This window comes from Cryptomeria japonica, chromosome 6, assembly GCF_030272615.1.
Source record: "Cryptomeria japonica chromosome 6, Sugi_1.0, whole genome shotgun sequence".
NCBI lineage: Eukaryota > Viridiplantae > Streptophyta > Pinopsida > Cupressales > Cupressaceae > Cryptomeria > Cryptomeria japonica.
The window spans coordinates 115,468,926-115,613,104 of record NC_081410.1 but is presented as its reverse complement, the minus strand read 5'-3'; the positions used below and the strand labels follow the sequence as shown (position 1 = coordinate 115,613,104).

General features: G+C 36.8%; 2 protein-coding genes across 2 annotated transcripts; one reads left to right on the top strand and one right to left on the bottom strand.

Annotated features, from left to right (window-relative positions):
• Window positions 1-65,257: 65,257 nt before the first annotated feature.
• On the bottom strand, window positions 65,258-118,214 carry LOC131074798 (uncharacterized). The gene is made up of 5 exons (XM_058011477.2): window positions 117,958-118,214; window positions 97,200-97,266; window positions 68,599-68,648; window positions 65,846-65,985; window positions 65,258-65,703 (listed from the first exon to the last, which is right to left on the bottom strand). The coding sequence occupies exons 2-5, from the start codon at window positions 97,261-97,263 to the stop codon at window positions 65,526-65,528; spliced, it is 432 nt and encodes a 143-aa protein (XP_057867460.2). The 5' UTR covers window positions 97,264-97,266; window positions 117,958-118,214; the 3' UTR covers window positions 65,258-65,525.
• A 7,728-nt stretch (window positions 118,215-125,942) lies between these two features.
• Window positions 125,943-126,377, top strand: LOC131876515 (uncharacterized). Its single transcript, XM_059221937.1, has one exon. It carries the CDS (start codon window positions 125,943-125,945, stop codon window positions 126,375-126,377), a length of 435 nt encoding a protein of 144 aa, XP_059077920.1.
• Window positions 126,378-144,179: the final 17,802 nt, after the last annotated feature.

Genomic DNA, 144,179 nt, shown 5'->3' with positions numbered 1-144,179 from the left:
TGTTGGTTATTCTAGATGTGTGAAAGCATTGAAGAAATTAGTGAAGTTGTCAACTGATTCACCCCCCCTCTCAGTTGCTCGGATATTCAATAGTAACATTGTTGTATGTAGGTTGAGGTTGAGATTAAGGAGGTGGGACATTATGATATGTAGGTATGGGAGATGATTGGGTCACAAATGGAAGACTCACAAAAGGAGGTATGAAATAATTTTGATTAACAAAGCTGCCCCCTTGACTAACATGTGTAGGGTTAACATGTTGTGTGGAAGTTTTCATGATAAAAGTTGTAAACGTAGGCACACTAGGCAATGATGTAGGCATAGGAATAAAATGATTGACTTGACTATGAGCTTGGGTGTAACCAAGGACTTTGGCACAACTTTTCATAGGCATGATATTAGTGTCAACAATATGAGCAAGGCCACACAACAAATCAACACCAATTTTATCACTTTGAACCATTCTTTTTAATCCTTCAATCAATGGGATTGCCTCACTTTCTGGGTATTGTTGACTCATCCATTGTTGAAGATTTTCAAATTCATTGTCATTCTTCTCCAATTGATCAATAAAAACCCTAGTTAATGATTCATCCACATCATGAGAATTAGGAAAAGAATGAGGATAAATGATATCATTTGTTGGATTAGAAGAACCACCAACATTATGATGAAATAAGTTATCCAAATTAGGCTCCACATCCTTAGTAATTAAACCTTGGCAAGCCTGAATTCTACAATTTCTTCTCACGGGAATATTGTAGGTAGGACTAATGGTAGTAAAACTCATGCACAAAGGAGGCAAATTTGAATTTAAAATTTGAAATTATGATTAAAAAATGCAATTTCTTTTTTAAAATGATTGATTAACCAATTAATTAAGCAATATGATTTGTGAATTTGAAAGATAAATGCATCTTGATCATAACATAACATATCATCAAAATTAGAATTAAAAATTATGCAACCCACATGTAAATTTAGAATTAAAAATTAGGGTTTTTTTAGATTCAACCACTAAATTTATGTATATCAATTTGAAAATGAGATCTGGGAGGGAAGTTTGAATTTTAAATTGAACAAGTAATCAGATCTGAAAAAATTAACCCAAATTAGACAACCCACAAGCTCAATTTTAGAATTTAAAATTAGGGTTTTGTGAATTTAACCTCTAAATTTTTTAAATTCAATTGAAAATTAAACTTGTAAATGTAAATTTGAATTTGAAATGCATAAACACTTAGAACTGAGAACATAAATTAGAAAGTTAAAGTGTAAGGAGTCGGTTCACCAAAATGTAATGGTGAAATTATTAGGGTTTCACCCAAGGATGAAGTAAAACCACTAATATTTTGATTAGATACCACCACATTAAAGAGGGGTGAACCCAATATATCTATCCTCAAATCAACAAGGATAGGGTTGATAATTTCTAATGGATTCACTGGATTTGGATTTGATACCCTCTTTTAACTTGAATTGTGAAAATGCTGAAATTAGGATAAATGTGCTGGAATTGAAGTAAAAATGCATAAACAATGAGTTGCAATTGTTAGATCGAGCCACTAACATGGATCCGAGTAATATGTGAGTGCTCAGATATGTTCCCAAAAAGTCATCTTGATTTTTTGAGACCAGAATGCCCGTCGCTCTGGTCCTCAAACTTTTCATCATCCAAAGGGGGATATGTTCATCTTTGTGAATAAAGTCGACCCTGAGCATCATAGCTCTGTACCTATTCCTACACATAGTAGAGAAGGGAAAATAGTTGGGATTAGGGGTTTGCCTAAAGTCAAACCCAAGTTTTGGAATTAAACATGAAAGAGAAATGAAATGTAATTGAATTGTTGTAATGGAAATGATTCCCTTTTGAGGAAAATGTTGAATAATATTTGAAACACTAATGATGTACCTTTTTATGGAGTTTTGTTTGTCTCCACAAGGAATCATGATTTCATGAAGTCTCCATAAACATAAAACATGAATGTCAACTCCAATGCTTGAATCTTGACCTTATTTATGCTCCAATGCTTGAAAGAAGATTGATTGCTTACTCACTTGAATATGAATGAATGCTTGATTTCTTTAACTATTCAATTGATAGGTGATGTCAAAATGAGAGGGGTAGACCTCCTTTTATGCATGCTTGTCTAAAAACAAATTAATTTTCCAACATGAGCTAACTCGAGATTAGAATTCCCACTCAAATCGAATGACCGTTGTGAGGCCCCAAAATAGGTCCTGATTGGGAGAACCGTAGCATTGGGCACTCTGGTCCCTGAGGACTAGAGCGTTATTGCACCGATCTTGACCAATTAGGGACACAAGAAGTTGGGATAGAGAGTGTGCATAATGAAAATTTTGAATTATTTGCATGGTGTGAGCATAATCAGGGCTCCGATTAGGCCTCCGAGGATGAACGCCAAGGTGAGGGCCTAGATGAGGACAAAATTGTAAGAGAGTACAATTTAGGATGCTACATGAATTACCATTGGGAGAGACTTTATAATTAAAGAACTTGTAAAAATATAAAAAGAAAACGACGACAACACAATTTCATTAAATGACAAACCTTAATTCTCAAATTAAAAATTAGTCAATGATTGTATAATTGATGCAAAAATGGTCCAAAATGTTCAACCTCTAGTAAACAAAAAAAATCAATTGTTCAAGCTACCTCACACAGAAGTGTTGGAAATTGATTCATGTTGAGCTATATTGTCATTGATGTCAACCTGTCTAGTGTTTTCATTAATGTCAACCTGTCTAGTGTTGTCATTGACGTCACTATGTGTTGTAGATGGTCAAGAAGTGAGTGTTATAATGTTGTTGTATGGTCTTATAGTGACGGTGAGGTGTTTTCAGATGGTTGGTGTAGTGGAAGTTTCAATATGTAGGAAATAGTATTTATATGCAAGAGACAATATTTAATGTCCCAATGGAAGAATGTTTTGCATTCCTCTAGTTTGTGAATATTATGGATTATGGTTCTATATATAATGTTTATAATTTGTGTATGTTGCACTATCAAGTTTTTAGGTTCTCCATTACTTAGATGGTATAGTTAATTATTGCTATATGAGGTGTCTATTAGAATTGGTCTAAAGAATGCTTGGCAGTTATTTGATGTGTGAATTCAAGTGTCGTGGCTTGGAGGAGATGCTCATTTGATTTTTTTAGTGTTCTAGTTCAGTTTTTTGGTGTTGGTTTGATTGGCAAATGAAGCTATGTTGTTTTCATTTATGTGTTGATAACTATTCTGGCCTTTGGCTGATTGAGGTGGTGTATCTTATTCGGATCATGCTCTTTTGGTCTAGATATGCATTGAAGGTTGTGTTTGGATATTGATATGGGTCTCATTATGATGAGTGTAGATCTGCATTGTGTATTTTTCATTGGCAGATTTTTTTGGGCTAACCGGTTAACGTAATTTATTGTTTATCTACACATTTCATTTGATGCCATCTTTGGAGGACATGTTAGCATGTGTGGTTTGTTGGAATCATTTTAGAAGGATGTGTTGTGATGTGTTTGGGTCCTCTCTATCTCCTGGAGTGGACCACATGTGGTATTAATGGTCCGGGTGGCCAAATTTATGCAATATTGTATATTATATTTATGGTCAACCTAGTTGGGATTTTTAATGAATTATCTTGTATATATAGATGTGTGGTTGTATGAGTTGAGGAATGAAATGCATGTGAATTGATGTGAAGTGGATGTGAATGATATGCAAGCAAATTTAGTGCAAAAGTCAATTTGTGAAGAGCTTTGATGTTGATATTTTTAGCGTAATAGTGTTTTTGAGTCGATGGTTGATGTCAGATGTTTTTTCCATGATTTTGGTCGCTTGACACAATGGTTCAAGGAAAATTTCATGATCAAGAGATCTTGTTAATTTTAATTCATCTATCCCTTATACCCGCCAAAAGAAGGTGTGTTCCTTTTCATAGCTTGTATAATTATTTGTATCCTTCCCTAAGGTTGTATGCCTTAGTCTTGCAAGTTTTCTAGGATAAGGTGACATTAACCTTGTAATCCTAAGCCATTCAATTTTCTCCATGTTCTTTGGAAAGTGTTCCCTAGATCATGTGAGGAAAATATTTGATATTTGTACTTTATGGGTATTTGTAATTGCATTTTGAAGAGGTGATAAATCTAAATCAAAATTTATAAAATAAACTCCTTTCCACATCCATTCAATTTTCTCCATGTTCTTTGGAAAGTGTTCCCTAGAACATGTGAGGAAAATATTTAATATTTGTACTTTATGGGTATTTGTAATTGCATTTTGAAGAGGTGAAAATGAAGAGGTGATAAATATAAATTAAAATTTATAAAATACACTCCTTTCCATATCCATAATGAAAAATGAAGGGTCATGCACTAGGAGGTCAAGTTTGGGAGGGGAAAAGGTGTCCATTTGGGGTTTTGAATAGTCACTGCAAGCTTTAGAGCACTCAAAATGTGTAAAGACTAAGTGTTTTTGGGTTTGACAGCCATGATGAGTCAGTTGAAGAGTTATTTAATATTTTATTATGTCCATTGGCTATTCATTCTCCAAGGCATGGAGTTTTGCAAGTATTTTTGGCCCCTTGTTTTAGGAAAACAACCATAGTCTTTCTTCTCCCATTTGGCTATAAATTTGAGCCAATACATAGTTGTTTAATCATTAATTGGTAATTGTTTCCAAGTAGTTATGGGATCATTTGGACAAGTTTAGTGAAGTGTAATATTCTATTGTTCTCTCTTTTGAAGAATAATAATATACTTTCCCTTGTTCTTTGGTGGAGTTTTTTCCCGAAAGGGTTTCTCCACATAAATCTAGTGTCTCTTTCGGTATGGTTGTTTTTATATTTATGCTAAATGGTGAGATCACGTGTTAATTTTAGATTGAATTTCAGATTTGGTAATCTTTTCATATTTGTAATCACATAAGAAAGTTTTTCAAGCTTTCTTCACCTTGTTTCTCAATATTTGGTATCAAAGTTAATGATTCTGTTGAGAGGGGGATACCTTTCTCTTTAAGTGTTGAAGGTTTTTTTTGTTACAGTGGGAGATTTCATTGTGTGGTTTTATAGATTTGAGAAGAAGATTGAAATCCATGGCTTCTACTTCTCACAAAGATATTGATAAATTCAATGACATTGGCTATGAAATGGGGAAACTGAAGATGGAAGATCTTTTTGAAGAAAGAGATCAGTGGTTGCTAGTTTCACATGAAAAGAAACCAAAGGAATCTACTTTAGATGATTATGCTTGGAAGAAATTGGACAAGAAGGCATGAGGAACCATTCAATTGTGTCTTACAGATTTTGTCCTCTTGAATGTCTTTGCAGAAGACACCGCATACAAGTTGTGGAAGAGGATTAATGACATTTATCAATCTAAAGTTTGTCTAGTAAATTATACCTCAAAATAATGGTATATTATTTGAAAATGAAAGAGGGGGAATCTATTATAGATCATTTGAATTCTTTTAATCTAATTATAAGTCAACTTGCACCGATAGATGTTAAATTAGAAGATGAAGATGAATGTATCTTATTTCTTTGCTCTTTGCCTAAATTTTTGGAAAAAAATTATTGTTGTTATTAGTAGTGGTAGTACAGAGATAAAGATGGACAACCTAATTGTGATACTTCTTTCAAAGGAGGTGAGAATAAATTCTATGAATGTTGGCTCCCAAGATGCCTTGCATGTGTGAGGAAGGTCCGAAGAAAAAGGGCCTAAAAATGGTAAAAGGAGGGATAAGTCTAAAAGACGATTGAAGAACCTCAAAAAGATTATATAGTATAAGTGTTACACTTGTAGGAAAAGATGACATTTGAAGAAGGAATGTAGAGTTGAATAATAATGTTGATTCCTCTACAGAAAAGTCATCTGATGATTATTTTGATGTTTTGTTTATTTTTTATAACACTATTAGTGATGATGTTTGGATTATTATTTCAGGTGCTTCCTACCACATGAATCTTCACAAGGAGTGGTTTTCCTCTTACAAATAATATGATGGGGGAGAGGTTTTCCTTTGTGACAAAAGTATGAAAAAAGGTTGTTGGTAAAGGAAAGTTAAAATTATATTTCAATGATGGAAGAGTAAAAACCATTGATAATGTTTTGCATATTCCAAGACTTGCAATAAATCTTCTTTTTATATCCAAGTTGAATGATTCTGGACTACATCTGACATTTGACAAGTCTGGTTGCAGGTTGGTAAGATGGAGTTTGGTGATAGCTAAAGGATCTTGACTAGGGAATTTTTTTACACTTGATGCCTCTACCTTTTGTAAATTTGCCTTTGTAACTGGAAATGGAAATACATGTATAATGTTGCACTAGAGATTGGGTCACATCACGGTCACATTGGTGAAAAGGCTTTTAGGACCAATCTAAATAAAAGGTTGGTTGACGATCTTTCTAATTATTTTGTTGGCAAAAATAATGTCTATGAGCATTGTATGTTTGGTAGAATAGATCATCATTTCCTAAAGGAATCTATAAGGCAAATAGATTTTTAGAGATTATTCATTCGGTTGTGTGTGGTTTAGTGGATATTGTTTTTTGAGTAAATCTTAGTATTATGTTTCCTTCATTGATGATTTCTCGAGATACACTTGGATTTATTTTATGCATTCTAAATCTGAACTTTTCACCAAGTTTAAGGAATTTAAGGCCTTAGTGGAAAATCAATCAATTAATAAGATAAAAGTGTTGAGAAATAATAATGGGGGTGAATATTATTTAAGGAAATTTGATGAATTTTGTAAGCATGCAGGTATTGTTCAGAAAAGGCTACTCCTTGGACTCCCCCCAAAAAAGGGGTAGTAGAAAGAATGAACTGAACCATAATGGAAAGAGCTAGGAGCATGTTGAGTGGTGCTAATCTTTATAGATTATTTTGGGAAAAAGTTGTTGGTACTGCTTGTTATTTGATTAATAGATCTCCTTATTTAGTTCTTACTGACAAAACTCCTTATGAAGTGTGGATAGGTAGAAATTCATCAGTTGCACACTTAAGGGTCTCTAGTTGTGAGGCTTTAATTCATTTGCCTCAACAAAATTGATCTAAAATTTATCCAAAAGCTATGAAATACATCTTCATTAGTTACGATGATAATGTAAAGGTTATAAGATTTAGAATCCCCAACCCAAAAAATTATTCTTTCTAGAGATGTTATTTTCAGGGAGTTTAGAGCTTACTTAGGTGAAGAACAACCAAAGGAGAATACAAAGACAATGTACTTTGAAATAAAGATTGAGAAGCAGGAAGATGCACATGTAGAATAATAGATATATGGATCTAAGGATGGAGAAGAAGAAGAGGGTTCAAAGAGCTCAAATGATGTGCAGGATGAATATATAGAGGAAGATGAACAGGTTCATCCGATTACTCCTACCTTGAGAAGGTCCACAAGGCAACAAAATCCAGTTGACAGGTATAGCCCACCAAATTTTTGTTGTGTATTTTCTTTTTTAAGTATTGACTATAGAGGTGGGGATTTGTCACCTCCAAGATGATGAATCCCAGAGGACAAATCAATCCACCACTACCTCATTCAAACTGGTGCTAAGGATGAGCTAGGGGATAAAATTGAAAAGCTAATCCAATAGACTGCAGATGAGGCTCCCAGAAGACTCTGTTGAATCTCTATCCTCGGGACGAGTATGCAAAGCTGGGACACCGGCATGGCATGATGTTGTCTAGTATGAACATAACACATAAATCGTACGGGGGTAGCAGATACAATTATAATATTAAATAAACATGGAAAAACAACAAGATAAGCTAATAACACAAAAAAATATTAGAATGACTTGAGAAGAGGGAAAAGAAGGAATCTCACAACAGGTCCACGATTGAAGTCTCCTGCTAAATGATCTCCTTCTTATGATTATAAACCTGCATGCAAGCAAGAAGGAAAATATTGGGGGTTGTGTTTTGGAGTCTGCCTCAGTCAGACCCCCATTTTGGTGTTTCCACCTCCACGGACAACCTAGATAGACAGATAGATTGAAAAGATAAAAAAGATAGAATGATAAAATTATCAACTAGATAGGGGATGTGATAAATTCCAAGATGCTCAAAGATGAGATAAATAGATAGATATTACTGAATAAGCTTGACAAAAGCCAACAGAGTTGCAAGAGATATTGTGACAACTTGAGAGTGTTGTACCAAACTAGAGATTATTGTAGAAAGAGAAAGAGAGATTGTGTCTAGAATATAGAGAGATTGAAAGAAGAGAAAAGATAGATTTAAAATGAGAAAATAGGAGGGAAAGAAGGGTCGGTGAGCCATATAGAAGATTCCTAGTTGTTTCCACCAACCAAGATAGGTGACAAGTAGAAAGGCACGCTTAGAACCGACATTTGAAAATTAAGATGTCACAAGACAAATGCACAACGTACAAACGTTCGCACGGTGCATTAGTGTCCAAACAAATCATGCTCTTAAATGATAAGTGACAAGAGAAACACGTGGCTAACAAGAAATAGAAGCAAAAGGATAATTGTTGAAAAAGGTGTCTTGAGCATCCTAAGAGGGAAAAGGCTGATGTAAGGGCTGAAGTGAGCCTACTCAGGTGCTAGGGGAACATACACCAAAGTGGTTACAAAAGATGTAGGTCGAATTACAATAGGGTATGAAATTTTAGACACTACATTGAAATGAACTTAGACCCTTTAGGGAGGCTCTCTCTTCGGAGGAAAGTGAGTCTTGGATGCAGGCCATGCAAGAGGGGATCATGGCTTTGGGCAATTGTGACACTTGGGATCTTGTAAGGTTTCCCAAAAGAAGGAATCCCATTATATGTAAGTGGGTATTTAAAGAAGTTTGGAGCACACAGACAGTTAGAATGGTACAAGGCCAGACTGGTGGCCAAGGGCTACTTCCAGAGAGAGGGAGTTAATTTTGGTGAAATTTTTTCTCCTACTGCAAAATTGAATTCCATTATGTTCCTATTATTTATTGCTACTTCTTGTGATTTTGAAATATATCAAATGAATGTTAAAATTGATTTATTGCATGGAAGTCTTGAGGAGGAGATTTATATGCAACAACTTGACAAGTTTGTTGTGAAAGAGAAAGAGCAATTGGTTTGCAGGTTAAAGAGATCTTTGTATGGTTTGAAATAATCACCCAGGATATGGTACCAAAAGTTTGAAACTTTTTTATTGAAGTTGGATTATAAGAGGAGTGAGGAAGATCATTGTGTTTATATTAAGGTTATTGGTGATTAGATACTAATCATTGTCTTGCATGTTTACGACATGTTGCTATGGGTAACAACAAGGTAATGATTAGAGAACTCAAGGCCCAATTTTATGGCACATTTGATATGAAAGACTTCGGGGCTACAAAATATATTCTTGGGAAGGATATTAGTAGAGATTGGGTTTATAGAAAGCTTTGGTTAAGCTAGAGTAAGTATGTTGATACTATTTTGTAAAGGTTTAATATACATGGTTGTAAGCCAGTTAGTATCCATTTTTCAGTTAGTATTAAGTTGAGTTTAGACATGTGTTCAATTTTTTATGATGATTATGAGGATATGTATAAGGTTCCTTATGCTAGTGACGTTGGGAGTTTTGTGTATGCAATGGTTTGTGCTAGACTAGATACAACCCAAGCAATGGGAGTTTGAGCAAGTTTATGTCTAGTCCTGGTAGAAGGCATTGAACTTTTGGTAAGTAGGTGTTTAGATATTTGTCAAGTACTTATGATTAGTGTTTGGTTTATCATGGTACTGGTGATGTGCCTAATTCATTAGATATACAAGGATTTGTTGATGTAGATTGGGTAGGTGACTTGGACAATTGAAGGTCCATTAGTGGCTATGTATTTGCTTTGTTTGGACCAGCAGTGAGTTGGATGAGTAAGATGCAGACCACAATTGGTTTTCCCACCATTGAAAGAGAATATATGGACACTAATCATGCCTCTAAGGAGGTAGTATGGTTATAGAGGGTTGGTATTGGAATTGGTTTTGATTGTAGGACTATAAGGATTAGATGTGATAGTTAGAGTGCTATATGTTTGGCCAAGAATCCTATGTATCATGCTCGTACTAAGAATGTTGATGTTTAGTCTCACTTTGTGTGATAAATGATTGATAATGGTAAGGTATTGATAGAAAAATTTGACACTTTGGACAATGTTGCATATTCTCTTACAAAGCCAATGACCACTAAAAATTTATCTTGGTGTAGGAAGGCCATGGGCCTTGATCAATGTACTTGATTTTATTTTATGTATCTCTTGGGTTTAATCACATTGAATAATTTCAAGTAGGATAATTTTAGGAGAACGTGACATTAACCTTGCAATCCTAAGCCATTTATATGTCTCTAGGTTCTTTGGAAAGTGTTCCATAGGATATATGAGGAAAATACTAAATATTATTTGTAATTGCATTTTCATGAGGTGAAAATGGAGATGCGATAAATATAAATCAAAATAGATAAAATATAGTCCCCCCTACATCCTTAATGAGACATGAAGGGTCATGCATAAGGAGATGAAGTTTGGGAGGAGAAAACGTGTCCATTTGGGGTTTTGAACAATCGCCACAAGCTTCAGAGCACTCAAAATTTGTAAACACTAAGCGGATTTGGGTTTGACACCCATGAGGAGTCACTTGAAGTAAATTTATTATTTTATTATGTCTATTGGATATTCATTCTCCAAGGTATGGATTTTTGCAAGTGGTTTTGGCCCCTTGTTTTGTGAAAACAACAATGCTTTTTCTTCACCCATTTGGATATAAATTGGAGCAAAGGCATATTTATTTAATCACCAATTGGTAGTTGTTTCCAAGTAGTTCTAAGATCATTTGGATAATTTTAGTGAAGTTTATTATTGTGTTGTTCTCTCTTTTCAAGAATAATAATATACTTGCCCTCGTTCTTTGGTGCAGTTTTTTCCCGAAAGGGTTTCTCCATGTAAATCCATTGTCTCTTTTGGTATGGTTGTTTTTTATATTTATGTTGAATGATTCAATCACATGTTCATTTCAGATTATTTTAGATTTGATAATATTTTTAGAATTATAATCACATAAGAAAGTTAATATTGCAAGATTTCTTCACCTTGTTTCTCAACACAAGTCCTATCAGGTGCGGTGAGCTCCTTGGCCTTGAGCCTAAAACATTGTAATTGATTATTCATATTCTGAGTGTGATTATCACCATGGTTTTTCCATATTTAGGGTTTCCCACATAAATTTAGTGTTCATGTGTTCATTTTGCTTTGTGCTTTCATGTTTCGTAATTGCAGTAATAAGTTAGTTGTGGTTTAAAGTTTTATAGATCAAAAGTAAAGTATTTTAAGGTCCAAACTAATTCACCCTCCCTCTCAGTCTTGTGTTGTGTTCAACAAGGGGTCCACCTAAATAAAGTACCACCACACAATAAAATTGCACTCCCTTGGGAGAACCCATTGAGTCAACACTTCAAAATTAATTCAATTCAATTTGATAACACTCTCAAAAATTACATAATACTAAACATAGATCAAACCAACGTGGTGGAAAGATACATACTTTTGTGAGTACCACTGAATGAAAGAACATGACTCCCAATTGTTTCAAATTGAAAAACCTTATACAAGACCTCATAGACAAGAGAGACATTACCGTTGAAAGTAAACCAAAAACATCCAACAATGACCATGTTATCTTCAATGATCCATTACATAACCATGAAAAAGGATATGCCTCCACACAAGGTAATAAATCTAATAGCAATCCCAATTACAACACTATCGACTACGAGTATACAATTAATTGAGTCCAAGAAACTAATAGACATGTATCAAATATTACCATAAAAAATAAAAAACTTGGAATGTGCTATCACTACTCTTAGAAGCAAAGTAAGTCCTCAAAGAGCTACATCAAAACCACAACATGCAAACCAATATAACCTTTTGGACCATTTAGGAGAAATATCTACATAAATATCTTTTCTAAAACTCCTACCTATATCCCTATGCATAAGGCTATCTTGGATAAATCCCACCAAAAGTAATATGAACCTATTGACCTAAACATTGAAAAATTTCAAGGCATGGTAGGACATATTACATCCACATATCATCTCACATTTATTAAAAAAATATGTCCAATCTAATAAGCCGACTTATAATGATGTCCTCCATTTTGAAGTTTTCATTTACAAACATAAGGTTAGTTGGGTCTTAAAAGATGGTGGGGTATGTAAGGAAGTTAAGTAGTGGAACAACTTCCTAGACTAACCTTGAGAGGAGGGTAATGCAAAACTTTTACAGATCATTACAATAGTTACTGAAACTTAACAAAAATAGACATAATAACATGCATGCCACAACACAATGATTTACATGGGGAAAACGCTTTCGAGAGGAAAACCCCACACTCCAAAAGCATATAAATATATTATTCAACAATCAATAACAAATTACAATATACTTGTAGAGAAATCTCTTCACAAGATTACCACTAATCAGAGATTCAGAGATAACTCAATATCCATAAGACTCTTACACACAACCTCTATCTCACACACCTTATATGTAGGAGATACAATAAAAGAAATCGCCAAACGCTCAATATCCAAAAGTTTGAAATTTTTTTATTGAATTTGGTTTATAAGAGGAGCGAGGAAGATCATTGTGTTTATATTAAGGTTATCAGTGATTAGATACTAATCATTGTCTTGCATGTTTATGACATGTTGTTTATGGGTAACAACAAGGTGATGACTAGAGAACTCAAGGCCCAATTTTTTGGCACATTTGATATGAAAGACTTCGGGGCTACAAAATATATTCTTGGGAAGGATATTTGTAGAGATTGGGTTCATAGAAATCTTTGGTTAAGCTAGAGTAAGTATGTTGATACTATTTTGCAAAGGTTTAATATGCATGGTTGTAAGCTAGTTAGTATCAATTTTTTAGTTGGTATTAAGTTGAGTTTAGACATGTGTTCGATTTTTTATGATGATTATGAGGATATATATAAGGCTCCTTATGCTAGTGATGTTGAGAGTTTTGTGTATGCAATGGTTTGTGCTAGACTAGATACAGCCGAAGCAGTGGGAGTTTGAGCAAGTTTATGTCTATTCCTGGTAGAGGGCATTGAAATTTTGGTAAGCAGGTGTTTAGATATTTGTCAAGTACTTATGATTAGTGTTTGGTTTATCATGGTACCAATGATGTGCCTAAATCATTAGACATATAGGGATTTGTTGATGTAGATTAGGTAGGTGACTTGGACAATTGAAGGTCCACTAGTGGCTATGCATTTGCTTTGTTTGGAAGACCAGTTGAGCTAGATGAGTAAGATCCAGACCACAGTTGATTTTTCCACCATTGAAACAAAGTATATGGACACTAATCATGCCTCTAAGGAGGTAGTATGGTTATAGAGGCTTGGTATTGGCATTGGTTTCGATTGTAGGACTATAAGGATTAGATGTGATAGTTAGAGTGATATATGTTTGGCCAAGAATCCTATGTATCATGCTCATACTAAGCATGTTGATGTTTAGTATCAATTTGTGTGATAAATGGTTGATGATGGTAAGGTATTGATAGAAAAATTTGACACTTTGGACAATGTTGCATATTCTCTTACGAAGCCAGTGACCACTAAAAATTTATCTTGGTGTAGGAAGGCCATGGGACTTGATCAATGTACTTGATTTTATTTTATGTATCTCTTGGGTGTAATCACAATGCATAATGTCAAGTAGGATAATGTTAGGATAACTTGACATTAACCTTGCAAACCTAAGCCATTTATATGTCTCTAGGTTCTTTGGAAAGTGTTCCATAGGACATATGAGGAAAATACTAAATATTATTTGTAATTGCATTTTCATGAGGTGAAAATGAAGATGTGATAAATATAAATCAAAATAGATAAAATATAGTCCTCCCTACATCCATAATGAGACATGAAGGTTCATGCATAAGGAGATGAAGTTTGGAAGGAGAAAATGTGTCCATTTGGGGTTTTGAACAATCACCACAAGCTTCAGAGCACTCAAAATTTGTAAAGACTAAGTGGATTTGGGTTTGACACCCATGAGGATTCACTTGAAGTAAATTTATTATTTTATTATGTCTATTGGATATTTATTCTCCAAGGTATAGATTTTTGCAAGTGGTTTTGGTCCCTTGTTTTGGGAAAATAAATAATGTTTTTTCTTCACCCATTTGGATATAAATTGGAGAAAAGGCATATTTGTTTAATCACCAATTGGTCATTGTTTCCAATTAGCTCTAAGATCATTTGGAGAGGTTTAGTGAAGTTTATTATTATGTTGTTCTCTCTTCTCAAGAATAATAATATACTTGCCCTCGTTCTCTAGTGGAGTTTTGTCCCGAAAGGGTTTCTCCATGTAAATCTGGTGTCTCTTTTGGTATGGTTGTTTTTATATTTATGTTGAATGATTCAATCACATTTTCATTTCAGATTGTTTTAGATTTGATAATATTTTTATAATTGTAATCACATAAGAAAGTTAATATTGCAAGCTTTCTTCACCTTGTTTCTCAACACAAGTCGTATCAGGTGCAGTGAGCTCCTTGGCCTTGAGCCTAAAACATTGTAATTAATTATTCATATTGTGAGTGTCATTCTCACCATGGTTTTTCCCTACTTAGGGTTTTCCACATAAATCTAGTGTTCATGTGTTCATTGTGCTTTGTGCTTTCATGTTTTATAATTGCAGTAATAAGTGAATTGTAGTTTAAAGTTTTATAGATCAAAAGTAAAGTATTTTAAGGTCCAAACTAATTCACCCCTCTCTCAGTCTTGTGTTGTGTTCAACAAGGGGTCCACATTAATTAATAAAGTACCACCACACAATAAAAGTACACTCCCTTGGGAGAACCCATCGAGTCAACACTTCAAATTAATTCAATTCAACTTGATAACACTCTAAAAAATTACATAATACTAAACATAGATCAAACTAACGTGGTGGAAAGATACACACTTTTGTGAGTACCACTGAATGAAAGAAAATGAATCCCAATTGTTTCAAATTGAAAAACCTTATACAAGACCTCATAGACAAGAGAGACTACCATTGAAAATAAACCAAACACATTCAACAATGACCATGTTATCTTCAATGATCCATTACATGACCATGAATAAGGATATGCCTCCACACAAGGTAATAAATCTAATGACAATCCCGATTACAACACTATCAACTATGACTATAAAATTAATTGAGTCCAAGAAACTAATAGGCATGTGTCAAATATTACATAAAAAATAAAAACTTTGAATGTGCTATTAGAAGCAAAGTAAGTCTTCGAAGAGCTACATCAAAACCGTAATATGCAAACCAATATAACCTTTTGGACCATTTAGGAGAAATGTCTACATAAATATCTTTTCTAAAACTCCTACCTATATCCCTATGCATAAGGCTATCTTGGATAAATCCCACCAAAAGTAATATGAACCTATTGACCTAAACATTGAAAAATTTCAAGGCATGGTACGACATCTTACATCCACAAATCATCTCACATTTATTAAAAAAAGATGTCCAATCTAATAAGCCAACTTATAATGATGTCCTCCATTTTGAAGTTTCCATTCACAAACATAAGGTCAACTGGGTCTTAAAAGATGGTGGGGTATGTAAGGAATTTAAGTAGTGGAACAACTTCCTAGACTAACCTTGAGAGGAGGGTAATGCAAAACTTTTACAGATCATTACAATAGTTACTGAAACTTAACAAAAATACACATAATAACATGAATACCACAACATAGTGATTTACGTGGGGAAAACCCCACACTCCAAAAGCAAATCAATGTATTATTCAACAATCAATAACAAATTACAATATACTTGCAGAGCAAGCTCTTCATAGGAGTACCACTAATCAAAAATTCAGAGGTAACTCAATATCCATAAGACTCTTACACACAACCTCTATCTCACACACCTTATATATAGGAGATATAATACAAGAAACCGTCAAACGGTATTACAAAACCATGGGCTAAAACCACCCAATAAAGTAGAGACGATCTTATCTCCATTCTAGATATCCTATGATGTGTCAAAACACACATCAAGATGTTTTCCTCCCTTTTACAGATCATTTATGTGTCTGATGCAATTTATATTTCCTATTTCAAGAGTCCAAACTTCTAGAGGTCATAACTTGTGAACCATGTGTCTGATTGACGAACTGTTTGAAGCCCCAAAAAGCTCATGAAGTACTCTATCACCTCACCTCAAAATTAAGTTTGAACCTTTCATCACACCTTTCAAAAATGAAATCTTCAAGATCAACTATGAGCTTGTGAGGAAAATTTACCGAAATACTTATTTAACCAGCGATAAGCTTTGGGAAGAATTTTGCACCATTTTGTGCTCAAATGAAAACTTACTATAAATAGTAACCTCACATAAATACAAGGTTGAGACACCATTTTCCCAACATTCTCCCACTTGTCAAACACCTTGCAAGAGCAAAGGGAGTATCAACAAAATAAATTAATTGCTAGGAGCCATGAGGTCTATAGACTCCAAACACAATATGAACTTCTCTGTGCCTTAGTTTAAAGAATCTGCAACATTCATCAAAGTTTCTACCTTAACCAAGTCCACCCTACCATCTTTGACCATATCTTTGACAAAATGATACTGAACATCAGTGTGCTTGGTTCAGGCATGAAATGTTGGGTTCTTAGCTAGGCAGATCACACTCTGACTGTCACAATAAACTGTCAATGTACCTTGTTTTATTCCAATATCTAAACATAGTCTTTTAAGCCAAAATCATTCTTTACAAGCATGAGTAGCTTCCATACACTTTGCTTCTGTAGTGGACAAAGCAACCACAACCTATCACTTACTCATGGAACTAATTGCAACACCAAATAGAGTAAACACATAAGCACTGGTGAATATCACCTGCTCAGTCTAAATCCACATAAACATGACTATACAGGGAAATCACGTCTCCAACCAAATTACCATGATAACACAAATAATACTCTGAGGTATCCTTCAAATATTTGAAGACTCTTTTGATTGCATCCCAATGAACTCTACTAGGATTAGACATATATCTGGAAAGAACTCACACTACTTGGGCAATGTCTGGTCTAGTACAGAGTCTAGACCATAACATATATCAAACTTCCAACTGCACTCTGGTAAGGTACTATGCTCATGTTTTTTTTAATCTTTGATGGAGATGTAGGACAATCTGAAATAGATAATTTCGTTCCAACTAGAAAGGGAACACATAATGGTCTACAATCTTACATGTTGAAGCTTCGTAGAACTAAATTCACATAGTTACTCTGGTCGATCCATAGCTTTTTGTTCACTCTATCTCTTCTTATTTCCATCCCAAGAATGTGTTTAGTTGCACCAAGATATTTCATTTCAAATTTAGCAGCAAGCTAAGACTTTAGTTCTGAAATTATACATTTCCCTTTACCAAAGAATAACATATCATCAACATATAATGCAATATACAGGAAATGGTCACCATCAAATTTATAATAAACACAATGATCAGATTTAGAACATTCAAATCCCATTTACTCAACACATATGTATCAAATTTATGGTACCACATCCTAGGACTTTGTTTGAGACCATACAAATATTTCTTCAATTTACAGACCAAATTACTTTTACCTTTCACCACATAGTGCTTTGGTTGTGTCATATAAATATCCTCCTCCAAATCGCCATGAAGGAAAGCAGTTTTCACTGTTGGTATTTTGGTATGGTTTTGTCATTGATGTCAACACCTACTAAACACTTATCAACTCTGGCACTTTGGAGAATCAGCAACATTCACCGGCAAGCAAGTGACTCGTGCACAATCACCGGTATCTGGTACACCGGCATGATATAATGATCACCGACACTTGGGATGATATGGAAAACACATGGTTATGTCGAAGACATCATGTGGACACTTTGTCTTGGAGTTTTGTTTATTGCTTTATTCATATTTGCATATTTATTGTTACCAACAAATAAGTCCAGGGTTACACCGACAAGTTTATCTTTTCTAGATTAGCACGACACGCCATGGAGATGAATAATTATTATTGTAAATGCATTAAGCCAACATGTTGAATCGGTTATTGCATCAGATATTGTATTGTTTGTAGAATGTTTTTATTGTAATATCTTGTAGAGCCAACCTACTAAAATTGGTCTTAGGTTATGGTAGAAATGTAAGATCTTATTTGTAAGATCAAATGTGGAATGCAAAAAAGGATTGTGTGAAGGTATATGCGAGAATAAGCAGAGCTATAAACACAGACATCATTTGAAGATTGAAGAATGGTTTTTGTGAAGACAATCAGAACTACACCAGTACTGAATCCAGCATATGAAGATGCTATTTTGTGCAGCACATTCTTATTGGATTTAACCATCCAGCTGTAGTCAGTGTGACTCCCATTTTTTGACTGAGTAGTGAGCTCTAGGCGCTTGGCCTTTCTGCATGTGCAGACCCCATTTATGTACACTTACTATCTGCAGTAGTATCATCTGATTGTGGGTAAGGTTTCCCACCGTGGTTTTTCCCCTTACAGGGTTTCCACGTACAAATATTGGTGTTATGTGTTGTGGATGACTTTGTCTTTATGCTTCATGCACTAATCCTTACCGGTATAGCAATTAACTGTTAAAACTATCTATTGACATATTAAACTGGTTTACCGGTATTAAGCATTAAGTTGGTTAAATTGATTTTGGTTTGACTTTCTTTGACAACTGATTCACCCGCCCCCCTCTCAGTTGCCTCTGGGACCTAACAATTGGTATCAGAGCTTAGTCCTCTTTTGCAGAAGTTTAACAGCTTGAGGAGATCCAATGTCTACTAACTATTTTAGGAAGGACAATCCTAAACTTGATGGAACCAACTATGGCATATGGAAGATCAGAATGGAGACACATCTAAATTGCATTGGAAAGAACATCTGGGATGTTACAAAGAATGGTTATACTACTGTTGTACAAGGTCAGCCTAGTCCAGCTAACTTGACTAAAGATGAGGAAAATGATTGCAAATAAAGAGAAGCACTTTTGAGCGCATTATCAAATCAACAAATCATGGGACTATCAGATAGGTCTACTGCTAAAGCTATTTGGGATCATTTGGAAACACTGAATGAAGAAGATTCCATAGTCAAAATTGCAAAACTTGAAAGCTTCTGGGTCAGGTATGAACATCTGAAAATGGAAGAAGATGAAAGGATTTCTGCTTTTATGGAAAGAGTAAATGAGATTGATTTGGGTATTAAATGTTGTGGAGGAACCTTAAGTGAAGATGAAATTGTTTCAAAAAAGTTTTAAGAGGATTGCCATCGGCATATAAAATGAAACTCACTGCTATAAATGAGTTAAGAACAATGCTTAATACATCAGTTAATAGGGATACATTGATTGGGAAACTTTCAGCTTTTGAAATTGAAGAATTTGGTCATGTTGCTACCATAAAGACAGATTTGGCCTTTAAAGCATCAACATCATCTGCTCCATCATTTGACAAATCTGATTGGAAAACCTTTTATGCAAGAGAACTTGATGAAAGCAGGAAATAGAATGAAGAACTTGAAGCACTATTTGCAAGGAAAATGCCTAAAGGTCCAGTTGGAAGTAAGTATGAAGGTAAAGCACCCTTTAAATGTTTTAACTGCAATAAGATTGGTCATATGGTTTCAAGATGCCCTGATAGATATGCTAGACTAAGAGAAGAAGCTAGAAGAACATACAAGCCTAACCCTGAATATCAGAGATAAAGATTTAAGAAGAATAAAGATAAATCTTGTTACATTGCTGATGAAGGTGTGACTGATGATTCTGATGAGGATCTAGCAGACAATGGATGGGTTTTTGTTGCTATAATAGAAGATCAACTGGCACCTACTGCTCAACCGGTAGTACAGGCCTTGGCAGCTAAAGTTGAAGTAAAGGATGAATGGATCATTGATTCACGATGCTCACATCATCTGACAAGAGACAAAGGTAAATTCTTGAACTTTCAAGAATACAATGGAGGCTTAGTGAGATTTGGAGATGACAAAGCTTGCTCAATCAAAGGTAAGGGTACAATATCTCTTGATGGTAAGCATAACACTGACAATGTTTACTATGTTGAAGGATTAAAGCATAATCTTTTGAGTGTTGGTCAATTAGTTGAGAAAGGATTCCAGTTACAATTTAAAAATGGAAAATGCAAAATCATGAACAGAACTGGTTTGGAAATTGCAACCGGTAATCAGACTAGAGGTAATATCTTTCATTTGAATAACAGTGAAAAGACATGCTTGATTGCACATATAGATGAAAGTTGGTTATGGCATAAGAGACTCTGTCATGTAAACTTTGATTGCATGGTGAAAATCAGTACTACTAAGGCAGTTAGAGATTTACCTAAAATTGTCAAACCTCATAATACAGTATGTAAGGAATGTCAATTTGGAAAACAAGTTAGAGCTAGTTTCAAAAGTATTCCAAAAAAATCCAATAATTCTCTTGATTTAATTCACACTGATTTATGTGGTCCAGCTAGAACTAAAATCTTACAAAGTGATAGATATTTCATGCTAATCATTGATGACTATTCTAGAATGTGTTGGGTTACTTTTCTTAGAGAAAAATCGGAAGCACTTGGAAAGTTTAAACTATTCAAAGCAATGGTTGAAAATGAAAGCGGTAAAAAAATCAAATGTCTAAGATCAGATCAAGGAGGAGAATTTACATCTAAAGAATTTAATACATTCTGTGAAGTGAATGGAATCAGAAGACAACTATCAGCACCTCAGACACCACAATAGAATGGAGTTGTTGAAAGGAAAAATAGAACTATCTTGGATGCAGCAAGAAGTATGTTATTAGAAGCAAACCTACCACATGTATATTTGAGAGAAGCAATCAGTACAACGGTCTATACATTCAACAAAGTTCACATCAAAGATGAAACCGGTAAGACCCGTCATGAACTATGGTTTGGTAATACTCCTACTCTTAAGTATTTCAGAATTTTTGGAAGTAAATGTTATATCAGAAGAAATGAGTATATTGGAAAATTTGATCCTAGAAGTGATGAAGGAATATTTCTTGGTTATTCATCTAAGAGCAAGGCATATAGATGTTTTAACAAAAGATTGCAAAAAATTGTTGAAAGTACAAATGTAAAGATTGATGAACAATTCAGAGGAACTTCAAGGTATATAGACTCTGAACTGGCAACAAAAATTTTGGCAAATGAACCTACACTAAATCCACTGGTACAGAATGAAGATCCAACCCCGGTATCATCTGAGGATTCCACAGTAACTAAGAAACCGCAACAAACAAAGACACCCCGGTTGTAAGACTGAATCATTCTAAAGATCAGATAATTGGAAACAAGTTTAAAGGAGTTATGACAAGAGGAAGATTGGAAAATGAAGAGGTATGTCTTAATTCTCAAATTGAACCATCATCTGTTAATGAGGCATGTGAAGATAAATTTTAGATTAAAGCTATGGAAGAAGAATTAGAACAAATTGAGAAAAACAACACTTGGACATTAGTTCCCCGACCTAAAGATAAAAAGGTAATTGGAACCAAATGGGTATTCAGAAACAAACTTAATGAAGATGGTCAGGTTGTCAAAAATAAAGCAAGACTAGTGTGTAAGGGATATTCTCAGAAGGAAGGAGTTGATTGGAATGAAAACTTTGCACCGGTAGCTAGAATTGAGGCAGTCAGATTATTTTTGGCTTTTGCAGCACATAAGAACTACAAAGTTTATCAAATGGATATTAATTGTGCATTTTTGAATGAAGATCTTGAAGATGAAGTCTATATTGATCAACCTGATTGATTTTCTTTGACAGATGACAATGATATGGTTTGCAGGTTAAGAAAAGCTCTGTATGGATTGAAACAAGCTCCAAGAGCTTGGTATGCAAGATTGGATAAGTATCTTTTGAAGATTGGTTTTACTAAAGGAAATGCAGACATCAATTTATATTATAAAGTAACTAATGATGACATCTTGATTATAGAAGTATTTGTTGATGATATAATCTTTGGAGGAGAAGATGGATTATGTAAAGAATTTTCTATTAAAATGCAGCAAGAATTTGAAATGTCTATGATTGGAGAAATAAAATTCTTTTTAGGATTGCAGATTTCACAGACTGATAAAAGTATATTCTTGAGTCAATCCAAGTACTTAAAAGAGTTACTAAAGAAATTTGGGATGGAAAACTCTAAACTGGTAAGCACACCTATGACAACAAATGAAAAATTATCACAAAGGGATGAATCTACACCTGTTAATCCAACTAGATACAAATCTATGATAGGAGCTTTACTGTATTTGACACAAACCAAACCTGATATTATGAATGCAGTATGTATTGTTTCAAGATTTCAAAGTAATCCTAGAGAAAATCATGAATCAACAGTAAAAAGGATTTTCCGGTACTTACAAGGCACTATAAATCTTGGATTATGGTATCCTAGAGATGAAAACTTTGAATTATGTGCATACACAGATGCAAATTGGGCACGAGATGTGGATGATAGAAAAAGAACCACTGGGGGAGCATTCTTTCTTGGAAACAGACTAGTTTCTTGGTTGAGTAAGAAACAAAGTTGTACATCTTTATCAACAACAGAATTAGAATATGTTGCAGCAGCAACTAACTATACACAGGTACTATGGCTTAAGCAAATGTTGAAAGACATAAAGGTAAAATGCAAGGAACCTATTACTATCTATTGTGACAACACTGCAGCAATTGACATATCTAAGAATCTGGTATTACATTCTAAAACGAAACATGTTTCTATCAAACTAAATTTTCTAAGGGAAAATGTTGAAGCAAAGGAGATAAAACTGGTTTATGTGAATACTAAAGAACAAATTGCAGATATTTTTACTAAACCTTTGCCTAAGGAGACTTTTGAATATCTCAGAGATCAACTTGGGGTCATACCCCCACCGGTAGAGACTTAGGAAGTTGATGATTGTCATCAACCGGAAGAAATAACAGAGAAATCTTTTATTCTGGCTTTGATGGGAAGCTACTTCTCAGGGGGAGTAGTAGGTATACTAAATTGATTGGTATTTTGTATATGAACTTGGTTTTGTTGTAACTTTGGCATTTTATGTCAAAGGGGAGAGATTGGTATGGAAAAACTTTGAAAAACACAAGGAAAACACATGTTGCTCCTAGGGGGAGAGAGTGTTGTTTGGGAGAGATTATTACTCTCTATATCTGTATTTTGATTTCTGGTTATGATCCCTTTTTGGAGATTGTTGGTATTTTGGTATTTGGCATTTCTGTTTTGGCACTTTGATGGTTTTTCCATCTTGTGTTGCCATCAATGCCAAAGGGGGAGATTGTTGGTATTTTGGTATGGTTTTGTCATTGATGTCAACACCTACTAAACACTTATCAACTCTGGCACTTTGGAGAATCAACAACATTCACCGGCAAGCAAGTGACTCATGCACAATCACCAGTATCTGGTACACCGGCACAATATAATGATCACCGACACTTGGGATGATATGGAAAACACATGGTTATGTCAAAGACATCATGTGGACACTTTGACTTGGAGTTTTGTTTATTGGTATATTCATATTTACATATTTGTTGTTATCGACAAATAGGTCCAGGGTTACACTGGCAAGTTTATCTTTTCCAGATCAGCACAACACGCTATTGAGATGATTAATTATTATTGTAAATGCATTAAGCCGACATGTTGAATCGGTGATTGCATTGGATATTGTATTGTTTGTAAAATGTTTTTATTGTAATATCTTGTAGAGCCGAACTACTAAAATTGGTCTTAGGTTATGGTATAAATTTAAGATCTTATTTGTAAGATCAAATGTGGAATGCGAAAAAGGATTGTGTGAAGGTATATGCGAGAATAAGCAGAGCTATATGCGCAGACATCATTTGAAGATTGAAGAAGGGTTTTTGTGAAGACAATCAAAACTACACCGATACTGAATCCAACATATGAAATGTTATTTTGTGCAGTATATTCTTATTGGATTTAACCATCCAACTGTAGTCAGTGTGACTCCCATTTTGTGATTGAGCAGTGAGCTCTAGGTGCTTGGCCTTTCTGCATGTGCAGACCCCATTTATGTACACTTACTATCTGCAGTAGTATCATTTGATTGTGGGTAAGGTTTCCCACCGTGGTTTTTCCCCTTACAGGGTTTCCACGTACAAATATTGGTGTTATGTGTTGTGGATGACTTTGTCTTTATGCTTCATGCACTAATCCTTACCGGTATAGCAATTAACTGTTAAAATTGTCTACCGACATATTAAACTGGTTTACCAGTATTAAGCATTAAGTTGGTTAAATTGTTTTTGGTTTGAATTTCTTTGACAACTGATTCACCCCCCCCCCCTCCCCCCTCTCAGTTGCCTCTGGGACCTAACATTCACATCCATTTGCTCAACTTGTAAATCATAAGCAATAGCAATAGAAAGCAAAAATCTAATGGATGTCATTTTTGCAACAGGAGAAAATATCTCACCATAATCAACACCCTCAAACTTAGAGTAGCCTTTTGCAACCAACCTTGCTTTATACTTCTCAATGCTTCCATCTCAACCAATCTTTTTCTTGAACACCCATTTGCAGCCATCAGGCTTTCGTTCTTCAACAAATGGTACAAGATCCCATGTATCATTCTTTTTCAAAGCTGCCATTTTTTTCTTTCATAGCAATCTTCTAGTATTTTGCATCATTCATACCTAATGCCTCTTCTACAGATCTAAGCTCATCTACATTAGTATTCAAAGCAAAAATACATCTCCAATCATCAGACGAATACCTTTCAAGTGGTTGTCTATGTCTTTTAGACCTTTGAACAAGCTGAGTTGAAGGTTCTTCCTCCTCTTCTGACGATTTAGAGCTAGATGAGCTCTCCTCAACTTCTTGTCTATAAAGTGGTCTCATTTAAAATATTTCAAGCGTAGAAGGAAATAGAATCACATCTTCCTTCTTAGTTTTTTCTTGCTGCAATGTAACAGAAGGAGACTTAATTTCTCTAAAAATAACACTTCTACTATAAATTACCTTTTGTGCCACAGGGTCCCAAACCTTGTTTCTTTTCACACCATAACTGTAACCAATGAAGATACATTTCATAGCCTTGTTCTCCAACTTTGTTTACTTCTCTTTTGGCACATGTGCATATGCCTCACAACCCAAAACTCTAAGATTTCTCAATGAAGGCTTGTGACCTGACCATGCTTCAATAGGTGTTTTATCAACAAGAGCTAATGTAGGAGACTTGTTAATCAGGTAGCAAGAAGTGGAAACAACTTCAGCCCAAAAATTTTGTTCTAGACCAACACCACTCAGCATACTCCTAGCCTTATCCATCAAATGTATTGTTCATAATTTCTGCAACTCCATTATGCTATGGAGAATACGAAGTTGTCTTCTGTCTATTAATGTCACAGTCTTTATAGAATATATCAAAATCACTAGAGAAAAATTCATCGCCATTATTAGTCCTCAAATATTTAATTTTCTTTCCAGTCTATAATTCAACCATTGGTTTAAATTCTTTAAATCGACTAAAAACTTCATATTTACTCTTTAAAAAGTATACCCATGTCCTTCTACTAAATCATCAATAAATGAAACATAATATGTGGATTTTCTAATGGAAAGAACATTTACAGGACCAAACACATTAGAATGAATAAGATCCAAACACCACAAGATTTATGAGAAATCGAGTAAAACTGAATGCGGTTTTGTTTTCCATAAATGCAATGCTCACAGAAATCAAATTCAAGATTACAATCATTCAAACCTTCAACAAAGTTTTTATTTTTCAAGGTACTTAGACCCTTTTCTCCAATGTGGCCAAGTCTTTGGTGCCATAGCATAGTCTTCTATGTAGGTAACTCTGCTTCAGAAGAAAGAGCACCTTTAGGTACCCAAAATCCATGTCCATCCGTTGAAGGTGAAACCCTTAAATCGTTTGATGAAGTATCCACAGATTTACTTTTTACTGAAGTTATATTACACTCAACGGTGGATGCATCTAGCTTATACAAAGTGCCAAACTTGACACCTCTAGCAATCACTATAGCACCCTTAATCATCTTACATCCCACATCAAAAAAGACTACCTGCACACCCGCATCTATCGGTTTTCTCACAGATAATAAATTTCATTTTAAACAAGGGATATGCAGCACACCACTAATCCTTTTTATTCTACCATCAGGAAACCTGATTCTAACTTTACTACGACCAACATTATCTAAATGTGAATCATCACCTAAGTACACCTTCCTTCTATTATATTCTTCATATTCAGAAAACCAATCTTTATTGGAAGTCATATGAAAAGATGCACCTGAGTCAATTAACCATGCATCATTACTTGCATGAGTAGCCAAAGCTGCAATGAATGCATCACCATCTTCCTTCTCAGACTTAGAATCAGAATCAACCTTCTTCTTTTTCTTCTTCTTTTCTTCTTTGCAGTCCTTATGGATGTGTCCTGGTTTATCACAATTCTAGCAGATGACTTTGGACTTTCCAGAAGATTTTGATCCCCCTTTGGATTTGGACTTATTGCGCTTCTCATTTTTCTTGCCTTTTTCCTTAGTTCTTCCATGAATAGTTAGGGCTTCTTTTGAACTGATGGATACCTTCCTCTGCATCTCTTCACCAAGTAGGGCACCCACCACATCTTCAGACTTCAAAACAATATAAGTACTACTGATAGCCATAACAAGGGAATCCCATGAATCAGGGAAAGAACAAAGCAAGATCTGATGTTTCTCCTCTTTATCCATCTTAACACCAATAGATACCAATTGAGCCACCAACATATTAAATTCTTCCAGGTGCTCTACAATTTGTCCACCCTCTTTCATCTTCAAGGAATATAATTTCTTCCTCAATAAAATCTGATTTAATAAAGATTTCACTTGATAAATTTCACCAAGCTTAGTCCATAGCTTCTTCACAGAGTTCTCTTCATGGACATTGATTAGAAAAAAATTTGCCAGGCACAATCTGATTAGACCCTTGGCTTTTTGGTCCATAACATCATACTGAGCAGCCACAGTAGGATCTGAGGGTCTTGAGACATTCACATCAACAACATCCCACAGATCTTGATCTATTAGAAGATCTTCCATCTTCAGCTTCCACATCTCAAAATTACTTTCATTAATTATCTCAACCTCTATTCTCCTTAACGAACTTGCCATCTAAAAATTCCTGCAACAAGATAAAAAAGTGTCTTCTACACAAGCTCCCACCCAAATTTGGATTAGTTCAAAAAACCCAACAACCCACAACTGAAACCAAAGGTGATCAGACTTTGATACAACTTGTCAGGAAGTTAAGTAGTAAAACAACTTCCTAAACTAACCTTGAGAGGAGGGTAATGCAAATTTTTTTTAAATCATTACAACAACTACAAAAACTTAACAAAAATAGACATAATAACATGCATACCACAACACAGTGATTTATGTGGGGAAAACCCTTTTGGGAGGAAAACCCCACACTCCAAAAGCAACTCAATATATTATTCAGAAATCAATAATAAATTATGATATAATTACAGAGAAAGCTCTTCACATGAGTACTACTAATCAGAGATTCAGAGGTAACTCAATATCCATAAGACTCTTACACACTACCTCTTTCTCACACACCTCATATATAGGAGATACAATACAAGAAACTGTCAAATGGTATTACAAAACCACAGGCTAAAACCACCCAATAAAGTAGAGTCGACCTTATCTCCATTCTAGATTCCCTATGACGTGTCAAAACACACATCAACACATGGTGCTCCCTTTTACAACTCATTTATGTGTCTGATGCAATTTATATTTACTATTTCAGGAGTCCAAACTTCTAGAGGCCATAACTTGTGAGCCATGTGTCCGATTAATGAACCGTTTGAAGTGCCAAAAAGCATGTGAAGTGCTCTATCACCTTGTAAATAGCTACACCATTTATGCCCACTTTTCAAGAATTTAGGTGCCTCTAAATTCCTCAAAATTAAGTTTAAACCTTTCATTGCACTCTTCAAAAATGAAAACTTTAATATCTTCGAAACCAGCTATGATCTTGTGAGGAAAATTTACCGGCATGCTTATCTAACCAGCTAGAAGCTTTGGGAAGGATTTCACACCATTATTATCTAACCAACTAGAAGCTTTGGGAAGGATTTCACACAATTTCATGCTCAAATGAAAACTTACTATAAATATTAACCTCATGTAAATGCAAGGTTGAGACACCATTTTCCCAATAGGGTAGGCTTAAATGTTTGCACTTTGTAATTGATAAGAGAATTAGGATACTCTGAGGGGATCATAGGTCCAAGAAAAGGAATTAGTATAAAGACTTATGATGATTCAAAATGTCCATCTAAGGGTATAGTGACACTTCCTATTCAAGTTGGTCTAATGAACAAATATATAATATGTCAAGTATTAAACCTTGATCTCCTATATATTATGATCCTTAGGGTTCATTGATACACAACATGTAGGCATTTCCATCTACTTTTCACCAATGCATAAAATTTCTTTATAATGGGATGGAGATAACTATTCCAAGAGATCATAACCCTTTTCACTTTTGTGCCAACTTAAAAGGACATAACAAAAATTAGGTTCCCATCAATGGTGAAGCCTCATCATCATCGTACATTGATCCTGATACATTAAATAAATAATCTAACTAGTCTACTATCGTTCGTAAGATTAGGAATTAGATACAAGACAAGGGGTGTGGTGAATATGACATGAAAGAAGCCTTTTATACTGGAAATCTTCCACCAGCACTAAGGTCTTACGAGAAACCATCTTTGATCCAACTAGTCTTAATGATTATCATCCAATGTAAACCCACACATTAAAGAAGTGGGGAGAATCTCATAAGGAAACAATAGAAGAGGACATCTCCAAATGGTTATACGAAGATGAAGAAGAAGATGAACCTATTAAACTGCCTATTAAGAAATAGGCTAAGAGTTTCCAGATCATGGAAAAAATGGTATATGATGGCCACAATGGCCTTGGTATTCAAATTAGGAAATTAGAGAACCTATACAACCACCTAAAAGACTAGGTTATCAAGGGTTTGGGTATGGGACATTGGAACCTAAGTCCTAAAATATTGAATTTATCTTCACAGAGGTAGTAAAAACTTTCTCATGGTCAAGACAACTAATAATGGTACCTCTACAGAATCCTTTGTGCATATCATTAATTTGTCCCAAGAACATCAAGTAATCACCTTAACTCTTAAATCCCTTGCCTTCACACAAACTAATGATACCCTTAAATAATCCATCCATAACTTAACAATTGGGACTAATAAGGACCATTGAGTATAGACATATTATAAAATAATGAAGTTTTTGTTGAGTTTATGGGACTTCAAGAAGGAATACCTTTGGGAGATCATACATTTATTTTTATTATATATATCTTCATAACAACATACTTGGGTGAGGGTGTCAAGGCTATAAGGAAGTTAAGTAGTGGAACAACTTCCTACACTAACCTTGAGAGGAGGGTAATGCAAAAACTTTTACAGATCATCACAACAGTTACAAAAAACAGAAATAGATATAATAACATTCAAACCATAACACAATGATTTACGTGGGGAAAACCATTTCGGGAGAAAAACCCCCACTCCAAAAGCCGCCTAATATATTATTCCGCAATCAAAACATATTACAATATACTTGCAGAGAAAGCTCTTCGCAGGAGTACCACTAATCAGATATTCAAAGGTAACTCAATAGCTATAAGACTCTTACACACAACCTCTGTCTTACACACCTCATATATAGGAGATACAATACAAGAAACCACCAAACGGTATTACAAAACCATGGGCTAAAACCATCCAATAAGGTGTAGCCGACCTTATCTCCCTTCTAGATGCCCTATGATATTTCCCTCCCTTTTTACAGCTCATTTATGTGTTCGATGTATTTTATATTTCCTATTTCAGGAGTACAAACTTCTGGAGGCCATAACTTGAGAATCTAGTGTTCGATCGACGAATCGTTTGAAGTGTTGGAAAGCTCGCGAAGTTCTCTATTTCCTCGTAAACCGCTGCATCATTTAGGCCCACTTTTTAGGGCGTTTAGGAGCCTCTAAAGTGCTCAAAATTAAATTTAAACATTTCATTAGACCCCTCTAAAATGGAAAATTTAATATCTTCAAAACTAGTTGTGATCTTACGACGTAACTTTACTGGAATGCTTATCTAGCCAACTAGAAGCTTCAGGGAGAATTTCGCACCATTTCATGCCCAAGTGAAAACTTACTATAAATAGTAACCTCATGTAAATGCAAGGTTGAGACACCATTTTCCCAACAAATCTCCCACTTGTCAAACACCTTGCAAGAGCAAAGAGAGTATCAACATAACGAATCACTTGCTAGGGGCCATGAGGCCCATAGACTCCGAACACCATCTAAACTTCTCTGTGCTCACAACCTTAGTTAAAGAATCTACAACATTCATCAAAGTTTCTACCTTAACCAGCATCACCCTGCCATCTTTGACCATATCTCTGAAAAAATGATACTGAACATCAATGTGCTTGGTCCGGGCATGAAATGTGGAGTTCTTAGCTAGGCAGATCGCACTCTGACTGTCACAATAAATTGTCATGGCTCCTTGTTTTATTCCAATGTATGAACACAGTCTCTTAAGCCAAATGGATTTTTTAAAAGCATGAGTAGCTACCATATACTCTTCTTTAGCAGTGGACAAAGCAACCACATCCTTTCGCTTACTCATCCAACTAATTGCACCACCAAATAAAGTAAACACATAAGCACTGGTGGATCTTCTACTATCAATATCACCTACCCAGTTTGAATCCACATAACCATGAATATCAAGGGAAATCATGGATACAACTGGATTACCATGATAACACAAAGAATACTCTGAGGTACCCTTCAAATATTTGAAGACTCTTTTGACTGCATCCCAATGAACTCTACCAGGATTAGACATATATCTGGACAAAACTCCCACTGCTTGGGAAATGTCTGGTCTAGTACAGACCATAGCATACATCAAAATTCCAACTGCACTTTGGTGAGGCACTTTTCTCATGTCTTCCATCTCCAATGGGGATGTAGGACAATCCGAAAGGAACACACAATGGTCTATGATCCTGCATGTTGAACCTCTGTAATATTGAATTTGCATACTTACTGTGGCCTAGCCATAGCTTTCTGTTCACTCTATCTTTTTTAATTTACATCCCAAGAATGTTTTTTGTTGCACCAAGATCTTTCATTTGAAATTTAGCAGCGAGTTGAGAGTTTATTTCTGAAATCATACCTTTCCATTTACCAATGTGTATCATAAAATCAACATACAATACAATGTACAGGAAATGATCACCATCAGATTTATAATAAGCATAGTGATCTGAATTAGAACACTCAAATCCCAAACTCAACACATATGTATCAAATTTTTGGTGCCACATCCTAGGACTTTGTTTGAGGCCATACATGAATTTATTTAATTTACAAACCACATTACTTTTACCTTTCACCACATAGTGCTCCGACCATGTCATATAAATATCCTCCTCCAAATCGCCATGAAGGAAAGCAGTTTTCACATCCATTTGCTCAACCTCTAAATCATAAGCAGCAACAATAGAAAGCAAAAATCTAATGGATGTCATTTTGGCAACAGGAGAAAATATCTCACCATAATCAACATCCTCAACCCGAGAGTGGCATTTTGCAACCAACCTTGCTTTATAATTCTTAATGCTTCCATTTGAACCAATCTTTTTCTTGAATACCCATTTGAAACCAACATGATTTCGTCCTTCAGGCAATGGTACAAGATCCCATGTATCATTCTTTTTCAAAGCTGCAATTTCTTCTTCCATAGCAATCTTCCAGAACTCTGCATCATTCATACCTAATGCCTCTTCCATAGATTTTGGTTCATCCACATTAGTATTCAAAGAAAAAATACATCTCCAATCATCAAGTGAATACCTTTCAAGTGATTGTCTATGTCTTGTATACCTTCAAACAAGATGAGTTGGAGGTTCTTCCTCCTCTTCTGAAGATTCAGAGCTAGACGAGCTTTCCTCAACTTCTTGCCTATCTAGGGGTCTCAATTTAACTCTTTCAAGTGTAGAAGGGAATTGAATCACATCTTTGTTTTTAGTCTTCTCTAGCTGCAATGTAGCAAAAGGAGACTTAATTTCTCTAAAAATAACACTTCTACTATGAATTACCTTTTGTGCAATAGGGTCCCAAAACTTGTATCCTTTCACACCATAACTGTACTCGATGAAGATACATTTCACAACCTTGTTCTCCAACTTTGTCTGCTTCTCCTTTGGCACATGTGCATATGCCTCACAACCAAAAACTATAAGATGTCTCAATGAAGGCTTGTGACCCAACCATGCTTCCATAGGCATTTTATCAACAAGAGCAGATGTAGGGGACTTGTTAATCAGGTAGCAAGCAGTGGAAAAAAATTTAGCCCAAAACATTTGTTCTAGACCAACACCACTCAACATACTCCTAGCCTTCTCCATCGGTGTCCTATTCATTCTTTCTACAACTCCATTCTGTTGTGGAGAATATGGAGTTGTCTTTTGTCTGTTAATGCCACAGTCTTTGTAAAATCTATCAAAATCATTAGAGTAAAATTCACTGCCATTATCAGCCCTCAAACTTTTAATTTTCTTTCCAGACTGCAACTCAACCATTTTTTTAATTCTTTAAATCGACTGAAAACTTCATATTTATGCTTTAGAAAATATACCCATGTCCTACTAAAATCATCAATAAATGAAACATAATATGTGGATTTTCCAATTGAAGGAACATCTACAAGACTAAACACATCAGAATGAATAAGATCCAAAACACTACAAGTTTTATGAGAACTCAAGTAAAACTGAACACGGTTTTGTTTTCCATAAATGCAATGCTCATAGAAATCAAAGTTAATATTACAATCATTCAAACCTTCAAAAAGGTTTTTATTTTTCAAGGTCCTTAGACCCTTTTCTCCAATGTGGCCAAGTCTCTGGTGCCATAACATGGTCTTCTCTGTAGGTAACTTTTCTTCAGAAGAAAGAGCAACCTTAGGTACCCAAAGCCATTTCCATTTGTTGAAGGTGAAACCCTCAAATCTTCCACAAATTTACTTTTTATAGAAGTGCTATTACACTCAACAATGTTTGCATCTAGATTATACAACGTGTCTAACATGACACCTATAGAAATTACCATAGCACCCTTAATCATTAATCCTTTTTATTCTACCATCAGAAAAATTGATTCTAATTTTATCTTGACCAACAATGTCTAAATGTGAATCATCACCCAAGTACATCTTACCTCCATTAAATTCTTCATATTCAGAAAACCAATCTCTATTGGCAGCCATATGAAAAGATGCACCTGAGTCAATTAACCAGACATCATTACCTACATGAGTCGCCAAAGCTGCAATAAATGCATCACCATCTTCCTTCTCGAACTCTGAATCATAATCAATCTTCTTCTTTTTATTCTTCTTTTTTTCTTTGCAGTCCTTACGGATGTGATATGGTTTACCGCAATTCCAGCAAATGACTTTGGACTTTCCAGGAGATTTCGATCTCCCTCTCGATTTAGAGTTATCACACTTCTCATTCTTCTTTGCCTTTCTCCTTAGGTCTTCCACAAACAATTAGGGCTTCCTTTGAACTGTGGGATACCTTCCTTCGCATCTCTTCACCAAGAAGGGCTCCCATCACATCTTTAGACTTGAAAACAACATAAGTACTACCGATAGCCATAACAAGAAAATCCCATGAATCAGGCAAATAACAAAGCAAGATCTGGCATTTCTCCTCTTCGTTCATCTTAACACCGGCAGATACTAATTGAGCCACCAACATATTGAATGTTTCTAGGTGGTCTGCAACTCATCCACCCTCTTCCATCTTCAAGGAATACAATTTCTTCCTCAATAAAATATGATTTAATAAAGATTTCACTTGATACATTTCACCAAGTGTATCCCATAGTTTCTTTCTAGTTTTTTCTTCGTAGACATTGATCAGAACAGAGTCTGTCAAGCACAGTCTAATTAGACCCTTGGCTTTTCGGTCCATAACATCATATTGAGTCGCCACAGTAGGATCTAAGGGCCTTTGGACATTCGCATCAGCAACATCCCATAGATCTTGATCTATTAGCGGATCTTCCATCTTCAGCTTCCACATCTCAAAATTTGTTCCATTAAATTTCTCCACCTCTATTTGCCTCGACGAACTTGCCATCTGCAAATTCATGCAACAAGATAAAAAAGTGTCTTTTGCAAAATCTCCCACTCAAATCTGGATTAGTTCAAAAAACCCAGTAACCCACAACTAAAACCAAAGGTGATCAAGCTCTGATACCACTTGTAAGGAAGTTAAGTAGCAGAACAATTTCCTACACTAACCTTGAGAGGAGGGTAATGCAAAAACTTTTACAGATCGTCACAACAGTTATAGAAAACATAAATATATATAATAACTTTCAAACCATAACACAATGATTTACGTGGGGAAAGCCCTTTCAGGAGAAAAAACCCACACTCCAAAAGTTGCCCAATATATTATTCCTGTTGGTGTAAATAATTATTCATCATGGATATTATTACACTTACTTAAGTTTACTTAGGAAATGCATTTCATGGTAGTTTGGGTATGAGACACTTGGATGTTTGTGCCACATTGGGATAGTGTGTGTAGGAGAAATTCCACCTTTTATGGTGTTGATTTTGTTGTTACACTCCACATTCAGTGGGTGATCCACCTCATGTGGACTATTATATTATTTCTCCTACCTATCCACACCTATTTCCTACCTACCCTTATTTCTTATTGAGCCACATGTCATGTTTGTGTGCTCACATATCCCTAGACTTGCCTATATAAGCAGGCTCATCTACATTGTACGAAAATTGATTATTGATCATTTTCTATTGATGAGAATACAATTTATTCTTGTCCTATATTGTGTCTCTATTTTGTACATTTCATTGAGCTCTTGATCTTGGCAAAATCTCACATGGTATCAGAGCCATTGGGGCTTCATTGATTCGTCTTGAAGGGGCATTATTGCGACGTCAAGAGGCAGATCTGAGGAGCAGCATCTTTTGGAGGCATCCTAGACCAGATCCAACCCCGCCATTGCGTCCAGAAGGTCGTTTCCATGAATTTTGGTTATAAAGTCGGTCTATTTTGGTGAGAAAAAAAATTTCGCCAATTTTACTATTATTGTATGAATTTCAAAAAAAAATTATATATTTTCCAAAAATCAAAAAATCAAAAAAATTTTGTCAAAAAAAAAATTAAAATTTTTTTTCAAAAAAATTGAAAAATCAGAAAAAATAAATAAAATAAAATTAAAAAAAAGGGCAATTTTTTGGGGGGTCCGCAGACCCCCCCGTGACCTGCTGTACCCGTAGTTTCGAGTGTTGCAGATCTGTCGTACCCTGCAGGTCTGCAGAGCCCATACCCTGCACCTCGTCCCGTGCCCGCCGCAGTGTTTTCCGTGCCGCCGAGGTCCACGCGCCACCGCCCGCGCCGGTCGTCTCGTCCTCGCCGGTCTCTGCCTCCCGCAGCTCCCCGGCAGTAGCTTCGCCCAACGGCCCCTGCTACCTCCTCTCCGGTGCCCTCAGCCTCCACCGCCGGCCTCTCGGCTTCGGCAGCTCCCTCTGCCGACGATTACCCAGACCGGAGGACCCGCGTCTGCCACGTGGCAGGCGGCCACTGGCCCGCGGGTACAACTCGTGACATGTCACCTCCGTACATAGTGACATGTCACCGCCTGTGCCACGTAGACATCCGTACGTCTACCACACAGAGCTGCCCAGTCAGCAAATCCGTACGGTACGACCTGCATAGCCATCTGCCACGTCATCAGTCCGTACAGTACGGATGCCCAGTCAGCAAAGAGGCAAAGTTTTTGCGACGGTCATACGATCGTCAAATTTAACCCTGTGAATTGCTGACATCAGCACCACATCAGCATTTTTCAAAAATTTTGCAGGCCCCTCTCATTTGCATTTTTTATTTTGGAGTTCAACTTCAAATGGCCATAACTTGCTCATTTTTGCTCCTTTTTGGGTGCAATTTTTTTTGAAATAGGCTAGAATTCCGTGCTCTCCGTAGTGGTGAAGAAATTTTTTGATTTTGATGCACTGATTTTTTAGAAAATGCAGTTTTTGGTGACTGTACCTGAGTAATCCCATTTTTTGCAACTTCAGAGGCTTCGTTTAGGGTCATACGACCTCCTTTTCAGGTGTCATTTTTTTTGAAAGTGCGTATTTTTTTGTCTACCTTCACATGATGCTATCAGATTGATGCCATTGTAAGTCAAAATTGTACTTTCAGATTTTGGCCTTTTTTGGCTCTCTTGGTACTTGTATATTTGCTTGAATCTCAGTTAGATTCATTGCACTATTGATTGAATTCTCTTGTATCTCATTTGAGAAGTTGTAAAATTTGCATCATAAGTCCACTTTGCCTTGCTTTGCAAGTGGCTCATTGTAATCGCACTAAGTATAAAGTGCCAAAATCATCACTTTGGGGGGGGTACTTTGATTGAGTGAATTTGGGGGGGGTGTCTCTTGTTCTTTTGTGCTCTTGTGTTCCTTCCTTTTTGCTACTATGGGTTCTTCTAAGTTTCCTCTCTTAACTCCACATAATTATGCTACTTGGAAAATTGATGCATTGAGTAAACTTATGGAAAAAGGACTCACTCATTACATCGATGGAACTATTGTTGCTCCCGCTGATCCTAAGGTTGATCCAGTTGGTCACTTGGATTGGCTCACTAAAAATATCATGGCAATTGGTACCTTAAGAAAGTATGTATCAAAGGATCTCATTTTTCATATTGAAAAATGTACTCTAATCAAGGATGCTTGGCAAAAGTTTCAAGACTTCTATGGTCAAGTTGATGAGATTAGGGGATATCAAATTGATAGTGATCTCACCATGTTAGATCCTAAAAACTTTGATACTATACAAGATTATGTCACTAAGGCAAATGAGTTGAGGGCACAACTCAAAGATTGTGGCATTGATAAGAAGGATACTCAATTGATATTCAACTTGATAGGCAAGCTTCCACAAGAATATGCAGCATTTGTTTCTAGTTTCCAAACCCATAGGATGACAATGGGTTCAAGCTACAAAATGCCTACATTTGATGCTTTCAATGAAATGTTGATGATGGAACAAACTAAGTTGATAAGCATGGGCATTCTTAAGGCTTCTAAGTCTCAAGCATTAGTTGCAAATCAAGGGAACAAAGGAAATCAAGGAAAGGACAACTCAAAGAAGAAGAAATGGCAATCAAAGCCTAAAGAAAAAGCACCATCTTCTCCACAACAAGGAGATTCATCCTCTTCCAAGAGAGATAATTCACCAAAGAGGGAGAGACCTGCTTGTGCTTATTGTAAAAAGATTGGTCATGAGGAGCATCGTTGCCATTCTAAGAAGATTGATGAGCTCACACATATCATCAAAAAGCATAACATTGATTTGCCTAAAGTCTACAAGAAGGATGATTCATTAACTTCCACTTCCTCACATTCAAAAGGAAAAGGGCAAGCATTCATGGCTTCTACAAGTGGGAAGACTCACTCTTTTGGAACAAGAAAAGGAAAAGCTCTATGTGCTACTATCACTCATGATTCAGAGACATGGCTTCTAGATTCAGGGGCTTCTCATCATATGGCATCTTCATAGTCTATGTTCTCTACATTTTAGCGTTGCACCATGCCACAGATTTTGATGGGCAATCATACATACATGGATGTGATTGGGAAAGGATCTATTGACATTGGGGATAACTCCTTCAATGATGTGTTGTGTGTACCCCACTTGACAAACAATCTCCTTTCTATCTATCAAATCACACATGGCGCAACTAAGAAGGTTGTAGAGTTCACACCTGACTCAGTTTTCATTAGAGACTTGGAGACTAGAGCTATCATTGCGACTAGGGTGGTTGATCATGCATCTCGGTTATACTCCTTTTCAGATTTTGTTGATGATGATGATTTCACATTTGATGATTCTACACATGATGATCACACTTCTTGTGATGGTTCAGATTTTGAGGAGAACTTTGGGCACTTGAACATGGGGATTCTCACATGTGACCCCATTCTTGAGCCTTGTATTTCATCTCCTCATATTGATATCACATCACCTATTGCACCTGATGATGCAGATAGTGCAATAGTTTTGCCTTCATGTGATTCAATGCAGCAGGATATTCATTGTCTTCCAGCTTCAGATTCATGGGATGATTACTTGACAGACATTACAAGTTTGTTTGTGGAATCCTACATTGCAGATTTGGGAGACATCATTGATGACATTCATCTTCTCTTTGATGAAGTTGATCCTTCTTCGATTGTTGCGAGGGCACACTCTGACCCTCTTATTCATTCTCTACAAGATCATTCTTTCGAGGTTGACATGATTGTGGATACTTATGTACAGCAGTTGGAGGAGGTCTCTTTATGGTTTGAGGAGACATGTGAGTCTTTGGGACATGTTCTACATCCATCTCCACTAGATCTTGGAGTGCCTTTTTCAGCAGTGTGGCACAGTTTACCACCTTTGGAGGGGGTATCTTTCAACATCGACATGGAGACACTTGAGCAGTTTTCAGAGATTCCTTTCATCATGAATTTTCTTCATACATCTTCCCTTCATGATTGGGGAGACTTCATGGATACACCTTTGGTTTTGTTTCTTCCTAAGGGGAGGAATGTTGTTCGACGTTCGTGGAGCAGTTTCTTCATACATCGAGCTTCTATCATTGGTGCAGATTCCACATTGAGGGGGGGCTTCCTAGCTTCTCTTCTTCTCTCATATGGGGGGGACTTTTTCCTCACATGGGGCTTTGTCCTTCACATTCTTCTATGAGAGTTCTCTTGTATGCTTTTCATCTCTCTTTTGGGGGAGGGTTTTTTCCCATTGGGTTTTTCTCTCTTTCCCCACTTTGTGAGAGTTTTCATTGCATTGGTTTGCATGCATTTGCATTTGTTCATGGGTACCTAACATGGCCTAGTAGTCGGGACCCATCTTGCATTGCTTAGTTGCATTGTAGACTTAAGTGCATTCCCCTAAGTTGCACTTAAGGGGGGGTGTTGGTGTAAATAATTATTCATCGTGGATATTATTACACTTACTTAAGTTTACTTAGGAAATGCATTTCATAGTAGTTTGGGTATGAGACACTTGGGTGTTTGTGCCACATTGGGATAGTGTGTGTAGGAGAAATTCCACCTTTTATGGTGTTGATTTTGTTGTTACACTCCACATTCAGTGGGTGATCCACCTCATGTGGACTATTATATTATTTCTCCTACCTACCCACACCTATTTCCTACCTACCCTTGTTTCTTATTGAGCCACATGTCATGTTTGTGTGCTCACATATCCCTAGCCTTGCCTATATAAGCAGGCTCATCTACATTGTATGAAAATTGATTATTGATCATTTTCTATTGATGAGAATACAGTTTATTCGTGTCCTATATTGTGTCTCTATTTTGTACATCTCATTGAGCTCTTGATCTTGGCAAAATCTCACAATTCCGTAATCAAAATAGATTACAATATACTTGTAGAGAAAGATCTTCACAGGAGTACCACTAATCAGAGATTTAGAGGTAACTCAATAGCTATAAGACTCTTAAACACAACCTCTATCTCACGCACCTCATATATAAGAGATACAATACAAGAAACCATCAAAAGGTATTACAAAACCATGGGCTAAAACCACCAAATAAGGTGTAGTCGACCTTATCTCCCTTCTAGATGTCCTATGACGTGTCCCTCCCTTTTTACAGCTCATTTATGTGTCTGATGTATTTATATTTCCTATTTCAGGAGTACAAACTTCCGGAGGCCATAACTTGAGAACCGTGTGTCCGATTGATGAACCGTTTGAAGCGTTGGAAAGCTCGCAAAGTGCTCTATTGCCTTGTAAACCACTATACAATTTATGCCCACTTTTTAGGGCATTTTAGGGCCTCTAAATTCCTCAAAATCAAATTTAAACCTTTCATTGGACCCCTCTAAAACAAAAAATTTAATAGCTTCAAAACTAGTTGTGATCTTGTGACGTAACTTTACCAGAATGCTTATCTAGCCAACCAGAAGCTTCGGGGAGAATTTTGCACCAATTCGTGCCCAAATGAAAACTCGCTATAAATAGTAACCTCATGTAAATGCAAGGTTGAGACACTATTTTCCCAAAAAAGGCTTCAAGTTGCAAATATATAAAAAATCATACAAGGGTATCCTAGTGAAAACCACAATGCAGTGCGTTTAGACCATAAAAATATAAAAATAAAGGATGCATTTGAGGGTGAGAACCTTTTTGGGGCACCTAAGGATGGAAGTTTTGACACTCTTCCACATCCACTGATCAAGAGAAATATCTAGTTCTTCTAGAGAAATTGGAAGAAGTCAACATTGACACAATGGAAACTCCCAAAATCATTTACTTTGTTAATTCTTTATCAAAACAAGAAAAAAAGAAAAATTTATTAAATTCTTTCGAGACATACAAATAAAATTTGCATGTTCATATACATATATGCCTAAACTTGATGCAAAATAAGTGGTACATCATTTGATAGTATCTCTAGAGGTTAACCCTATAAAATGAAAATTGCGAAAGATGCATCCTTAAATCGCACTCCTGGTCAAAGATGAACTTAAAAAATTATTGGATGTAAGATTCATTAGATCGATTGACTATCCCAAGTAGATATCTAATCATTCTAGCCACCAAATCAACTAGGGGCATCCACATATGCACAAATTTTAGAAACCTTAACAAAGCATGCCCTAAATATGATTTTCTATTACCAAATATAATTATAATTATGGATTTGATAGCAGGACATGGCATGTTATCCTTAATTGATGGATTCTTAGGCTACAATATAATTTTTATAGCATTTGAAGATCAAAACAAAATAACTTTTACTTGCCCCTAGGGAACTTACTATTGAAATGTTATATGCTTTGTTCTCAAAATATGTAGGGGCTACATATTAAAGAGCCATGACCATAATTTTTCATGATACGAGGCATATGCTTATGGAAGATTATGTTGATGACCTATCAACCAAATCACTCATCAGAGAAGGTCATCTTGATACACTTGAAAGAAAATTTAATAGACTTGAGAAGTATAGTGTCAAGCTAAACCCTAAGAAATGTCTCTTTGGGGTCACTTTAGGTAAACTTCTTAGATATAATGTTTCCTATACAAGCATTGAGATGATCTAGAAAAAGTAAAAGCTATAAGTGATATGCCTCCACCTATAAATCAAATACAATTGAGAAGCTTACAAGGGAAATTGCAATCGATAAGGAGATTCATAATTTAGCTAGCTAATAAATGTCATCCCTTCACACATATATTGCATAAATATGACATATTTAAATGGAAAGTAAAATGTCAATAAGCATTCCAATAGCAGAAGGATTTTTTTTTGCACTACCAATGCTCATGCCTCTGATTGAAGGTAAATCTTTTATTATACAATTATATCACAACATCTGCATTGATATATTTCCTTGCACAACATAACTATATAGGAAATGGGAGAGATATTTACTCTATTAGTCATACTTTGGTTGGGTATGACCTCAATTATACACCTATTGAACATGCATGTCTAGTTGTCATTTCTTCTCAAAATATATGACACTACATGCAAGTCCACCAAACCAAGTTCATTGTCATAATAAGTCCACTTAAATACCTATTATCCAAAGCAACACTTATAGGCAGCTCAAATCACAAAACAAGAAGGGCTAGAACCCTTGGGAAGGCTCACTGCCTTACATAAATATTCAGATTGCATCTGAAGGATCATAAACTAATAAAATCGAATCTTCTCATGCCTGGTTATAGTTCTGGTTAGGTACATATACTCAAACTCTTCTCTTCACACTTTTTCACACTCTTTCACATTTCTCCTCTGCTATTGAAATATCAAATCAATATTCACACACGCAGATACCAAGCAGATACATCTGCAACATGACTATTACATATATTTATACAAATCATCAACCTATATTTCAAGGTCGGCTAAACCCTCAATACAAATTACAAAACAATAACCTCACAAGCTACAATAATACATGTGGACCAAAACAATGTCGGCTAAGACATAGTCTGGACCTAAACCAACACCGCATGCAAGAAAAACTTCAAGAATTACTCCTCAAACATCCACAACATGCTACAATCATCATGAATGTCGCATAACATGAAGAATACCACCGAATCAAGAAAATGATCAACAACGCACACAACAATCAATGCAAACCATCAATATGGATAGAAAATGATCTAGAAAGATCCACAAGCAACATGAATCACCACAGAAATAACCGCAACATCACCACTTACTATAATTTCCATCATCATTATACTGAACCTCAAGAACACACACCAAACTGACTGTCAAACTGAAAGATTCACTTGCGGACCTCCAAATCATGAACCATTTGAATTGAGGACACATATGAACATTCCAAACACACTACCAAATCTACAAACAAAGATATTTCAATTCCAGAGCAAAGCAGAGAACAATTCAAAATACCAAATAACACGAACAACTAAATATCAACCATAATACCAGATCACACAACTCGATCAAAACATCATGCGAACCACCGAAACTTCTATTGAATCAACTAGAGATAAGTATCTCTAAACCCATTAAACCACAATTGCTCATCTGCAACACACTGACCAAACCAACTTATCCAATCTTACTGCAACACTGGAATACACAGAAGAATATGTTGACATCAATGACAACACATCATTCCAACAAACTTCTCAGCAATATCCAACACAAACATCATACCAAAACAACATAGTATCAAAAGTATCTAACTCCTCAAATGAGGAAAATATTTATCTACCTCCTTTGTATCATCCCAAGTGGCAGTGTCTTATGAATACTAGTCCCATTGGACCTTATATTGCTCAACATCTTTGTTAAGCAACTTAAGTCAAAATCAATCAATGATGTGAAGGGGCTCCACTAGCAACACCCCTGGATCCTATACCTGTAAAGCATGCCAATCAATAATGTGTGAGGCATCAGGATGATATGGATTAAGCAATGATACATGAAATATATTATGAATTCGCGCAAGAGAGTGAGGTAGCGCAAGTCTGTAAGAATTAAGGTTTGTCACTTCCAGAACATTGAATGGGCCCACATATCTGGGAGAAAGTTTGGATGCCTTGCCAAATGTTATGAAACTCTTATGCAGTTTGACTCTCAAGAAGACTTTATCCCCAACTCAAAATTGTCTAAAAGTCTTTTTCTTATCTACATAACTCTTTTGTCTATTAGTTTCTTACTTCAATTTTTCCTTAATAATTGTCATCTAGTCATCCATCTCCTCAAGCATATCGAGGCCTATCACAATCTTGTCTTCTATTCTATCCCAACTGATGGGTGTACAAGAATAGCATTCATAGAGTGCCTCAAAAGGTGACATTCCCAAATATGCATAGTAAAAATTATTATATGCAAATCTTACCAAGTGAAGATAATCCTTCCACTTATATTGGCTGAGAAACTCATTAATATGTTCAATACCAAAGTCATATTGGTTGATAAACTCTAACCACCTCTAGCAAGCATTGAGATTGGGTTGGCTAAAGATGCACTTGAGTCTAAGGTGACGGATTCTCAACTCAAAATGTTTTCCCAAAAGGTAATGCCTTCACATCTAAAGTGTTTTTACTATGGTTTCTAGTTCCAGGTCATGTGGTGCATAATTCTACTCATGTTGTTTTAGCTTCCTGGACTCATAAGCTATTTCATGACCTTGCATAATCCTCCAATTCATTAGTTATCACTATAAAATGTCCATTGGGATCAGGTATAGTTGAAATTGGTGTTGAAGTGAGCTTCTCCTTCAAGAGCTGAAAAGATTGTTGACATTTCTTTGTCCACTCAAACTTTCTTCCCTTCTTTTGTACTAAGGTGATTGGTGCAAAAATCCTAGAAAACCCTGGCATAAACTTCCAATAATATCTTTAAAACACCCATAAAGTTACAAATTTCACTCACATTTTGCAATTTAAACCACTCTACTATAGCTTTAATCTTTTACGGATCCACTGCAATCCCATCTGTTGAAATAACATGACCAAGATAGTGCACCTTGCTTTAGTAAAAAGTACACTTGGATAGTTTATCGAAGAGTTTACACTCTCGATGCAAGACTATCCTCAAATGTCTTTCGTGATCCTCTATTGTCTTTGATTAAACAAAGATGTCATTCAAAAATATCAATACAAAATCATCTAGACAATCTTAAAAAACATTGTTCAATAGGTTTGTGAATGTGGTTAGAACATTGGCCAACCCGAATGGTACCACAGTGAATTCATAGTGACCATATCGATTTTGAAAGTTGTCTTAGGAATGTCCTCCTTAATCTGCAATTGGTGATAGTCTAATTGGAGATGATCTATCTTTGAGAACATTATGCCTCCTCTCATCTTATCAAAGAGCTCACCAATCTTTGAAAGAGCGTACCTATTAGTGACCATTGTCTTGTTCAACATTTTGTAGACAATTCATAGGCATAGGGTTCCATCCTTCTTCTTGACAAATATCACAAGTACACCGCATAGAGACACACTAGGTATAATGAACCCTTGATTTAGCAGCTTTTGTAACTATGCTTTCAACACATGTATCTCTATGGTGCTCATCCTATAGGGAGCTTTGGATTAAGGTTTGATTCCTGGTAATAATTCTATAGAGAAATCAAACCTCCTCTTTGGTGGTAACTTAGCCAATTCAACTAGAAACACATCTCAAAACTCCTTTAGGACAAGGTAATCAAGATCATTAACTTGGACGACATAGATCAAGCAACCCTTCCTTGCAGCCTTCTTGAGTTGCATGGCCAAAATATTTCTAAGCTCAAGGGATTTCCAAGAGCCATGGATCTCTACACAATTCCCATTATCATATAAGAATTGAACAACCTTATCTTCGTAATTTACAATGGATTTGTGCTTAATCAACCAATTGATCCCCAAAATCACATCTTAAGAATCTACACATAGAGGTTGACCTCCATTCAAAAACTCAGAAGGCCCAACTCACTGCAAGCAAAACAAATATCTACCATCCTCTTTGCTTGATTTCTATATTCTACCATCCATGGGTTTACCATATATCCTAGTCTAATTGGTAATTTGGAAACTACCTTTGGATCAACAAAACATTTTGTAGCTTCAATATCAATTAAAATAGAAACATGGTGACCATAGAGCTTACCATTGAACTATATCAGTGCAACTTGGAAGTTAGCTTGGCAGTTATATATCGTTGCATGAATCTGGTGTTATGGGGCTCCTTGCTTCTGTCCTGTGGACCTCTAGGGACATGTTTTGGCATAATGCTCTCCTCCACACATGTAAAATCCATCTCAAGGTGCCTTAGGTCCATCGGGTCTATCCCTCCTAATGTTGTTGTTGTAATTGGTATTCTTATTACTCCCATATTGATTCCCTTATGCTCCACCCTAAGTATTGTTTCCACTCTTCATATTCTTGATTTGTCGATTATTGTTATTGTTTCCATGTTGATTTTTATCATAGTAATTCTTGCTAGCATCACAATTCTTGCAGTAATTAGCCACCTGTTGCAACTTCTACTCTTGTTTGATTGCCTTTTCGAAGACCTTATCCATGGTTAGTGGATTGTGGTTACCATTTCAGGCCCAATTTGTGACCTCGAGCCCAAAATAAACTTATGAATCCTGAAATGCTCATCCAACTGATATTGTCGTACTTGAGGAAGCAAGAGAACCTTTCCCAGTATTGAGTTACTATCATTCTGTCTTGGGTTAGGTTCTGAAACTTTGTCATCTTCTTATCAAAGAAAAGTTAGGGCAACCATCTCTTCCTGAACAACTCAATGAATTGCTCCCATGTTGTTTCTCCTGGCAGTAGTTTCTTCTTGGCCTTCTCATTATCCCACCGAGTGGTTTCTTTGCCAGTGAGATGATAGGCTCCCCAAATTGTCTTAGTCTCATTAGACAAGTTGTGTAACTCAAAGTATTTTTCCATTTTAATTATGCATGCCTATGCCCCATCTCCTATAGTGTTTCCATCAAATTTTGAAGGACCGACCTTCTTGAGGTTCTTTCCTAGCTGCCTTGCAATTCTGTTTCTATTGTTGTCACTGTCCTCCTACTGTTGTTCCTCATTCTGGTCTTGTCCTCTCTAGATCTCTTGTTCCAAATTATACATCCTAGCTCCTTGTTAAGTCAAGAGGTTGAGAATATAGTCCAACATCTTGTTTTGCTCATTATTTTGGCCACGATTGGACCCACCATTCCTCATGTTAACCATAGTGACTAGGTTCACCTGCACCATAGATTGCACTTTAGCATAGTGTTCATTGGCCCTAGAGTTTAACCTAATTCTCTAATACCAAAATGTAAGTTCTCTACCCTTGATATCTCACATAAATAAAATAAATTACTCATTTAACACATCATCAAATATAATTTAATTAGAAAACTCCATAAATAATGATTAATAATGAAATACAACTTGGAGTTCTAGTGCTTGTTCTAGGAAAGCACGTATACATAAGATATGATTACAATCTTAATGCATATGCTATTAGTGATGATGAACTATCATGAGATACAATATACAATAAATACAAAAGAATGCATGAAACAATTGTCTTTGCTTGCCACCAACCACAAGTCATCTGCAATTTGAGGATGGGAACATGACCCAAGCGCATTTTCCCAACCACAAAGCAAATATGCTTCCCTAGAGTTCTTCCTGACATGATGAACTGTCAACCCTGCATAAAGAGCCTAACTACTTGGAAACAATGGCAGGATGGAAACCAGGGCACAACCTGATACATCTATATGCACATATACTATATGATAATGCACTATCACATTATCAGGATATAGTAGAGAAACACATTAAGGGAATTTATTAGAAAATTCATCTATTTAAATGAACTAGGCTTTGACCAAAGCACTTTAAAAAAATGGATTTTCCCGAAAAGAGGATCATCTTTCTCTATTTACTCATATTCAACACCCCTTCTCGAAAACATTGCTTGACAAAACATAATGCAAACACAGCCAATGAACTTATGATTATGCATCCTTCCTATGATGTGGTACTTGGTCATATTTTAAATGTAATTTACATTAATTCTATAGTCTACATGGTTATTCTAATGCAAAGATGACAAATTCATCTACATGCTTGTTCATATGCATTCATATTCTACATGGTTGTTCTAATGCAATGATGACATATTCATTTACATGGTTGTTTATATGCATTCATAGTGATTCTTTATTTTACATGACTATTTTGATGCATTGATAACATATTCATCTACATGGTTATTCATATGCATTCATAGCGATTTATTATTTTTCATGACTATTCTAATGCAATGATGTTACTTTCATCTACATGGTTGTTCATATGCATTCATTTTCAAGTTCCTGAAAAAAGACACGAGGCAAAAATCACATGGAAGACAAATATAGTTTCAGATTGATAAGGAGTGAAATAAATATGAGAACATGATTTTAACGATAGAAGTTTATTTAATTAAAATATAAATACGAGAAGGTAAATTGCATTTATGTATATGAGGCATACACATATGTGATATACTGTATATGCGTATACATTCTCAAATATGCCTATCATACTATTATTTTTAGTTGTAAATCTAATTAACTTTCAGTTGAATGAAAACCAAATTTTTATTTTAAGTGTTTTCTCTATGTTTCAGTTTCTTTCCATTGCAACGGATAATTATAACTGATTTAACTGTGTCAAGTTCCTATGAAAGGGATTTTCAAAAAGCTCGATTAACTCCTTTTAACTTTAAAGAAAGAATATAAGAAGTTTGATTGATTTACTATTCATTCTATTATATTCCATAATGCACAATCATTCAATTTTTATTTCATATGTAGAAGAAGACTTGTGTTCAAGTTATATTTCTAAAACAATATAATAACGAAGTAAAATCCATACATCATTGTCATATATGTTTGAACCAAAAAGAAAAGAATCATGAAACCTACTTGACTGGTATGATATCAATTGATGAAGGTTCCCTCTTATCTCTCTTAACTCAAATTCCTCTAAATGATTAATACCTTCAAATTAAAACTCCAAACTGATTAACCCTCGAACCTAATTGGTATGCACTCTCGACAATACAAGTTTTGTTATGATAATGTTCTTTGTATTGCAAATTCAGCAATAATAATGCTCTTTGAAATGTGAGCATAGATATGATGATGATTTATGTGATTTGACAGATGAAAATGCAAGCCTTCTCCAATGGTAATGAAAGCTTCTACAATGCTGGTATGCTATTGGAAGCTTTTTGTAATGCAAGAATGATAATGTGAGCACACTCTACGTTGTGAATTATGAGAAACATATGTTATGTTTCCAAGTCCTCTTTACTATATTCGACCCCCACTTCTGAAGCAAGAATAATGGTCTTTCAATTCTATTGGTTGACTACATTATGGAATCATGTCACTCCCTCTCTTTGCCAATGTGTTTTATTCGCAAACACTATTTACTGGCAACGTTGGAAATGATGAAATGATTCTATTTACTTAGTTTTTTCCAAAATACCTTCAATATTATGGTTGAAAATCTTAAATGGCTTATTATTTTGATCTTTTTTCCTATGTTGTAAAGGTTGTCTATAGCCAAGATTTCACAAAAATAGTTATTGAAATTCAAATGTTGCATCCTTAAGAAATGGACTTTACTCTTGCAATGGTAAGCCTTCGTGCTTTTCACATTAGTTTGAATTGTTTGTTTCTATGTATATCGGCTTACTAGCCATGGCAAGAAAGTCAACTTGGCATAGTGTTTGCTTAGCATACTAGGTCATGACATGAGAGATTTACAATAACATTAGATATGAATTCACATACGTTGAAAATAACATTAAGCCCTCATTTAAATACAAATTGGGTTCTTGGTGTAATAAATATTTTGATAAAAATATGCATAGTAAAGCTCTTACATTAATATATATAAATGTGTCTACACCATCATATATATTTGTAGTGCATGTTCATATGCATATATACAAATAGACATATACGCATGTCCATACACTGCATATGTATATGGTGATATATACATATTTATATGGATTCATTGTAAGTATTTTACTTATATTTCTATCATGTATATATGAAGCATGAACCATATGAAACTAATCATGGCAAGGTAGTCAACACATCCCTGTCGTCCAAAGAATAATACATTCAATCACAAAGAAGATATTCTTAACAAATCTCATTTCTCATTTTAATATAATAATGATCATAAGCAAACATCACCAATCACATCGAAAACACTCATTATTTGTTAAAATACAGTCGCTCTATTCTCTATGTGGTGTGTGTGATGGTTTCAATACTATCCATTCTTTACCAAATGGCTATGTTCTCATCTTCAACTGATCTTGCATCCACTTAAACTCATTCGCACGTTAATAGATCAACCCATCAAATCCAAATCAAACATTGTAATGATAACATAATTAATATCATCATTTTTCATTTAAAATCTAGATACATCATTATTCTATAATTATAATCTTTCAAAATTAAATATATATTTCTGATGTTGATAGAAATGGGTACAAGGCACAAACAAAGTTCAACATTAGTATGTTAGTTCCAACCAAAAAACATAACCAAATGAACTAAAATCCATTTCAAAATGCATCAAAGGAGATTTTAAAAACATAAAAGAAGCTTAACAAAGAAGGAAAGGTGAAGAGCCTGCCTAAGATGCCTTGATGCCTTGTGATGCTTCTCCCTTGTTTCTCCCATCTCCAAGATCCAAATGAAGGAAGCTCACGGCTTTTAGCACAAGCCATGGATGCCATTTGGAGATTCAAGATGGTTGGAAATGATAAACAAATGCTATGCAAATGCAAATAATGATGCTATGAGAAATCTCTAGTTATCTATGCAAGTTCCACTATAATAACAATGCTCTAATGCTCCCTCTTTTTCTTGAGGAGAAGGGTTCTATTTATAGGAAAAATAGAAGATTGAATGGTCAAGATTGATCTGGTTTGTGGAGGGCCAAGATTGCATGATTCATGATCGATGCGATGGTTTTCAACCCAATCCCATGATGACAAGTGTCAGCATGAGATGTCTTCAGAGGAGAGGGAAGGAGCATTTAATGCCTGAGAAGACATGAGGGTAACCTCATGTGGGTTGGGTTATTGGATAAAGCCTTTATCCAAGGGTAAGGTTATTATCCAATAGGTAAACTCTTGTGCAAATTTTACCCATGGTTAAGCCTTGACTAAAGGGTCAAGACCCGTGTGGGTTAATGTGTTGAAGAAGGGAAGCATTTATGACTTTGGAAGAGTCTTAAATGGTTGAGATGATGGGTTGGGGGTTAACTTTGGTTTAGGATTGTGCAAATGATTAGAAGAGGGATTAGGCTAATTTGGAAGGGCTTAGAAGAATCTAGAAGGGGGTTAGAAGAATCTAGAAGGGGATTAGTGAGTAAGTGGGTGTGGATAATAAGGATTTATTTAAATAAAAATGTATTTAAATGTGCAACTTGTATTTTCTAGAAATTGCAAGTGGATTTTTAAATAAATATTGATTTATTTAAAAGGGGATTTATGATTTTTAAATAAATGTTAAATTTATTTAAATAGGAAGAAGGCGGGGGGAGGGGACGAGGGGCGGGGGGTATATTAAATAAATTAGATTTATTTAATAACTTGGACTATAGTTAGTAATTAAATAAATTGATGAAATTTATTTAACTAGAATAACATAATAGGCTAAGGTGAATTAATTAAATGTAAATTTAATTAATAGAGGAACATTAGTGTATTGAATAAATATTAAATATTCATTTAATTCGTAGACATATTTATGTGTCTACATTTCCCCCTCTTTGGGAGGGTGTCGTTTATCCCTTCGTTTCAAAGAAAAACTGATAGGCGTGAGAAAAATGCCCCAGGGATGTTAGTTAGTGGGTTGGTATGCCCCCTTGAGAGATGGGTCGCAATCTCTCGAAAAGATAGAAAGAATTGTGGGGATGATAGATAAGAAGAAATTGGATTAAATGGCGAAAGAACGGAGAAAAAATGAGGTTAAAATGGAGAAACGACAAGGCTTGGAAGTTCTCGGGGTCCACAGCGGTGAGCAAGGCAAAGAAGAGGTAGGACTGGGAAGGGTATATTTGAGCGAGAAGGATGAGTCAGTAAGTACCCTTAGGTCATGCAAGAGATATATGTAAATGTTGTGTGGTGCATTTGACTGATGCTATACAATTGATCAATCATGGTTGGATAGTCTGGTGCAATTGATTGAATTGCCTCGGTTTAGTCAAAGCGTGATAGTTGATGTCAGTTGTTCGCTTAGACATGCTAAAGTCCGAGTAAGTGAGTCAAATTGACCTGATGAGACTTAGAAAATTGATGTAATTTCCTGATGAAGTCAAGGTATCTGAAGCAAAATACTCGTTGAGACTTAGACAATTGATGTAATTGTTTGTTGTGATTGTGTTTGATTGGTTGATCAATTGACAGTTTTTGCATTTTAGGTTGTTTGTTGTGTTTGTTGGACTTAGTGTACCTATTGAGACTAGGCAATTGAGGTAAATGTATGTTGTAGTCTAGTTGTGTGTGAGTCAATGTACCTATGCAAACATAGTAACTTGCTTTGTTGATAGGATGACCTAGGTAACATAGGTTATGCAACCCCTCCTTTTATAGATGGATTGTGATGAACGTGGCTTGATTGGTTTGACAAGACACGATGTAGGGTATGCGATGTTAATGATTGAGATGGAGAGGGTGAGGTGGGGAAGTCAATTTTAGATAGAAGGTATGGAGGACCTAGTACTCATTCCTATGGAAGAGGATCAAAATAGAGTTATCTGTTGACATGAATGGGGTGTATATCATTGTACTCAGTCATGATTTGTTAGGATAGTCCTTCACACTTACCTTTCTCATAGCAACTCTATTCCTTGCGTATGCATGCACACCAAATATTTATAATGTATGTATAAACCAATGAATGAGTGATATGCAACATAATGCAATATAAATAGATGAGATGAAATGGCGATCCATGGCTTATTCATAATGCTTTATTTCCTCATCGAGCATGGTAGTACCGATCTTTGGTTGAGTTATCAGAAACCAAGGTTGAGTATTGCACCTATAAACAAACCCGACAGAAAAGAAGAATTCCCCTCCATTTTGGTTCATACACATATGGTCGAGGTATACGTTGTATTCAATAAGCCATAGTGATCCATGGCTTTGTATTTTTGCATAGGATCTAGTAACTTAGTGAACTTCCCATGTAGACACCATTGGTATGTGCCCCATAACTTCATTGGAACAAATCCATAGACAGAAAACAAAGAAAAAGATATCATGAACCATCCTAGCTACTCTAATCACTTATGAATATCCTGGAGTAGCATATGAACCTGATATATAAAGCAATAATCTGACCAAGTGCCTATCATCCAAACAACGTCTTCTTGTCAAAGATATATGTCACCATGTCTTGTTTTGAAGGAAGGATGCATCCTTGTTTAAGACAGTTTTGTCTATATGTTGCATAGGTGTTTGTTTGTTTGTCTAATAATTGGTCATCTTGTATGTAGCTCAAAATGTTTTTTAATGTTTGGCTGGGTGTTTATGTACAAGTGTGTTGCAATGTTTTTGATTGATTTTGATGTTTTCCAATATTTTTGGGTTTTTGTTTTGTTTTGAATATTTTATGAATGTTTTTGGATTATTTCAGGACATTTTCCAAATGAGTAACTCGATGAATAACCAATATTGAGAATCCACTCTCATCATTAGGTTAAAAAGGTTGCCCCCAGTTAACTGTCAATGTGAAATCATGACGCAGGACACATGAGGTAAGAACCCTAATTTCAGATTAATAACAAGCCATGATAGACATGATGTATGAGCGGATGCAATGGATGTGATCACAACAAGTCTGAAAGATAATGGAGCCACAACCTTTACAAATGGTGCATGTTTGTTAGGTTTTCACCACCGTACTTATCCAAGGCACCACTAAAGTGGTTTTCACCATTTGGATGAATGATTTTTCTTTACTATTTTCTTGAGTTTTTCATTGTTTTTGTACTATTTGCAGGACTTTTTCTGAATGTTTTTGGTATTTTATGATATTTGATGAGCCTGATGCTTTAAACAGCTTATGTATGAAACTTTTTGAGATGATGTTGTTGATTGGATCTGCTAGTGGTTCTCCTTCTGAAGTTGCTAACTGATATGCCCCAGACCTAAAGACTGTAGTGATGAAATATAGACCCAACCAATTGTACTCAAATTTTCCCCGATGTTCTCTCTTTGGTTGATTGCGAGGATTCTCTTTAAGGACAAGATCTCCTACCTCAAATGTGTGAGGTTTGACCCTATGATTGTAACTTATAGTCATGTGTTGTTGATATGCTCTTAGGTGATTGTACGCAGCTTATCGCTTCTCATCAAGCAGTTCCAAGTCCTGAAGACGTGAGACCCGATACTCTTCATCAATAATCAAATTGTGCAAGGAAACCTGTAGGGATGGTAATTATAACTCAATAGGCAAGATAGCCTCTGCTCCATATACAAGTGAATATGGGGTTACGCCTGTAGGGGTTCGAATGCTAGTTCGACATGCCCATAGTGTTGGATTCAAACAAATATGCCAATCATGACCAGCATCATTGACTGTCTTCTTGAGGATCCTCAGTATGTTTTTGTTTGAGGCTTCTACTTGACCATTACCTTGTGGATAATATGGGGTGGAGAAACAGTGTTGGATATGAAACTTCTCACAGAGTTCACAGACATCTTTATTTTTGAAAGGAAGCTTGTTATCTGTGATGATGGACATGGGTACACCATACCAGCAGATGATGTAATTGAGGATGAACGAAGCGATCTGCTTGTCGATGACTTGGGTAAGTGGAACGACTTCAATCCATTTTGTGAAGTATTATATGGCAGTAATGATGAATTTGTGACCATTGGATGAAGATGGATGGATTTTACCCACAAGGTCCAATCCCCACTGACAAAAGGGCCATGGTGTTGCGATGGGTTGCAGTTCTTGCATTGGTGCATGTATCAAATATCCATGTACTTGGCACTTCTTGCACTTTTTGACAAATTAGTAGGAATCTTTTTCCATGGAGGGACAATAGTATCTTGTCTGCCTGATCTTTTTAGCTAATGAAGGGCCACTTGAATGAGCCCCACAGATACCTTCATGTAATTCTTCTAAAGTTGTGGTCACCTCACCTTTCTCTAAACATCATAGGAGAGTACCGTCAAGACCTCGTTGGCATAGGGTTTCGACAATGATGGTGTATCGAGTGGATTGGTGTATGAAGGTTTTGCGTTGGTTGTTTGATTGGTTTGGTGGAAGGATTTGATCACGTAGGTAGGCGTAAAACTCACCATACCATGGGGAATCAGCACCGATGAGTTGATAGACTATCTCGGATTCTAGGATATTATAAGTGGGGATCCAAAGTTGTTCAACTAAGAACTCGTAGCGTGTTGAATTATGTGGAAGGTCTAGGAGAGAGGTTATTTTAGCCATTGCATCTGAAGCTCGGTTTTGATCTCGAGGAATCTACTCAAAAGTGATAGATGTGAAAAATTCTTTGAAACTATCAACCATTTTCTTGTAAGGCATGAGCTTATCATCCTTAATTTGGTATTCATGATTGACCTGCCGAATGACTAGTTGTGAATCGCCATAGACTTGTAGCTCCTTTAAGTTCCATTGTACGACCATTCTTAGTCCTATGATTAAGGCTTCATACTCTGCTATGTTGTTTGTGCATTGGAATGTGAGTCGATGTGATTTGGGAATGCTATCACCTTGAGGTGTGATGAAAAGAATGCCAGCTCCCGAACCATGTCTTGTATAGGACCCATAAAAATATAACTTCCATTGTTGTGCTGGCATGACTGTGAAGATTTCCTCATCTAGAAAATTTGAGATGAGAGGATGGTCTCCTATGAGTGGTGCTTCGACCAACTGATCTGCAATAACTTTCCATTTGATTGCTTTTCGGTCCACATATTCTGTGTCAAATTCATTGAGGAGCATAACCAACTTTGCCAAACGGCCTGTTAGTGTTTCTTTACTGAGTAGGTAATTGAGTGGATCTATCTTGGCAATGAGTTGTAACTTGTGTGTCAACATGTAATGCCTCAATTTGGTGGCTGCTAAAATCACGGCAAGACAAGCTCGTTCAATAGGGGTATAATTGAGTTCATACCCTACTAGTGTCCTGGAAATGTAGTATACTACACATTCTTTGTCTTTTGTATTATGTTGTGAGAGTAAGACTTCTAAGGTCATAGTTGATATGTATAACAATAATGGCCTATCTGGAGATGGTAGTGTCAATAACGGCAACGTCATTAGGTAGTCCTTTAACTGTTGGAATGCTTGCTGACAATTCTCTTCCCATTTGAAGCAGGCATTCTTATGAAGCGGATGTATGAAGGGATGCCATTTATCAACCAATTGTGTAATGAAGCAACAGATTGACTGTAGCCTTCCTTGTAATGTCCTCAACTGACTGATGTTCCTAGGAGGTGGCATTTCCATGATTTATTTGACCTTTGCGGGATCAACCTCAATTCTTTTGAGACAATGTATCCTAGGAGCTTCCCGAAGGTTACTCCAAAGACACACTTCTTTGGATTTAGGCATAGATTATATTGCTCCAATCTAGTGAAAATTTTGTCTAGTACAGCGAGGTGTCCCTCTCTTGTTAATGATTTAGCTAGTAAATCATCCACATAATCTTCCATTAGTGTATGAATTATGTCGTGGAAAATAGTAGTCATCGCCCTTTGATATGTGGCACCGACTTTCTTGAGACCGAATGGCATTACATTCCAACTGTATGTACCCCATGGGCATGCAAAATTTGTTTTGTGTTGATCCTCCGGAGCAATCTTTATCTAGTTGTATCCTAAAAAGCCATCCATGAGTGATATCATTGCATGTCCTGTTGTCAAGTCTACGATCATATCAATGTTGGGTAATGGGAAGTCATCTTTAGGACATGCCTTGTTTAGATCTCTAAAATCCGTACAGATACGAATGCCCCCAGTTGGTTTTGCCACTGGTACAAGGTTGGAGATTCATTCTGCATAATCAATGGGTCTTATGAAACCCACATCTAGTAGCTTCTTGAGTTCGGCTTTTACTAAGAGTGCAATCTAAGGATGCATCTTTCTAAGCTTTTGTTTGATTGGTTTGGCTACTTCTTCTATTGTCAAGTGATGCATTACAAGTTTTGGATCGAGTCTTGGCATATTTGCATAGGACCATGCACAATTTATTTGTCTCTTTTGAAAGAACTCTATAAAATTAGAATCTTCCGCTAGAGTCAGTGATTCTGCTAGATGTAGTAAGTGTGGATTTTCCGGTGCCCCCAGATTGACTTCCTTTGTTTCTTCGATGAGAATACATGATCTATCTTGATTAGTGTTGAAGGGGAGAATGTCAAACCTTCCATCCTTCGACGCCTCAGAGAGGTTTTCACCTTTGGATACGTCTTTTGTTTTTACTCTTTTGGTCTCCACAAGTGCCACGATGTGGTTTTCACTTGAGGATCATGTTTTGATTGTAATAATTTTTCATCTAAAAGGTTTGGCATTCTCTCCAAAGTAAGTCGTGTTGTTAAGTTCAATAGCATGCCCAACTTTGTGCTCCATTCTTTGTATGTCATCTCATAATTCAAGAAAGTCTATGATCGTGTCATCGTTTTGGAAGGTGTCAAGGTGTGGGGGATATTGTTGGTTCCAATCAATGAGTTCGGGGTGAATAATTGGCATTGCTTCATCGATTAGGGTAAGTTCATAGGATGCATCGGTTAGGGTAAGTATGGAGGAATCAAGGTCATCGTCAGTACTATCCTCTTTGTAATCGGGCTGGGGAGGTGACCTATCTATTCTTGAAGTATCTTCAGTATCAGAATCCCAAAAGGTTTTGATCCATGCCTCTCCTTCAATTCTTTTGTCTACAAGAGGACCAAGAGAATCCTCTTCAGATTCATGTGAAGCCAAAGAACCCCATTTGTAGTCATGTGAATCCATCTCAGAATCACTTGGTAGAACTTTGTTGTTGTATGTTATAGGGATGTCGGCTGATGTGAAAGGTTTGTCAATAGTTGTTGCAGGGGTTTTATCTGACAAGGTTGTTGATGTTGCTTGGGTGTCTGAAGTGGACAGGAGTTTTATCTTGGGAGTGACAATTTGGCGGGTGACATGACTCTTTTGCTTACTTGTCGTATGTAGAAACTGTAATTGAGAAGTGCTTTCGTGACTGGAATCTTTGGATCTTGTAGGTTGATTTGCAATGGACATTGTTCTGCTTCTGGAAGGGAGGAACTTGGAAGTGGTATGCTTTTGTTTGCCTGGAATCTTGAGCTTAGAAGAGCTTCTTGAACCAGGGTTGAATCTGAATCCAATTGTATCCCGTGGTTGTAACAAAGGTTGCAATGGCTCTTGTACACCTTGTTTGTGAGATCCCAATGCACTATGGCCATCATAGCCCATCTTTTGCATTAGGGTAAAGCCTTTACCTTACCTCTTTATAGGGATCCTGATCTGTTGTCTAGCTGTATCGAAAGGTCTCTGTAGATCCATCCTGCCAAGTCTTCATCAATAGTTTCATGTTCTTGTGATCTGCTTGGGATGAATCCATCTAGTGTAGTAGTGTTGGTTGCAACAAGTGGCTTGAGTGACATTTGTGGTTTGTCATGAGTCCTAGATGAGAGGGGTAGTTGGCCAACACAGAAAAGCTAACTAATATTATACTCTCATGGGCCCTCATCCTTTACTTTCATTTTCAGCTTTTCCTGTTTGGGTGTAGGGATTGGTGGACCGGTGAGATTTGTTGGGTGGATGTAAGATGATGAGGCAGTGACTTCTCTATTGCCAAGGACTGTGATATCAGGTGGATGCCTTATATTGTTACAAAAGGCGAATGAGTTGGTATCACCAAGGATGGTAATCTCTACTCCATTATGTGGAAATTTGATGCATTCATGGTAAGTGGATGGTACTACTTACATGGCATGAATCCATGGTCTACCTAATAGGATATTGTATGGAAGAGGGAGGTCTAGGACTTGACAAACCGCATTCTTCACCATAGGTCCTACCTTGATGGGTAGAGTAACACACCCTTTAGAGGAATGTTCTGCATCATCATAGGCCTTGATGGTGATCCTCTTTCTGGCATCTATTGCATCTTCTGCATATCCCAATGTCGTGATTAACTGTAAGGTATAGATGTTAAGGCCAGATCCATTGTCAATCAAGACTCGCTTGATTCTGTGTTTATGTATGAATCCCTCAATGTGGGGAGGGGCGTTATGCGGTTGTTGAAAGGACGCGTCATCATTCTCAGCAAAAGTGAGACATGGTGATGATTTGAGACTCCCAACCATGGCTTGAAATTGATTTGTATTGAGGTCAGATGGAACTAACGCTTCTTGGAGAGCTTGGTCTAAGATGGTTTTATGTGAGGGTGATAGGCGCAAAAGATCTAGTATAGAGATAAGTGTTGCCGTCTTATCTAATTGGTCCACAAGGTTATAACTTTTGGGCACGTATGTCGCTCTTGATGGTGCTCCTTGTACAGTAATCTTGCTACAATGAGTAACAACATTGCAGATGGGATCTTTACCTTTGATTGTAATGGTTGCAACTTGTTCATTGGCATCATAAAGGTGGTTGACAGTATAAGTATATGGTGTGCGGATATAGTTTTTGGTGTTATCTTGGTTCTTACCTTGATGGGAGGGACCTCCTTTCTCATATGATGGGAGTCGATTTTTGAACATGGTATGATCTGTATTGGAAGTTTTTTTATTGTGACCATCCACTTCTATGTCACCTCGATCAACCAGGTCTTGAACGATATCTTTTAACCGATGGCAGTTGTTTGTTTTGTGTCCTTTTCCTTTATGAAATGCACAATACTCATTATCTCTCCACCATGAAGGTTTAATCTATGGTTCATAGTTTGACGTTTTTAGGCAATGTGATAAGATTGGAAGATATGAGTTGTCGTAATATCTTTTCAAGAGGTTTTCCCAAGGGTGTGTACGTTCAATTGGGTTTGTAGGTAGGGTACATGTTCTTAGGTGCCTCTTGTTGTGTGTTAGGAGTTTGATTTCCTTGATTGTTTTGGGGATTACCTTGATTGGTAGTGGGGTTGTTGTGATTATCTGCTTGCCCTGCAATTTTGACTATGGGTTGGGCGATTTTGACAATTCGTGTGTCCACAACACCATTGTTAACAATGTTTTTATATTTGGCCCAAAACTTTGGTTTGTCACTGTTGTAGGCTAGTCGTGTACCATCCTGGTTGTCTTTGTAGATTTTGACAAGTCCCTTTTTGATAAGGGCTTTCTTGATTTTAAGCCCTTGGGCTATCACGTCTTTGAAAGTGTCCAAACATTTGATGTCTAAGTAGAATTCCATTTCCTCGTTTAAGTTTGAAATAAAAATTTCAACTAATTGTTCTTCGGGAATGGGGAAGGAACATCTACTAGAAAGGTGTCTCCATCTTTGTAAGAATGCTAAGAGTAGCTTGCCATTCTTTTGTTGTGTATTGCATAGATCAGCCATGGAGACATCTCGTTCTATGTTATGTGCATGATGAGTGATGAATTTTTGTACCGGGTCCTCAAAGGTCTTGATCCCGTAGGGTAGGCATGAGAACCATTGAATGGCTGAGCCTCCCAAACTTTGGGGAAAAAGGCGCATTAAATATGTGTCCTCATATGCAACCTCTAAGCAAGCGAAGTAAAATTCCCGCACATGATCTTTAGGGTCTCCCTTTCCTTTGTATTTATCAAACTTTGGGGTTTCGAAGTTGCGTGGGAAAGGAATCATGTATATGTTTCTATCAAATGGATATGGATAGATATCTTCGAGAGCATATTGCTTTTGTGACCTTCCTGAGTGTACTTGTTAGGCGAAGTCTTGCATCTGTTGTCTCAACATATCCATTTCTGTAGGAGGGGGTGGGATGTTTCCTTGTTGATAGTTATCATCATAGTTGTAGGTATTCCTTGCCCTCCTGTTATCTTGATTTTGGGGATATAGTTTTTCGTGTTATCTAGGTTCTTACCTTGATGGGAGGGACCTCCTTTCTCATATGATGGGAGTGGATTTTTGAACATGGTATGATTTGTATTGAATTTTTTTTTCAGTGTGACCATCCACTTCTTTGTCGCCTCGATCAACAAGGTCTTGAACGATATCTTTTAACTGATGGTAGTTGTTTGTTTTGTGTCCTTTTCCTTTATGAAACTCACAATACTCATTATCTCTCCATCATGAAGGTTTAATTTGTGGTTCATAGTTTGACGTATTTAGGCAATGTGATAAGATTGGAAGATATGATTTGTCGTAATATCTTTTCAAGAGGTTTTCCCAAGGGTGTGTACGTCCGATTGGGTTTGTGGGTAGGGTACTTGTTCTTAGGTGCCTCTTGTTGCATGTTAGGAGTTTGATTTCCTCGATTGTTTTGGGGATTACCTTGATTGGTAGTGGGGTTGTTGCGATTAGTGCCCTGCAATTTTGACTATGGGTTGGAAGATTTTGACAGTTCGTGTGTCCACAACACCATCGTTAACAATGTTTTTGTACTTGGCCCAAAACTTTGGTTTGTCACTGTTGTAGGCTAGTCGTGGACCATCCTAGTTGTCTTTGTAGATTTTGACAAGTCCCTTTTTATAATGGCTTTATCGATTTTAAGTCCTTGGGCTATCACGTCTTTGAAAGTGTCCAAACATTTGATGTCTAAGTAGAATTTCATTTCCTCATTTAAGTTTGAAATAAAAATTTCAACTAATTGTTCTTCGGGAATAGGGAAGGAACATCTACTAGAAAGGTGTCTCCATCTTTGTAAGAATGCTAAGAGTAGCTTGCCATTCTTTTGTTGTGTATTGCATAGATCAACCATGGAGACATCTCATTCTATGTTATGTGCATGATGAGTGATGAATTTTTGTACCGGGTCCTCAAAGGTCTCGATTCTGCCAGGTAGGGATGAGAACCATTGAATGGCTGAGCCTCCCAAACTTTGGGGAAAAAGGCGCATTAAATATGTGTCCTCATATGCAACCTCTAAGCAGGCGGAGTAAAATTCCCGCACATGATCTCTAGGGTCTCCCTTTCCTTTGTATTTATCAAACTTTGGGGTTTCGAAGTTGCGTGGGAAAGGAGGCATGTATATGTTTCTATCAAATGGATATGGACAGATATCTTCGAGAGCATATTGTTTTTGTGACCTTCCTGAGTGTTTGTTAGGCGAAGTCTTGCATCTGTTGTCTCAACATATCCATTTTTGTAGGAGGGGGCGAGATGTTTCCTTGTTGATAGTTATCACCATAGTTGTAGGTATTCCTTACCCTCCTGTTATCTTGATTTTGTTCTTGTCGATGGCTATGTTGGGCTTGTTCTGGTATATCCCTAAGTTGTGATACGTCAAAGTCTGCAGAAAGTTTTGCTCCTTCTTGAACAAGTTTTAGAAAATGGGCATCAACATTTCCCCTCAAAATTTCCTCAAAAATTCTATTAAATCTAGGATTACTAGTTGCTTCTTCTATTTGTGTTTGTGTAGGGGTGTCTGGGTCTCCTCTTCTTGAAAAGGGGTTAACGGCCTCTTCCTCTTCTTCCCATATTTCATTTTGAGTTTGCCTCTAACTCTGAGACCTAGTCCTAGCCATGTTTGAAGTGTGCATTCGAGAAAGTAAAAAAAGTGGGTGTTTGATCCCCTTCTTATGATTCCAAGAGTGGATGATGAAATTTTTATGGATGAGTGATCTTGTTTACAAAGGGTTGGGTATCAACAAAAGTTATTTTTTAGAATTGTTTGTTTGGTGTTTTAACAATTGTGAGATAAGGTGTAGTAAGGTTTTAAAAGTATAAGCTACCTAGCTTTGAGAGGATGCACTCAAAAGCTAGTTTTAACCTATCTCGATGCTTAGTAATGCCCCTTACTTAGGATGATTGATCCTAGATTTAGAGACACACAAGAGAGTATTTTTGTTGATTTGATTAGCAATATCCCAAAAGAACTACGGACAAAACCTTTATGTGTTGTGAGAGGAATGGATTTTCGATGTTTGGATTGTGAACTTCAAAATGAATGTGAACCTTGGAATTTCTACTAAGGGACTATGAAGTTGATGATTGATTTTGGAAATGATTTTGAGAAGGATGGAAGAAATGATATTGATGTTTTGATTTTGGAAAGATTCTGAATTTACTTTGTGGAAGATGAAAGCTTTAGAAAATGACTTATGGAAATTTTTTTAATTTTTTTAGAAGATGACTTATAGAAGATGGTGAATTTTGAAATATGATTTGGAAATGATTTATGGAAAATGAATGACTTATGAATTTGAAATATCATTATGGAAGGTATGTGAATTTGAAATGATTTATGAAAAATGAATGACTTATGAAAGATGGTGAATTTGAAATATGAAAATGATGAGTGATTATGGATGAAGAGGAGATTTGGAGAAAATTGTGATTTGGAAAATGATTTATGGAAAGGATGAGATGAAAAGATATGGAAGATGTGATTGAGTTGAGAAAATGAAATGTGGAAGGTGTAAACTTTGAATCTCTAATAGGTGATTGTGGGTTGTGGAATGTATGATGGATGAATGTGTTGATCGTGATTGTGACGATATGACAAAGCTCTTCTTTGAAAGAAAGCTTAGGATGCAAGTGGTTCTAATTCAAAGTCGTCGATAAAACCGTGACTAAAATCGTGATATCGATGGATGAAGGTGCGGTGTTTTAACAACTTACGGTTTTTGTACGAGAAACATCTTATCTTTTGGATTTTCTTTTCACTTTACTTCTTTTTGGTTTTTCGATAAATTGACTTCTTGGCGTATTTGAGAGATTTCCAAACACGAAGCATTGATGGCTTTTTTTTCAAGAATTTTGCTTTGGGATGTAACTTGTTTCAACTGGTGGATGATGTCTTTGACAAGAAGACACGGCAAGCACACAAGCACATTGAAACACTTCTTTTCTCTTGATAACTGTTGATGTATGTTTAGGATCTTTTCAAATCTACTCAAGGATATTTTCAAATCCCCTTTTGTTTTCACAGATTTTTGAACAAACAAAAGACAAATCGGATACTCTATACTATTGTCAAAAATGTCATTCATAATATCAATAGCCCACACTTGATACCCCGTCAGCTCAAACAACCCTGTCACACCCTAAGGTGCGCCCATTTTTTTGCCTTTGTCCAGAATGTGAACTTGCTCCTCAATTGAATCGTTTTTTTGGGAGATATATAGTGAGTGTCTTGGGGGCGGATTCTTCCCCACCCTTGCACTATGATATTACAAATGTTTGGCTAACTGACTTGGCGAGATTTCTACTTCTAAAGTTTTTAATCAAACTCTCTCGTTCGGTCTTCAGTGATAAACTCCCTTGAGAGGCTTCCCAACCTTACCGTTGAACATGATTTTCATCACATATATATTTGATTATAGTGGGTTGGAATATTTGGCGTTAATCGTTCCCCACTTAGGTCGTTCCCCTCTCACCGACCTTATGGGCTTCTCAGGAGGCCAGACCTGCTAAAGGATTTATCTTAATTGCGAAAATGAAAGAAAGCAAGTAAAATGGTGAGTTTGGCTTTTTAATCACCCAATAAGGAGAGAGCATATACCTATCACCTTCGATTCACAAAAGACACTTTTTTTTTAACCAATATCGCAATGTTGTCTAAATACTACTTGCAAATTTTGTTCCAAAAGACATGGTGTTAATTTTATCCAAGATAGCAATGATTTGAACTGTTTTGAGGAAAATGGAGAATAAAAACCTGGTTAATAAAATAAAATCATGGTCAACAAAACAAAATCATGTAGTCTTTTGGAGTCAAAGTAAATGTGAAGATCTTTGTTATGCACCAAATGAAAAAAGAGGTTTGTTTTATGCATCAAATGAAAATGATGTTTGTTTTAATCCCTTTGTGAAAAACAAGAAAGATTAAGTTCTTTTTATGTACCAAAATGAAAAATGAAGTTTGTTTTAGGTGCACCCAATCCCATGATAACAAGTGTCAGCATGAGATGTCTTGAGAGGTGAGAGGAGCATTTAATGCCCGAGAAGACATGAGGGTAACCTCATGTGGGTTGGGTTATTGGATAAAACCTTTATCCAAGGGTAAGGTTATCATCCAATAGGTAAACTCTTGTGCAAAGTTTACCCATGGTTAAGCTTTGACTAAAGGGTCAAGACCCACGTGGGTTAGTGTGTTGAAGAAGGAAAGCATTTATGACTTTGTAAGAGTCTTAAATGGTTGAGATGATGGGTTGGGGATTAATTTTGGTTTAAGATTGTACAAATGATTAGAAGAGGGATTAGGCTAATTTGGAAGGGCTTGAAAAAATCTAGGAGATTAGAAGAATCTAGAAAGGGATTAGTGAGTAAATGGGTGAGGTGATAAATAAGATTTATTTAAATAAAAATCCATCTAAATGTGCAACTTGTATTTTCTAGAAAGTGCAAGTGGATGAGTCATTTTTAAATAAATGTTAAATTTATTTAAATAAGAGGAGAGGGGGGGAATATTAAATAAATTATTTAATAACTTGGATTATAGTAAGTAATTAAATAAATTGATGAAATATATTTAACTAGAATAGTAGAATAGGCTAAGATGAATTAATTAAATGTAAATTTAATTAATAGACGGATATTAATGTATTAATTAAATATTAAATATTCATTTAATTCGTGAACAGATTTATGTGTCTACAATATCATTATTCTATTTAAAATTAAATCAGAATATAACTAATTTAATATCCAAAATAAGTTTATCTCATTAAAATTCAAGCAAAAAGTTGGGACGTGACACATTCAGATTGAATAAGTCATAATTGATCCTCACAAATGTGACTCGTTTCATAACCGAAACCTAGTATTACTTCTTTCTCATTAACAAGTTAGCAATGATCCTCACAAAACATAATCAGAGTTCCATTACTGCAAAATCAAATATTAATGTTTTCTCATTACCTAAAAATTAAATAGCATTTCATTTTTTTTCATAAAATTCTAACTCAATTAGCAGAGTTAAAATCAAAACACCAAAATTTGTAATGCACCTTCCATTTAGAGGGAGGTAACAGTTACTGCTATACATCCATTGCCTGTACAATACCAGTTGATTATGGCCTGTTTTTCTTCTTTTTAGAGATTCTTCCCTTGTTTGCATGTTTAGACTTAGCTTCAGTGTTTATCTGTGGGCCAAGAGTATTTTCAAGGTGTTGTTGAATGGCAGAGAAGGGATCTGAATTAAACACTGGATGTGCCAGCACAGCTGCCAATTGCTTGGTTTCCTTTACTCTGTAGAGAATAAACGCACAGATAAGTCAAAAAACTAGCAATATTTTAACACCTCATACAGCATATTCATGATATTAATAATTATTGGTTTCAGTTGTAAAGAAAGATAAGGGTTTTTACAAATTTACAAAATCGAACTTACACAAGCTTTTGACAAGACTTGCAGTACAGCTTAGTACTTGTGGCAACAGATTTTGGGTCCGTAAACGAAGGAAGACTTTCAGCAAGACACGACAGATCGTTTAATGTTTGACCTGATTTGTTTCTCTGTCTGCGACTCTTCTGCAACAAGAGGAAAGAAAACTTATTATTGTTTTTTAAAAGCCATGCAGAGGACCTTGCATGTCAAGATGACTAAGAGCAGACCAAACTGTCAATAAAATATTAAATTGAAGAAACAAATATTTGCAGCAAATCTTCAATGACAAAAAAATGTCTAAGTGCTCTCAAGAATATCTCTAATTCACTCTGGAAATCAAATGAATTAAAACTGTTAGAAATATCGTCTTTTCCCACTAAAAAAATCACTTTTCTCTTCGAGATTTGTCGTAATGTAGGCCCACCACACATAAGTCAATGTGGTAATCCCCAAAACATAATTCTGTCTCAAGCGGCATCTTTGAAGATTTAAGCATACCACCAATTTTGATTTGTAGTATGAAAATTGATCTAATGTTTTGCCTCCCAATTCTTTGGACCATGTTTGTTCCCTTCATTATTATAGCTGACAAAATGAAGGAACAGTACTCAGATATCATTTATGACAATCAAAAGCTCAGAATTAATAGAAAATGTGCATGTTTCTTCTGATGACATTTGTACTGAACATGCAGAAGTCTCGGTAAGGGAAGACTTTCCCATGAAGATAATACTAAGGAAAGCCATTATCCATGGTCACTAGGAGATGGGGGTATGTGGAGACGCTAGAGACTGGTACCGGTACCGGTATGGCTAATTTTCAAAAATAGGAGATGGGGGTACTTGGAGATGCCTTTTTTTAGAATATAATTTAATAATTTCTAGAAAATATCATGACATAGAACTTTGAAAACATGAACAATAAATCAGTCGTTTGAGAACAGTAAATAGCAAAGGCAATTTCTCTTTAGACCATTACAATGACAGGAAATCAGTCATACAACTGTTAATATCCCTCTCAAAAAGTCTACACTGTCAGTCAATCTGATCACTATAACTTTGCATGGATTTTCGTATAGTATAAAATATCAGCATGAAACATTATGCATGCTTATTTTTTTTATTTGCCTTCCTTTTTTACCTTTTAATGCATTTGCCCTAAGTTATCTGGTGGGAGACATCAATTTCTGTTTGAGATACTTCGGAGACGGCAAGAGACAGCGGCCAAAAGAACGCTATGCGTTGGGACATTTCCGGAGATGTCTTGGGTACTGGAGACGCATCTCTGTCTCTAAGACACGTCTCAAAGGGTGGGAGACACGTCTCCAGGTTACCATGCCATTATCACTTGGATTGGACTCGTGATCGCATCAAAAGCTTGGCTTTGACAGAACATGTGCATGTTTCTTCTTAAAAGACATTTTTATTAAAAAGGCAAAATTCTTGGTAAAGGAAGACCACTTCAGGTAGAGAAAACCAGAACAATATAACTTATTTGAAAAGGTGATTTATTTATGCTTTAACAATCGCATGTGTGAAGTCAAACTTGGCAATTGCAAAATTTGCTAGAAACCTGGCACCCAGAAAAAAAACCAAAATTTTGCTCAAAACCTGGTAAACCTGGTACATTAAAACAGAGAAACTAGATTTTTCCTTGAAACCTGGTAGCCTTGTAAAAACAGAAAACCTACCAAAGGTCAATTGACTGAAAACCTGGTTACAGCCTTCTAAATGACCAAAACTCTGTTGGCTGGGATCAGATCACAAAACAAAGTGCCAAAAAAGTCATTCATTTTCACAGTGCAGGAATCTGAAAGTGTAGAAGCAAAACAAGGAGGATTGTCATCCAATATTATGTAAAAAATTAATTTTGCAAGCAAATAAAATAAAGACAACTATCGACAAGTGTTGAACTTGTGCATCGATCTCACTTTGTTTCCCCAAGAGTTGAACTTGGTAACCAAGATTTAGGCAAAGAATACACAGGTAGGAATAGAATAATTTGTTATTTAACAAGAATTTGCATTAGCTAAGCTCATATAGCTGGAATAGACTAGTACATAGTGCCTTGATAAAAGAGAAAAGCTGGTACTCTCTCAAAGTTTTGAGTTTAAACAAGTTATCCACGAAACAATGTTGACACTAAGAAAGCTATTACTGGTTGTAAGCAACTAGCAAGTCATCTTATTTTACTTTCTGAATACGAAAGTTATATTTACTTCTATTGGCATTACCTTAAACTTGCTCCATTGCACTTATAATGTTTGTATACTTAGCAAATAATAAACAAAGTCTGATTTGCAAATATTAAGCTCCGATTTATCACTGTTGCTCATTTTAAGTTTAAAAGATAACAACAGAGGAACTTTTGACAGAATTGTTATAGAGAAAGTGGCGTTAGTTGGAATGTCCATTGTTTTGGAAACTTTCAGAAAAACCTCAGAATTAAGATTACATTTTTTCTTATGCACGTCTTTATGTAGCAATGTGTTTCTGTGTGAAGAACATGTCTAAGCAACATTTCGTCTACAGCTTAGGAAGCCAATCATCCACTAGCTACCATATGATATTATGAGCTTTTACGTGGAAAAGGCCAGATCGCTTTAGGGATATCTAATCAGAGTCGACATATAGAAAAAACCATTTTGAAGAGATTCCCCCCTCCCCTCTACTTGTCTATGATTGTGTGTGCAATTTTCCAATAACTTTAAGAACACTACAGAAAGAATATGGTACAAATAGAATTACTAATAATACCTTAGCAATGGTCCGCTTAACACTCAAAGCTTGTTGATTTTCTTGCAATTCTGAAGCCAAACTTGACGAGTGTTAAAAAATTTATTTTATTTTCCTTGCAAGCTTACAAAAAATCAGGCTCATGAAACAAAGTAATGCAGAGTTGTAATCAATTCCAACATATCCAGATTTCCAAATCAGAACATGAAACTAGATAGCAAAATAATTTGGAAAATATCAGCTTTTTATAATTTTATTATGGTTTTGCAGCTTTGCCTTAAGAGTTAAGAGAAACAAGTAGAGGCTATAAAACAATGTAGGTTCATGGTATGGACTTATATATGCAAAGAACCTTAATTACTTTTGGTTTAAATCATCGAAATAATTTAAATAAACAAAATTTTGAACCACTCATCATAAAAAAATTAAATTTATGATAAGCAAATGGCATTGATAGATGAACAACACTAGAGATTAGAATTATCATAGAATGATCAGTTTGATCGACAAAGGTTGTGCCAAACTTAACCAGGGCTTTCAATGTCAGAAGCTGAATCTGCTATGGCAGAAAATTTGAAAATAATATAACCGATAACCTACAGCCTTCAAAGATGGTTTTATGCAAGCACTTTCTTTGTACAACAAAATCTTACAATGACATGAATTCTTTAAAAGACAAGCGCCTAGAAACAACATTGTCTTTGAAACCACTCCCAATGTGTCATAATGCTATATCAACAAGCTCCTCTAAACCATGAAAAAAAATCAACAATCCATGTTGGAAAGTGTTGATGTGTTTTCAATGTACATGCGAACACAGAATAAAATACCCAAAGGTACCTTATCCTCTCTTAAACAAAGTTATTTGAATGCTGAAGATTTGCCAAAGGATCAATCGAAATAACTCCAAGGTTCTTATATGTAGGGTCTCTACATGTGGATAAGCGTTGTTGGTATGATGTGATTATGCTGGAATCACAAGGAGACTTACATTTGAGTGTCTAAGCATTTAATCTGCTGGAACTTGAATCCTATCTACTGGCTGGAAGATAAAGAAATAACAAAAGATATAGGGCTCAGAAAGTCTACTCTAAGACCTAGAATGTGAGAAGATGGATGAACGACTAGGTGGAGTCCTATTGGGCTAGGTCTCACCATCAAACTAAACAATTCAACACCAGCTCAGTGCGATCTTCTAGGGTAATTCTAAAGATGTTCAAATCATTACTGTCAAACACTGATCATCATTCAAGTTAATGCATGAACAACAGACGCGTAACGACTTGAGATTAAGCTCATTCTATGCCAGTTGACCACGCAGGGCGCACTTACAATCAGCAAGAGGCTAATGGTTTGGACTAGGCGGATTCCACGTGAGTGCATTCAATAACTTCTTTCATTCAATCTAATTATTTACCATCTAAGAATGAAGATTCAACAAGAGACCATGCATATTCCAAAGAAACAACACACTTCACCATAACTTCAATGAAAAATGGAGTTCATTTACAATCAAGGCAACAATTCCTTGCCTTCTCTTCCTCATCTACTCTAATTGCTATCCTATTCACTATTCTAGCTACTAACTCTTAGCTATTAACCTCTATTAACCAACTATTAACTATTGACTAATCTCTAACTATTATTAGTTAACTCTTAACTATTAACCTTTACAAATGAAGAGCCGGAGCTTTATATAGGGAGCTCTTTACAATTTGATGGCTCTGATTGATTTAGAATGAATGGATAGGATTACAAGATGAAAACCCTAATTAGGGTTTGTTACAACAAACTCTCTTAGCCAATGAGAAAATTTCATTTCATGAGTGTGGACCAATAGATGTCAGGGGTAGGTGCCTCGAAGTTTGTGCCATCATTGGTGAGTCAAATACATTGAATTTGGACATGCTGAGGCGGAGCTATCTGACTGGAGTAACAGTGACTGGGATGCCACCTTGTCCTACACTTGCCTAGTCAATGAATGTTGTATTTCTCGATATTCAATGTGATGAAAAGCTAACTTTGATTAACTCTTTTGAAACCATCTGCTTCTTCAACGTACCCTTGCACTGGCTCTGTTTGATCCTCCTCTATCCTTGATGTACTAGATGAAAGATGTACCTCTCCTTGACTCCCATGTGTTTGATGAAGCCTCCTTCCCGGTCAAGTCACTCCTTTTCTGGTAGCATATCTCTCTTTGCAAGATCCCTCTTTTTGACATCTTGTGGTTTCTACATGTGGTAGAATGAGGTCTTTGAGAATGGCTAGCTTTACTATTTGCAACTCCTTAAACACTTGAAGTCCTTCAACTTTGAAGCACCTTGAATCTTCTCTCGCGCATTTGAAGTGTCCTTGATGATGATGAAACTGGAAGAGGTCGCTCTTGTATGTTCTTCCTTCTAGCCCGATCTTGTTGATCTGCAAAACAAACCAAAAGATGAATAAGTATACATAATATATTTATCCTAACATAGCATTTCTTACCTTAAATCATCAACAAGAAGGCATTAGGATTAATTTAGCTTTAGACCCTCTGGAAGGATAGGCCCTATACTGAAATTCGCTTTGGATCCTCTCCAAGGACATGACCTATAAAATGCACTCTGGATCCTCTCCAAGGATAGGCCCTATAATAAAATTTCCTCTGGATCCTCTCCAAGGACAGGACCTATAATGAGATTTTCGCTCAAGACCCTTTGGAAGGATCAGGAGCGAAAATTGGCAAAGTTGCTCAATTAGACCTCATTTTCAACATTACCTTACCAAGATCAAATCATTCGCCTCCAAAATTGCCTACGAATAGATTTTGCTCAAGGACCTAGGAAAAACATTAGACCTCCTAGGAATTTCGCCCTAGACCCTTTGGAAGGGTCAGGTGCGAAATTTGCATTTGCACTCAACCTTTCATCATTTCCTTCAACTTTGCTCTTAGGCTAGGCCTTTGGGTCCTCCCCCCATACTATCAAGCCCATCTACCCTCAAAGTGATGTCCATTTCAACGTTTTTGGCAAGAAATTAGGCTATCCTAAGGATTTTGCTCTGGACCCTTTGGAAGGGTCAGGAGTGAAATTTGCATTTTAGGCCCAAATCCTCCACCTTTTCACCCCTCAATTGCTTCCAAAGCATGATGACATCCTAGCTAAGGCTCCAAGGCACAAAATTAGTTCAAATTTGAAGCAAAAGGAAGATTTTATGAAAATTCGCTCTAGACCCCTTGGAAGGGTCAAGAGCGAAATTTTGTCTTTTGACCTCAAATCCATCATTGCCTTCACTTCCATTCAGTTCTTAGGCAAGTATATATCCATCCTCCCTCAACCATGTCCTAGAAACAAAGATCTTGGTTTGAACAAGGAGGGAAATAGTGTTTTTAGGAGAATTCGCTCTGGACCCTTTGGAAGGGTCAGGAGCGAAATTCTTCCTAGGCCCAATTTCTTCATCCATTTGTCCTTTCTTTGCCTTGAATTTAACCAATCACACCTCCTCCCATCACCATCAAGTCAATTTGCTATCAAAACAAGGTTCATTTAGTACATTAGACAAAATAGAGAGTCTCTCTAGGAATTTCGCTCTGGACCCTTTGGAAGGGTCAAGAGAGAAATTGACATTTTGCTTGATTTCCTTCACAAAACTCCATTTCTCATCCTTTAATCACCAAAAACAAGTCTTTTGCCTTCAAAAACTGCTTGGGAATGAGTTAGTTCGTAGGTTTGAGCAAGATATAATGTTTTATGGAGAAATTCGCTCTGGACCCTTTGGAAGGGTCAGGAGCGAATTTGCTCTTTTTGGCTCGATTCTCATCCTTTTCACTTAGCTTTGCTTTAGACTTGATCTTTGATCCTTTTCTCTGCCATGCATGACCACCATTCAATGTCCTTAGTGAAGAAATAAGCCATTTGGAGGATTTCGCTTTGGACCCTTAGGAAGAGTCAGGAGCTTAAAAAAAATTCGCTTTGGACCCTTTGGAAGGGTTAGGAGCGAAATTTGCAATTATGTTCAAATACTTAACTTTTCATCACTTCACTTTGTTTCACACATCAATACTCTCTCAACTACGCCATAGGGATAAGGTTTATGAGGCAAATTTGGACCAAGAAGGGAGATATAAGGAAATTCGCTCTGGACCCTTTGGAAGGGTCAGGAGCAAATTTGAGGAATAGTCTTAAATACCATCCAAACAATCAAACTTTACCCTCAATCACATTGTTCTCACCTTTAGGACATGCCAACAAATCACCTTAAGGAATTGACTAGCTCAAAATGTTGAATGAAAAGTGCAGCTTAACAATTTCGCTTAGGTGCCTTTGGAAGGACAAGACATATCTAGAAATTTCGCTCTGGACCCTTTGGAAGGGTCAGGAGCGAAATTTTGCTTTTTGCATAAATTCCTCACTTTTCCTCATTTCACTTGGTTGCACCTCATTTCCAAAGGCATAGATAGATCATTTTTCATTAAATCAAGGCGTGGAATCAAGGATTTTAACCCATGTTAGAAGCAAGAGAGGTTTTTGGAGAAATTCGCTCTAGACCCTTTGGAAGGGTCAAGAGCGAAATTCATGTTTTAGGTTCAATTTCCTCATCCCATCTCGTTCCAACTTGTTCACAAGGCAAAAATAGGTCATTCCTCACTCAATCAAGATGTAGGAGCAATCTTTGAGGTCTAGACTAGGAGCAAAAGAGGTTTCTAAGGAAATTCGCTCTTGTCCCTTTGGAAGGGTCAGGAGCAAATTTGGCAATTGTGCTCAAATTCCTCATCACTTCCTTGACTAAATGCCCTAGGTCTTAAAGGCAAGGCCACCTTTGGATTTTCACTTAGATGCATGGCAAGGTACAAAGATCCCTCCATTCCCAATCAAGACTTGACAAGCTCCCAAGCCTAACCAAGAGGAAACTTTTAATAGAGACCCTAACCTGGACCACCTACTAACCAATTTGAACCTAAGCAAACCACCCTACCCTAATGAGCCCTCTGGTGACCCTTCAATGCAAAGACTAATAGCCAAGAACCTAAAAAACTAAACCAGGAAGACTAACCCTAGAAAGCAAAAACTAGGGGTCCCCATTTGCAATGGGGCGATGTGTGAATACATCACAACAAAAAGATATCAATTACATCATTTTCTTCTCTCTGGTTTTCTATCAAGCCACCAAACCACGTCCATTTTTCTTTTGCCTATATGTATACTTTTCTGAATTAGAAGATTGTTTTAACAATTATAAATGGCAAGGGATTCAAAAATACATGTTTGGTCTTAAGTTTACCTTATGACCTGCATCACCCTTCACAGTGGGTATGCCTGCAGTATTACTATTTTGGCTCTCAACCTTCTATAAGGTTTTAGTATCTACCACAGTCATAACTATCTCACTATATGAAAACTAATTACAAAGTTTTAGGCTCTAGGCCAAGGAAGTTCACTTCTCCTAAAATGGACTTGCAGGTTGTGTCATGTACCCCTTTCTAAATTTAACAACTCACTATTTACAGCAAGCCCAGTTATCTAAAATAGTCAATCACAACCTTCAAATAAACTGGGAAAGTCTAATTGCCAAAAGGAATTCTTCAAATCTGAATAAATGGAAATAAATTTGAATTGTTACTAATAACCAAAAAAGGGGCATGTGTTTGGAAATAGAAAGTTTAGTTTGTGAAGGGAAATAGAAGTTGTTAAATAAAGAGAAAGAAATGGGTTTTGGAATGGAATGTTGAAAGGTGGTTGACAAATGGCAAGTGAATGTTCCAAATTTGACTTACAAATATATTTCCCTCCGGGGCATTGGATTTGGGCGCCAAGTTTGAATTCAAATTATTATGGGGTTTAAATATTGTTTTGGCTCCAATTTCATTTATTCTATATTATCATTTCAACAAGGTTTGTTCTTCTTCTTCAGAGGCTAAGAAACCATTTAAGGAGTGATCTTCCGGGCTGATAACCAGGGGGATAGAGGCTTGCAGGCAGTGTGTTTACAAGTCTCCAAGGGCAATCACATTCAGGGGTTGCAGTTGTGCTTCAAAGAGATTTTATCTGTTGTTTTGACAGGGATTGTAATAGATAGTGTGTTGTAGTTTCTTAGTTCATTTTCAGATCTGTATTGCTGGTAATAACAGCGTATATTGTTCTTGGCTGTTGTTAGACATTAATTTTCATGCATCTTTCTATTGTGGGAAAGTGTGAGGAGTTTGGAGAGTATTTTGGATTTTATAGTGGATTTGTGAAGCTTTGAGCTCCATTTCTGGAGTCCGTTTTGTAATGCTTCATGGCAGATTTGTAGACTGTCATAAACATATATTTGCATGCTGTTATAATGTCATAAACATATATTTGCATGCTGTTGTTTGCTCTTTTGTGCAAATGTATTTGAGTTCCACTGCTTTCCTTTGAACCATATCCCTCAAGTAATGATATTTTATTTCCACATGCTTGATTCTATCATGAAAAACGGGATTAACCAAAAGCTTCACACAACTTTGGTTATCACAATGACTCACTGTAGGTTCCAAAGACTGTCCAAACAATCTTGCAAGCAATTTACGAAGCCACACCACTTCTCTAGCTGTTGTAGCAGCTACAACATATTCAACTTCTGTTGTACTTAGGGCCACACATGATTGCTTCCTGCTACACTAGGAAATCATAGCTGAACCTAAGCTAAAACAACAACCAGAAGTGCTCTTCCTGTCAGGTACACATCCTGCCCAGTCTAAATCAGAAAAACCTTGCAATTTCAGACCTCCACAAGAAGTATATTTCAAACCATATCCCATAGTACCACGAACATATCTCAATATATGTTTAGCTGCAACAAAATGAATATGTCTAGGCTCACCATAAACTGACTGAGAGTGTTAACAGCATAACATATGTCAGGCCTTGTATTGACTAAATACATCAAAGATCCAATTAATTGCCTATGCATAATAGGATCAACTAAATCTGAACTAGCTGCAAACTCATGTAACTTTTTCAGATTTGCTTCCATGGGAGTTGCCATAGCCTTGCAATCTAACATACCAAATCTTTTCAAAATATCAATGGCATACTTTCCTTGACTCAAAATGATTTCATTTGTTCTTTGCCACACTTCCAAACCAAGATAATAATGCATCAAACCAAGTTCTTTCATTTCGAATTCAGAAGTTTAACTCTTTCTTACATCTAGCAATGAGATCATCCTCTCCAATAAGAAATAATTCATCAACATATAGAACCAAAATCAAAGCTTTACTATCAATTACCTTGAAATAGATATTTGAGTCTGCAACATTTTTGAGAAAACCCAAGCTCAACAAATATCGATCAATTCTTTCATACCAAGCACGAGGAGCTTGCTTAAGGCCATACAAGGCCTTTTTCAATCTGCATACATGTGATTCTTTCTTATGAATCACAAATTCTTCTAGCTACTCAATAAAAACTTCTTCTTCAACTACACCATTCAAGAATGTTGTTTTTACATCCATCTGATGCAATTTCCACCCTTTAGCAGCTGCAATAGTAATAATAGTTCTGATAGAGGTATAACGTGCTACAAGTGCAAAAGTCTCTTCATAGTCTATGCCTTCCTTTTGTGAAAAACCTCTAGCTTCAAATCTAGCCTTATATTTTTCTACACTCCCATCAGCTGCATGTTTAATTTTAAACAGCCATTTAGAGGAAACAACAGATTTACCTTTGGGCCTAGGAACAATATCCCACACATCATTTTTTATAATGGATTGATAGTCCTCCATCATGGCGTCCTTTCACACTTGTTGATTTGAGGCTTCTTCAAAATTAAAAGGCTCGGATGCTAAAAAATGACTCATTAATGCTACATATCCTACAAACTTATGAGGCCTTTTACTCTCTCTGAAGGTGCCACGAGGAGCTGCATATTTTTCAGCCTCTTCCATAGTGTTTCGAGCCCACAAAGGTCTTTTCTTATTAGCTGGAATATTACTAGGACCTGCAAAAGTATCTATAGAATCAATTGGATCAATAGGATCAGCAAAGTCTTCTAAATTTGTATTCTCCCTCTAAATCTGAGAAGGTGAATCCGGATCAGCCATATCTATATCTTGAGGAGGCTCAAAGTCTTCTCTATCAGATTCTATGTAAGACCCTTTGGATTTCTTGCAAGCTACATCTTCATCAAAAGACACATCCCTGTTGATTTCAATTTGCTTTTAACCAGGAATATAAATTCTATATGCTTTTGAAGATTCACTATAACCAACAAAAATGCCTTTCTTTCCTGAAGGCTCTAACTTAGTTCTTTTCTCTTTTGGAACATGAAAATAGACAAGACATCCAAAAATCCTGAGGTGACTAATGTCAGGTTTAATACCTGAAAAAGCTTCTTCAGGAGTTATGTTGTCTAGAATTTGATGAGGACTACGGTTCTAAATGTATACTGTTGTCCTGCAAGCCTCTGCCCATAAAAATGTTTGAAGACTTTGATCATAGATCATAGCCTTCGTTGCCTCAACAATTGTCCTATTCTTTCTTTCGGCTACACCATTTTGTTGAAGATTATAAGAGACACGGAACTCCCTCTTAATCCCAACTTCCACACAAAAGTTATGAAACAAACCAGAAACATATTCTCCCCCATTATCAGATCTTAGAATCTTAATCTTCTTGTTAGATAAATTTTCAACAAGTGCTTTAAACTCTTTAAATCTGGGCAACACTTCATCAGATTCTTTAGACTTAAGAAAATAAATCCAACACTTACGAGAAAAGTCATCAATGAAGGTAACATAATATCAAAAACCACTGAGGGAAGCAACTGACATAGGGCCACACAAATTCACTCTAGAATATCCTTTGCTCTATTTTCACTACTATAGAAAGTACTCTTAACATTCTCACCTAGAGCACATCCCTTGCAGACACCTTCATGATTTTGATTCAGCTTTGGAATACCAACAACCACCTTCTCCATTGAAGATAAAGTTCTGAAATTTAGATGACCAAATCTTTTATGCCAAAACTCACTTGAGCTTGTAGAATCATGAGCTAAAGCTTGAATAGGACGAGTTGAAATCTTGTAAAGACTATCATGACGAACACCAATATCACGTGCAGACTGAATGCTGGTGTTCTTCCATGCAAGAACTTTTCCATCAACAAAAGCAACATGATAACCCTTGTCTTCTAATGCTGAAATAGAAATCAGATTCCTCTTAATACCAAGAACAAAGAGGATATCACTCAGAAGAAGAGGAATTCCAGAATCCAACTGAAAAGAAGTAGAATCAGCACCCTTCAAAGAATAACATGCATCATCACCAATGATAACTTGAAGATGTGAAATTTTTTCCTTCAAGTTGGAGAGGTGTTCACGATAACCAGTGATATGGCAGGAGGCTCCACTATCATAAGCCATGAATCACTATCAGTAGGAATGTTACTAGAAAGAGCAGAAATAAATAAGAACCCTTCTGAATTTTCACTAGACTCTCTATGAGGAGAAACATTTTCAACATTTGTTGCAGCATCTTGGGACTTGGGTCTTGAAGGACATTCTCTAGCAAAATGACCGAATTTGTCACATCTAAAGCATTGTACCCTAGAGAGATCCTTTCTTTTCTTAGATTCAGGAGCTGAATCAGAATTTCTATCTCTATTCTCTTTGAAGTTTCATTTTCTTCCTCTTCTTTTAGACGTATGGGCAGCAAGAACATGATCTTCTTCATGATGAGATTTACGTCCAATTCCTCTTGCCTCCAATCTGCATTCCTCTTGAATGCAATCAGCCCTCAATCGATCAAACTTGGGTAATTCATTTCTTCCACTAATACCTTGAATGAAAGATTCCCAAGAGTGAGGAAGACCATTCATGGCCAGCATAACAAGATCTTTATCCTCAATAGAATCACCAATAGCATTGATTTGATCCTTTAATTCAGTAATCTTCATAAAGAAAGAAACAACAGTTTCACCTCTAGCCATTTTGATATGAAGGAGTTGACGTCTCAATGCTAGAGCTCTACTGGTACTGTTGAATTCATACAAGCTTTGAAGACACTCAAACATTTCTTTGGCTGAATTCAACTTGGATATAACAGGTACTAGATGATCCTTAACAGAATCAATTAGAATCTTTTTAGCCATGAGATTATTCTTCCTCCATTGAGCTTTCTCGGTATCATCTGAAGATTCGTCTACAACAGACTTCACATAGTTAAAAAGATCATTCTCTTCTAGCACAATAAGAATCCTAAATTTCCATGAAGTGTGATTGGCTACACCATCTAGTCTGTCTTCAACTTTGAGTCCATTCACCATGATGAAAAAATTGAAATAAACAGACTAAGGCTTCAAATAAAGAGAATTTCAAAATTAAGCAATCTGATTCTGGATCTTATTTTTTATACCCGCTCTGATACCATGTTCAAAACTGAAACCAGAATGCTATAAACACAGATAAAAGAACTTAAGAAAACTTAAGAGAACAAGAACACAACAAATTACCCTGGGAAAACCCTCCACCTGAGGGTGAAAAACCCAACCACACCAAAATAGATTTTATTGATAGCTCCAAATAAGTACAAATCTGTCACACTTAGAAGACAGTCATTTTTATAATGATTGATAATGCTTCAAATAGAAGATGACTGTCAGAAAAACTGCTTACAAAATAATGTAGAATAAGACGTCAATAGAAAGAATCTGCACACCTCAAAGAACACAACTGAACAAGATAATTTTCCCTGAAGATTAGAGAGATATACAGTCACAGCATCCAACTCCTGAAATTTTTAATCAAGAGATCATCAATACAAAATGTCAATCATACTCTAGATGACCCTCAGCAAATGTATAAATAGCACACACCAAGACCCACAAGAAGGAGAATACGGAAAGTGGAAAGCCAATCATCACCGACATACACCATGAGCTGGTGAACTGCAACGGAGGAAAAGAAACGTATTTCCAGCTAGAGTCAGTGACAGCTATGAGGAAGATGAAATCGATACACATTACAACTATTTATGAAGCAAATCGAAAACACATGTAGAGCTCAAGAGGCATGATATCTGCTGAAGTTACCATCTTTAACACTAGAATGTTCAATTTGGGGAATGTCTCCTTATGCCATGAGGCTAGAAGATTTTATTTGTTAATTATAAATGATTCAACTACTATACCTTTGATTGGGAGGAGATCCTATATTGGAGAAGATCGCAGGGATGAGGATGATATGTATAGAGATTTCTATGATCAATGTTGGCAAAGGCTTCAAGATGATAGTCATAGAAAGAAAGGTGAGTCCATTTTCCATATAGAGAATCTTTTACCTAAACCCAAGAAGAAGATATGGAAGAAAGATCAAGGCACTTCATATTTTGAGAATGTCAAATACTGATGCATGATTTTAGAGGATACACCATTCTACACAAAGATAAGAAATCATCTACAATATGGGTGCCTATAGTATTATGGGATGAATGTTATTGTTGTATAACAGAAATGACTGATCCATTGTCGAGAATTTGCTGTTATAAATCAGTCCATAAAGGTAAAAATGATGATCCACATAATGGGCTAATGTATGGAGCCACTGTTGTGCATTTTTATCATTTATTTTTCAGTATTATGAAGGAGAAAGAAAGAATTATTTCCAAAAAGTGTATTAGCTGTAGTAGTGGATGCAATGGCTATAATAAGGGTCTTACTAGTAGAAAAACTCAGATCCATAACATCATCAAATGTACAAGGAGTTTCTGGTACAAGTTTCTCAGTGTTGTGCAACTATATGGTTTGGGAGCCGAGCTAGGAGAGGTAAGGTTTTGAAAGAAGAAAATTGGAAAATGATAGAATGGAAAATTTGGTTATGCATTGAAAGATGTCATTCACAATTGGTGCACCTCTCAGAGTTTTTGTGAAATTCTTGAAAGGAAGATGCAACTTCTCACAAGTGCCCGATCTAGATTCCCTATGTAGTTTGACATGATTGATTATTTTAGCATCAGGACCTTGGAGCATCATATTTACAATTACTTGAGGACAAGCAATTTTGGGAAGGGAGGATTTGTCATGTCCCCTTTCTAAATTTAACAAATCACTATTTATAGCAAGCCCAGTTATCTAAAATAGTCAATAACAACCTTCAAATAAACTAGGAAAGTCTAATTGCCAAAAGGAATTCTTCAAATCTGAATAAATGGAAATAAATTTGAATTGTTACTACTAACCAAAAAAGGGGCATGAGTTTGGAAATAGAAAGTTTAGTTTGTGAAAGGAAATAGAAGTTGTTAAATAAAGAGAGAGAAATGGGTTTTGGAATGGAATGTTGAAAGGTGGTTGACAAATGGCAAGTGAATGTTCCAAATTTGAATTACAAACATATTTCCCTCCTGGGCGTTGGATTTGGGCACCAAGTTTGAATTCAAATTATTATGGGGTTTAAGTATTGTTTTGGCTCCAATTTCATTTATTCTATCTTATCATTTCAACAAGGTTTGTTGTTTTTCTTCAAAGGCTGAGAAACCATTGAAGGAGTGATCTTCCAGGTTGATAAACCAGGGGGATAGAGGCTTGCAGGTAGTGTGTTTACAAGTCTCCAAAGGCAATCACATTCAGGGGTTGCAGTTGTGCTTCAAAGAGATTTTATATGTGTTGTTTTGACAGGGATTGTAATGGATAGTGTGATGTAGTTTCTTAGTTCATTTTCAGATCTATATTGCTGGTAATAACAGCGTATATTACTGTTCTTGGCTGTTGTTAGACATTAATTTTCATGCATCTTTCTATTGTGGGAAAGTGTGAGGAGTTTGGAGAGTATTTTGGATTTTATAGTGGATTTGTGAAGCTTTGAGCTCCATTTCTGGAGTCTATTTTGTAATGCTTCATGGTAGATTTGTAGACTGTCATAAACATATATTTGCATGCTGTTATAATGCCAAAATATCTGCAGAATCTTCTTCTTATGTTTTTATGAGGGTTTTAAGTGTTTATAAATTCATTGGTGCAATTTTCAGCATAACCGATTTCCCCGTTTGGTTGCAAATTGTAAATTTGAGTTGGGTTATTAGAATTTTGCAAATCTGATATAAAATTGCAGCAAGGGTTATAACACAGGCTAAGGCGCACAACCTTAGGGAAAGATACAATGGACTTGCAAAACACTGAAGATCACTTCTTTAGGGAAAGATAAAATAGATCTTATTACAATGAATAATTATTGCTGAACTGGATAGATATGCATCCTCTGAAATGCTGATTAGAGTTCACTGTTCTAAACATCTTAAACTGACTTCATTACTGCTCATCTACAATTGCACACCTTAGCTCTTACTCAACACAACATATACAACACCTCATCCAACTCATACAATACTCCAAAAGATCTCATCCTTTATATATCATCTGCTCAAGGAGATACATCAATTTGGTCGGCCTAATTAGATGTAACATGTAGAGTATAAACAGTCAACCCCAAATCCTTTCTGCAAAGAAATGCAAAAGGGAAACAAGACATTTGGTCTTAAGTTTACCTTATGACCTGCATCACCCTTTACAGTGGGTATGCCTGCAGTATTACTATTTTGGCTCTCAACCTTCTATAAGGTTTTACTGTTTTACTTCTTATTCCTTTGGAGGAACTCATCCAATACAGCAGAATATGTTTTAACTCTTTCATCTTGTACACTATTATTGTAGCTGTTTGTATATTTTTCAGAATTAAGCTAATTTGCCGTTTCAGGTATGGGAATCAAAACCCGGTATGGCGGTTTTTTTTCCTTGGATACAGGTACAAGAATATATATATATATGAATGAACAGTGATATATCCCTGGAGGTACACACAGATTTACAAAGACAGTGACATATATAAATAGAATATTTGGGTACTGTATCTGTTAGTCTTAGACAGCTTTTCAGAGCTGTCTTGTCTAGTTCACACTCCACATCCACGTACTTGGTTCATAAAACATGATATATCCCTGGTGGTACACACAGATTTACAAGATCAGGTTAAGTAGATGCAAACTTCCCTTGAACTGAGCATGCATAGACACCTTAATCAACGTGAAATATAGTTAATTAGCTGCACGTGTGCAAAGTCATCACATTCAGTATGAATGAGATGCAGTTATTAAGCTGTACATGTGAACTAAGAATCTATCTATGGCATACTAGGGCAAGCAGACAAGGTGGAATTTACAATGTAGAGAGATTAAAAATGAGGTAAGTTATTAAAAGTACTCTCATAAGTTCCTCCCTGCTTGGTGGACATTATCCCTGACTGCTATATCAGATGATGGAAATTATCTGCAAATGCAGGCTCGGAGAAACCACTTGATATGTTCAAAAAGTGCATTTGCAGCCAACAAAAGTAGTGTGATTTGCTTCTTACAATTGGTGTAACTACAAACCTAAAAGATAGCATCCTCAACTGATGGTTATTGACGTCTTGGAATTCAATCTTCAACATGTGATGAAAACTGATCTGTAAACTAGCATGGATTGTCCACTGCTTAGTTCATCACAAACAAATCATTACTGTAAAAGTGTTGTTCCAAGCTCATGGCCAATTAAACAACATAAATACTTAATTTAGATGTGCTATACAACCTCTTTAATGGCTTCCACCTACACATTCACACAATCCTTCACATGAACAAAACATGCTATATACATTGTATGAATGTGTAAATATTCTAGTCATGCCACTAATATGCTGTATTATTAGGAGTCGACTGAATGCTTTCCCCTGCTTCTTGAGTGGAACTAAGAAACCTTTCTTGCTTAACGTTTCATCAATTACTTGTATTCTTTGTGGTGGATTGATTTGAGCTTGTAAGAACTAAAAAAGCAGTAATGGAACATTTAAAAACACTCATAAAAGAGAACACAATATTCACCCTGGGAAAACCAATGAGAAAACCCCAACAAATGGACTAGCTTCCTCTGACCCACTATGAACATGCAGTTACAGGATCGCTGCCTTCATGAGGCTTTCATGGATACTAATCCAGTCAACAACATCGTAACCACTGCATGTGAACTCTACAAGTCAGTGGATAGGTGTCCATCACATCTCAGTTCACCAACTAGCACTGTGCACAATCAACTAGCTTATTCAAACTCCCAAAAATGTTCACCCTCGCACCTAATGGCTATGAAAATGGCTAAAAGCATCTCCTATGCCTCCTTGGGAAACATCATACCCCTTTAGAAATGTTCTGAGCTTGAATTGGAAACCCAAATGATGACAATATGAAGACAAAATACTTCCTTATCGCTGCCTCTTCTTGCACATTCAAAATGGATGGTAACTACTAGTTCCACCCTTCAGTGCTCAATTTGTCCTTTATCTTCTGGAAGCCATAAATTTGAATATAGACTCAAAACAAGGTGCCATTTTTTGAAGTAAATACCATTTTGAGAAAAATATGAATATCTAAAAATATTCAACCTTGACTACCACAAGTATTTGTTTGCCCCTACAAGACAACTGCATTTATGAGGACAAAACCGGGTCCAGCCACTGAACTTCAAAAGGATTTTGATGATGAACTGGATCCATTGTCAGACCAGAAACTACCACCCAAGTGACATGGCTCAAACAGCTTGAGTGGCTCCCACTGACAACATCATGGATGTCAAGGTGAACTCAGAGATTCACATTAAAGAATTCAGACCCACAGCTTGGAGAATTGAATGATGTCCACTGTATAACCGATTAACTTCAACTTGCAATAGCATTTGTTGTGAAACCCTTGGTTATCCAAGTAAATAAAAAACAATCACCACCAACTTAAAAAGCATGAAATCATTGAGAACATCAAGTATGGCATGAGCAGACTAAAGGATATCTTGAAGCATGAATATGAGACCCTAGCTTCCCAAATGACACGAGTAAAAAACTTATGCAACTTGACCTATGTAGAGAACTAAGAAAAAGTGAACTTATGCAGATTCATAATTTTGCTCTTAAAGTTGGTTAGAAACTAGGGATGTTACATCCCACTTGTGCCCTAGTTGTTTATATGCTATATTTACGCCATGTTGTTTGTGCCCTAGTTCTTTTATGCTATGTTAATCGTGCCCTAGATGTTTCATGTTTTAATTGAATGATGATGCCCTAGATGTTCATGTTATAATTGAATGATGTTATTTGTGCTCAATATAATGAAATGATGACTCATAACTGTTAAATTGATGTTTTGATATTTAACATGATGACATTTAAGATGTTTACTTTTGTTGATAATATTTTTGAAATGTCAGAGTTATGACAGATTTCAAGCTAACTGTTTGAACTGGCCAAGTGTGTGCAGGAGTTCGTCGTCCTCCGAGAAGGGAGGGGAAGTATCATCAAGTCGAGAGGTAAGGAAAGAGAACTCATGCCATCTGGAAACCCTAACCGTAAGTTGAGTATGGTCGTCTCATGTTGACCCTGTCTTTCGTCAGCCTGTCATGTGAAGCAATCACCGGTGAGGAGGGACCTCAATGAGAACAATCTAGACCGGTCAACAAGAGTAAACACAACAGAAACACAAAGATATAATGGAGGCAATGCAGAACAGATTGTTTTATTGCATGAAAACTGATTACAACCAACCAGTAACAATCGGGTTACAAGATACCGGCTCACAGGCCTGGTAGAATATATAGAATAGGTCACAACTGAGACCTTGAATCTTGGGATCTATCTTCTACGCACAGTCTAGCTACTTAATTCTCTGATTGATTCCATTCTAATGCGTAATTACAATTATATAAATTGATCCAAAGGATCCAGTCGGCCCAAAAGGGATCAAAACCCGAAGAACAAGACCTAACGTGCAAAATAAACAAGGTTGGCCTTTGCCAAGAGATTCCTCCGAAAAATCCAAAGGATGAAACGTAGATTGCAGGAAAAGGTCGGCCACACACCCAGGAACATCGGAATCAATGCCCAAGGCTCCGCAAGCTTCTGAATGGGTTCCGATAAATCACCCAAAATAGGTCTAGGCAACTGGTAACAATAACTGCCAACCGGTAACAAGAAGCTGTCATGGAAACTGGTAACAATATCTTGTCAGATAATGATCCAAAAGCGATGCGGTCTGGAAGCAAGAAAGATGATCAAGTCTTCAAGTAGAATCCAACTCCACAGGATCCGGTGAGCCAAAACCGAGACACATAGAAAGGAAAACTGAAACTGCAAACAGAAAGGACAATGTTTTTGGTTGATGCAAGATTGCTATGAACCGAGGATGCTCCTGCATCAAACATCCAGGATTATTGAAAAAGTGAGTCTCTCACTTTGTTGGGGTCAGAGGGAAACCAAAGCGATCTACCTCTACCTAAGAAATCCAAGATGAATCTTCAACTAGTTTGTCCTTCCACTTCACAAGATATTCCTTATACTAACTGCTCCGGGTACTACGCCCAATCCTACTGTCCAAAATCTCTTCAATCTGATCCGGTTCCTTCCGGGGCAACTGTTTCTCCAAGTCTGTAATACTGTCCTTACTGAATTCCGGTTCATGATACTCATGAAGATCTGCAATGTTAAACACAGGTGAAATACTCAGACTATCTGATAACTCCACTTCATATGTATTTCCAGAACTGAACTTCCTCAAAATTTTGCAAGGTCCAAACTTCCTCATTTGCAACTTGTTATAAGTTCCAACCGAGAATCTCTCTTTTCTCAGATATACCATCACTTCATCGCCAACTTCAAATTCCTTATGTCTCCTCTTCTCATCTGCCTTCTCCTTATATTTGATGTTCATGTCTTTCAAATGCTGCTTAACCTGAATATGCAATGCTGCCATGTGATCTGCAAAGTCTTCTGCTTCTGAACTCCTCCGATCTTCACTGCCAATGTCTCTCAATTCTGATATACCTCTAGGATGCACTCCGGTAACAATCTCAAAAGGTGTTCTTCTGGTACTTCTATTCACTGAGTTGTTGTAAGCAAACTCTACTTGTGCAAGGATTAAATCCCAACTTCCGGTTTTATCTCCCACTAAACATCTTGACATGTTTCCCAAACTCCGATTAACAACTTTTGTCTGTCTATCAATCTGTGGATGAAAAGTAGAACTGAACTTCAAATTTGTCTTCATCTTCTTCCAAAGTGTTCTCTACATGCTTTCCAAGGTTCTGCAAAATCCGTGTCATCATCATACAAGGTCTTCAAATCTTCAAATCCTAATACTGTCGCTCTCATCTCTGTCAACAAATTCCTTCTCCGACTCAATGCATCAGCAACTTTGTTAGATTTCCCACTTCTATGCTTCAACACAAAGGTGTAACTTTGCAAGAATTCTACCCATCTCATATGTCTCTGATTCAACTTAATCTGACTGCTCAATTAATGCAAAGCTTGATGATCTATATACAAAACAAACTCCTTAGGCAACAAGTAATGTCTCCACTTCTTCAAGGCTTGAACTATGGCATAAAACTCCCGATCATACACTAAATATCTCCTCTGGGCATCATTCAATTTCTCACTGAAATAAGCTACTGCTCTCCCTTCCTGACTCAAGACTGATCCTATTGTTGTTCCACTTGCATCGCAATCCACTTGAAATACTTTAATGAAATTCGGTAAACCTAACACAGGCTGCTCAGTCACTTTCTGCTTCAACAGTTCAAAACTTTTGTTTGCTCCATTTGTCCACTTGAATTCCTTTCGACCTCCTCTCATGGTCTCAGTCATAGGGTTACAAACTGAACTAAAATTTCTGATAAACTTCCAGTAAAAATTACCCAATCCATGAAATGATCTTACCTCTCCAATGCTTTTCGGTGTAGGCCACTCAACAATTGCTTTCACTTTCTCCATTCTCTCTTTCTTTCAGTCCACCTCCTTATTGAAGGACTTAATTTCTCCCTCCACATCCTCCCATTTTTCAAGCTTCTCCACCAGATCATTGGCCACCAAACAGACCCTTTAATCTTTATCTTCTAATGCCCAAATGGAAGCTTAAATCCATTTATGCTATCCTGTTTGCTTAGAAGCTTGGTTTCTGGTTCCGGCGAGGGTTTCACCAGCAGAGCTTTTGATGAAGATCTTTGATGAATCGCATAAGTGGTGTTGGTGTAGCTTCTGGTGGAGTTTCAGAATGTTGTTGGTGATCATGTTCGAGACTTGGCGGATGGAGATCATTGTTGTAGCGTGTGGACCTATACTAATATTCTGAAAGTTGGGCGTGCTCTACTTATATCTTTCCATGCGGTGGAGGGTTGTGACCCCCTTCTAAGGTTGTGACCGCTGTGGTGGGATATGCCCTGATCCATCTTCAAACCATCCTTTGATATCACAAATCCCAAATAGACTAACTCATCCTTCATGAAAGTACACTTCTTGATATTGATCAGCAATTTCTCCTCTCAACTTCTACAAAACTTGTCTTAACTACAACAAATGCTCCTCTTTTGTCTTACTGAAAATCAGAATGTCATCCAAATACACAATAACAAACTTACCCAAGAATTTCTTCAATACCTCATTCATCAGCCTCATGAAAGTACTCCGTGCATTAGTCAATCCAAAAGGCATCACCAACCATTCATACAGTCCTTCATTTGTCTTAAATGTTGTCTTCCACTCATCACCTTCTCTGATCCTCATCTGATGATATCCACTCTTCAAATCTATCTTTGTAAAATATTTTGCTCCACTCAAATAGTCCATTATGTCATCCATCCTAGGCAAAGGAAACCGGTATTTCAGTGTGATCTTGTTTATTGCTCTGGAATCAATACACATTCTCCATTCTCCATTCTTCTTAGGTGCTAATACTGTTGGTACTGCACAAGGGCTCAGACTCTCCCTGATCAAACCTTTCTTCAACAGCTCTTGCACTTGTCTATTTAGTTTTTCATTCTCTGCCGGTGTCAACTGGTGTGCAGCTTTGTTAGGCAAACTAGCTCTGAGAACCAAGTCGATGCAATGACTAATACTTCTCACAGGTGGCAATCCATCAGGTACATTATCTGAAATGATGTCTTCATATTCTATCAACAAATCTTTTATCTGTTCCGGGTGTTCTTCTAGTTCCGGTTTCTCAGTCTTCTTAGGAATTAATGCAAAACACACATTCTCATGTCTCAATCCATCCAAGAATTTCCTTCCATCTACCAAACAGATTCTAGCATTCATACAGACTTCATTCTTCAAAAATTCCTCCAAGGGTAACAAGGTTTGCTTCATCCCATTGGCCACAATAGTGTATGTATTCTTCCTCCCATCATGTACTGCCTATCTATCATACTGCCAAGGTCTACCCAACAAAAGATGACAAATATCCATAGGTATAATATCACACAAGACTTCATCAGATAATTCCCAATTTTCAATTTCACCAAACATTGTTCACTTACTAACAACTTATGTTCATCCTGAATCCATGCTATCTGATAAGGCTTAGGGTGTTTCAGTCTTTCCAAATTCAACTTATTCACCATCTCTTTTGAAACAAGATTATCTGAACCACCACTATCAATAACACCTTTACAACACTTACTGGATACCTTACATCTGGTCTTGAAAAAATCTTCCTCTGCAAGGGCTCTTCATGTCCTCCGGTATGACACAAAGCTCTCCTCATCACCAACAATTCTCCATCTTCCGGTTTATTGTCTGATCCGGTGGGGTTTTCTTCCACCACTGCTACTCTTCCAGTATTTTGTCTTCTTACACTTGAATGCACGATGTCCTCCTCCTCCACACTTAAAACAGGTTCCTCTAAATGTCCTCTTGTCTTGTCTTCCAAAATTCTCATTCCGGTAACCATCCAGTTCTCTCCTCCGATAGAAATTTCTATCATCCTTCCAGTATGAATTACCTTCTTTGTTCACTTCCTTGTCCTTGCTCTGATTTGTACTGGTTCCTCTTCCTCCGGTATATCGTCTTCCTCCTTGAAATCTCCCTCTGGTAAACCTTTCACCTTTGCCTCTCTGCCTCTGCTCATGTTTTTGTTTAACTTCTCTTCTGCCTTTAGGGCATACTAGTAAGCCTCTTCAACACTCCAATTTGATCAAACCGAGTTCATCTTGTATAGACATCCGCAATCCATTCAAATATCTTGCAACTTGTTCAACTTCATCATCAACATGTCCGGATCTGATATTCAACTTGTAAGATGCTTCAATGTACTCCTTCACACTAGATTCCTTTTGTCTCAAATTTTGCAACTTTTGGAATAGATCCACTTGATAATTCGCCGGCACAAACTTTGACTTCAACTTAGCAATCATCTGATCCCATGCCTTAATCTTCTCTTTACCTCTTCTCTGTCTATCAACTTGCAAATGCTCCCACCAAAGAGATGCACGACCTTTCAACCGAGTATAGGCATATTTCACCTTCCTCTCTTCTGCAGTGTTTTCAAAATCAAAATACTTCTCCATCTCCGAGATCCAATCCATCAATTCATCTGAATCTAACTTCCCATCATATTCCGGTGGGGTAAAATGAGGTTTAGTATTCGCCCTACTCAAAACCCTCAAAAACCTTTCCTCATCCGGATCAACCGTCGGTAGGTTTGCTTGTTCTGTCAGGGCTTCTTCTCCTTCATCTTCACTTACATCTTCAATATGTCGGCCTCTTCTTTGGGCTGTCTCCACGGCTTCCAACCGGGCTGCTATACCTCGCAACATCTCCATCACAGTAGGGTCTGCATTCCCACGCGCTCCACCATTCCTAGCTCCTCTTCGCGCCATCGTTCACACTAGTCCTTTGCAGCTGCATGTTGGATCCGCAATCCACCACCCTACAACAAAAATTTCAGGACACGCAACCTCCGGAACGAAACTTTGCTCTGATAACACTTGAAGCAGTCACCGGTGTGGAGGGACCTCAAAGAGATCAATCTGAACCAGTCAGCAAGAGTAAACACAACGGAAACACAAAGATACGATGGAGGCAATGCAGACCAGATTGTTTTATTGCATGAAAACTGATTACAACCAACCGGTAACAACCGGGTTACAACATACCGCCTCACAAGCCTGGTAGAATATACAAAATAGGTCACAACCGGGACCTTGAATCTTGGGATCTATTTTCTACGCACAATCTAGCTACTTGATTCTCTGATTGATTCCATTCTAATGCATAATTACAATTAAATATATCGATCCAAAGGATCTAGTCGGCCCAAAAGGGATCAAAACCCGAAGAACAAGACCTAACATGCAAAATACACAAGGTCGGCCTCTGCCAAGAGATTCCTCCGAAAAACCCAAAGGATGAAATGTAGATAGGGGGAAAAGGTTGGCCACACGCCAAGGAACATCGAAATCAACACCCAAGGCTCCGCAAGCTTCAGAATGGGTTCCAATAGATCACCCAAAATAGGTCCAGGCAACCAGTAACAAGAACTGCCAACCGGTAACAGGAAACTATCATGGAAACCGGTAGCGATATCTAGTCATAGGCCAAAAAAACTTATTATTTAATAAAGGCCTTGGGTGTTATTTTTCTATTGGCTGACATGTTGTAACTCTAATTTTTCTCATTCTCAGGCGGAGGTTGTAGTGTACAAAGACGAGAACATTCATTTTAAAATAACTTTTTAAATTTTTTTGTTTGGTCATTTTACGTAACCCAGCCAGTAGCCGAGTTTCAAGTACTGGACTCGCCGAGTTTGGAGAGTTTTTGCCAAACTCGCCAACTCAGTGAGTCTGCTCGCCAGACTCGGACGAGTCCGAGTCACAGAGACTCGGCGAGCATGTCTCGGACTCGGACTCGCCGAGTCTGGCGATTTTCTAGCGATTTTCGTTTCTCTATATATTGACATTAATATTTTGACCAATCTTTAATATGGTCTTTTATAAAATGCATTATTAGGAACCATGAGCCTTGAGCAAGTCTAATGTGAATTATCATTAGCACTGACTAAAAATATACTTATATTTATATGAATAAAAGCTTTCTTTGAAAGCTTATCTTATTTTATTTATTAAGACTTTATATAAGGGCAACGACATAAAGCCATATATCGAATGGTGGAATATAAATGAAAAATAAATGATTTAAACACAAACATAATCGGGCATGAACATGGTGTGGGATTGAGACCACCGAAGTGGCAAAGCAGCACAAACGGCATGTATTTCATTTGACTTGAGATTCATTCAAAATAGAATGAAAAGAGCCAAAATATTTAGAGCCGATTCTTCTATAGGATTAAAAAGGAAGAAGAATGCATTTGGCGTGATCATTTAATCTTCCCCGTGAAGAAATAAGGCATGATATTGACGTGGTCTTTTGGGGAATGAAATTCACGTGAAGGCAGAAGGAATTAGGACGAAATGGATAATCTGCCTCATTTCTTGGGATATATGGCATGTTTTTGGCAGGGCGATGGGCATTTTGGAAGGGTTTGAGAAACATTTTGAGCTCTGTATTTGCTAATGTTTTTCCTTCATTAAGCGCTGCTACCATATTGGGGTTAGTTCTGCTGGTAAAAGCTCAGGAGGTTTTCAGAAATTAAGGAACAGCACAGAGAACCCCCTTCAAGTCATATCTTCTCCACTTTTATCAAGTCATGTAGCTTATACCCAAGCCTAGCAAGGCTTTGTGCAAACATTATTTTCTTGAGTTTGAATTCTGAAAGGAAAAGGGTTGAAAGAAAGTGTTTAAAATTCAGTATGATTGTGTATTAAGCAAATGGCAGAATGATAGAAGTAAATTTCTAAAGCTATATTAAGTATGGCTGCAGCACAAACGGCATGTATTTCATTTGACTTGAGATTCATTCAAAATAGAATGAAAAGAGCCAAAATATTTAGAGCCGATTCTTCTATAGGATTAAAAAGGAAGAAGAATGCATTTGGCGTGATCATTTAATCTTCCCCGTTAAGAAATAAGGCATGATATTGACGTGGTCTTTTGGGGAATGAAATTCACGTTAAGGCAGAAGGAATTAGGACGAAATGGATAATCTGCCTCATTTCTTGAGATATATGGCATGTTTTTGGCAGGGCGATGGGCATTTTGGAAGGGTTTGAGAAACATTTTGAGCTCTGTATTTGCTAATGTTTTTCCTTCATTAAGCGCTGCAACCATATTGGGGTTAGTTCTGCTGGTAAAAGCTCAGGAGGTTTTCAGAAATTAAGGAACAGCACAGAGAACCCCCTTCAAGTCATATCTTCTCCACTTTTATCAAGTCATGTAGCTTATACCCAAGCCTAGCAAGGCTTTGTGCAAACATTATTTTCTTGAGTTTGAATTCTGAAAGGAAAAGGGTTGAAAGAAAGTGTTTAAAATTCAGTATGATTGTGTATTAAGCAAATGGCAGAATGATAGAAGTAAATTTCTAAAGCTATATTAAGTATGGCTGTGAGTTTAATATTTAGAGACAAAGAAATGCATGCACTTGATGTATGCATAGTAAGCAATTACTAATGGCAATTTGTTTAAGGAATTTACCACAGCATATTGGATAATGACTGGTGGAGATATGAAGAATATACCACACTGTTCATTATGCAGTATGGCTGTGTATGATTTCATGGACAGTAGAAAAATGTTCACGCTGTATGGTATGGCTGTGATTTGTGCTTGCTGGAAGTAGGAAAAGTTTACATTCATAGTGCTATTAAACGTATAGCTGTGTCTTCTTTCTTGTTGACATAAAGAAGTATATATGTATTATGCACCAATGTAAATACACAGCACGGCTGTGCATACACAGCATGGCTGTTCATCCTCAGTATGGCAGATTTTAGTTCTTAATGGAATGGGAAAATTATCCAACAGCAGGGTTAAGCTACTATTTATTCATATAATTACATATTCACACACACACACACATATATATTTATATACAAATATATATAGATGAGTGTGGATTATAGCCTGAAAATGATGGTGAGTATAGCTGTAAGGATATGCAAAATGATACCACTTAGAATTGAGGGTAGGCATACCAGAAAAACTTGTATTATGTAGAATTCACCTTCTTCTCTTAAGCTGTCTCAAATTAACTAAATTAGAAAAATAATACAGCTGTGAGGCTGATTATATCAACTAAGATTATACTTCACTAGCATGTAAATAAAACTAAACCCTAGCATAGGAAAGAAAAAGGGTAAGAGCAAAACAACAGTATCCGTAATGCAAATAGCATTTCAATTATAAAAAAATACACTCAGATATTGCAATGACAACAGAGATAGGCCATGCATGATATTCATTCAAAACTTGAAGAATACCTGGAGAGTTGGTTGCCCCTTATCCATTTTACCTTTCCTAATCTAGGGGGTTAGTTATAATTTCTAATACTTTATGCACTAATTTATGAGAAGGATGAAACAGAAACCTCATATGAGAATTAGTGTTGTTAACTGTAATCATGTAACACTATTGTGAGGCAACGAGTCTCTATGTCAGTACAAATATGGTCAACTATAAGTTAAAACTTACTTGTTTCAAGACCTATGCCCTAGAACCTCAAGTTGCAGCCGAGAAGGGTGGAACTTTGACTTCACACTTAAGTGAGATTGCATCTATTTGAAAACCTTTGGCCAAGGTGGTGGTCATACCAAGAGCGTTAGTCGGTTCAATAATCTAGATATACACCCCAATCAGAGGGCATACTAGTTAGAGGTATCTTATAGTGTATGACCAACTACGGAGCTGTGTAGGATTATACACCAAATCTCAGATGACATGAGTTCAACTTCCCGTTACCTCCCTGCGAAGGGTCAGGCCAATCCAGTCGGATATGGCACGGAGGACTAGTAAGTCCATGGTTGGGCGGAAAAGCACCCTGATGATACTTTCCCTCCTCATTGGTCTATTGACAAAGTTATGAAAGTTCAGAATATTGGCATCTAGAAAAATGTATCTTCTAAACCTCTCTATTTCATTTAATTTGAAATGTTAAAGTTTCATTTGTATCTACTATTTATGCTCATAGATAGATCTTTGTTTAATTCAAGATTTCAGTTAAGATCAAGTTTCCTTTCAGTTATTTGATGTTCAAAAAAAAGTATAGTGTTTCTTTCCTTTCTGTTTCAAGTTGAAACAATGAAGCTATTGTGCTACTTGAAATCCAAATGCCAGTGGCCTGTGGGAGAAATTAAGATGGTACTGCACTAAGAAATGAAATACTGAAATGTAAATGCAACACAACACAGAGTTTTGATCCTAGGAAACCAGAAAAAACAACACAGTTTTGACCCTGGGAAACCCCTATGAGATGTGAAAAAACCCAATTGGTAGAGGCAGTCACTCTCTACCAGGACCACCTCTACCAAAATGTATTGTAATAGACACCTACAAAGGGATATACAATGTCTGTCAAGCCTATCACTACTTCAGTCTAGGAAATAAAACACTGAATTATCCTCCTCCCATTTGATTTGTAATCCCAATTGGCTCTAACTTCTTATAGAGCACTGGAAGACTCCCCTTGCATGTATAAATCCTCCTATATAGAAACTGACGAGACAAGGTTGCTGATTCATTTCAAATCTGCTTGTTTTTCCAATTTGGACAAAACCACTGCTCACAACATGAGGCAGTTGCAAAATCACCCATTTCATTAGGGGCCGGTTTCAAAACCATCCAACAATTGCAAAACTGCCAGTGTTGATCAGTTTTACCTTCTTCTAGAAGCCATTACTTTTGCATACAAACATGTAATGAGGTGTTGTTTTTTCCTTAAATAGCGACGCTTTCAAAACCACTATTATTGATAGTTTTTACCCTTCTAGAAGCCATAACTTTTGCATACATACTTGTAATGAGGTGCTTTTTTTAATATTGCATGACTTCTCAAGAAGAATGCGGATATGTAAACATATTCAACTTTGATGTCATATGACTATAAATTTTAGCCCTGCAACGGGCTGAAGTGTCTTTCTTGTTAAGGATGAGATCTACTCCTAGATCCAATGTGAACCATGTACCAATTACTAGAGAGCTTACTTATGAAACTTTAAAAAACTCTCATTTGAAAGTTGAAACCTCTATGTCCAGAATTGATTTAAACAAACCCCCCTCAAATGCTCCTGGAAGACTTATCTAGTCCCAACAATCATCCACATGCTATCTCCAGTGAGCACACATTACAAACCTATGGTGCATCAAACCAGAACAACAAATCAGTCTATCAACATAGCATAGTGACTACTCTGTCACTTCTAGCTTTCTGTCTGCTGAAGCTCAACTCCTGAAACTCTGGAATCTGATAAATCATGAGCAACTTTACTTTGGTTCCAAACCGCATGCCATAACACTCAATTGCAACAAAATGCAAAGCATAACAAATTGCCAGTATAAACACACTGCCTAAGGAACAAACCTTAGAACAATCCACAAACCCTTTCCGGATCACCTCAAACAACAATAATAGATGCAAGATGATATAACAAACATTCTGCAACAAATATCATAAACATAGCATGTCATTGTCCTTCCGTAATGATATGATTGTGATAGTTGTGGCCATACAATAACATGCATATTCAACTTCGACTCCACAATGAGCTCCTTTGACACCAATAGAATTCTTCTGACATTAACGACAGAAATTGCATTCTTCCAGATACCTGACACTCTTCCGGATACCAGACATCAATCCAGATACCCTGACATCAATGTCAAAACTGACCAGCACCTTTGCCATCATTGACAACCTTTTCTCAACACGCTTAAAGAGGTAACAAGCTCAATGTCTGGAAAGTAACTACCTCCCAAAGGTAAAGGGCCAAACATCCCTGACTTGGATAAAGGAATAAGGTAGAAGGGTATCCTTCTATCTCTATGTACAAAGAGTCTTAGATCCAAGACTTAGCTCCTCGTGGATCTCATGACAGATTTGGTACCTAAGATAAAGTGCCCCTCCATCACCACCTCCAGAGAGAGCAAAGAGCTATTCTATGGAGTCACTACAATCGGAGTACATAAGGAAAATTAAAGATCCAAGGGAGAAAATTGAAGGAAATTGTAAATTTCTATGTAGCTGTGAATTTCTTTATAACATTTTTCCTAAGGTGATGAGTTACATTTTACCATATAAATACATATGCACACATGCATATCTACATATATATATGTAAATATCTGTATCCATGGACAGGTGAGAGGGTGGGGAGAGAGGGAGAGAGAGAGTCTAGCAAAATTTAATCTCTTTGCAAAACAATTGCAGGTTAACCTGTTCGTATGTTTTGGTTACTAAATCTATAGGATTGCAATAAATGGCAAGCTCGCAATCTCCTTTGTTCTATTACATCTTACCCAAGCTTTCCGTTGTTATACTATTTTTCTAGCACCTTTGCATGGATTAGATATGCTATGTGTTTGAATAACTATTAACAATATTTTCACACTAAATTTACACAGTATCCAGATAACTTTTATTCGAGAATCTGAAATATGAAAACTTTGCTAAGTATAACAAAACTAAAAGAATAAAAGCATTATATTTGAATTAGGAATGCTTATGACAAGTACAAGATCAAAATTGTTGTCATCAAACAAAGAAAAAATATTATTAGCATGTCAAAACTAGAAGAAGAAAAAAAAAACAATTTATTTGATTTGAAGAATTCTTATGGCAACTACAAAATCAGAATTGTTGTCATCAAACAAAGAAAGAAAATTGTTAACATGCTCAGATAACAACACAATCAGAACTCATTGGATAAAGCCAAGTCCAGAAAACATACTAGCATAGAAGAGCATTTGCTTTAGCATTTTCCGCTTCACATTTTGTAAGTTGTTCATACCCATTCCCTGCAATCACATGAATTGAACTGTAATGACAAGATGTTCTTTAGGTTGTAATTGTCTCAATATAAAAGAATCAATACTTGTATCAGATAAACAAATAAACAATCTTACACTATTTTCTATATGGAACTTCAAGTCCTACCAAAAGTGTATAGTTAAATGTATAATGAGTAACTAGCAATGTGAACAGGTATAAAAGTCCGTTTACATTTTTGATAGTGGTGAATAATCACAGATATAATGAATCTGTATAAATATATGTCATGTCCCCTCCCTGATCGTTATATATATAAAATCTAAATGAAATAATTATTATTAATTAAAATAATATTTATTAATGAAAGATTAATTGAAATTATTAAATACTTGTTTATTTATTAAATATTATTATTATATTCATTAATAATAATATTCTGAAATATTCAAATAGAGTAAATCAATTACATATTAATAAAAAATATTATTATTAAAACAATTATTAATAGGTGCATTACATATCATTAATAGAATTATTCATAAACTACTATTACATATATCAATTAAATTTGTTATCAATGCACCGAATACGTTGATTTTGGAAAGGACATGACCCAAGGGTACCATCCAAAGAATCATGTCCTCTTAGAAAGGATGTAGCTGGTCAGAGATTTCAAATACCTTTGACCTCCCCCAGCATAAGTCACGGAAGAAGAAGAATAAAGGAAATAGGGGGGAAGTGGAAGGCAGTAATACCATTGTTCTTGGTGGTATGCTGAGGATGAACTTAATATATATGCTTAAGAAGAAGCCCGCCAGAGGAATCTAGTAATAATATAAATATTAATATAATAATTATAATTATTACAGTATTTTCTGGGAACTGCTCTGCAGAAATAAATAAATAAAGAATATATATATATATATATATATACAAATATTTATATGCAAATAGAACTGGAAGTTTACTAATAATGATAACAGTAAATTATGTAACAGTGAGAGAATTCACTTTATAAATCAGTATTATAATGGAATAACAATTCAAGATTATAGAAATCAGATAGAACTTTAATACATATACATTCTTGCTATTACTTTCGATAATTAAGGAGAGGTGATGGAAATGTCAAGAGGGGAAATATACATCCATTATTGGATCATTAACATGAGCATGGACCCTTGGAGGAAGTTAACATATATATATATCACTTAACTCTTAGATTTCAGAACAGACCTATATGAAGAAATAAAAGATGAAATGAATAGATAAAAGAATAGGTGAAGAAATACAATGAACATCTGTTGAGCAGAATTACATGTGATAATTGTGCAAGTTGATATTGCAGATTCAAGGGAAGGAGTAATTAAATGAATTGAACAGCAGAATAAAAGGACAAAGGAATTATATAGTTATATAATTGTCTTTTCATTCTCTGTTGTTTCCTACATATATATATATGCATAGTTATACACCTAACCATCTTACATCTCTTATTTGAAGGAATTTGTTATTTTAGAGAAAAACTAGGGCATTTGCAAAAGGGGACATTACAACATAATCCATAGTTTCTGAGGTTTAACATTCATATCAAATTTATAAAATTGAATAGATTGTGAATCCAACAAAGCTATACAAAAAATTAGTCCTAGACAATTTCTGCGCAAAATCATTTTATACAAGCCCAATTCATAATTATGACAAACGTAGATTACAAGCGTGCACCTTTTCACAACCATAGACAATCAAAACTTACTTGTCACAGCAACACACCCATTAAGAGATGCATATTCTATGATGACATTATGCACCTCTATTCCAACCTTTCATTTTATTATCAATTTATACTTTTCAAAACAACATGACATATTCTTAGGAAAAATGAAGTGCCCAAGTTTGAAGGCATGTGAGAAGGCTTGGAGAATCTTGGACAAGCATCTATTGCAAGCTTAGAGGTGTTGGAAAAATGTGCCACATAGATTTGGATGCCCACCTCTTTTGGCTTGGTCTAGCTAATTCAAACTTGCAAATCTCTATATGTTATATGCCTTTATGTGGGGTTTGTGAGAAGAGTGAAGAGAATTAGTCATTGTAGGGTTTTGATGTCAAATTTCTTCTAGAAGAGCAAGATGTAATCTCCATGTTAAGGCTATGAGCAATTGAATTGTAACTTGTTTGTTGCAGATTAATACATTGGTTCAATACTACAAAGTGTGGGGTTTTTTACCTAAAAGGGTCTTCCCCATGAACATTACTGTTTCTTATCTTTTGTCTATCTTTCTTTTGTTCTCCTTCTTTCATGATTCTTTAAATGTTAATTTACATGCTGTTAAGCTGCTGAAATTTTCTTAGAATTGCAAACTACATTATCTTTCCACTAAGGGTTAATGTGATTAGAAATAAACTATGTCTATTAGTATTTTGCTTTCAAGGCATATCAGTATGTGCTTGTATCATGTTAATAAACAAAAGCTAGTGTGAGGTGCATACTGGTGATCCTCTTGAGATATTCGTTTCCCTTTCAGGTATATCTCTTGCACCTGAAATCTTGAAGAACTACCTAACCATTACTAAAATAAAATAATTTTTAATGAGTCATTCATGTGTTGGGATGATGAGAAGTGGAGTTTACAATAGATTGGTGCCTATTCCAATAGGGTAACTGAATCATGAGTTCATAGAAAACTTGTAATGACTGAAATCCTGATATAAAACCTTAACAAAGATTTTATGGAGGACTATGTATCTCATATCACATAAACGAACTAGGTTCTACACATGCATTCTCAGAAACAACAAAAAATTGTAGAATATTTAATAAGTCTACTTCTTACTCTAAAAAATAACCCTGAACATTTCCTTCACTATTATGAAGAAACACTATGATAAATTGTAATATCCCTGATATGGAGCCAAGGAATTAAAAAAGGGACTAAATTAATTAATTAATTAAATGTTAAATAGTCCAAGTCCTTGGGATTATCGGGTTGACCTCGTAGCGTGACGGTTGTCACGGGGCCTGTTGATAGGGTGGTTCCTTGTTCGAGTCTCGTCCTCGACTGCTTTCTGTGGTGTAGGTTTCCCCGTGTTCCAAGGGAGGTGTGCAGTCTGCGATGCTCAGTCTGCGGCAGCCAATTCGACGGTGGTGTTCATGCCCGGTTGTGGATGGTGCTGACTCAGTCTCTGGCAGGCCCGTTGGCAGTTCAGACATGGTGTTCCTCTGCTCGGACGTGGTGCCTCTTCGCCGGGGTGTTAATACCCAATCCTACGACCCAACCCTACTAGCGGAGACCATGGTGGAACGAAGGTGCGTGGAGTGATAAGGAGGGGAGGCATAAGAAGTGATAATGTGGAGGGATAAGGAAACAGTATGGAGAGATAAGGAGTTTGGATGGAGAGATAAGGAGTTTGGATGGAGAGATAAGGTGCTTGGAGTGATAAGGATGATCGGAGCGATAAAGTGTGATAATCATGTAGATAGACAAGATGATAGGACTAATGCATAGAGGTGTTTATGTTGACATGTAGCTAGGTCGGATCCCTAGCAAGGGCCGACCTAGTCTTGGAATTGCTAATTGGCCTTTCGGCCTTGGCAATTCTCCATAAAATGCGCAGCTTATATGTTTAATATAAAGGTATTGGTCTGGCCCTAAATAAGTAACTTGTAATTAAATAGGACTGACCCTATTCTTGGCATCAAATCAGTAAGGCCAACTTGAGGTCTTTTAGGTAGCCTTACCTCATATATATTCAATTGTCTTGTAGTCTTTCATATACAATGAATACATGCAATTCCCAGTAAGCGAACTTGTGCTTGGGGGTGACGATAAGACCTTATCGTCTATGGTTGGGAAGGCAACAATCTGATGTTTGCCTGTGGTGAACAAGCACAGCCCGGAAAGTCAACATGGTATCAGAGCTATGGCTTTCCTAAATTGCAGATTTAGTCGGATGCGGCCTGAGCGAGTTGCAGTCGCAGTGTGACAATCTCAATGTTCGCTTGGCAATCACCGTATAGTCAAGGGTAGTCGTTGTGATCGCAAGGAGCATTCGCATCGAGGTGGTGAAGTCGCAGCCTTCGTATTCGTGTTATTCGTGTTTGCCTGATCGCTAATGATGGTGGACTGTATTCGAAGACAATCGCAGAGGCTGAGTTCGTGTGCGGGTGTATCACAGTATTGTCCGTTGCAACAGCGAAAAGTGTGGGAGCTTGAGTAGTTCGACTGATTTCCCATGGCTTCTCAAGATCTGCGACTTTGAGCTTCGCGCGCTTCCGCATCTCATAGAGCTGACGCTCTTGGAGGAACCTCGCTTTGAGAATTTGCTTGCTTTTCTTTTCTTGCATTTTCTTCCACTGCCACTTGCTCTCTCCACCAGGGAAAATACGAGGTTCCCCTCCCATTATTGGAGAGATGTAGATCGATGGAGCGGTCCATGACCGCCCTCCCAATGCCCACTCTGCTAACTGCATTGTCTCCGCTACTACACTAACAATCTGTGGTTGCAGGGAGTGATCAGTCCATCGTAGTTGCACCACGATCACAATGATTCGCGGTAGTATTCGTGAGCATTCACGGAAGTAATCACCATGTCCGTAGAATCATGTGTACTTAAAGGCGTTAATCACAGGGTTGTTCGTGGCGCTTGCATGATCAACATGACTCGCATGATCCGTATTGTATTTGCATATGCATCCACAGTGTGTTCACGGTAAATCGCATTTCGAGTTTAGTGATCACAGTCGCAAGGTACTCACAGTCGCTGTGTTCGGGGAGGATTGCATTTTGCATTATCCACATGGTGGTCATGGCTTCGCAGCCCCGTGTTCATTGGTCGCAGAGTATTCACAGAGTATTCGCAATGGACATTGGGGTGTATCCAAATCATCGCGGGATCATTGCAATGACCGTATTAGTGATGTTCACGGTGTATTCACATTTGCATCCGCAGCATGTTCACAGTGTGAGCCATGGATGGTTATAGTAGCGCAGCAGGGAGGTGTCCACGCACATGTTTATAATTCGCACCGTGATCACCATGGGAATATTCGCATTTTTTATCACCGAGCTGATCATTTAATCGCGACAAGGTGGAAGCTCGAACCAAATTCGGGTCGTGATGGAGTTATCGTGTTTGCAAGGAGTCGTGGAGGCATCAAGGTTGCAGTTGTGATCATAGCAGGTGTATTCACACATGGAGGCCGCATCTACTGTAAGGTGATATCAATAATCACAGTGCATCGAGGGGCGTATGGAGACTCATCTTGATACACGGAGATCGCAGAAGGTGGTGATCGCAGGTTACTCACAGTGATCTCATTGATCGTAGGGTGTGTCCGTGTATGATCACAGGGGTATGTCCGCAGTATTTGCCTCGTCATAGTCATTCAGAATTGGAAGGATGGTCGCTGCCACAGTGCTCGCCGAGAGCCATATTCACGGTGTTTATATGCGCAAGAGCCCCGAAAGGAGTTCGTTGTATTCGCACTTGAATGGGTCGCAATATAAGAAATTGGCAATCGCAGAATATGATCATAGTGAGTGGTTGACATTCTTGATCGTTTGTCGATTCAGTGAAAGCGTTTGGTGGCTTGGCATGTTGACGCCACCAAGATGGAGATAGACGATGAGCAATGGCGAGTACCGAAGGCTACACAGCCATCTTCGCTAGATACTTCAATATGGCTGGAAGCTTCGATACTAAGCCAGAATGTTGGTAGAAGACCAACCTAGAAAGAGATAAGTATTCATATGGTTGAATAAATTTTGTTGTCATTAAATCATGTATGATTTCAGTATTGATATTTCAGCTTCACGTCATGAGGTAATTCTCAGGGTCAAGGGGTGTAGGCTATTCAGAAAGTTCACCGTCATGCACATTGTTTGACCATCAACAACTTTGGTTGTTATGCCAACATTCTGAGCATCGTCACTAGGCTGAAGGTAGATGGCAAGAGCCAAAGGCCACTCAGCCACCAGAGATTCATGAAACAACTTAAGGATGTGAGTAAAAGAGATAAGTTTTATATATGCTTGTATCATGTTCATGCTATTATTAATCATGTTTGATTCTAATATTGATGTCAATAAGTCTTAAACTATTATGATTCAGAGGGAGCTTGGAATAGGCATGAGAGCCTATACAAGTTTTCAGCTCATTTCCTTACTTAAAGAGATGACTGACGCTATGTCATTATGTTATGGTTCCCTTCGTAGAAAGTAAAAGTAAAGGAAAAGGAAATTTAGCATTCTTCTGATTTATGAAAATCCTATGATTGTTTTCCCTAATAGGATTCTTATATTATGTATCTCATATCAAGGATTAAGAGGGAGTCCTACGTTCCCTGCAATCCTCAGTAAATACTAGATGGAAGAATTGACAATATTCGGTAAGCTTAGGATTTTTTTTATTTTTTTTTTGGTCTAATGCATTTCCTTCTAGGATTAGAAGTATGACAAAGATCTAACTAAATCAATTAATGTTTTGAAAAGATTTAGAATGATGGATTGCAAACCTATGTCTACTCCTATGGAAACTAACTTGAAAGGTTGAGTATGTTTGTGGCTAACTCTGATTTTGCAGATCCACTTGAGTACAAACAATTGATTGGATCCTTGATGTATCTAGTTAACACTAGACCTGACACCTGTTATGCAGTGAGTGCTCTCAACCAATGTCCATTCTTCGCTTGTGTGCAAGAATGGAAGGTTCCATTCTATGCTTGTGTGCTAGATGGAAAATTCTAATTATGTAAAGACCCGCTTGTGTATCACACTTTCTATGCTTGTGTGCTAGAACCATCCTATGCTTATGTGCTAGGTGGAAGATGTAATTCTATGCTTGTTGTGCTAGATCCATTCTATGCTTGTGTGCTAGATGGAACTCTAAAGGTTCTGATTATGTATTATTTTTCTTCCCTAGTTAAGAGGGAGTGTTGTTTGTAATTAGGCTAAGAAAAAAAGGGGGATTCGGATTGGCTAAGGCAACATCCGAATCCCTAAAGGGCTAGGCCCTTTTGCCAAAGGGTAACGTGTAGTGCTGGACCCTTCACACCAAAGAAGATGGCGTGTTCCTAGTTGTTTGTAATTAGGCTAAGACAAAAAGGGGGATTCGGATTGGCTAAGGCAACATCCGAATCCCTAAAGGGCTAGGCCCTTTTGCCAAAGGGTAACGTGTAGTGCTGGACCCTTCACGCCAAAGAAGATGGCGTGTTCCTAAATAGGGCCAGCCCTATAATGAACACGCCACACACAAATCAAATTGGTGCCAAAATATATATTTAAATAAGCCGACTTAAAAGGGTATATGCACCATATAAATAAAGGCTATTTGGCAAGTTTAAACACAATCATTCATTCATGCTCTTAGCGAAATTCCTCTACCTCTTGGTGTGCAAAAATAATCAGTAAACTTGGTGAATTTATCCAAGGAAGATATAGCGAATTGTGGTGCTCCTTATTGCTGTTAGATGGTGCATTAAAGTGCAGACCTGAGAGACTCATACTTGCAGACCTGAAGCAAACTTGAAAGTGCAAATTCAGTTGTAATGAAAGAGCAGACCTGGTGAATATAGAAGTGCAGACCTGGTGTATTAAAAGGGGCAGATCTGATTCATTCATGTGTGCAGATCTGAGTCACATGATTTGAGCTAAGCATTGTATTGTTGCAATTCAGAATTGAATACATAATCAAAATTGAAGTTGAGTATATTGCAGCAAGTGTTGCCACTAGAGAAGCAGTGTGGCTTCATAAACTTCTAGCTGATTTGTTTGGACAACCTTGGGAACCCACAGTCATTCATTGTGACAATCAGAGTTGTATGAAGATGTCTGTCAATCCAGTGTTTCATGATGGGTCAAAGCATGTGGAGACTCATTCAAGATATGGTACAAAGAAGGCCATACAATTGAAATACATCAGCACAGATGAGCAGGCCTCTTGCTAGAGTGAAGTTTGAATATTTCAGAGATACTCTTGGTGTTGTGGAAAACACAGTTTTGGTTGAGAGGGAGTATCAACCCCAATGATACATTTAGTTGTATCTTCCACCCTCTGCGGGCAATGCAAGGTGGAGCCATCCTCTGCGGGCAATGCAAGATGGTAGTTATCCTTCTCAGGGAGAAGGTTGAGAGATCTCTTCCACCCTCTGCGGGCAATGCAAGGTGGATCCATCCTCTGCGGGCAATGCAAGATGGATATCATGGAAGAAGTCCATGATGTGTATTTATAATTTTGTATGTATACTCACTTTTTTTTTTTTGCAGGTGTGCATAGTAAGATTTTGGATCCATCCGCTGCGGGCAATGCAAGATGGATAGCATGGAAGAAGTCCATGATGTATTTTTCTGATTCACGTATGCTTGATGAATATCATAGATGTGGATTACATGATGCATATCAGTTCATGATGTAAAACGTCATTTGGTTTTCATGGGAACAACCATGATGTGACTCGCTTATTTGGAAATATCCTCCCTAGCTAAGAGGGAGTGTTGACATGTAGCTAGGTCGGATCCCTAGCGAGGGCCGACCTAGTCTTGGAATTGCTAATTTGCCTTTCGGCCTTAGCAATTCTCCATAAAATGCGCAGCTTATATGTTTAATATAAAGGTATTGGTCTGGCCCTAAATAAGTAACTTGTAATTAAATAGGACTGACCCTATTCTTGGCATCAAATCAGTAAGGCCGACTTGAGGTCTTTTAGGTAGCCTTACCTCATATATATTCAATTGTCTTGTAGTCTTTCATATACAATGAATACATGCAATTCTCAGTAAGCGAACTTGTGCTTGGGGGTGACGATAAGACCTTATCGTCCATGGTTGGGAAGGCAACAATCTGATGTTTGCCTACGGTGAACAAGCACAGGCCGGAAAGTCAATAGTTTATACCTCAGATATGGATTTGGGGATGAGGCCCCCAATTTGTGGCCTCACCTAGCGATTGGACCAGGCTAAAAATCTATGTTACCGAGCAAAAAAAAAAAGTCCTTGGGATTATTTATATTTAATTAATTAGCAGTTGGTCATACTTTATTTTATAAAGTAACTTTATGATAATGTCAATGATAAATTATAAATTATAGTCACTTTTGGAGGGAAAAGAAAGAAATAAAATAAAGTATTACTTTCCAAAAGGAAAAGCATTATAAAAGGAGGAAAAAGTGAAATGAGGATTCATTCTTGAGTTGTTATTTTCAAAGAAACTTTTCTTTGAGAGCTTAAGAGCTTGAGAGCTTTAGCTTGCAGGTTCATTAAACCTTAGGATAGAAACCCTAGAGGTTTTGGCTGTTTGGATGGAAACCCAAATCAGCCCACTTGGTGAATTCTTCTCAAGATTCAGAGTTGCACATCATCGATCAGTTTTCATGAAGATTCGATGATCTACCTCGCAGATTTTCAAAAGGTTGTTATTTTATGCATGGAGGCATTCCTGGGTATGTCTTACTTGATGGCATTTGGCATTTTCTGATTTGTAACAGCAGCATGTGTTTGTAAACAACAATACATTTCTATATCAAAAGAATTCCATTGGCTTATTTAGATTCTCTATATTTCACCGATTGATTTCCTTGAAAATCTATATTGTTCATCTTGCATGTTTGCACGTCGCAATATTGCATTATGATGAAACAAAACATGAGTAAAAACGAAAAACCCAAATCATCTGCGTCTGGGCTATTTCAGTGGCACCAAAGCTGGTGATCTTGCCAACTTGTTAGGGTTTCAGCAGTGCATGTCAGATTTTCTAGTTGCATGTGTGTTGGATGTTATTGCATGGCAATTTGGTGAATACCCAGATGATTGCATGTTAGTTTAAGAGCAGTTTATGAAAAAGGTTACCATTGCATGTTATTTCCAAGTAGTCCTGGTTAGTGGATTTGCATTGCATGTCAGTTTGGTGGATGCCTAGATGGTTGCATGTTACTTTTGATCAGTTTATGAAAGTGGGTATTGCATGTCAGTTTGAATTGATTCTATGCACCCTAAAGAGGTAGGGCCACACAGATATTTCACCAAAAGCAAGTCAGGATAGCAAGAAGGAGCTGAAATTAACCCAGCTGAAGCAGAGATGGGTGAAAGAAGAGGTGAAAGCCCGCCAAGGGATTTGAATAATTAGCTTAATGATTTCTTGACCAAATTTGCCCAACAGCAACAACAAATGCTACAACAATTCCAAGATCATATGATTACAGCCATGGGTCAAATGAGAGTGGATCATGCAAGATCGAGAAGATCAAGTGGTGATCACAGTAGAAGTGATGTTGGACGAGGAAATCATAATAGAACAGCCTCTAATGCTGTTAGGACAGCAATCACACATTTTGATCGACCTCTTCAACCTGTATTTTTGCCAAGACAAACTAAAGAAGAAGCAATTCCTGAGGTAGAGGAAGAGGAGACACACATCACTAATGATGTTATGGTGGCCTATGATGAATACAAAGCTCTTCCACCTGATGTAAGACAATTAATGAATCTGAATCAGTTTATGAATCAGCAGAAAGTCAAGGCTAGATATCGCTTGGAGAGGCAAGAAAGAAGGCCTAGAGGACAAATTAGGCAAGGTACTCAACCTATGGAGTATAAAGATGCATTAAATAAGATTCCTCTACCAACCTTTGATGGAAGTGGAAAAATAAGTGCCAGGTCATGGGTACATAAATTAGATACTTTTTTATCATTGAAACCCATGGAGGAAGAGAAGGCTATATAGTTTGTCATGATGCATCTCGAGGGTGTAGCATATGATTGGTGGCACCATGGGTTAGTGTCACAGGACCATGCAATAATACATTCCTATGAGGAATTTGTAAACAAGTTGATTGCTCGTTTTGACAAGAAAGACATAGAGGTCTACTACAGAGACTTGGCTCAACTCAAGCAGGTTGGACATGTGGAAGCATACATTAATGAGTTCCAGAGCAGTTATGGTTCTTGATATGACAGAGAAGCGATTGACTATGATGTTTGTTGAAGATTCAAGTGACAGTCTACGGGGGTTGGTCAAGGCCCATAAGCCTAGTACCTTGCATGATGCCATTAAGTTAGCTCTTGACCTAGAGACCTCACCTCCTTTTCAGCCACACAAGAACTTCAGGAATAAGAAATTAGATGATGAATTAGATGGGAAGCCTCCTATTCAGCCCAAGGTTACATCTCCTAAGGTGGAAAAAGAATCAAGAAATGGGTTAAGAAGAAAGAACCTTTGCTTTTCTTGCAAAGAACCTTGGGAACCAGGACATAGGTGTCTTGGTAAGGGTAAGGTACATCTTATTGAAGTGATTTCTGATGTAGACAGCAATGAGGATAGTGAACATGATGACAAAACTAATGGTACTTTTGCTTCCCTATTTGGTGGTTCTAGAGATCCTCTTCTCATGCTAAAAGGGAACGTCAAAGGACAGGGAGTTGTGTTGGTGGACAGCGGTGCTACACATAACTTCATTGATGAGGACTTTGTAGTTAAGAAAGGAGTACAAGTAGAGGACTTTTCCGGATTTAGTGTCATGTTGGCAGATGGATCCAAAATCAGTTGCACAAGAAGAATACTAAAGTTGAGCATACAATTAGATGATTACACATTTGATGATAGGTTCTATGTTGTTGGTATTGGGGGAACCGAAATAGTTTCGGGAGTACCATGGTTGAAGTCTCTTGAAAGACACATCCAAGATTTCAACAACATGGAGCTTGAGTTTACTCATGAAGGTAAACAAATTGTGTTGAGAGCTACCAAAAGTGTTAGCCCACAAGTTGTGGCAGCCAAGTGTATGCAAACTTACCTTGATGATGAAAACACCAATTGGGTGCAAGGGGATAAATCAGATTATTCCATTTATGACAGCAGCAACATATCTCCTTATCCTCCTGACATGGTAGCCTTGATACATGGCGCTAGCAGCGATATAATATCTTCATATGAAGATACTTCATGCTTAGCAGTGGGACTTAACAAAGGTATACACTCAAGAAATTCCTCGGTAGCAAAAGAATTACATCATCATTTTACAACTTTAGTGGATTCATCCCTTGAACCAGCCCTTGGTGTAGTCAATATGCTTGATGACATTGATGTTCTAGATTCATCTGCGTATATGGATACTCATGTGGGGTCATATATGAACATTGTTCCGACATATAACAGTGATTTTGCAGTCTTGTTGACTAAACTCTTCACCCACAAGAGTACTTACAAGTTGCTATGGTGTGTGGTTTGGTTTGGGATGCTTCTACATTGGTACCATGGCAATGTGCTTCATAGTTTTGGGTCTTATCATGTTTACATCAGTTTAGAGCTATGGGGATTCGAAGAAGATGCACCAAGACTTCTTTGGGATCCAGGTATTGAATGGTGTACTTGATCCTAATCAAATTTGATTGTGGTGATTGCTTGGGAGCAAGCAATCTCGGGGTTGGAAGACTTGTAATGTCCCCAATATGGAGCCAAGGAATTAAGACGGGAATAAATTAATTAATTAATTGAATGTTAAATAGTCCTTAAGTCCTTGGGATTTTTTATATTTAATTAATTAGCAGCTGGTCATACTTTATTTTATAAAGTGACTTTATGATAATGTCAATGACAAATTATAAAGTATAGTCACTTATGGAGGGAAGTAAAAAATAAAAAAGAAAGAAATAAAATAAAGTATTATTACTTTCAAAAAGGAAAAGCATTATAAAAGGAGGAAAAAATGAAACGAGGATTCATTCTTGAATTGTTATTTTCAAAGAAACTTTTCATTGAGAGCTTGAGAGCTTTAGCTTGTAGGTATAGTAATCCTTGGGACAGAAACCCTAGAGGTTTTGGCTATTTGGACGGAAACCCAGATCAGCCCACTTGGTGAATTCATCTCAAGATTCATAGTTGTACATCATTGATCAGTTTTCATGAAGATTCGATGATCTATCTCGCAAATTTTCAGAGGGTTTGTTATTTTATGCATGGAGGCATTCCTACGTATGTCTTACCTGATGACATTAGGCATTTTCTGATTTGTAATAGCAACATGTGTTTGTAAACAACAATACATTTCTATATCAAAAGAATTTCATTAGCTTATTTAGGTTCTCTATATTTCACTGATTGATTTCCTTGAAAATCTATATTGTTCAATTTGCATGTTTGCATGTCGCAATATTACATTACGATGAAACAAAACATGAGAAAAAACGAAAAAACCCAAATCAGATTTGAAGCATTATTTGAGTCCGGAATATTTCAGAAATCACTGGAAAATTGATCATGTATATATATAGAAATGAAGATAATATTGATGGAGAGTCTCACTCAATGTTGATTCTACACTTTAGAATTTCTTCGTCAAGGATTATAGTGACTTCATTACAAGTTTGGGACTAACCCAATTCATCAAATTTTACAAAATAGTACTTCTCCCTTTTGGAAATAAGAATCCCTAAAAGTCTTTTTGGTTCTTTTCCCTTCTCCAACTGATTTCCCATGACTTCAAAATGACGTTCAAGAAGTGTCTATATCCTTTTTTAGGTGCCCAAAAACGGAAAAATGTAGGTTTGCATGGGGCCCCTAAAAACTAGTGATTTCTTGCAATTGCAAGTGGTGAGCATGTCTCCCTATCAGAGATTTTAATCATTTATATGCCTCAAACATACCTGTTGTGACGTTTTCACACATCGCCCCATTGCAAATGGAGACCCCCTACTTTTTAGGCCCTTCCGATCTTTTGGCTCTGTTTTTTGGGTCTTTTTCACAATAGTCTCTCCAGTCTCTTTGCTTTGCAGGTGTTTGGGGGGTTAAATTGATTAAGTCTGCTTTTCGTTTGAGTGAATTTGATGAAGTCTAGGGCCTATTTTGTCAATATTAGGGTTTCTACCTTTTGTCCTACATTTTAGGGGTTTTTGTTAGGGTTTTGAAGAAACTAAACATACGAATCAAATCGGGACCCTTCAAGGAACCTCCCAGTAAAATTTGAGCCAAAACTGAGCAATTTTCTATTTTTAGAAAGTTCCTATTTTTTTAGGGATTTTAACGAGTCCCGAAATGTCATCATTTTGCCAAAAATCAAACTTACTATTTTTAGTAATTTCTATTTTTAGTAAGTTTCTATTTATAGTAAATCATTCTTGTGTCCTGTCTAGGGATCTAACGCTGACATTTTAAAGGTTTCTATTTTTGGAAAGTTTGTTCTAACAGGACCATTTGGGCAAGGTGACAAAGATCTGGCATTTGCAACTACTTCTAATTCCGGAAAGTCAAAAAGCAGACAGGGAGGGTCAGAAAATGGTTGTGTTGGAACTTGGAAGCCCATTCCTGAAGTGGAAAGCTCGAGAAATTTGTCTCTGTTTGGGAAATTGCCTCAAGTTTTTATATGGTGGCCCGATCCGGAAGAGTCTCAAAATCCATCCAAGTCTGGAAGAAGCATGAAAAGATGAATTCCTCCTCCACAGTGAAATTCCGCCCAAGCACTCAACAAGGCGCCAAAATGGAGGGGTCATGGAGGATCCACAATTTGATGAAATTCCTCCTCCACAGTGAAATTCCGCCCAAGCACTCAGCAAGGCGCCAAAATGGAGGGGTCATGGAGGATTCACAATTTGATGAAATTCCTCCTCCATAGTGAAAATCCGCCCAAACACTCAGCAGGGCGCCAAAATGGAGAGGTCATGGAGGATTCAACATTCAATGAAATTCCTCCACAAGCAAGAATTCCGCCCTAGAAGGTACCAAGGCACCAAAACCACCCTGCCATGGAATTCATGAAAAATGTTGAAATCCTTGCCTTGGTCAAAATAGCGCCCAAGAAGGTCATAGGGCACTAAAGTTGAGGGTTCTTGGAATGCAGGATAAAATGTTGAATTCCATGACTTAGGTGAGATTGCACCCTAGGAGAAAGGAGGGCGCTAAAGGAAGGTGTGCAGGGAGAGATGAAGAAATGCATGAATCCTTCACCAATGCAAAACTCCGCCCAACACTCAGGTAGGGCGCCAAAATGAATGATGCAAAAATTTATTCCTCCTTGGACAAGTGAGAATTCCGCTCTAGGCCAAAGGAGGGCGCTAAAATTAAGCTACCATGGAATTCACAAAAAAAAACATCAAAATTCTTCCTTCCTTGGAATTCCTTGGAAGGGCGCCAAAAAGAGAAATCCATGGAAAAGGTTGAAAGACTCAAAATTCCTTCACAAGTGAAGAATTGTGCCCTGACCAAGGAAAGGATGTTGAAATGGCTAAGTCAAAAAAAAAAATCAAGGATGAAATGATGAATTCCACCATGAAGAGTGAATTCCACGCCTAAGTTTGAAAGTCCAGGATGGAAATTTTCAGGCAAAGGAGAATTTCGAGGGTCAAGGAGGAATGGAAATGCAGGAAATCCCCTCAGGAATAATTTTGAAAATCCTATTTTTAGATACTAAATCACATCCAAATTTCAAAATTTTCATAGATTTGGATTCGTATGAGAATTCTCTCCCTCCTTGACTTGAAACCCTAATTTGTGGAAAATTCCTAAAAAATAGGAGATGGTAAAAATTGATTGAAAACCTTCTTCAAGCAAGGAACTTCAAACAAATTCTTCCTGAATCGAATTTTTCCTCTCCAACAATTCCAGATGTGCAGGAGCGGATATACGACGACAGGATCCACTTGCATGGTGAGGATCTATTGAACGCATGGCAGTATGGTGGCGCATTCATTGCATAGTGGGCACTTTTTGAATGTAATGGTTAATTAATGCTTTATGGGTGCCATTGGAAGGATTGTAATTAATTGTATATGGGCTTTATGGGGTATTTATTGCTGATTCCCACCTTGTTGCATCTTGAGTGGGGAATCTTCTAGGGTGAAACCCTAATTAGGGTTTTGCATGTAATCATGGCCTGAGGCCTATATAAGGGGGTGAACCCCCTCATTTGTAAAGGAGGGAGCTTTGTATGAAATTGTTGCGATAAGTTTTTGAAATAATAACAATGAAACATTGTTCTCTGATGGTGTCCACTTAAGTTATTTTTCAAAACTTGCATGGTTTCACCTTCCTCGCTTAGAGTAGAATTTTATTTTCTCAGTTGTTAGATAAAGTGTTTGGATTTCAATAGAGAATGTAATGGTGTTTGATGAATTTCCATGGTTCATACTTTTTGCATCTTGTTGATTGTAAGTTGCAGTGTAAAGTTAGCCTGAACCCCCAAATTTGTGCCAAGTTCGATTGTGAATGGTCGTTTGGATTGTGCCGTGTTGGCTATTCAAATGCACTTTCTCAATATGAAAATTCTTCAACATCCTCAGAAGATTGCACCAGTTCTTGCAAAGTTGTAGTTTATCTTGGCGAAGCAGAGCTTGGTTTGTTTGGAATTTGTCCACCAAAGCATTAACTATTGATATCATGGCCCTTAGGAATAGATTTAGATCCTTTTGAACCCTTTTCCCTTTATTTTCAGTTCATTTTAGTCCGTTTGAAGCAGCAAAATCACAGAATTGCCATATTCGATGATGGAGTTCCAACCACAACAAAGAAGTGAAAGAATGATGCAAACGTAAGGCCCCTTGGATTACCAGCAATCACATCAGCCAACTGAGTCACGTCCGTAGCATAAAGGAACCTTGGAGTCGATTGTTTGAACTTCTTGCAATCTTAGCATGCAATCACACTTTGATCAAGAGAGAGTGAAGTGACCATTAGGCATCTTTATTCGGTGTTCGACGCTATCATAAAAAACACATCAACAATACCCAATCATGACCTTATTGTACTGGTGGAGTATGGGAGTGCCTCTTCTATTTGTAGCCAACGCTTTGAACATTAGTTATTCTCAAAAAAGGAAGGGCAAGTAGGTGGGTGAGTTAATTCATTCAACACCGCTATGTTTGACACTCAAGACCCTTATAAAATTGTATTTTAAAAAATGATATGGGTTACCAAAATTATTTCTCTCAACCCATATATATTTTGATGCTTTGAGTTCCACTCAATACTATGGACAATGTTTAGAAATCATACAAACTCCCCAATGAATGCTACAAGCTTCCCTTGGCCCTTTGGCTTTCCTACTCGCATATCAGCACTACTTTGGTGAAACATTATGATCTTGTGGCACATGGCATCAATGCTTGAATCATTATTGACAACCACAAGTTATTTGGAAACAACCTCAAATCTGCGCTAAATGAAATTCTCATGTAAGGCCCATAGAATCGTTGACTCGTCAGTTTTGACCAATGGCGCAAAACCTTAAAAGTGTCAGCACTAACATCTCCAAAATTGTGCACCAAAATGATACTTGTCCTTAGGAAGATCCTCCATGTGTGGCCCTTTTCCTTTATTCATCGGGCCCACCTATTGATGATTCATGTGTCTTAACACATAGCACAACATGAGAATGTGTTAGTTCAACCATGTTCACCACATTGGACCAAGATGTTATGTGTAGGATCTTTAAATGAATCGATCGATAACATAACATTTAAACTTGTTAGGTTTAACATCATTTAAATCATTGCAAAATTCTTAAAACTGGTGCCTCCTCCTTGCCTTCACAATAAAACTCATCAAAATTTTATCAAAACAACGACAAAATTCAAACTTTGTTCCTAGGAAAAATCTTTAAAAAAAGTGTTGGGATATGATGAGGTCTGGAGAACCATGTCGATGCCTAAAGGAAGAACCTACAAAGATATTGACGAACACTTAAAGTGTGCTTCCATCAAAAACTGGTGAAGTATCAACAAACTTCACCGAGAGACAAACAAACCAACACCTACCTTTTAATTTTTTTTCCTTTGCTAGACGAATAAAGGGTTAGAAAAGGATGTTGGGGTCTAACAAGGTTGTGAGAACCTTGTTGGTGTCTGGCATAGGTTTTAAAACCTCCCGCCAATATAAAGGGCTTAACATATTTTTACATTTGAGAACAAAGAAGTTAGGAAACCAAATTCGGTCCCCAAAAAAGGTTTCAAAACCTCCCTCAAATGCTGACAAAACATGAAACTTAGCCAAAACATAGGCAAAATGAATAGGTTCAAAAACCTTCTTTAGACTTTGATAAGGTTATGAAAACCTTATCAGCTTTTGACTTAGGTTTCAAACTTCAAGGAGAGGTTGACAAAAAGGATTTAGCCAATTTTCAAATTTTCTTACTTGAATAGTTGGCTGAAACAGAAGGGTCAAAGGCAACATGGGAGAGAAGAGGACATTTAAACATAAAGGCCCATCTAAATACTATCTTAGGTTGGTTATCAATAATGAGTCAATAAAGGAAAAATGAAGACCTTTAGAGAAAAAAAGGGCAAAAATGAGACACAACAAAATGGGGTGCCAACATTGGCTCTAGTTGGGGGTGTGAATCTCTTATAGGCACATCAAGAATCTAGATCTCTGGGAGAAAATCAAAACTCAAATACAATGAAGATTGGGACTAACCCACACTTCATCATGACAAACAAGGTCATGACTGCACAAAGATAACAATATGTACAACAAACACCATAAAAACAACCAAAACATTTTATATTACTAAAGTTCTCAAAACCTCACCCTTAGGAGACTTAATGCTTGAGATGCTGACCATGAACTGGCAGCTCCGTGAGATCTCCATCAAGACTCCTGAGCTAACATGCTCCTTGATAGCATCCTCAACAATTTGACATGTCTCCTTGTCATATATTTCAATCATTTCTATGTCGCAAACATACCCGATCATGTTCTTCTTCTATTGGTGGAGTAAGGGAGTCCATCTCTTATTTGTAGGTGTCACTTTGAGCATTAGTTCTCCTTATAAAAGGAGGGGCAAGCAAGTGGGCAAATAGACCCAGGTAGGTGGGTGAGTTAATTCATTCATCGCCACTACATTTAACACTCAAGACCATTTTAAAATCGTATTTTCAAACAATGATATGGGTTACCAAAAAGTATTCCCTCATCCCACACATTTTGATGCTATAAATGCCTCTCACCACTATGAATGTTAAGAACTCAAATAAACTCCTTGATGAATGCTACAAGCCTCACATGGCCCTTGACTTTCCTCCTTGCATATAGGTACTTTGATGAAACATTAGGATCCTTTGAAACTTGGCATCAATGCTTAAACCATTACCAAAAACCAAATGGTTCAAATACCACCTCAAATCTTCACAAAATGAAATTCTCATTTGCGGCCCATAGAATCCTTGACTCATCAATTTTGACCAATGGCAGAACACCTTAAAAGTGTCAACATTGACATCTCCAAAATTGTGTGCCAAGATGAGACCTATTCTAGGGAAGATCCTTTGTGTGGCCTTTTTCCTTTACTTATTGGTTCAACTTCTTGATGATTCATGTGTCTTCACCAATGCACAATGGGATGAACGTGTCAATTCAATCATGATCATCATATTGCGCCAAGATGACACATGGAGGCTCTTTGGACAAACGACCAATAACACAACATTTAAACTTGTCAAGGTTGACAACATTAAACAATTATGAAATGCTTACATGCATCTCCTCCTTTCATTCACAAAAAAATTCAACAAAATTTTGTCAAAACAACAACAAACTTCAAACTCCATCCTAAGGAAAAATCTTTAAAAAAAATATCACGTTTTGAAAAGGTTTAAAGAACCAAGTCAAAGTCTGATAAGGTCATAAGAACCCCCAAAAACACTAACAAACACTTATAATCTCCATCAAAAACTGGTGAAATATCAAGAAACTTTACCAAGAGCCAAGCAAACCAACACCTACATTTCGCCATTTACTTGAAAAATAAGGAGGTTAGAAAAGAATGTCGGGCTACGACAAGGTTGTGAGAACCTTGTTGGCATAGGACATGTTTTCAAACTTCTCCCCATCACCAACATAAAAGACAACATATTTTTTCAGTGTTCCTCGAGGACACGTCACCCGAAAAAAAAAACCTCTTGTAGGGGGACATTTCTGAGACTTGGGGACTAGGGGAAATGTTCCTCCACAGCACCACCACCTCTGCAGGGGATGCTGCTGGGTAGTTTGCTATATCTCACATGTCATTTCATACTTATTGCATCTTTTAACTTAGTGAAAACTAATTGGCCTTTCATGGGGCACTCACAAAGATGTTATATTGCAGATTTTGCCTCGAAGATTTCAATTCACCTCTATTTTTATATCAGCACCACCCCCACCACTGCTCCGCCGTCATCCCCGCCATCCCAAATTTAGACCCTTGGTTCCCTGTCTCCAAAACCTATCCCCACGTGTCCCCCATTCAGGAAACACCGTGGAACACTGTATTTTTTACATTTGAGAATGACAAAGTTAGGAAACTAACCAAAAAAAGTAGGCAAAACGAAAAGTTCAGAAACCTTCGCCAGACTTCAACAAAGTTATGAAACCTTGTCGACTTCTAACTGAGGTTTCAAAATTTCAAGGAAAGGCCAACAAAAGGACTTTAAGACAATTTTTTATTTATCTCACTTGGATAGTTGACTGAAACAAAAGGGTCAAAGGTAACACAGGAGAGAAAGGGACATTTAACAATTTACGTAACTCGTTTAAAACAGTAAACATTGGTAAGAGATATCAATCAACTCTGTGAAGAAAAATTAAGAATGGGAAAAATATACATTATGCATTTGAAAGAGTAGCATTTAAGATAAATAAGTAAAATTGAGTGCCCAAGAATAAACTCTGTGAACCCAAAAGTCATATCAGTACTTCAAAACGTCAAAACCAGACAAAAATTTCATCGACGGTTTAAAAGTATAGAAAATTGTGTTTACCTGGGTTGAGTATTGGGTGAGGGAGTTGGAAGTGGTGACGAAAAGCGGCTGCGGCGTAATGCTCTGCTCTCTTCCTCTGTAAGTGTGTCCAATGGAACGGAGATCTCTTCTTTATTCTTCGTTCCCAGCACACATTTACTGCTTCAAATCTTCTGTTTGGCCTCTTTTGCACACATCCCAACTGCCGCTCTTCATCTGCACTTCAAATTATTTTACATGATTTGGGGGGTCCTTATCGTGTCTTTCAAGGCCTTTATCGTTCGTTGTCTTCTAGATTCGAATATCTTTTCCGTGAATATCTTTCTTAGTTAATCAAACTTCGTCTAGGAGCCATGTTCAAGTTTTTTAAATATATAGGTTTGTGTTTTTTCGTTTTTGTTTTTGTTTTTTTTCCTCAGTACCTAGTTTAGCGACTAGCAACCTATATCTTGGGTATTTGTGCAAGCTAGGGCGAGCCTAATCCCTCACAGGTGAGATCCTCCTCAGTAAGCCATCTCATTTTTAAATATAAACGTTAAATAATGAAGTATATCATATTATAATTTTAAACAAGAGACTAAAGTTCTTAATTAGTGGTTAGTTTAGAGTAGATGAAAGTAGATAGAGAGAAAGAGGGAGAGAGAGGTAGAAGAATAAGAAGACAATTTTAACGTTCACAAAGCTAAGGATAGTCTATGGGACAATCTACCTAATTGACTCGTGCAAATCAATTATTTTCCTATGGAAGTTGATGGTCAACACCCCCAACTTCTCAATATAAAAATAGAAAGATAAAAATAAGGATATTAATGAATAGAGAGGAAGAGTTGGAGGGAGAGATGAATGTAGAGAGAGATAAGGATAGATAAGAGAGAGAGTGTGAGAGAGAGAGAGAGAGATGCGGCAATATGATAGAGGGATAGAGAGAGCGATAGAGGTAAGTATATATGTTATTTGCTTTTATTTTAACAATAGTGTGTGGAGGAAGCCCATTTGGTAAACACATTTTTATACCAACTATATTTTTTTAATAAGTAAAATTTATATTTTATATTAAGTATATGAAAGGTGATTAAATATGATGAGTTGTGTAATTCGTGTGAGATGTTATATTTATATTTAAATTTTGAAAAAAAACATCCATTATATATATTTTTAAAATGTTTTATGGATATTAAGATCATTATCTAGTTTTATTATAAAAAAAGAAGTTATTTTGTATAAATTTAGATTAAACAAATAAATAAAAATAATTATCTAATAATTGAGTTAGGATAGATAATTGAAATTGAAGTATGTATTATAATTAAATAAAGAGGTGGGTGTACATAGTTCTAGAATCAATGATGTATAGATGATGTAGGTGTTGATTGAAATATTTTGTCATTGTTGAAAGATTAATTATTTTAGTTTGATGAATATATTCAACTCTAAATTGAAATCATGAACCAAATTTTTTTAAAAATATACTTCTTATTCATATTTAATCATATTAAAATTTTCACCAGAATGAGACCAATCCTAAATAAGAATTAGCATAATTAATCTTTAAATCAAACTTGGTTTAACCCCAACTATGAGTTGCATGTATCTCAAAATACATTTTTCTACAATTTACACATGCTTTATCCTTATCTAGACTTATACATGGATATAAAATTATGGATAAGTTACCCATAGCTAGACACTATTTATGACACAAATTTAGATAATTACATTCTTAATCTTTCGAAAAAATGTAAAAAATAATATTTCACAATACTTAATATAGACTAGTCCAATAGAATGCATACACGTTAGCATAAATCAAATGAGATTAATCTAATAATAATTAAACGATAATTATCAAATTGAAAAAATATGTAAAGTAAAAACTAAGATACTTTAAACCCAATGTGAAAGAAACCTCTAATAAGAAACTAGAATTTAAATATCTCAAGACAAATGAAATCTAAACAGTTTATAACTTTATAATATGTCAATTCTCAACATGTGTAAAAAATGATTTCAAAAAAAGTAGATATTTACAAACTTCATCCCTAATCTCATAATTTATAAAATCTTCCATGTGAAATTATTCGCCCACATTAAGTCAACAATCGGTCCATTTCACTTGGAAAAAGTGAAGCCTAGAGTATCATGGAGCCATGTGTCGCAACTCCTAAATTTTATATCAACTCTAAATAAGATTAATTATTTCTTACCCTTTACCCAACATAAATGTTCAATAAAATCACAATAAAACTACGATTTGTATATTTGAAATGATAGGGATGTAACATGTCAATGTCTTTGACAACTGTATTTTATTCGGCAACAACAAATATTTTTTATATTTGTAGTCAGATAGCACATTAGTACTTAGTAATAATATCTTATTTGAATTAATGCATAAAGCAGTGATTTTTTAGAAAAAATGAATTTTCTATTTGTATACACTAAAATGTGGTCTGGAGATGATTAATTAAATACGAAGGGATTTAATTAATAAGCCTTCATAATTAATTAAGTATGAAGTGATTAAATTAATTAACCTTTTATTCTTCTACTTATATAGTTCATTTTATAATTCGTCCCATCTAAATTCATTTCTTCTATTTCCCTAATTAAATAAACAAATTTAATAATTTATTTTTATTTAATTATCTATCTTCATTAATTTTTATTTTTATTTCAAATGTTACATGGTTCCTAACCCTATTCCTCCTAACCTAACCTTCTATCCTTTAACCAAGGTTATCTTAACCTCCTTTGGGTTGGATATTCCCTTTTGAGGACACATGGCATCTTTGCCACATGTCCTTTATCCCCTTGACACTTGCCCTCTTATTGGCATTTGTTGAAGAATTCTTGGCACTTGTCTCTCTAGGGATGACAAGTGTCCCTCCTCTCCAACTTCATTTTCAACCCTTGATATCTCCAAATTGAATCTCAATTGTCGAATCCTGCCACCTTAGCCTTGGTCTTGGAAAATCTATAAATACATCTCATTTCAATCATTCAAGCCCTTCAACTTAGCTTAATTCTACACTTTTATCATCTTCAAATCTACATTTTAGCAATTAGCAATTAGCATAGCATTATAGCATAAACTTTAGCACAGCATCACATATCATATCAATCATGCATTTAGTTTGCATCATATAGCTACTCTTATTTCAAGTAGTCATTTTGTTGGTCATGTTGTTGTTGAGAGCCACATCAAAAGAATCTACAAAATCCTTGGAATTAGAGGAAGATGGGACACCATTGGGATGGTTGAGTTTGTATTGCTAATTCTTAATTTGTTTTCCATATAACTGTCTCATTTTGTTTGTTTTAAGATTGTTCAGTGGTTTAACACATTTTTGGCGCCCACCATGGGGCTTTTCCCCTAAATTATAATATCTTTTCCTATAGGTTTTTCTTGACAGGTACATCCGGAAATCCAGTCTAGCATTTTGGTGACTGAAATTGGTGTATTAAGCTTTTGTTCCAACTCATACGTATGCTACATTAGCATTGTGGTTTTACAAAATAGCGTTCTGGTTTGATATACTATTATTTTAATTTGATAGTTTAACGTTTTGGTTTCACATAATAGTGTTCTAGTTTCACATAATAGCGTTTTGGTTTGATAGACTAGCATTTTGCTTTGATAATTTAGCATTTTGGTTTCACATAATAGCATTTTGGTTTCATATAATAGCATTTTGGGTTTACAAAATGGTGTTTTGATAGCTCAGAATAGTGCTTCGATGAGTTTCTTTAGTGTTTTCAATTCTACTTGCAAAATTCCAATTTCCATAAACTAATTTTCACCTTTTTGTTTTGTAGGCACTTTTTCGCTATCAAAGACTAAAATTGTGAAACCTTACATAGTCAAAGACTCAATTGAAACTACTAACATTGTTTGCAGCCGCGGAAATATTGTGTTTTTGTTTTAAATAGGCACATAGATTAATTAAAGGATCAACGAACAGCATGTCTTATGTGTCTAAGATGGTAGGTGTGTATGCTCTCCCCTTCATTGGGTGATTAGAAAACTAGACTCATTAAATCTTTATTTTCAATTAGTGCAATAACTTTAGCAAGCTTGCCCTCCCGAGTAGCCCATAAGGTCGGGTGAGAGGGGGATGACCCAAGTGGGAATGGCTAATGCCAAGTTAATCTAACCCACTCTAAAATAAAAGTGATTTCAATGAAAATTGAAGTCAACGACAGTGCTTGGGAATAGCTCTCCTTCGTACCTTCGGGTATATCAAACCTTGCTTTCAAGGCTAGGAGACCTCTTAATTGAGTTTATACCCTGACACGTTGAACATATACCTTTACTAGTACCTATTTTAAGTAGAAGCTACCTGGTTCACCTTCGAACATTTTTAATCTCTCAGTGTAGGGAGGGGGAAGAATCTCTCCCGATGACACTCACCATATGTCCCTCTTGAGTGTATGTGTGAACTCCCCTTTTGAGTATTTATTGCAAGGCCCCTAATGGGATTCCACTGACTCAGGCAAAAACACGGGCACCCTTTTAGGGGTGATAATTTGAGACAAAGACAGTTTGTTAAAAAATTGGCTTATGTGTTTTTGAATCAAATCAGAGTATCATCCATTGCGATTCATCAAATTTCAACTACAAGCATCAAACTGTCAAAATACCCATCACACAGCAGTTTAGCGTTCTTAAGTGACACAATAGCGTATTCGTTCAAAACTTTAGCATTCCTAGGTGAAACTTTAGCGTTCCTAGGTGAAACTATAGTGCTCTCAGGTCATTTTGTAGCGTTCTTAGGTAATTCTATAGGGTATGAAGACTATCCAATAGAGCATCAAAAAATACATAAAAGATAGAGCAGAATAACACATTGAAACCCCAAATTAGCGTATTTATAGGACAAGTTAGTGTATCAAGAGGACAATATAGCACATCCAACGTCTAAAGTAGCGTTTTGGGTGGACAGTGTGGTGTTTTCATACCTTTATTTAGCGCTTCTATTGATTTGCATCCCAGACAGAGAGAAAAATACAACTTTTCTCAAAAACTTAAAAACAGTTTTAGATACCCTTTTCAGAGTACTTATCAGGTTATTTATGTCAGGACAATTTGAAATAGTAAAACAGGTTTTACAAGTACATAATTTTTTAACCAAGTTTAGGATCCAAACATCTTAAGTGCAAAATCAACATCTTTGATATCTGATCTCTCAGACATAGTTTCTTTATTAGGATTTATCATCCTTCATCATGAAACTAAATGTTAGATCTTATTAACCTTGTCTTCTTAATAGGATAAGATCTTTCCTATTGGACTTGTTTAGATTACATAAAAGAATTGCACTTTGACACGAATCGAAAAAGCTTAAAATCTCAAATACTTGTATGCCAATTTTGACTAGAAATCAAAAGAAGAAACTTAGGCAGGAGAAACAAAAATAAAAATCTACGATGGCAGAGGAAAATCCTTTCTATAGACCTCACAATCAAGATGATGATGGGGAGGAAATAACTAAAGAAAATATCAAAGAAGCGCAATAAGATCCAAAATTTGGTAAATTCATGGGAAAGGTCTTGGAAATGAATAAAGAGAAATACTTCCTCATGTTAGCACATCAAGGAGTTAAGTTGCCTCAGGACTTTGATGTCACACAGTTGAAACAAAGTGAAAGAACAAGAGAGTCTTGAAATGATACTAGTGAAACTCATGATGAAAGAATTTAGAACAACCAAGACAACGAAACAAGGAACAATATGGACAACCCCCTTTTGGCTCTCACTCAACAAATTCTAGTCCTTCAAACACAATTCCAAGATATGCAAAGAGGTACTCACTACAAGATATCTACCCTTGTCTGTTTGACAGAAATCTAAACATGATACCATTCCTTCCAAATTGTGAAATCCCTAAATATGACAAATATAATGGTAGAACGGATCTTCAAGACAGTGTGAGGGAATTTTGCACAATGAGCATGGAGTTTGCCCATGAAGACACTTATTTAATGAGGTTATTCCCAAAAAATCTAAGCGGACAAGCCATGGAGTGGTTCTCTAAACTTCCATCTGGTATTAAAGAACGTTTACAGAATTGGTTGATAGATTCATTTCTCAATATCCATATAACATCCAACATGAGATCACCATGCTAGACTTGTGTAACACAAAACAAAAAAATGGAGAACCATTCATGACATTTTTACAAAGGTGACGGTAATTATTTGCAAGATATCCTCGTCCAGTGCTTGATAATGAAAAGATGGACATTTTCATTGACAATCTAAATGAGGAAATGAAATATAGACTAAAATTGTAAAGTCCACCAAGTTTTGAGAAGATGATTGAAAATGGAATCAAGACCGAGGAAGCTCTAGTTAAGAAAGGAGTATTACAACCTTATAAAGAAGGAGCTAACTCTTTCAACAACACTAATAATAGCAATGAAAAACTCAAGTTTTGGAACAGGAATAGAAACATCATCAATGATGGAGTGGTTGATACTAACAACTTAAAACCAAAGCAACCCATTTTCAATCTGTCAAGTCACATTGTGGTGGTTAATCACGATAACAATAAACCTAAACTGTCTTTTCCTAATTTTCATAGAAAATTTACTAACATTGGGGAACCACTAGGATCGGCTTTAAAAACACTCCTTGCAAATAAATTGATCACATTTCTAGAAGTGAGAGATTTTGAACCTAAAGTTAAACCTGCATGGTAGAATGACAACCATTATTGTGAGTATCATCGAAGTAAGGGTCATCAACAAATGATTGTCAACGATTGAAACATGTCATTCAAGATTTGATAGATAATGAGATAATAACGATAGATGGGCATAAAACAAACGAATCACACACTGCATTCAAAACTCCACTCCCAAATTATGAGAAGGGTGAAGCATCAACAACACGAGATGGAAAAGGAAAAGAAAAAGTCACCTTTGCTCATGCCTATGATAATGTGGTTAATGTTATTATCGTTAAACAAAAATCACAACCAGAACGAGCACATGACATCACTAGGAGTAAAGATAAGGTAACTTTATCGAGTCCAACAACCAACACACCATCCACCTCTAAACAATATAATATAGTGGACCAATTGCAAAAGAACCCCGCACAAATATCAATACTAAAGCTTTAAAAATTGTCACCAACACATAAAGAGATTTTGGAAAAAGCCCTGGTAGATACCATAGTCCCCAAAGACCTGGATGTTGATTGATTCCAAACCATGGTGGGACACCTAACAATGCCTTGTTTCTTATCCTTCACTAAAGATGATGACTTGTCTTTACAACATCCACATAACACTCTTTTTCATATCAAAATTCTCATCCATAAAACGCGCGTTAAACGTGTCCTAATAGATGGAGGAGATAGCCTAAATAATTGTTTAATAAGTTTTGCTCGTGCCTTAGGTTATTCTAAAGATGCAATTGATCCCCACAAAAATATCACAATAAAGCTTATGATGAAGAAGATCACTCTTCCAAAGGAACAGTGGTGTTACATATTAGAATAAGACCCATGTAAAAAGATACAGTGTGTCAAGTTTTGGACCTGAATTTGTCTTACAATATACTTTTGGGAAGACTATGGATCCACGACATGCAACCCATTCCTTCAACTTATCACCAGTGCTTAAAGTTTCCCTACAATGGACAAGAGATCACAATATACGTAGACTCAAATCCATTTCAATATTGTAGTAATTTGAAATTAGTGCAAGAGGTTATTGTTCCACACAACCGAGAAGCATCTTTTTCTATTGCACCACCCAAAGAGAAAGTGTTTGCCTAAATTTTGGCAAGTTTTGAGAAAAAGGTGCAACTGAAAGATAAAGGGGTAGGAGAATATTCATTGCTAGATTTACCACTCTCTCCAAAATCATATGGAAAGCCATTGATGTCAAAACAACAACCAACCTCAAAACCACTTAAAATACTTGATAGATCATTTGTCAAAGTAGGGACACTAGCTAAGGAAATTAAGGATAAAGATGTTTTACAATGGTTATACAAGATGAAGAAGAAGTTCAACCAGAGGTTAACAATATCGGCATCCCAATTGAGCAGTATGGAAAAGGATATGATGCCAAAAATGGGGTATAAGGGCAATGGCCCTATAGGCAAAATAAAAGAAGGTATCCTCGAGCCCATTCAACCTCCTTCTCAACATGCCAAAGACAAATCAGGATTAGGTTATGGGCAGAATGATCTAGAGCAAAAACAAGAAGAAGTAGCACGCAGACGACAAGAAGAGGAAAATGAGCAAAGACAAGAAGAGCTTTCCATCAAGAGGGAAGAAGAAGTCGCTAGCAAACAACAACAAGAAGCAACTTGCAGACAACAAAAAGAAGAAGCAACTCACAAGCAACAAGAAGACACAAAGGTAAATGAGAAAAAAAATGAAGGAGCTTTCTATAGAGAAGGAAGAAGCTACTCACAATCTCTATGAACAAATCCTTAGATTGCAGGCTTCTAGCGAAATAGATTCCAATGAGTGGGAATGAGATTCCTATAAATCCAGATAATCTTCTGAAGACTCATGTTATGCAAAAGATGTTGACGTCAATATAGTTCACTCATATGAAGGACAAACGTCAAAATACCAACCACTTGAATTAGAATCACAGTCTATTGATTCTGACTCCATTGAGGACGATCGGGAACTACTTGTGAGAGGTCATTCTAAGCAGTGTAACATCTTAGACATTGAAATAATCATTGAAGATTTTTATATATCCATTATTACCTTTAATGCCTTTGACACACAACTATCTGATGTTCCTTTACCTTTGATACACCCAAAACTTATTGACTGGTAAAATAGTGAACCCATTGAGATCGATACCTTTCTTGATGATCATGCCATTTCCTTATATCTCAATGCAGTAGAACCCAAAACAACTTCCACCAGGGATTTCGCTAATGCATCTTTTAGTCAAGGGGGTCTCAAATCTCTCAGTCGCAAAAGTGAAATAAATGAATCAAATAGCATATCTAATGTTGAAAACCATTTAATGGCAACATTAGACTGGGAAAAAGTAAAAGGAAAGGACACGTCTGATGGTAAAAACTGAGCTTTGAGGCACCAGAGAATGGGAAATTTGACACTCTTCCCGAATATTACCAGGAGAGATCTTCCATATTAATTGAGCTGACTGAGGAAGCTAACATTGGGACCTCAAAAAATCCTAAGATTCTACATCCAACAACATGACTGTTAGAAAAAGAGAGGCATGATTACAGTAAATTTTTCAAAAGAAGACAAATAAACTTTGCCTGGTCATATGCAGACATGCCAGGATTGTATTCAAATCTCATAATGCATCACTTAAATGTCACTCTAGGAGCCAAACCGGTTAAAAAAAACCGAGAAAGATGCATCCTCACATAGCTCTCCTTGTCAAAGCAGAACTAGAGAAATTATTGGATGTGGGGTTCATAAGGCTAGTTGCATATCTAGACTGGGTGTCAAACATTGTGCTTATTTCCAAGCTAGACAATATTATTAGGGTATGTATGGATTTAAGAGATCTAAATAAAACATTTCCAAAGGATGACTTTCCTTTACTAAGCATAGATATCATTGTGGACCTAATAGCAGGACACATAATGTTTTCTCTAATGGATGGCTTTTCAGGGTATAATCAAATCAAAATAGCACCTGACGATTAGGAGAAGACGACTTTCACATGTTCGTGGGGTGCTTTCTGCTAGAATGTCATGCCTTTTGGACTGAAGAACACATGTTCTACATACCAAATAGCTATGACAATAATTTTGCATGACATGATGCACACATTCATGGAAGATTATGTTGATGATATATTGGCTAAATCATACAATAGAGATGAACATATTGAGATCCTAGAAAAGATCTTTGACCAACTCGAAAAATACAAGCTACAACTAAATCCAAAGAAATGTGTTATTGGCGTCACTTATGGCAAGCTTCTAGGATATATTATTTCAACTCAAGGCATAGAAGTGGATCCGGCTAAAGTAAAGGCAATCATGAAAATGGAGTCACCTAAAAATATCAATCAATTATGTGCTCTTCAAGGAAGACTGCAGTCCATCAGAAGGTTTGTTTCTCAGTTGGCTGACAGGTGCCACCCATTTACTCATCTGCTACATAAAAACATTCCATTTAGATGAGATGACAAGTGTGAACAAGCCTTCGACAAAATAAAAGAATATTTGGTAACTCCACCTATTTTAGCATCACTAATAGAAGGCAAGTCATTTTTGCTCTACATATCAGCCACAAATGTATCATTGGGAGCTCTTCTAGCACAACAAGATCATGAGGGATGAGAGGGAGCTAATTTTTATATCAACAAAACTCTGGTTGGTTACGAGCTCAACCACACATTGATTGAGAAAACATGTATTGTTGTAGTATTTGCATCCCAAAAGTTGCAACATTATATGTTGAGTCATTCAGTCAAGCAGATAGCTAAAATAGATCCATTGAATTATCTTCTCAACAAGGTAACATTAACAAGCAAATTAGCAAAATGGGTCATGATCCTGAACGAATTTGTTATTGAATATGTTGATAGAAAGGCTATCAAAGCACGAGTGATTGCAGATCAGCTGGCAGAAGTGTAATACCCTAAAAATGGCCATCTAAACCATGAGCCCCTAATCTCGACAACATCACCAAGGTCCTAACCAAAGGCAATTAAATAAATCTTGAGCACATAATTAGTTCTTTAATCATCAAATGTCACATGGCAAAATCAATCACTCAATATTAATTAAATATTTATTTAATTAATTAAATCATTCCAAGAAAATCATTTTAAACAATTATCTTATTTATTTTAATTGAATATCCTAGCATATTTAATTAAATAAATCAATTTGCCATTAAATCATCAAAAAGAGGAATTTAATTAAATAAATCAATTGAGCACAAATCTTCAAAAATGGAAATAAATCAAAAAAGGAATTAACTGACCAAGAAAGAATTAAAAATTTGAGAAAAGAAATCAGTTGGAGATAATCTTGAAAAATAAATTAAAAATTGATAAATAATCTCAGAGAAAGCAATTAAAACAATTAAATATTCAAATTGAATGAAATAGAGAATAAATCATTTTTTCTTGATTTTAATCTTAATTTTAGTTCAATTTCCTTTAAAACTGAGAAAAGCATCCAATCACATCAATTCACTTGGATTGTCCTTCCTCTTGGAAAATCTTGATCGCTCATCATCATTTGATCTTAGCCGTTGGTTTCTTTCTGAATTTTCTATAAATTCAGGCTCTCATCTCTCATTCAAAAATCCTGGAGGCTGGAGAATACATCGTTATTATACTGTTTTTGCTCTAGGATTCATTGATATATTGCATATTAATTATTTCACATTGATTAAATCATTTAGCTTAATATTGCAAAAATCTTGTTAGATTAATCTTGCATCCATCTAGCATTCATCATGCTCATATAGATTAAAATCCTTCGTCTTGATGTTGTCTAGTCATTGGTATTGCTTATAATTTGAGAGCAATCATATACTCGCATCTTTTAGAAGGCAATGGGTCGATTTGTTATGGTTTATTATTCATTGATTATATCTTATTAACCATGCATGTAATGACTTGATTGAAGTGTTGTGCTTACAAATACAGGTCCACTTTTCACACACACATTTCTGGCGCCCACCATGGGGCAAAAAACTACCTTTTCAGCCTCAAAATCATTTTTTTAATCCTGCAAGTCTCGTCCGTACAGCCTCTGCGAAATATCGTACGAGCAATTTCACTGCATTGTACGACATTATATTGACGCATGTAGTTTCTCATACGAAACAACATCATATCCTTTACATTGTCGTACGAATCAAAATATGCACTCGTACGACATACTGATTCTTTTATACTCTGTCGTTCTATGTTGATTTCTAACTCATACGACACACTGCTTATGCTATCTTTTGTTGTTCTGCATTAATTTCTAACTCATACGATAAAAGCGTTTTTTCGTTATGTTTTATGAAGATTGTCGTACGATTCTGTGTTCTGATAGATTAAAAACAGATTACTTTTCAGGATCTTTTTGCTTAAATTTTGATTATGCTAACACTAACCCTGAATTGTCTTTTGTCTGCATGAGATTTCTACAGCCTAACCAGTTTCTTGCAGGACGCTTGTCAAAGAATCTATCAATCAAACATACGTCTGTCAAAGAATAAAAACAACATGACTATTGATGCGTTGTTTTTGCAAGTTGCCTAAAGAGAAAATCAACCAAATATCGTGTATTCTTTAAATTCATTTTTAGGCACTTAAATTGCTATCTGGTTAATGAACAAATCTGTCTTTTGTGTTTTCAGAAAAATCTAAGAGGTAGGAGAGTATGCTCTTGTCTTTTATAGACAATCAGAAATCTAGACCCTTGAGGCTTTTTCTAAAATTGAGATTTGTGTACCTTTAGCGGGCCTGTCACAGTGGGAAAAAGTAATCACCCTGTGAGAACGACCCAAGTGAGTACAGCTGGACCTGAGCATTCCAACTCACTATAATAAATAGGTCTCTAATGATTAAAGTCTCAAAGGATGGGATTATTTGAGTTTTCTCTTTGAGATCTCTCATATCGGACATTTTGTAGGGCCTCACAGTCTCAATCACGTTTACGTGACTATAGCTTGTTTTGGTACCTTGTCGGGTTATAGGCCTCAATCATGCTTGCGTGACTTCAAGGGGTAATTTCAAACGGAATTCTTGACTAAGAACTATAAGATAGAAGCTACCCGATTCACCTCCGAAAGGTTGATAATCTTTGTGCAAGAGAGATAGTAACTCTCCCAAGACACTTGCCATATCGTGCCCCCATTAGCGTTTGGAGTCGGCTAATATGGCATTGAGAATCCATTGCATGAGACTCGATGACCGTATTCTGATTAGCTATTAGGTGTGTACCTAAGTTAGCAAGCAAAGGTTTTCTTCTCTAAGCAACTTCCATAGGGTTAGCGTGTTGTGCTTGAATTATTATATATCTTGCGTGTTTTTTGTGTTTTCATCCCTGAAACTAAAAATGAAATACTGAAATTGGAGAAAACAAACCAAACAGATCAAACAACTCAATGATAAACTCTGCCCGTGTCAAAAACTAGTCTATCTTGGTCAAAAATCAGTCCATCTCAGAATTGGTTATACTCAGTCGTCATACCCAGCCATTGAAAAACTCAGAATTTTTAGTCTCTGCTCTATGAACAGTCATACGGGTCTGCGAAATTGTCGTCCTGCAACATATCCTATGTCGTACGAGTCTACTAAAGTGTCATCCTAAGGTCAATCTTGTGTCGTACGAAACCAAACAGTATGTCGTTTAAGCTAAATTCTGTGTCATACAAAACAGAACTGAACATAATCATTTGTCGTCTGAGACCTACCCATTTGTCGTACGATACTAGGCAACAACTTGTACAAAATAGAACTGTCGTCGTCCTAAACCTGTTATACTGTCGTACGGTTTCAGAAATTTTGTCGTACGGGTCTCTGATTTTGCTAGTCCAGAACAGTCAAACCTGTCCAAAACAGTCTATAGCGAGCCTAAAACTAGTTATCATCCTCCTGAGCATAAACAACCTTGATAGTGTACCTTTGTTGTTGCGTTGCACGATTTTGTCAGTCATCTTTAAGCTAGTTCAAACAAACATCTTATCAAACCTAAGTTAACTTGGATAACATCTTACACAGGATAGATCATTCCTGAAACCAGACTAGAACTTAAGTTACTTCTCTCAATCACTACGTTAAACGAACTACTAGCTACAATTTGATCTTGACTTCTGCAACACATCTCACTCTTGGTCCTGTTGGTTACAAAATGCCTATTCAAACCAGAAATTCTTGCAGCAAAAAGGACAAAGAAAAAGAAATGCCCTTTTTGTCAAAAGACAATCCATTCTTTGTGGAAGACCCCTTTTACAATAAACCGTCCTCATCACAGATACCAGTTTACGACATACCAATCTTTGGTCAGCCCCTATCTCCAACCATGTCTGGGGGAAGACAAGAAAGAGAAGCTAATAAATGAGACACTCACGACGACTTTAGCAACCATGCCACTGATAGTCATTCCTCATCCACTGAATCTGAGCTTCCTGAACCTCATGAAGCCAAAGTACATAGATGTCAGAATGACAAACAATTTCGAAAAATGATGAAGGTCATCATGGCTAGGGAAAAAGAAGACTATTTCCTAGAATTAGCAAAGCAAGGCGCCAAACTCCCTACTGGTTATAATGTGGAGGCCCTCGTCGCTAAAGAGGAAGAGACACCATGGGGAAAAATGAGCAAACAAATGCAAGCATTACAAACTGCGGTCACAAGAATAGAAAACAAAGATAAAATGCCAAAACAATATTCTCTTGACACAGTATGCCCATTCCCATTTGACAAAAACCTTTACATGTCTCCATTTCCTTCACGAGATGAAATCCCAAAATTTGACAAATATGATGGTACCTCAAATCCTCAAGATCATGTCAAAGAGTTTTGTGCCGCTTGTATGGAGTTCATACACGATCAAACATACCTCATGGGCCTTTTCCCAAGGAGTTTAGGGGGTCAAACAATGGAATGGTTTGCAAGCCTACCCAAAGGAATAAAAAAGTTTGAAGAACTAATCCAACTATTTTTACAACAATACTCATACAACATTAGTCACCCAGTCACTATGATAGAGCTTTGTAGTACCAAACAAAGACAGGAGAACCCTTTCTCACTTTCCTCCAACGATGGAGAAAGATGTTCTCTAGATATTCACGGACTATCCCAGATCTTGAGAAAATGGATATCTTTGTCAACAACTTAGTCCTTGAATTGAAATACAGTGTCCAGATGCAAGTACACCCTTCATTCAACAAAATGGTAGATAATGCCCTCAGAATGGAAGACTTGCTTATCAAAAAGGGAGATATATCACTTTGGAAAGAAACATCGCAAGGTTCTAGCTCTAAAGAAAAGAGTAAATACTGGAAATATGGCAAAGATAGCAACAAGAATGTTGTTAATGATGGAGTGGTAGATACTGTCCAAGAAAAAACAAAATCCACAATATTTAACTTGGTCAGTGGCACGCAAGCACTCAAGGCAGCTAAAACTACAACAAAGAATCCCCCAAGGAAAACAAGAGAATGGTTTAAAGAAAAACCTTGGCTTTTAAAGCCTAAGCGTGATTTTACTCCTCTAGATGAATCATATGAATTGGCTTTTAAAAATTTATTGGCGAATAATCTGATAACATTACTAGACAATTCTAGACCATATGACCCAAAAATTAGACCCAAATGGTGGAGAGAAAACGAATACTATGACTACCATCGGAACAAGGGACATAACATAAACCACTGCATGAAACTCCAACATGAAACCCAAGATCTCATTGACACATGCAAGATCATTGTTGGAATCACGCAACTAATGGTGATCATAAGGCCTTTAAAGATCCCTTGCCCACTTATGAACAAGGAGAATCCTCAAAATTCAAGGGAGGAGATAGAGTCAATTATACTTACACCAAGAACGATAATGTGATCATAGTTGCAGACCACCAAAATCAAGCACAAGTTGCTAATGCCATGACTCGCGCTCAAAGGAAGATTACTCTCCCAGGAACTAGTTCCTCAACTTTCGATCAAACAACGTCAAACCTACCAAATAGACAAACAGACACAATCATGGCCAAATCAAAACAACCAGCTTCATCACCTTCTCCTAGTTATAGTATTGTCGAACAATTGAAGAAAACCAATGCTCAAATCTCCATTTTGGAACTACTTAAGATTTCTTCTGCTCATAGAGAGGTCCTAGACAAGGCTTTATTTACCACCAGTGTCCCTACAGATTTAGACGTAGATCGGTTTCAATCTATGGTGGGTCACCTAACTTCACCTCATTATCTCACTTTCTCTGAAGAAGATGATAAGTCACTAAGTCACCCACATAACTAGCCATTACACATTGAAGCCATGATCCATAAACACCGAGTTAAACGTGCTTTGATAGATGGAGGCGCTGGGTTGAATATCTGTACATATAATCTATTGACACAACTGGGATTTTCTGCAAATGTTATTGATCCAACAAAGAAAATAACAATCAAGGCTTATGATGAAGAAGAAAGAACCTCTAAGGGTCTGGTACGATTACTGATCAAGGTAGGGCCTATATAAAGAGATGTAATTTTTCAAGTCTTGGATCTTCATCTTTCATATAACATCTTACTAGGCAGGCCATGGATTCATGAAATGAACGCAGTACCATCTACGTATCATCAATGCTTGGAGTTGAAGTCAGTATTCCAACTAATACAAGTTATACCTGCAATGCATTAACGCAGAGTGTTGATGCTTTTATTCCTCGTAATAGAGCGGCCTCCACAACTGAAAGTTCAGAATCTTTGCTGAAAGACTTACAAAAGAAATTGAAAATCACAAACACTAGCATGGATGGATATAAGATAGAGCCTATACTCTCACTAATGTCTCTTCCTCCATCACCAAGACAATCGGGGAAACCGTCAGAGGTTATGAAGCCACAAATTTCAACTCCAAAAGTCATTTATGATGGCACCTTTATACAGTCCTCTACTTCCCTTGTAGGTGAAATAGAAGGAGATGGTGTTTTCAAATCACTGTTCAAAGAGGACAGTGTAAACAAAGAAATACGACATTGTGAGATTTCCCCTACATAATATGGTCCAGGCTATAAGATGCTTCAACGCATGGGATATTTAGGTACTGGTCCTCTTGGCAAACGTCAAAAAGGTATTGTTGAACCTATTCAGTTACAAACTAAGTCTGCCAATGATAAAGTTGGACTAGGATATGATCCAAGAAAGCCATCAGATTAGAAGCACACGCCCCACCATCAACGTAAGTGGAAGAAAAAGGTACTACCTTTAACAACACAAGAAATTGATACTCAACAAACTCAGGAGGAATGTGACGGTGAACAAAAAGAATTGCCCACCCAGAGAGAGGAAACAAATGGTAATCAAGTTCTAGTTATATCAGCTATAATACCACAGGAAGTAGAAGTCCCAGAGGATATGAGAGATGAAGTATACAGAATTAGAGAATTGTTTGCACCGTTGAACATTTCGGTCACATATACTAGCAGACAACAAGTAGATGCTTTAGAAACTGATTCAAATGAGTATGAATGGGGTCCTTACCATCTCTCAGATACATCTACTATAGAAACCCCTGAAGAATCCAGAGTTATCATAGATGATGCACAAGAGCTGATACGCCTAAAAATGCAAAAAGAAATGGAATAAATCAGACTAAAAAGACAAGAAGACTATGAACGACAGATGGAGGAAGAAAGGACACAAGTAATTTCTTCACCTACTAAGTCCCCCTCTAATGAGATAGGACCAATCAGGTACAAAACTACAAAAGAAGAACTAGAAGCTACAGAAACAGAACCAGTCATCAGTCCAGAGGAAGCTAAATGGAACAGACAATAGGAATTAACAGAACCATCAAGGTTATGTCCACAACTGTGTCAAATACAAACAATCAATGAACCAAATCATGAAGGAACTTGCAACATCAAAGATGTGGGTGTTGATACTATATATACCTTTACTAAGCCACTTGAAGATGAGTTAGTAACTTCATCCTATGACTCTGATGACTCAGACAGGAGCTCTATTTATAACAACTATTCAACAATGCATTATGACTACTCTGTCATGAATGATGAGATACTGTCTATTGTCACACCATGGTATGTAGTCCAGTCTGAAGTAAGTGACAATGCTAGAAGTAGGTCGATTGGGTTAGGTCCAATAAATACTAACATGAATTTTGATAATCGTGTCGTAACTCTTCCTGGTCTCGAGACACATACGCAAGGTAGTCTTCTGGAACTTGACTGGTCGGTCTGAAGCCATGATGATAGTACCGTGAACTCCCTTGAACCTGTTCCAACCTTATCCTTAATGCATTCAGAACTGATTGATAATACCCTTTATAACCAACCCTTTAATGTACCTACCTTTGCCAATGACTATACGTTAGCCTATTATCTCAATGTCGTTGAACCCATGTACTCTTCCACTAGCGAACAAAATGAAAACATAACTGAAGCGGATATCAAGTATCTTAGTCGCAAAAACAAGAAAAATAAGAATAAAAGATCTGGTGGCAAAAACCACATTGTGGCAGTGTCAAAACCTAAAAAAGAGAAAATAAAGGATGTACCTAAAGGTGAAAACCTCTCTGAGGTGCTTAAAGGTGAGATACTTGATATGCTGCCAAGTCACTTCTAGGAGAGATCTTCCATATTGATCAGGCCAACTCAGCCAGTGAACATTGGGAGTCCAGAGACACCACACGTCATTCATTTAACTCAATCACTATCAACATAAGAGTTAAAATATTTCAACAACCTTTTTTTAGAAAAGAAGATCAACTTTGCATGGACATACTCAGATATGCTAGGACTAGATCCTGATTTCATCATGCATCATCTCTCTATTACACCGGGAGTTAAACCAGTCAAGCAAAAACTCCGTAAGATGCATCCTCATGTGGCACTGCTAGTTAAAGCTGAACTAGAGAAATTGTTGAAAGCTGGATTTATCAAAGCTATAGACTACGTAGAATGGATATCAAATATAGTACCTGTATCAAAGGCAGAGAAATCTATAAGAGTTTGCATAGAGTTCAGGGATCTCAACAAAGCATGTCCGAAGGATGATTTTCCATTACCCAACATTGTCATGATAGTAGATATGACTGCTGGATATGAGATGTATTCATTAATGGATGGATGATCTGGTTACAATCAGATCAAGATAGCGCTTGAAGATCAAGAAAAGACAACTTTCACATGTGCATGGGGAACCTTCTGCTGGACTGTTATGCCATTTGGGCTAAAGAATGCAGAAGCCACTTACCAAAGAGCGGTAACCACTATCTTCCACGATATGATGCATAAAAACATGGAAGATTATGTTGATGACACCCTGGTAAAGACTATGAATAGATCTGCACATATTCAAGAACTAGGCCTCATACTAGATAGAATGGAAAGATTAAAGCTCCGGTTAAATCCCAAAAAGTGTGCATTTGGGGTAACATCAAGAAAATTGCTTGGTTACATAATTTCAAAAAAAGAAATTGAGGTTGATCTTGAAAAGGTCCAAGCTATAATGGAAATACCTCTGCCCAAGAACATCAGTCAAATGAGGAGTTTACAGGGCCGTCTTCAATCAATAAGGCATTTTATATCTCAACTAGCAGACAAAGCTCAACCCTTTACAAAGGTATTAAGGAAAGGGATTCAATACAACTAGGATAAAGATTGTGAATGACATTTACAACAAATCAAAGAATATCTTTCTAATCCACCCATATTAATGGCACCAATTCAAGGTAAGCCACTAATCCTGTACATATCAGCTACAGATACTTCAGTGGGGGCACTTCTGGCACAACAGGATGACAATAAAAAAGAACGAGTTATTTATTACATCGACAGAACATTGGTGTCATATGAAATGAACTATACTATAACAGAGAAGGCATGCTTAGCATTGGTCTTTGCATCACAAAAATTAAGGCACTATATGTTGGCACACTCTATTATGCTGGTAGCTAAGATTGATCCACTCAAATATCTTCTCAATAAAGCAACGCTTATAGGAAGATTGGCTAAATAGGTCGTGGTTCTTACTGAATTTGATATCGAATATGTGGAACGTACATCCATCAAAGGACAGGTTATTGCAGACCAACTTGTTATTGCTCCACTTGAAGACAGTCAACCTTTGCATATATAATTTCCAGATGAATCAATCATGCACCTTACTGAATAGTCATGGAAGATGTTCTTTGATGGGTCTTTCACTCAACACGGTTCTGGTGTCGGAATACTTTTTATTACTCCTCAGAAATACTCAATTCTGAAAGCTTACAAGATTCTCTTCCCTTGCACAAACAACATTGCAGAATATGAATCTTTGGTAAACAGGATCAAGTTGGCCATCGAGTGGAAGATTGTTGAATTACACATCTATCTATGAAGATTCTCAACTCATTATCAACCAAATCAATGATTTATATTAGAAAAGAGATGAGAAACTGATGCCTTATAAGAGAATGGTGGATGATCTCAAGAAATACTTTACCTTTGTATCATTTCATCATATCCCTAGAACAACAAATAGAGTAGCAGATGCAATGGCCACTTTGGCATCTATACTGCAGCTACAAGAGTTTAATTTTCGATTTGAATTCCTAGTGGAAGAGTTGCATTACCTTGCCTATGATTCTCTCGAGTCCCAGATGGTATGTTCTATTATTGGACATGACTCATCTCATTATAGCCACATTTTCTCTTACATGCGTGACCAAGTCATCCCTGCTAATATTTCCCAAAATGAAAAAAGGAACCTAATTCGAAATGCGTCACAGTACGTCATCATTGCTAACGACCTATTTAGGCGAGGTTTAGATAATACTTTGCTTAGATGTCTAGAAACCGAAGAGTCCCAATGTGTATTATCTGAGGTTCATGAAGGTGTTTGTGGATCCCATTCGAACAGTCTAACTTTAGCATGAAAACTACTAAGGGCTGGCTACTACTGGCCAGACATGGAGAAAGAAACTACAAAATTTGCTAAAACCTGTGAAAAGTGTCAGCTGCATGGGCACCTTATACATGCTCCAGCAAGGGATCTCATACCCTTTATGACACACTGACCCTTCCAACAGTGGGCATTTGATCTAATTGGCCAAATATATCTCGCATCATCTAACAAACACAAATTTATTATCACTGCCACTGAGTACTTCACTAAGTGGGTAGAAGCGGTTCCGCTCATCAAGGCAACCGACAAACAAGTAGCTCTATTTATTCTTAACTATATCATCTGCAGGTATGGTATACCTTCATCAATTATAGCAGACAATGGAGGACAATTTAAGAACAAAGATCTAGATGAACTCTATGAGAAGTTTAAAATCAAACAACATTGGTCCTCGGTATATTACCCTCAAGGTAATGGACAAGCAGAGGCATCTAACAAAAACCTATTGACTATCTTGCACAAAACAGTGAACAAATCCGGGAAGGATTGGCATCTGCATCTCAATCCTGCATTGTGGGCTTCTAGAACAAGTATCAGAATACCTACTAGGGCTACACCTTTTTCTCTGGTGTATGGGTCTGAAGCAGTATTACCTATTGAAGTAGAAATATCATCTCTAAGAGTTTCCTTGCAAGGTCTCGTTACTAATGAAGACTATAGAATATCTAGATTGCAAGAGCTCGAATTGCTGGATGAGCGTCAGCAAGTGGTGTTTGATCATCTCAAAGTGTATCAAAAAAGAATGTCTAGAGGATATAACAAGAAGGTTTGACATCGATAATTTCAGGTTGGTGACCTAGTCCTGAGAGAAAATCCTAAAAATCAACAGTTTCGAGACAACAAAGGGAAGTTTGAACCCAACTGGCTGGGTCCCTATATCATTACTGCAGCTTTTGGCTCTGGTGCCTATCAACTCTCAACATTGGAAGGAGAATAGCTCCGCGAACCGATCAACACCATCCATCTAAAGAAATTCTTCACCTAAATATTCTTTCCTTCAGTAGCTTATACAGCAAAAAAGTCTTGAAGAAATCCTAAAAAATCAGAAAAAGTCCTGAAAAAAAAATCCTGAAAAATCATCAAAAGTCCTGAAAAAATTCTAAAAATCGGAAAAAGTCTTGAAGAAATCATAAAAATCAGAAAAAGTCCTGAAGAAATTCAAAAAAAAGAAAAAAAAAGAAAAAGAAAAATAGAAGAAAAAAAAGGAAAAAAGAGAGAAAATGCCCTGGTGAAAACTTGGTAAACAGGCACCTTGGTAAAAAAATATATGAATCTCTGCCAAGCAGGTGAAAACTTGGCAAACAGGTGCCTCTTATACTCAAGCACTCCATCTATCAATGCAACGTTGGCATTCCCGCTTTCATGCATCTTTGCTTTCACTTGTACATATTTCAGTCACTTTTGTGACATCTTGGTTCGTTGGAACCCTCATGGCTTGAAACTAATCAATGTCCCAGTCTTAAGTAATCAACATGAGCACATTACATGTCCTAAGAAGTATCAACCAAGTCAACCTTACGTCAGTGAAACCTGGTCATCCACTCCGAGTCAGTTACTTGTCTCCTGACTACTGAAGAGTTTTATCACTGAGTAAACAAGCAAAACAACATAACGGAAAACAATCACTAAACAGTTTGAGCTATGAATGAAAATTTTCTTTGTGTGTTGTCTTTTATATTGGTTTTCGATTATTATCCCTTTGAGTAACTCGAGGAAGTCTATCTTGACTAAGAGGAGCAAGGATTGGGGGCATAATATTTTCTTTGTGTTCTGCTTGTAGGAATGATTCCAATGATTTGGAAACATCTAAATTAGCTGGGTGTCTATGATAAGAGCCTTCACATCAAGGTGAAATCACCTAACATACCTCGACTCTGCTTATTTGAATGCTACAAGGAGGTTCCATATCATTTCTTTGTCTGTTTTGAGGGAATTTCTTCATTGTACAAATCCGGGTCCATGTGTAATATGTCCAAGGATATGAACGAAAAAAGGGTCATTGCAAACAAGATCATTAAAAATTGCACATGAAAAGTGTAGCGTCCTAAAATTGCGACACTTGCAATTTCGACTGCATTTGGGTCTTCACGATGGCGGCGCAACGTTGAACCTGAATGGAGACCCTGAAACGTGTTTACGACACCAAAAATTGCATTTTTCCACACCCTGGCCTGATCCCTCCTTGCACCCTGTTGTCCCGGGAGGTGGGACCATGGCGCCCAGCGCCCTGGTCCCTGGCCCTATTTTGGGCCCGGTCTCTTTTGGGCTTCAGGTCTTTAAGTTTGCAAATTGGAAAATAATGTTTCCTGGTCGGCCTAAGGTCGGGAAAATCAGTCTATCAGCCCTAATTGACAAGTATATAAACTACTTTTCCTCTCCTAGAAAGGGAGGGGGACATATGTGTGCAAAAGGCGGAAACGATATTCAAATATTCAAACATTCAAGCATTCAAGCATTCCTTCAAGCAATTGAGCATTCTAAGTTTCCATTCAAGGCTAGGTGTTGCATTCAAGACAAGGATTCAACCATTGAAGAGGAGATCACATACAACATACAACATACTACATACATTACACCTTCGCATGTAAGAATACAAACATTCTTACAACAAGGTATCAGTACTTGTTTACATTACAAACATTTACATTTACAACATTCTCATTTCTTGGTTAATTCCAAAACCGGGGTTTGACCTAAAGGCAAACCCCTCATCCCTAACCCCCCAATCGTCCTCTCTTTTCTGTGTGTAGGTTGCAGGTACGCGGCTGTAATTGAAGATCTAGAATCCTTGTGCAGAGACGAACAGATCCCCCTTCGTTTCGTGGATTTTTCGGAGGACCGTGTGCACGTCGGGCGCCATCGTCCCGTCAACTTTCGCTCAAATTTGCAGAACAGCATCATCTCGACATTTTACTGCTAATTCCAGGTCCGCAGCTTCATCCCATATCCCTATCTCTGTTTATAAGCGAATCTTTCCTACTTTACATGCATTCCTAGTTCAATCTTTCTATCTACATTCTTTACAAAAGAGGGTATCCTTGATGTCTCAACCCTTGAAACTCATATAGAATCCAATCTTGCATTGCGTGGGATTGGATCTTGTGGGTTTCAACCCCTCTTTTGAATGTAAAGTCTCTCCTAAGTGAAAACCATCAACCCTAGTGACTCTCCCTTCTCTCTCCTTGGAGTTGGGGAGGGGAGAACGACTAGGGTTCGATTTTTCCGCTTTACAAAAAGAAAGGAACTCTACTCTGCCTGCTATAAATTGTAAAACGCTCAATGATGAAAATTAAGCTGTTCAAATCCAGTGACTAGGTTTAGGTTGCATTTTGCATATCATTTTGCATTTCATTCTGCATCTCGTGAATTTAGAGTGATTTCGGTATGGTAACAATGATCTCCTTATTTTCTGAATGAGAGTTGGAAGCTTCATCATTTCTTCGCCAAGTGGTCTCTTTTCATCATTTCTCTGATCAAGTACTTGTGTTTTGAGATGTTAGCTGCATACATGAGCATCTTATATAGATTCATACATTCACTATCATTCATTTGCATTCATCTTATTGCATAGAAAAATAAACATTTGCATTACTCATTACTCATTCACATTCATTTATTTGCATACATTCTTGCTGAAAAGAAATGCATACATATAGAATAAAGCATATAAAAGACATCTCATAAGCGAATCAACACAAGTACGATGAAGTCAAATCGGATGTCGTATATATATCATGTCAAGTATAAGAGTACAAAATGATGTCGAATGACATATACAAAATCCCATCAAAGCAAGTATCATATAGACTACAAAAAATGGGCGTGTCTACAAAAAATATTCGAGCTACAAATAAACTAACTAGCACCCTCTTCCTCATCGCCTAGTGGAGGAAGAGGAGCCTGATGATCGAGATCCTGACGAGGCACCCACACTCCCTCTGATCGTGCCATATACTGTGCGTAGGGTATCACCTGTTGAGCAATAGGAACTGCAACACTATATGCTGCAACATAGTAGGCTGCCCTACTAGTCTGGTGGAGGACCTCCTGTCGCAAGGGATCTATCTCTGCCCTCAGTGCTACGATCTAGTGATCACGCTCGACCCTCACCTCGACAAACTGTCAGTCCCACTCCGCCAACTGAGTTTGAGCCACTATCAACTGTGATTGCAGCTCTCCAAGACGTGCCCTCATCGACCGTCCAACGTTTGTCCCCTTCTCTCTCGCAGGCTCCTCACCTCCACCTCCACCTCCACCTCCACCTCCACCCTGCTCATCCCTTCGTTGCCGGACCTATCTTGGAGCTGCTCGCTCCTCCTTAATCCCACCCAATCTCACACCCACTCCTCTTAGGGATCCACCCTCACCCCATTGTTGTCCACCCTCAGCTGACACCCTGGTGCTGCTAGCACCAGGATCGCCACCTGTCCGCCTCGAAGCCTCAACTCTCTGTCCTTGCCTGTGGCCCTGTCTCTGTCCCTGTGCTGGTGTCGAGGCATCGTCCTCAACATCCTCAATATGAGGATCCTGCTCACCTGGATCTATGAATCAAGGGAATGGATGTTGTTGAAAATAATCTCTTTACTGGGGCAATGCCCCCGCATCCACGACATCATCCATGTAATCCCACCTCAGGCGGTGTAAACCAGTCAACTCCTGTATCGCCAATGCATACGACAACTGTGGGGACCATCTGTGTCTCTCCTCATCGGCATACCGAGCATAAGCTATGTACTCCTGTGAGATCCCCTGAGGCCAGCCATACTGCCTCATCACTCAAGAAACGACGAATCGCTCCATAATGGTCAATGACCTCCCGATCAGTGGGCATGTAATAAAAAGGTCCCTGTGAACCATCCGCCAGTCATCCCATGACTCCAAACCTCTATATGGTCTCCATACAACGACTATCAGGTCATCGAGTTGCCATCTCCAAAAATTTGTCTTGCCCAGATGGGGCTATGTAATATATCCAAAATACCTATAAATGATCAGTTGCCCAAGCTCTCTGCTGTCAGCTACTATCGGCCGACAAATAGGAAGGTGCTCCCAAGCCCACACCTGTAAAATATATACCCCAATGGCCATGCTCCACCCATCTCTGTACACGATCTCATGCATCTCTCGATACATGTGGGCCAATAAACAAGAGCCCCAGCCAAGTCTTTGAGGGGTCTCTATCAACCTCTCTAGCATCTGACCCCATTCGCACTGGAAGCCCTGCTGCCCTCTGTCTGGCATAAGAAAATAGCCTATGAATCCTGCTAGGACACATGCCAGAGGATACTCCTCACTGTACTTGCTCATAAGAATATCCCAACTCATGGACCGCGTCAAAATGTCGGGATCACTGAAGACATGCCTGACTGCCTGCAATCCTGGAAGGTGCCCTGAATCATAATCCACCTTATCCCTAGCAAAAGGGATACGGAGGATCTTGTATACATCCTCAGGAGTGATCATCAACTCCCCCACCGATAGATGAAACGTGTTATGCTCTGAATGAAACTGCTCTACCAATGCCGTGAGCATCCCGTGGTTCACATGGATATCGGATAATCTCAACAAATGAGTCAAGCCGCACAAATCAATATGAGCTTGCTCAACCTTAGATAAATCTCGCACTAATGCC

What these genes read in the sequence shown, in the direction of transcription:
- LOC131074798 (XM_058011477.2), bottom strand. Translation starts at nt 97,263, where the DNA reads ATGGGTATGAACAACTTACAAAATGTGAAGCGGAAAATGCTAAAGCAA. An exon ending in GCAAATGCTCTTCTATGCTA is followed by an intron (nt 68,649 to 97,199) that starts GTATGTTTTCTG and finishes GTTTGGCTTCAG; the next exon opens with AATTGCAAGAAAATCAACAA. An exon ending in AAGTCTTGTCAAAAGCTTGT is followed by an intron (nt 65,704 to 65,845) that starts GTAAGTTCGATT and finishes TATTCTCTACAG; the next exon opens with AGTAAAGGAAACCAAGCAAT.
- LOC131876515 (XM_059221937.1), top strand. Translation starts at nt 125,943, where the DNA reads ATGAAGAAGAAGTTCAACCAGAGGTTAACAATATCGGCATCCCAATTG.